Source organism: Peromyscus californicus, unplaced genomic scaffold (genome assembly GCF_007827085.1).
Source record: "Peromyscus californicus insignis strain IS unplaced genomic scaffold, ASM782708v3 Scaffold_16__1_contigs__length_79575227, whole genome shotgun sequence".
Taxonomy (NCBI): Eukaryota; Metazoa; Chordata; class Mammalia; order Rodentia; family Cricetidae; genus Peromyscus; species Peromyscus californicus.
Genome location: NW_026294458.1, coordinates 17,926,544 through 18,070,722, shown reverse-complemented (window position 1 = coordinate 18,070,722; position 144,179 = coordinate 17,926,544).

The window sequence follows — 144,179 nt, the reverse complement described above, 5'->3', positions numbered from 1 at the left end:
TGGGCTGAGTTAAGTGGTAAGAGCTACCTAGCAAGAATTCATAGCTAGAAGCCATATAGTTTGTAAGTAATATAAGCCTCTGTGTGTTTACATGGGTCTGAGCAGCTGTGGGACCAGGCGGGACACAGGAAAACTTCAGACTACAACGTTTCTCCTCTGGTTTCTTGAAAGCATATACTATATTTATATCTCTTTTAATGTTTGTTAGGACTACATCATTTCTGGGTCAGTTTTCATCCATTCTCTTTTTTCATCACAGGCCATGTTTTTCAGCATCTTTCATGCTTGGTAATATCATATAAATGACAGACATTTTGAATTTTCTCTTGTTAACTGGGTGAGTTTTGTACTCCTATAATATTTTTTCATGTCTGGTCACAATAACAAGGGCCCAATTTACTCTAATTAATAAGAGACGTTTCCTCTAACTTTTGGAAGCAGGTGCTACTCCTGGTATGATCTCTAGGTTCATTTTCCACTAATTCTTTTGAGTGACTCTTCCCCAACTTTAGTATATGTGTGACATGCACACAGTTGTCAATATCCAGCTAAAGCCTCATGGAGGCCCTGAGAATCCACAGAGCTGAACTCTCACTTCTCAGATGTTCTGCCTCGGGGCCTCCAAGAGACCACTGACTCCACCTTGGTTTTCATCTTCTGTGCCACAGCTTAGAAACTTACCCTGGCACAAGCCAAAACAGCTGTAGGACTGATGTCATTTTTAACTGACTCCCTTCTGTCCCTCACTGCCTACCACCTAATGTCTTCAATGCTGCTCTTTGATAGATTTAGCTGTTTCAGCAAAAGTGGTACATCTGGTCACCGTTACACATCTTGGCCTGAAGTGAAAGTTCTGAGTGAAATTGGGTCTCACATATTTTGATACAATGTATTTTAGCTATTACTTCCACCGAAATGCTTTCATTTCTTCTAATTTGTTTTCTGCTATGTTTTTAGACAGGGTCTCACTATGCAGCCTTGAGTAGCCTGGAACTTGCTATGTAGACCAAGCCGGTCTTGAACTCATATGGGGTCCACCTGTCTCTGCCTTCCTAGTGTTGGGATTGAAGTCCTTTACCACAACCCCTGGGGAATTCATATTTCTTAAATTAATTAGAAATAATTTGCTTAATTCTCAATTGGGTGTGGTGGTACATGCCTTCAATCCTTAGCACTCAGGAGTCAGAGGCAGGAGGACCACTGTGAGTTCAAAGACAACCTGGCCTACTTAGTGAGTTATAATCATGATACTGTTTATAAAAAAAAGAAGAGGAGGAGGAAGGAAGAAAAAAATTAATTCTCGAACATTTGTAAATTTCCAGTTAACTTTTTGGCTTTGGTTTCTAGTTTATTTTTTATTTATTTATTTTTTATTTAAAATTTTTACTACTACTACCACTACTACTACTACTACTACTACTACTACTACTACTACTACTATTGAGACAGGGTTTCTTTGTGTAGCCCTGGTTTGTTCTAGAATTCACTCTGTAGACCAGGCTGGCCTCAAACTCAGAGATCCATGCCTGCCTCTGCCTCCCAAGTGCTGGGATTAAAGGCATGTGCCATCACCACCCAGATAGTTTATTTTTACTGTGGTAAGAAAATACATTCTATATAATTTGGTAATAATGGGATATCTTGTAAGTGTTATATGTATACGAAATAATGTAGAGTCCTGTTACTGTGTATTATATTCTATAAATGTCAACTTGGTGATAACAATCTATTTTCTGATATCGTTATTGACTTTTCTCTCTTCTTAGTCTGCCAATTACTGAGGAATAGGTGTTGAATTTAATCTTTTTTTCTTGAATATGTCAATTTTGTCTAGTGTATTTTAAGGTTCTATTATTATGTGTATGTAAATTTAAGATGCCTATATCTTTATTGCCATTGTCCTAATATCTACAATTGTCTAAATTCCATATCAAACTATATGAGAACACCATAACAAAACCACTATAGCTTTATTGTGATCAGTGCTTCTCATAGTATATCCTTTTCTTTTGTTTTATCTTTGACCTTCTTGTATTTTTATATTGATTGTGATATATATAATAGATAACATATTGATGTTATGTAGATAACATATTGATGAATGTTGCTTTTGTTTTGTTCAGTCTAACAATCACTGCTGTGGGATGGTCTGTATGTCAAATTGCTCTGATTGGTCAATAAATAAAACACTGATTGGCCAGTGGCCAGGCAGTAAGTATAGGTGGGACTAACAGAGAGGAGAATTGAGAGAACGGGAAGGGGGGGGACGGACACTGCCAGCCACCGCCATGACAAGCAGCATGTGAAGATGCCGGTAAGCCACGAGCCACGTGGCAAGGTATAGATTTATAGAACTGGATTAATTTAAGCTATAAGAACAGTTAGCAAGAAGCCTGCCATGGCCATACAGTTTGTAAGCAATGTAAGTCTCTGTGTTTACTTGGTTGGGTCTGAGGGCTGTGGGACTGGCGGGTGACAGAGATTTGTCCTGACTGTGGGCCAGGCAGAAAAACTCTAGCTACAAATCACTGTCTCTAAACTGGTATGTTTAGATCATTTATATTTAATATAATTATTGGCATGATTAAAGTCTACCATCTTTAAAAAAATATTTATATTCTGTTTTTAATTATGTGAGGTTTGTGTGTGTGCAAGTGAGTTCAAGTACCAGAGGAGGCAGGAGGAGGGCACTGGATTCCCCTAGAGCTGCGGTTACAGGTGGCTGTGAGCTGCCTGGCATGGATGCATGAGCAGGCAGGCTCTTACTGCTGAGCCATCTCTCCAGCCCCAATCTACCTTCTTACTATTTGTTTTTTATTTGCCCTGACTTTTACTCATTCTGTTTCCCCTTATTTTGTCTTCCTTTGAATATTTTCAGTGTCAATCATGTCTTGAAAAAATATAATTATGAATGGCATAATCTTGAATCCTGAAATAATGAAGCATCAAAATTTCTAAAGGCTAAAAATCCAGAATGTCACACTCCTAAGAGATTAAAAACCCAGGCATTAAAATACCCAAACCCAATTATACTCCCCCGCCACCACCTCTCTCCCTTTCTTTCCTTCCTTCCCTTTAAAAATAAAGATTATATGAGAGAGAGAAATCCAGAGTCTGAGGAAGGGATTGCTGTGTTTTTAATTGCATATAGAATAGTTGTCAAATTATTCAGTCATGTTGCACTGCTTTTACCTCTTCATAGTGTCATTCATGACTTCAAAACAAGCCTTCCATCACAGAATATAAAGCAATCAACACGCTTAGCGATGCTCTGAGCCAGGACCTTGCCGTTATAAAAGGTTCTCTGGTGCTAAAACACATGAATGGTGAATCTTATTTGGTTAAGCATTTAATGTTGAGGAAGACAGACTTGAATATTAAGCAGTAAATCTAACAGAAAGAACTAATTTCTGCTTCATTTTGGCCAATGGATGGTGCTTCAGAACAGCAGTAGTAGTTATGTGAGATTGGGTCTGTCTTGTTTTGAGCATAGTTTCAGAGCCGGCCCAGCCCTGAAACTGGCTTCTTCATCCTAAACCAACAGCTTTCCAGGGATCCAGCTGGAAATCCCTCAGGTGTCTCCACTCGGCTGAGTTCTGTGTAAACACAGCTTTCAGCCTCACAGCAGGTGACCTTTGCCAGGTCTGGGGGAGTCTTGTCCTGTGTGTGCGTTCTCAGCCACAAACAGTGCCCCCCTACCCACACACCAGCACCAAGCACACTGCAGGACCCTGTCATATTTCTAAGATATTCTGCCTCATAAAGTCTAGCCTGTTCTCTATAGCCAAACTACCAGTCTGTGCTAAGCTCAGAGAGAGCACTGCTCTGCTGAGGCTCCATGTTGCGGTTGCGAGTCCCCTGGACAGCGGGGATGACCATAGAACTCACCACACACAGCTTTTCCTGGGAAATCAGGTCTCCCTTTGCCTGTCATTAGGTGTCTGAAAACATCTGCCTCCTCTGTTTCATCCATTTTGTAGCTGTTTGAAGTGGAGGTAAGTTACACGCCAGTTGCTACATCCTGACCTGCCATCGAAATGCCAATGTGTGCTTAATTCTCTGCAACATCAGCCCTATCGATGTAGGAGAGGGGAAGAGAACCAAAGGACTGTGCTTTAGTAATTCTCCCTTCCTCAAAACAAGGAGGGAGGTTCACCGGTGGTGGTGGTGGCACATGCCTTTAATCCCAGCACTCGGGAGCCAGAGGCAGGCGGATCTCTGTGAGTTCAAGGCCAGCCTGGTCTACAGAGTGAGATCCAGAACAAGCTCCAAAGTTACACAGAGAAACCCTGTCTCGAAAAACCAAAACCAAAACAAACCAAAAAAAGAACAAACAAACAAACAAGGAAGTTCTATATCTCTCCCCTGGACGAATGAGCCATCTCTCTGAGGTGGTTCAGGAGAAGTAACTAGAAACAGACTGGGATGGATGAGAAATGGCTACTTTGTTACTTAACACAGTCCCATCCCCCAGACAACTCCCCAAAGTGAGATGTTTTCCACTGGTTAAATGTATTTTTTAAATTTTCTCTCCTGGGAAGTAAATGTGATGTAAAGAGTGTAGGAAGCCCGTGCTCCTTGTTACACAACTTTTGTTTGCCAGACGCCTCTCTTTAGGCGAGCAGAACATTGAGCGGCATGTGAAACCAACCGCCCCAGCTGTCTCCAACAGAAAGGGCTGTAGCAGTCACCTCCTCAGCGCCCAGTCTGTGGGTGCCCTGTGCTGTTCTCGCCTCCACCTCCTTGGTCCTTCACCTTTCACCACCCCAAATGACATGTCACTTCATATATATCTGTACTGCTACGAATTCTTGAAAAAGCTACTTGGCTAGGGCCTTGCGGGCCCCAGCTCAGACCCGAGCTATACGTTGCCGGTTGTGGTGATGCACACCGGTAGGATTTACTGAAGGAGGCAGAGGCAGGAGGATCCCAGTTTGAGGCTGGCCTAGAAGGCTTGGGAGAAGCTTCGGCCCAGACGGAACAACAAACAGTGGCTGTGGAACCATGGAAGCAGTGGCTACTGCTCCACGTTGCTGGCTCCTTCTCATCATGTTGGTGACTGCCGTGATGCTGATACCTGGGGCGAAGGGTTTACTGCTGCTTGTTCAGAGAAGAATTGCCAGGACCATCGTGTTACAAGAAAGCATCGGCAAAGGTCAGTTTGGAAAAGTTTGGCAAGACAAATGGTGGGGAAAAACTGCTGTGAAGATTTTCTCTTCTAGGGAAGAATGTTCATGGTTCCAAGAGACAGACATTTATCAGACTGTGATTACTCCAAACCACAGAGGAGGCACAAAAAAAAAAAAAAAATCTGCAGTGAACCATAATAACAGTGACTTTGAAATCTTCAAAAAGATGACAGGGTCCTACAATGATGATTCCACATGGACTATGGTAAAGCCATTAAGCCGATTAACACCATGGAAAGATCGACTTTGGACTACAAACTGGTCAGGACAATTTCGAGATGACTAGCTGAGATGATCCAGCCTGACAGACTACTCGAACAAGGACTTGTGACAAGCCCTGAACTTTCCTATTATATAGAGACTGGACAAATGATACAGGACTTGACAATTAACCCAACATTTTTCTTTTTAAGATTCCCTAAAGATATCTTCACCCCTAGAAAGCAAAAAGAAAAAGAGAATATAGATATGAGATAGATCATCGAATCTACTCTGAGAAAAAAGATAAAGAAATAATAGGATAAATAGGTAGATCACTGAATCTACACTGAAAAGAAAAAGGGGAAGATATAAAAATGACAAAAGGTAGACTACTGAATCTATTATGAAAAGAAAAAAGAGAGAATATGGTTATGATAATATAAAAAGGGAGATTAAGGAATCTACTTTTTAAAAGGAACTACTTGTTTTAAATAAGATAAGTAATGAAAAATTTTTTGATCTGAGTTTATCAGATGTTACTGGACTGGACATTATTAATATATATAATGGAATTTTTTATCTGAATCTGTCAAATGTTAATGGACTAGACATCATTAATGTAATTTTTGACTGTATATATGGTATATACTTATTAGATAGTTTTTCTTGTATTAGTTACAAGCTTTTTTTAATTTTAGACAAAAAGAGAGGAAATGTGGTGGTATTGTGTTCCCCAAAATATTGTGTATCCTAATAAACTTATCTGGGGTCAGAGAACAGAACAGCCACAATATTAAACATAGAGGATAGGCAGTGGTAGCACACGCCTTTAATCCTAGCATTCCAGAGGCAGAAATCCATGTGTTCAAGGATACAGCCAAGTATGGTGACTCACAACTTTAATCCCAGAAAGAGAGCCTTTAATCCCAGGGAGTGGTGGTAGAAAGCAGAAAGGTATATAAGGCGTGAGGACCAGAAACTAGAAGCATTTTGGCTGGTTAAGCTTCAGGCTTTCGAGCAGCAGTTCAGCTGAGAGCCATTCGGATATGAGGACACAGAGGCTTCAGTCTGAGGAAACAAGACCAGCTGAGAAGTTGGCCAGGTGAGGTTAGCTGTGGCTTGTTCTGTCTCTCTGATCTTCCAGTGTTCACCCCAATAACTGGCCCCGGGTTTGATCTTATTAATAAGAACTGTTAAGATTCATGCTACATCTGTTTGTCTACACAGTAGATTATAATTGTGAGGGCACAAAACCTTGCCTGTGGTCCCATTTAACACAGTGACTTGTACACAGCAGACTGCCTGTGTACTGTGTACTGTACTGGGCTCACTTTACATGGCTTCAGTTACCCATGGTCAACCACAGTTGAAAAATATTAAATAGAAAATCCAGTAACTTCGCAATTCATATGTTGTAAACATGTACTCCTCTGAGTAGTATGATGAAACCGTACTCCACAGGCCTGGCATGTGAACTGCCCTTGGTTCAGCTTACTCAAAGATTTTAACAGTTTCCTCCCATTGTTCCTCAGCTTGCTAGTCACAGCATAGCTATCTCCAACATCAGGGCTTGTGTGCAAGCAACCCTTGTTTTACTTGATTCCGGCCAGCAAGAATGGTGATGCTGGCCAATTTTGTTAAAGAATATTGTTTGGCCATTCCACTTTATTACTAGTCACTGTTGATAAAAGCTAGCCTTCACCACAGGTGTGAGAGTAGAGATTCAAGCCTGGTGTGTGTAGAGCTTGGTGCTAGCTGGGGTTTCAGCAATCTGCTGGACAGATGGAGCAGATCCCCGGATGAGACATGGACCCTGGATAAAGGATCGGTGGAGAATTTGTTGGATGAATGAATGAATAAATGAATGAATGAATGAATGAATGAATGAATGAATCCACGTGCTAATTCCTTTTGGGATGGGACTAAAGGTGAAAGGATTCATCCGGAACACCTGCATGGTCATTCTGCAGGAAGGAAGGCATCCTTAACCAGAGTTGATTCTTCTCCTGGAGATGTTCTTCTGGAGGAGCAATTAAAAGATGCTGCGCCAAGAACTTGGCAGGAGAGGGTCTGCAGGGAAGTTGAAGGCCAAACCAGACACCCTGGGTTTGGTGACTGAGCCCTGGGGTTCTTAAACTATGGATCATGGCTCTACATGCAGCGGTCATATAACTGAATGTGGGGGCCAGGAAAGTTTTGCAACAGTAAGAAGTTTCTGCATATACAATGACTAAAGGTTCAAAATCAAATGCACGAGTGTGTGTCTGGCAGCACTCGCCGATGTTACATTGTGTGACTTCATTGCAGCATTGGTTCTGGGCACACACCACACGTAATTGTACTTTTGATCCTGCATGAGTGGGTTTATCAAGCATGAAAAGTGAAAGAACAAATAGTGAGTAGCAGATAGATGACATCATCAAATCAGAAACCTAAACGTCTAGCACAAGTCAACTGGGGAAGCGTTGAGAAGCCAGCCAAAGGTCCGACTAAGAGTCCCACATGGAACAGAGTGTCCCCCAAGAACAGACGGCAGCAGAGAGCTAGCAGAGCGTTGTCAAAGCAGGCACTTGTAACATCCAGCAGCGATGACTTATGTAGCCTGATAGAGAAAGCAAGCAAAAGCACTATCATCAAACAAGGTGCTTACAACATCTAGAGTAGATGGGGCATCTTGCTGAATCTGTCATGTTGGAGTTCCTAACTGAGAAGTTTTCAGGCAGAGCAGCAATCTTTCCAAAAATGAGCTTCCAGCTTCTCGTTCCCACAGCACGGAATAGACGATAACTTCCATAGGGAATGGCTTCCTTCGGATGTTCCAAAGGGAACTTCTGTCTGTCTGCCATTTCTTTCCTCTTTGCACAGTGTCAGAGGCCCAGGCTGTCGACAGGACAGGTGTCTCAGAGGGCACATGAGATGAACATGCTTGAATCTGAGCTGTGGGAGTGTGGGGGGGGAACCATGTTCTCAGGATCCACTCTGAACACACACAGACAACACATGATGGTTTACCAGGCTATTTATATTACAACATTGAAGAAGCTCTGTGTCAACCAGGCGGTGGTGGCGCACACCTTTAATCTCAGCACTCGGGAGGCAGAGGCAGGCAGATCTCTGTGAGTTCGAGGCCAGCTTGGTCTATAGAGTGAGTTCCAGGACTACACAAAGAAACCGTGTCTTGAAAAACAAAAACAAATATAAAAAAGTAAATGTTAAGCTCAGAATTAAGCTTTTATGGAAAGATAAACAAGCAAATTATTCATATGCAAATTTGTTTTGTCTTTAACAAATGGTAAAATTATTCATATGCCAAATAATTGTTTTGAAATGAATCCCTTTATGACTTACTATCATTAGTGTTTGATTTGGATACCTGCTTTATGTACCCAAATACCGAGGGTTGGGGGAACATAACTTGGGTGGAAAGAGAAACAGTTTAAGCGGCTCTGTCTGGAGTGATCTGCCTAGAGCTGCACTGTCTGCCACGTGTGTCAGGGAAGGGCTTCATGCTTCCTGGGCCGGGGCTTAGCACACATGAGTATTCACCCCAGGACACTGGCATGACATGTGTCCCTAGAGAACACTGCATATGGCCCAGGGAACATTGTGCATTTTCTTGGATACAGTGACAAAAGAAAACACACACACACACACACACACACACACACACACACACACACACACACACACGCACGCGTGCGCACACACATACAAAGGGATTTCTCCAATTAAAAAAATCCCTAGGCATAGAATACTAAGGACCATGTGATCAATACTTCTCATCACTGGATCAGGACTAGCTGAGGGACTAGGATGGGATAGAACAAGCCGAAGACACATTTTAGGTAAAGACGGGTCTCCAGCACAGCACCCCTCTAATTCTGGCTGTTGGAGTTCACTTGCCACCTCAGTCCACACGGCACTTGGCAGTGTGACTATTGGGTCACCAATAGTACCAAGGAAGGGCCTGGTGTTTTCTAATCCAGTGGGAACAGAGGGTCAGAAAAGAGAAATTTTTTTCAGAAAGATTCTTCCAGAAAGGTCTGGAATATTCTGGAAAATGAGACCTTGATCAAAGTCAACAGCACTTTAGAATCAGAGTAGACTAGATATTATAACTGTCACTCTTGCTTGATGACTGTTTTGTTACATGTAATTTTACTATGTTAAAGTTAAACCCTTCCTTTTTGATTAGACAGAAAAGGGGAGGTGCTGTGGGATGTTCTGTATGCTGTGAATGTGTTGCTCTGATTGGCTGATAAATAAAATGCTGACTGGCCAGTAGCCAGGCAGGAAGATAGGAGGGAGAAGCAGACAAGGAGAATTCTGGGAAGAGGAAGGCTGAGTCAGCAGACACCAGCCCACCGTTCAGGGAGCAGCATATAATGACACACAGGTAAAGCCAAGGAACATGTAACGACATATGGATTAACAGAAATGAGCTGAGTTTAAGTGTAAGAGCTAGTCAGTAGAAAGCCTGAGCTAATGGCCAAGCAGTTTTAATTAATATAAGCCTCTGTGTGTTTACTTGGGTCTGAGCAACTTTGGACCAGGTGGGACACAGAAAAACTTCTGGCTACAAATGGAAGGATGGAGAGACAATCAGGAACTCAGAGGCCTGAGCCTGTCACTCTAGGCCCACTGCGTGAGCCAGGGCAGTCTTTCACGTCTTCTGCCTCTTAGGATCATCAAAGGAGTAACTGGCATAGAGAAAACACAAACTGCCAGCATCCTGCTCAAGTGCATGCCATTTGGAGCAGCAGTGTTCTGGGTACCATTGGACAAATTAGTGAAGTCTGTTCCTAAGGAATATACATCCAAACAAAAGCTAACCCACCTGGAGATGGGGCATCCTGGAGACAGCTACAGGCTGATGAAGCAACAAAGGCCATTCCCATAGAGAGGATGACGTGAGCCTTATTAGAAGTAAGTCTAGCATCTTAAAAGAGCAAGATCATCTTCCCAGTTAAAATATCCACTACTGTGGGATATCTTTTTGTATGCAGTGAATATGTGTGGCTCTCATTGATTGATGAATAAAGCTGATTTGGCCTATAGCCAAGCAGAACATGGCTAAGTGGGAAAGCCAAACTGAATAGAGGGAGAAAGAAAGGTGGAGTCGAAGCAGATGCCATCCAGCTGCCCAAGGAGCAAGATGCCAGCTGACCGGTAATACCACAGCCATGTGCAATACATAGATTAATAGAAATGGGTTAATGTCGTGGTATTTGCTCTGCCCATGACCTTGGGCTATACGGCCCAAAGGAGGTGGTGCTTCTTGCTATTGTATGTAATCTCTTTAAAGGAAAGGGAGAGAGATCATGAGGCTCCTTCTACCTGTTTCTTGCTTCCTGGTGGGATTGAACTGCCAGGTGGATTCGCTCCCAGTCAGATCAGAGGACAACTTCAGCTGTCTACTTGGTTCTGTATTTGTGAGTGTATTTCCTCAATTTATCCTAATAAATTTCCCTAATACTCCTTAAGTAGACTCCAATTTGATTTCTCACAGTATCTGGCGCCCAGCATGGGGCACAAATTTCCACCTAAAACCCGAGGAAGCTTTAAAAAAGGGTTCTAAAACAGAGCCAAGAACAGCTCCCCAGTTGTGTCTCTCATGCGAGTTGTGATAGAGAGATGCTTCCTCGGTGTTCGGGCTTGAGCTACAGCATGGTGGGTTCTGGGCATGTGGGCTTGACCTACAGCATGGCAGATTCCTGCCAAGGTACACAGAGGTGTCTCTAGGCCACACAGCATGCTGCATGGCAGATTTAGCTTTTGCTAGTACAGACAAAAGAAAAAAAGGTTTCTGGGCTATATGCTGCTTGATGGAGGCATAGAGGCACTGCTTCCCAGAGCTGGTGGTAGATGTACCTCCACCATGCTGGGAGGCCAAATAGGGCAGGGCCAGCAGCCAAAGCTGCAGATTGGGTCCTAGCCATGTAGCTTAACAGTTCCTGCTTCACAGAACAAACTGACAGACTGCAGGACACAGACAGTTCTTTCTGCTGCTGTGACAAACTACTACATTATTGGCTTAAGGCAGCACTGAGTCTGCATCTTACAATTCTGTAGATCAGAAGTCTTATGGAATTAAAAATCAATGTGTCGACAAAGTTTTCTTTGGAGGATTTGCAGAGAATCCATTCTTTACTTCTTCCAGCTTTAAGAGGCTACCCGAGTTCCTTGTCATGTAGCCACATCACTCTAACCTCTGACTCCATCATCACATCCCCTTCTCTGAATTTTACTCATCTTCCATCCCTTTCTAACAAGATCACTTGAAGTCACACCATAACCATCAAGAATAGTTCCCTCATTGCCAGGTCTTTAACTCAATCACGTGTCAAGCCCGTTTCCATATAATGTTCACAGGTTCTGAAGATCAGCAAATGCACATATTGCAGGTGGCATTATGGAGTCTATCCTATAGTCTAGACTTCCACTGGAGTTTGAATGCCCCCTTGAAAGCATGTTTTGGAGTCTTAGTCCCCAGTACACATGTTGAGAGCTGAGGCCCCTATGCATTAATGGGGCCCTGAGGGCTGAGTCTCAGGAGTAGATCACTGTTGATGCCCCTGGTATGAGTTGTCAATGGCAGAGCAGCTGGTGGACAACACAGAGAGCTTGCCCTCCCTCCTCCATGCCATGACGCAGCAGACAACACACCGTAGCTTCCTGAAGCATCAGTCTATTTAGTCTTTCAATAAAAACCAGGAGTCAAATATCAGGGTAATAACCTGAAAGATCAGAGAAGCAAAGGAGCATCCACTAGGGACTTCTTACCTCTCCGGATCCTCAGAGCTAACGGGGGCGAGATTCTGTCTCCATCCACCTTATGTTACTATTTCCTCCTCCCTAGTACTGGGATTAAAGGTGTGAGCCTCCCTAGTGCTGGGATCAAAGACATGATCCTTCCAAGTGCTGAGATTAAAGGTGTGTGCCACCACTGCCTGGCCTCTATGGTTTACTCATGGCTAGCTCTACCCTCTTATCTCCAGGCAAGCTTTATTTGTCAGAACACAAACAAAATACCACACAACAGCTTCCTGTTCCACTAACACCCACTGTGTCCCGCAGGACTCATGGCCCTCTCTTCTCCCCACTCTGTCCTTCACTTGTTCTGCCCCACCCACACTGGTTCCCAGTCATGCCCCTGCCTGAGGTCTTCTACATGTCTCTGCAGCTGCTGCCATCTGTTTGCCTGTCTGCTTTCTGTCCTTGCCTTGTGTGACTTTGCTTTGTTCTCCTCTTGACTGTAATTCCTTGAGGGTGTGCGGCTTTGTTACCGTCTGTAACCAAGAGCAGGGCCCAGCTTACGGAGGTGGTAATGAGTGCTCCTGAGTCAATGGAAGAAAGGTCTTTCCTTGTAGGTGTGCAGGGCGACAGAAACACATGACAAGGACCGTATCGGTCCTTTCACTCATTCTCCCAGGAAACCTTTACTAAAGCTCAAGGTTGATGGTACATATGCACGCACAATCGAATTTCAATACACAGCAGGTTCCCACAGGTCACCTGAAGAGTTCAAAATGCAATGGACCAAGAGGAGGGAGAGTGTACTCTATGCTGGTGGCTGTGGGTGGCTGGAGCTGGCTTCCTAGAGGAGTACATCTTTGACCAGACCTAGATGGATTCTTGGTTATACCAAGCTGTGTTGCCATTGTCCCCGCCCAAACTCAAGCTGACATATAATCCCCACTGTGAGGTATTGAGATATGGGTCCTGGTGGGTCTTCCAGAGGCTCACATGAACAGACTTGTTCATTCATGGGTTGAAGGTTATCTGAAGGGTCTGTTGTCCAAGCCATTAAGTCTCTTGAATGTGTCACTATATGTAGTCACTACTAGCAAGAGGACTGTCCCCAGATATAGCCCTAAACCTTGGACTTCCAAGCTTCCAGAAGTCTAAGTAATAAATTTCTTCTCTGAATAAATTGCATAGTCTCAAACTTTCAGTTAGAGTAGCAAGATCTACTGTGAGCCTCAAGGGTCATGGGTCAAGGCAGTTCCAATACCCAACAAGGCATAGAACAGAGCCTAGGGGACTGTGGTAGTTTGAAAGAAAATGGCCCCCATGGGGAGTGGCACTATTAAGAGGTGTGGCTTTGTTAGAGTAGGTGTGGCCTGGTTGGAGGGAGTGTGTCACTGTGGGGGATGGGCTTCTAGGTCTCCCTTGTGCAAGCTATGCTCAATATGACACAGCTTCTACTGCCTGTGGATCAAGATGTAGAACTCTCAGCTCCTTCTCCAGCACCATGTCTGCCTGCATGCTCCCTTGCTTCCCACCATGACGATAATGGGCTGAACCTTTGAACTGTAAGCCAGCCCCAATTAAATGTTTTCCTTTATAAGAGTTGCCGTGGTCATCGTGTCTCTTCGCAGCAATAGAAAACCTGACTAAGACAGGGACACACACCCTACCCCTCTGTCCTGAAGGCCTAAGAAAAGATGACCAAAGTACCACATCTGCTGAGCAGAAGGCAGCACCCCATAGGGTCAAAGCGGACCCAATGCCTACATCATGTTAACCCTGGAGTCTGCAGAGAGCTGGGCAGGAGATCAGAGCCTTCTCAGGGAGGGGCCAGTGGGAGCCAAGCCAGCAGGACTGCCTGGAATCTGGGCGCTGGGCTCTCTTGAGAGAGCTGAAGAGGTGGTCATTCAAGAGCGAGGATAAAATAACAGGCTTATGCAGCCCTCAAAAGCAACCCTATCTCTCTCTCTCCTGGTGGCCAAATCCCATGTGTTCACAATAGGATGGAGACACTGTAAAAAGACATCTGACTGGTGGCCCCAGCTATCTCCGATCTGACCTTCTGTTCCCGTTTCAGACTTCAGAGTGGAGTCTCCTTGTCCCGGCTGCTGGTTCATATTTTCTTCTGCATTCGCTCCAAGCATCTTCAGAGACCCAGGCAGAAACCAGCCAAGTGGAGACCTGGTTTTAGAACCGCGTGGCTCTGCCTCTGTCTCCTCCCTCTCGCTGATCTCCTGGCATCGCTAGCTTCATCATGGGTTTGAGCATGTGATGAAACTGGAGTATGAGGGAGAACTTCTGTATAGATGTGCTCCCAGATGACGCCACCAGCCATGACCCAGGAGCAGTATCTGGGTGTCTGGCATGGATCTGAGCTCTATGAGGCTGCAAACAAAGCAAATTTGGTGGTAGTCCGGGTGATGGATGTGACAGCCTGCAGCATGGGCCTAGTTTCTAGGCTGCTGGCTAAGTCCAGACCTCTGCTTGGGGTGGCCTAGGTATCCACAGCAAGTGGGGCTTGGCTCTAACATGGAAGGCCCTTGCTTGCTTTGTGGCTTTCTCTGGGCCAGAGTGAGTATGCTGGCCATCTTGTTGAAGTCAAGGATGGTGTCAGAGCTCAGGTCACATCCTGCCTCATTCCCACATCAGGCCTAAGCCCTACCTGCTGCCAAGAAGGTATTGGTAACTCATCTGTAACCTCCAGGTGGGCCCACTTCCAGTTGGCTATGAGGATCAAGAAAGAACATCTGATTTATACCATTGCTGTGTCTGCGGATCAGAAAAGTGTCCTGACTGTCACCCTCTTACCCACCTTAGCTGACAGCGAGTATGATGCTCTTCTCCTCCTTTGCTCATGGCAGGGTGAACTTAAGTGAAAATTGTGACATTCCCCCCTGCCCGCAAAGTTCCTTGTTATGCATGAACTCATGCTCCAGCTGTTGTGAGCTGGTGACAAGTGCAGTCTCTGAAATGGCAGTGAATGACAGAAATGGGATGCAGCTGAGGAGGAGGCAGAGAAGCAAGGAGGCTAGCCAGACCTCAGCAGAGGCTGACATATCTCAGCCTTGGACGCCATGGCAATCTGGGTACAGGATCAGTGGCCTTTGGTTCAGGCCTGGCACCAGCTGCTATGTAATCTCGATGTCAGTAACTGATTTTGAAGTTGTCTTATTAAATTTTGAAATATAAATTAGCTAAATTGTCCAAAGGCCAAAGCAAAGATAGCAAAAGATCTTTTCCATGGTGGACATCGTCAATAGCCTCCCTCCATTCTTTTACACACACACACACACACACATACACACACACTTGGAGCCAGACTTCCGGGTTTGAATCTCAGTTCTGCTCCTTTCTGGATCAATATGGACATGTGACAGTCTCTCTGGGACACATCATCTCTGTAAAGGTGATAACAGCAGAGGCTACATTTTGAGAAGCAAGTGAATGCAGGTTTGTGAGGTTCTTAGAAGGGCCTACCAGAGGACAGTGAAATAAACTCATCAGAATCTTTGAACCAGCCAGCCTCCTATCCCTGTGCCCCTACCCCAGGCCTTTCTCCTCCAGCCAGGGTAAGTCGGTGGTGGGTGGGTGAGTGAGGGTCAGTTGGTCAAGGGGAGCTGACCTGAACATTCCAGCTGTGTGCTTGGGTCAACAAACCCCATGCCTCTTGCTCCAGGGAGGACCCTCTGTTCTTAGTTCGCAGGCCATGTGTGTCCAGGCTGGGCTTCCAATAATAGTGGCTCTGGGCAGGGAACCCACAGTTCTGTGTCTACTATTCCTGATGTTCAAGGCTTCCCTAGGCAGGGACCCTTGGGTCCTCACAGTACTTGGCACATGGGAAGAACTCATTAAATGTTTACTCTCCCATTTGCTTCATGGCCAGAGCACAGGAGAAATAGATGGCAGCTTTATCTCTGGAGGCCCAGAGAGGGTGTGTAAGTGTCGGAGCATCCATGAACAGCTGGCCAAGGTACAGTGGCTCTGAATCCAGGGCCTTCTTTGTAGGCTTCCTGGTCTCCAGCTCTCAGTATTGTTCTGTTACAGGGAGCCCACCAGCAATGACCAATTAAAAGTCTCTATTTCAGCTGGCTGGGACTACACTCAGATATTCAGGGACCCAGGTGTAGCCCCAGGTATCCAGAGCACAGGGTTTTTCAAGGCAAAAACCGCATCCAGGGATCTTGCTCAGAAGCGGCAGGAGGGCTTTGCAGAAGCAAGCAGTTTAACAGAAGCCAAGATAAGTGGTTAGCCAGAGGAGCTTCTGAACAAGCAAACAGATTAAGAGAACCTAGTAAACTAACCAAATAATCCTGACCTCAGGTTCCTAGAATAGAGTTTGGTAATTTTCCATGGGATTCTCCATCAAGGAGATCCAATTCCAGTTAAACTTGAAATGGCCTCAGCAAAAATACAAGATGGAGGAACCTCTACACCATCTTGCCCTGTCACGGTTCATTCTAGGAGGCCCCCCATTCCTTTTCTGGCCTTCTTTAGCCCCGTTAGTGTACTCTGTGAGTAGGAGACTGCAGCACCATATCTGAACACACAGTGGGTCAGGACTTAGATAAATAAACACAGCCAGCAATTAGAACAAGGCTGCGACAGAGGTGTGGTCATTCAGACCTAGCTGCCGTGGCGTCACGGTGTCTGTCACAAATCCCCAGGAAGCAGACAGTGTGTGCAGCAGACACCCTGGCTCAAAGTCATTCTTGAGTCTCAGCCCACCCTGCTCCCCAGCCCTGGCACGGCAGGCATTCCTGTGGTAGATGTTTCTTGGTAATAAGGAAGAAAAACATGCAGGAAGAATTGTGCTCCTCTGACAGCTCCCCACCCCACCCCCCCGCCCCCCATTTTGGCCGCATCAAAATGTTTCTGGCTTCCACACTGTGATGTGGAGACACCCGGTCGTTGCCTAGGATACAGCCAGTCTCTGTTTCTGGCACTTGAGGGGCAGCAGAGCTGAGTCAGCACCATCCGTTGTCTGGGGGAAAGGCTGCCATGGAACATGTGACCGGGGCCTCAGGATGGAACTGCATTAACGGTGACTTGAAATTGCCCATCACTTATCGCTTTACAGGCCACTTTCTCATCCATTATTCATTTGACCCTCACAGCTCCCTGGCTAGGACAACATATTACCCAGGATGAAAATAGATTTTAAAAATCCTCAGTAAGTTTAGCTGGGCTGTGACCCTAAGGACATGCCCCAGTGTACAAGTCAGACCAGGGATCAAGGACAGTCCTAGATGGAGATGGTAGAGTTGACCTAAAAACCAGAAAGCACCTGGTGCAGGGCCAGCACCTCGGCTTCTTTTCAGCCTTGCCTTCTGAACACACTTGGGCAAAGTACAACTCTCTGGAGACCTGTTTCCTTAGCTGCAAAAGGAGATTATTGGCTCCAATGTCTTACCTCAGTGTGGGAGCCCATTTTCAGGTTCCTCGTGGCTTTACCCAGCAGGTCCGCATAGAGAGGATGATTAGGACCACGGGCCTGAGTGCAGGTGTCTGAGATGGTCTGCACTTGGCTGTGCTGGGGGGAGGTCTTTTGCTCCACCCCTTGGCGTTTCTATAAATACCCTAGGGCAGAGACAGTCGGGGCCCGTTGGAATAGGTTCCAGGCCCTCTCGAGACTATCTTATATTTTCTATCTGTTTATCTCCACTCTCTAAATCCTTCTGTCTAATGTTTCCTGCTACTCTCACTCAAGAAAACTCTGGGGAACTGTGGGGTTGGCGGACAGACGCCCCACACCTCAGTATTTGGAAGAGACTAAGTCTAAATGTAATCCTACATGCTTATTGTATAGCCAGTATTGAATCTCTTCAGGATACAGCTCCATCTGCTCTCCCTTCCACATCCACACACTAGGAAGTATGACAAGTGTTACCATTGAAATCAACAAACTCAAGAACTTTTTCCCATCACTAAAAATCAGCAGAGGATGCCTACCTGAAAGTAAACAAAGCATGTGGGCATACTATCAGGAAGAAAGGTTGGTTTTGGCTTATGGTTTTGGAGGTTTTCAAGCTTGGGTGGGCACATCTGCCAACGGTGCCATGCTGTAGAAGAACACTGTAGATGGCATTACCCGTTGGGAGCACGTGAGAGTGGAGTGTAGGGTGGAGCCTGTGGGGCAGCCTCTATTTATAACAATTTGTTCTCAGAGTAACCAACCGAGAAGTGCCCAAGGGGCATTAATTCCTGCTAAGGGTATTGCTGCCCTGGCCCAATTACCTCCCACAAGATCCTGCCTCTTAAACACCCCCCTCTCTCGACTCTGATGCCCTGTGATTCCAGTTCACCACATGAGCTATGGAAGGACAGAGCATGTCCAGGCCACCTTTAAAATTTGGTTGTACAGGGCTAAAAAATGGCTCAGTGGTTAAGAGCGCTTACTGAGCTGTGGCTCACACCTTTAATCCCTGCACTAGGAGGCAGAGGCAGGTGGATCTCTGAGTTTGAGGCCAGTCTGGTCTACAGAGAGAATTCCAGGACAGCCAGGGCTGTTACACAGAGAAATCAAATCTCGAAAAATAAAAACAAAACAGAACGAAACAACAACAACAAAAAAGAGTCTTACTGCTCTAGCAGTAAGGCTCCAGGTTTGGTTCCTAGCACTCACGGTGGCTCACAGCCACTAGTACCTCTAGGTCCAGGAGATCTTAACATCCTGTTCTGGTGCAGATAAATTCACTCAGGCATACCAGATACCCATAAACAATCCTGTTTTGAAAACTGGAAAACAACGTTAGATATTAAAAATTGATTGTGCTTATTATAAGATTCTAGCACCTCAAAGGGGTTTCCAAGGAGATTAAGTGGTGCCCAGAGGACTCTGTGGGACTTGTACATTGTCACCTGTTGAGGGGTTCTCAGAAGGTGACAGTCTCTGTTTTCTTATCGGCATCAAAAGGAGGTCTGTAAGAGGCCCTCTGCTGACCAGGGAAGCATCAGGTAGGCAGCTGCCCTACTGGCATGGTCAAACTCTGCGAAGGGCAGCAACCAGAGCTAGTGACCATATACATCCGTTCTTAATGGTGTTAGAAACTGCATCTTGATCCACAAATGCCATTTTAAGCAAAATGACAGTTGTTCCAGCCCCACCAACAAAACACAAGCTGGAAAACCTGGACTTTCAGCATGTTTATCATCATTGGGGTGAACTGATGGACACCTCCGTTTTTACTGGGCTTAAAAATAGAAAAAAACGGACTCGACTTTACTTTTTAGATGACTTCATAGAGGTAGACTTCATGATGATTTTATCATGTCTTATCAGCCATTTAAAACAAATACAGACTTGACAGTGTTACATTGTGAGAACATTGGTCAGAGAATCCCTTCAAATAAGACGACAATTCATGGAGGAAGAAACATTACATTCATTGCTTTTGAGTTTGATGGTATTGTTCTTTACATGTCACTGAATATTTTCCGTCCTCATTCATGACTTATTTTTTGTCTTTGATGAAATTATACCTAATGGGTTTTGGTTATATATTAGTAAAATCTGTATAATAGTAAAGTTCATTATTTTATACCTTAAACAGATGTAAAACAATCATTTTAATTGTGCTAACAGAATTTTTAAATTTCTGTAAGAGATATTTGTTTTGAAGTATAGATTGTAGAGGGAAAAAATAGTTGTGGGGTTTTTTTTTGGTTGTTGTTTGTTTTTTGGGTTTTTTTCTTTTTTGTTTGTTTGGTTTTTGGGGTTTTTTAAGACAGAGTTTCTCTGTGTAGCCCTGGCTGTCCTGGAACTTACTCTGTAGACCAGGCTGGCCTTGAACTCACAGAGATCCCCCTGCCTCTGCCGCCTGAATACTGGAATTAAAGGTGTGTGTTACAATGCCCAGCAAAGAAAAAAATAGTTTTAATGACCTAATTTGTATGACTAATTTATATAATTTCTAGGTTGCTGGGCAGTGGTGATACACTTCTTTAATCTCAACACTCGGGAGGCAGAGGTGAGTGAATCTGTGAGTTCGAGACCAGCCTGGTCTACAGAGTAAGTTCCAGGACAGTCAGGGCTACATAGAGAAATCCTGTCATGAAAAGCTGAGAGAGAGAGAGAGAGAAGAATCAGGAAGGCTGTTGTGACTCCTGGAAACTAGAACTCAAGTTCTCACAGGAATTCTAACAAATTCCTGAGAGGAGTATGTATTTTGAAGGAATGAACAGAAAGGAAAGAAAACAGAGACAAAAGCTGAGCCTGGGATTCGGAGCATGACTCATAATCATGCTTGCTTAGCAAAGCCCTGGATTCCACCCCAGCTTTAACTAGGCCGACACCTGTAATCCCAGTCAATACTTGGAGGTAGGATGAGAAAGTCAAGATCACCCTCAGGTATATAGAAAGTTCCAGGTCAAGCCGGTGGTGGTGGTGGTGGTGGTGGTGGTGGTGGTGGTGGTGGTGGTGGTGGTGGTGGTGGTGGTGGTGGTGTATTCCTTTAATCCCAGCACTCGGGAGGGAAAGGATCTCTGAGTTCAAAGCCAGCCTGGTCTACAGAGTGAGTTCCAGGACAGGCAGGGCTATTATATAGAGAAATTTTGTCTAGAAAAACCAAAAGAAAAAAAAAGTTCCAGGTCAGCCTTGGCTACACAAGAACATGTCTCAGAAAACAAAGAAAGAAAGAAACCCAATCTTAAATAATAATAATAATAATAATAATAATAATAATAATACAAGATATGCTGGTACTCACCAGTAGTCCCAGCATTCAATAGGCAGAGGCAGGAGGATCTCTGTGAGTTTCAGACCAGCCAGGTCTATATAGTGAGTTTCAGACCTGCCAGGGATACATAGTGAGACCCTGTCTCTTAAAAAAAAAAAAAGAAAAGAAAAAGAAAGAAAGAAACAAACAAACAAACAAAGAAACAAATAACTACTATTTGTAAGCCTGGTATGGTGTTAAACACTTGCAATCCCAGCACCCTAAAGGTGGAGAAAGGAGGCTCAGGAATTAAGCTAGCCAGGGCTACTGGAGACCCTATCTCAAACAGTAACAATAATTTCAACAATAAAAAATGCAAATGAGAAAGATTATAGAGAGTAGCAAGATGGCTCCACAGGCAGCTGGACAAGCCCAGCGTCTTCAGTTTGATTCCTGGAATCCATGTGAAAGGTGGACGGAGAGAGCCAACTCCACACACATGTACCACGGTCAGTGCGCCCCTCTGTTATACATATACAATAATAACAATAATAATGTACAGTAATAACAGTGCTTTTTAAATGAGTCCTTGAGGGCTCTGAGGATCCTTACGGGTCTGAACTCAGAGGAAATATGGGGGTGCAGGGTTTCGCTTTTCCTTGCACCCACTTAAGGCAAAACCGGGGCTCTAAAGCAGCCATCCAGGGCTCCGCTCTCCAAACAGCAGCACAAACTATAGGAGCCCTCAGCTCCGACCCATTCTCCCTTGACATGGTGAAATAAGGTTATTTAAAGCCCAGGAATGCAAACACTCAGGTCATGGTGAGCCGCAGCCCACACATCCTCCACCCGACAGTCTATTACAGTTAATTTCTTTCAGGTGTTGGGTATAAAGGGCGCTGTATATAAACTCTGCACTTGCCTTGGAATCTTTCATCTACCAATCCATAAGCACTTCAAATGTTACGGAAGGACCTGTAGAGGCAAGCAAGGTTAATGGCTCACCGAAGGTCATGGAGGAAAGGAAACAGGAACATGGCAACCATGCTGTCAGCCCTGACAACCTTCCAACCCCAGGTCTGGCCTCCTTTTCCTCAAGGACTCACAAAAGCCATAGATGAGATAACATTTTTCTTTTCTTAGTCTTTCTGACAGTTGGAAGGAGAAGAACTTCTGAGCAGGACCATTTTCTAAAACAGTAATGTAAGAAAACAGTAGCGCGAGCAATCTTCTCTGTGGGGGCAGAATTTTCAGTGTGTTCCCACCACAGGCGTTTAAACCACAAAGCCCCTTAAAGTTTCTCATGTCTGAGGTTACCAAGGCCCTTCCTAACCCAGAACCTAGAGTCTGAAGGCACCAGGGAAGAGGGCAGATGTATTCTTAGTTCACCAGGCCCTCTCTGTGTCCCTTAATACTTAGTTTGAGAGCCTGGTGGCCGCTCCTGTTTGCTTTACGGCCTCTTACTAACAAATCCCTCCACGTTGTGTACTCAAAATAAGGTCCTCAGAAACTCTTTCAGCTTGAGAGCTTCCCGAGACAGCGAGAATATTAATTTGGTTGACAAATTTCTTTGTCCCAAAGGCCCAGATCTTAATGCTTTGTGCAAACCTGGGCTACCGGGTTCTCCAGCTCGCCTTGGTGCCCCTAATCAGTCTTGTCATGAGCGGTTCTGGTATTGTTTTAACACAGCCTCATAGCCTGGGAGACAGAGGACCCTTTTGGAGTGAGCCATGCTGTATTTGTGTATATTTTTTTAAAAAATGGTCATCGTCCTTCTCGCTGCGGTCGCCATCATTTTTCAATGGAGGTGTTGCCATAGAGATGTTGTCCGATCCATCTCTATTGATCGCTCCCTTGAAAGGGGCCTTGAATAGCCTCTGAGGTAGGTAAATGTATGCAGTGACATTGAGCGGATGATTCTATTCTGAAAAATTCCGGTACCATTTGTTTTGTGCTTGTCTGAGGGCTGGGGCACGGTGTTGGGTTTTGTTGCACGTGCTCCCCTCGCGGGCCCGGAGTTAATGCAAGCCTTGTTTGGAGCCATTGAAGCAGAAATTTCTCTGCTGTCAAGGACAAAAGCTTCACAGGCCACCTCAGAGGCTGCTTAGGGGAAGGCCGCGTCTCCGGGGCTCCCAAAGGAAATGGGAGATAACTGGGAAGCGCGCCCTCGATGGCACCTAGCCTTCGCTGGCTGCCCGGGTGCTTCTGGCCTGTGGGATGATGCCCTTTGGTGAGGCGCTGGCTTCACCCATCAAAGGTCTTGCTCTGTTTGCCTTTCTTCAGCCAGCTGAGAGAAATCCCCTGAAGATGTGGTGCTCGTCTGTGTGGAGAGAAGGGAATTCACACAGTTCCCTGCCCTATCTTTGTTGAGGTGTGGAGGGAGACAAGGTATCTCCATAAAACAATCCTGGTTTCTTTGCTTCTGCCCTTATATGGAGACCGAGTGGCACTCAGTCCAGGCAGCAGGGGGGTGGGAAAGGATTTAAGGGCCCTGGAACCGTGTCCCGGGCTTGGGAAGCTGTAACACATGAATTTTATTGAGCCCACAAATGAATGAATGTTTAAAGCCAAGCATTGTGCTGGAACTTTCCAGAAACATATTTTCCATTTATTCTCCAATAAATGACATGGGAGTTATTAGCCTTTTCTTATTTTAAAACAAAAGGATGAAGTGATTTGTCCCAGGGTGCACAGCCGTTCTGTGGCAGCTGCTGGATTTGAATCTGACGCCAGTGCTCTTGACCCAAACTGCTTCTGTACCGCCCGTGGCTTTGCACTTAGCCTCTGCTCATGGCAGGGTCGGCTGGGCTACCTGCGGGCCTTGGAGCTGGGGTGGGGGAACCCATTTTTCTCTAGCACTCTTTGCCCTCATCAGCCAGCCCCTGCCAGGTTTCAGGAGCATCTATGAAGGACATGAGGACACACCTCATGCTTTCCTGGGTTTCAGGATTAAGTCCAGGGCAGTTTCTGCAGGAGAGGTTCTGGGCCCCAGATTCTTGCTTCTCCAGAAGGCTGCTGCACATGTGCATCCTGTCCCTGAAGGCTGTGAGGTATTGAGGACTGGCTTTGTCTCAGCCGTGCAGAGCTGTAGGGTGTGAGTCTGGGACACAGAACTCAACAGTACCCACTCATTTCCACCTTTGCTCACTCAGCCTCACTCATCTGTCCATTTGTGTGAAACTCAGTACTTGTGTCGCTGAGTGGGGCGTGAGGCAGACACAGACATCTGATGTGAAGGCCACAGATGTGACTGAGGCACAGTCCCTTTCTCACAAACTCAGATATAACTGTTGACTTCTGCCCTTCGTAGCTCACAGAAAGCTTTCCCATCTCGATCCAGTCTTCATAACATACCACAGGGGAGGAAGTATTGCTGAATCCATCTCACAGAAAAGTGACACTCTGAGTCGTCCTGAGTGAGCAGTGTGACAGAAGTTCATCCTGGTCCTTTGATCCCAAGCTTTGCTAGGAGAAATGTCCCCAGAATCCTTACCTTGTCTTCTTGTTGGCATCCTTGGCTAACGAAACCAACCGAGTGCCCTCACTCAGACCTCTGCAAGTGGTTGGGATATGGCAGCATTTCCCATCTCTCTGGGAAGGGCTGTCTGTGTTCAGGAGAGATGACATGCATATGGTGAGAGTCCCACCATTTCAGACTAAGTTGGTGATTTCCAATTTTGACTGTATATCAGGAGTTGGTGGGCTCAGGCTTAGCAAGAGGTATGGATGAAGAACTACTCGGTTAACTACTATCCTGGAGACCTCAGGAATCTGTTCCTGGAGGAAGTGGAGAAGGCAAGTTGCTGGGAGAAAAAAATAGATTATTACCACTGTTCCTACAAATGGGGCTAGCCATGGGAAGAGAAAAGACTGCCAGAAAGAATGGAAGGGAGAAGTGTCCTGGTTGTATTGAGGAAGTTCTTCAAACTTGATATTTAGTTTCCACAACCAGGTTCCTTGACACGGCAGCAGCACTCTTTCCTCAGGAACATGCTGGTGTCTGTAAAACCGCTGGAATAGATTTACACCTTGGTGTCTTAGCAAAGGCTATGGCTTTGGCTTAAAAGGCATGAACACCTTTTCTATGTCTAGAGAGCCTGATGTATGTTTTAGGCCAATGAAACACATGTTTAAGCTATACTTAGAAACAACCAGAGGAAATGTAAAATCTTGAGCTTGTGACTGAGTTGTAAACAGTCAATGCTCCATCAGTTTATCAGAACTCCATTTATCAATGTTAAAATTCTGAACCTCCAAAATCCAGTGCAATAATAGCATAGAAAGGGGACAGAAGTCACACTCTTTACATACCTTAAATTGTTTATTTATACCTCTACAATTTGCACTTATATATCTTAAATCATTTTCTGTGTTTCTTTAGTGGAAACTTACATCTGAATCCTGCTTATCCTTTACTATTAAGCCTGTGAACAAGACAAATTTGTCTGTATTTTTTTTTAGCAAGAAACTTAACTAATGAACTAACTAATGAATTACCAGGGTGATTGTAGCCTGTGGGGGAGGGCGTTGCTGTTAAACTGACGAAGCTATCAGTAGCCTCATCATCAAACACCATCAGATCTGAGAAGGATAAATTTCACTTGAGTAAGCAGATGAAGCAGCTACCCCAGGTTCTTCCCTGGTCGTTGGGGACAGAGGTCCTAGGACAACATTAGTCTTCAACTGCCAGGCCCAGAAGATCTGACAGACTTTCCTGTGGAGTAGGAACTTGGGGGGACTGGTCTACCTTGTCTTGGTGAAGTGGGGCAATCAATTCCCCAGTGTCCTGCATGTCCACAATCTGGACAGGGTCTTGGCAGCAGGTGAGGTGAGAGACAGTTTTTTTCTGCTCCATGACAATTTGCTACATTTAAAACAAGCTCCAGGTAGAAGTTCTTCTGCACCCGTCCATCTTCTTTGGAGGAGATAGGGATAGTGGCATGTCTCTATCAGGAAAAACTTTTTTTTTTTTTTTTTTTTTTTTTTTTTTGGTTTTTCGAGACAGGGTTTCTCTGTGTAGCTTTGCGCCTTTCCAGGAACTCACTTGGTAGTCCAGGCTGGCCTCGAACTCACAGAGATCCGCCTGGCTCTGCCTCCCGAGTGCTGCGATTAAAGGCGTGCGCCACCACCGCCCGGCAGAAAAAACTTTTTTATTAAACATTTTAAATGTCATATTCTCAGATCTCTGAAGCATTTGAGGACCGTTATCTGTTAGGTATATCTAAACTAGATGAATGTTGCTTGTTTCTATTTACTTGTTTTAGGCTTAACTTTGAGAACATACATACAAGCTAGATCTGAATATATCAAAGAAACTGATCCTTTATGAGGTGGCTGATGGTTAACCTGTATGTCTTTTAAGACTAGGATTTTATAGCCTTATCCCTGTTAAGTTTAGCCTTAAGAAAACAATTTCTGAACTGAAGCTATTTTAATATCAAGATAAGACTTTTAATTCATAAACAATCCACAAAGAGACTGAGATCTTTCCTGATTATTTTATAGGACCATAGTTTTCTGTATGACTAAGTTTACCAAACTAGCTACAGCTTAACAATGTTAGTAAAAGCAAGGAGGTTGGACATACATTCCTAAATTGGTCTTTGTTAGCCTGACTAGACCTTGGGTGAAGAGACCCTTTGCCAGACTCCTCAGGTCACCATCTGGCTGCATCATGAGACAGGAATACCTCAGTCTCTGGTGTTCAGCAGTGGTCCTAAGTTTTTATTTCAAGAATGAAGACATAGAGCACAACCATAATTTGTAGATGGCAAAACCAAGTTTCAACAGTGTAAACAATTAGGTGTCTCTAAAATCAATATCAAGGGGGTTAGATTACTCTGACATTACAAAATCTGGCTGCCAGCAAGATACATCCCTGTACATGAGTGCATGGAGGTGCAGCTTTACCTCATTCAACCAGCCTTGTTTTAAATCCTATCATTCATAAACCTTGTTTTCAGGACGGGACACGAATTATCATACAGAAATCCACCCTAATCCTAAATATCTTGGAGAGCTGTTGTCTCCTTGTTAGGCCCACTCCATGCGGTCACCATTAATCAAGATGGCCGGGAAGTCATATGACATCCCTCTTCTCCATCCTTGGTCGAAATGGTGACTGCCCATGTGCATGGCTGTACTTAAGATGGTGGCAGACCACATGTTATTTCCCAGAACAGTTCCAATATGGAGTTATACGTTTTAAATTAACTTTTTGTTACAGATTTTTAACCATACCCAATTCCTTAGCTGTTTTTTTTTCCTAAATAAGGTAGAAGAGCATAAAATAACTTTAATGTTATGTATACCCAAATGACATATGAATTTCTGTCATTGCATCAGATTCAGTGGCCAGAAATCCTAGAGGCAAATTCTGAGCCCAGGCAGCTAGTTTCAACAATAACAGCTGAGCTATCACCAAGTCGCCGGGCGGTGGTGGCGCACGCCTTTAATCCCAGCACTCGGGAGGCAGAGCCAGGTGGATCTCTGTGAGTTCTGGTCTACTGAGCGAGATCCAGGAAAGGCACAAAGCTACGCAGAGAAACCCTGTCTCAGAAAAACTAAAAAAACAAACAAACAAACAAAAAAACCCCAAAAAACAACAACAACAACAACAACAACAAAAACAGCTGAGCTATCACCAAGTCTTGTATAATATTAGCGGGACCAGCCTTAATATTATACATCCCAGGGGCTCAGGAGAGAGAACTACTAACAGCGAGGACTATTTTTGGGAAATAGAATCTCAGCACACCGAGCTCTGTAGTCCACTTGCTTTAATTCCTCTGGCATAACATCCTATATACACAGTTTCAGTTCTGTTTTCGTGCCTACCTTCTTCCTTGCCTGATTTCTCTCTATACTTATCTATTGCTCCCTCTAAATTCTATCTTAATTCTCTCGTCTTAATTCTGCCTCATCTAGGTCCTTTTTCAGCATGTTCTTACCCACCTAGTACTTCCCCATCTGGCTCTTCCTCATCTTCCATCTCGTTCCTCTAGTACTCTCTTTTAGCCTTCAATCTAGTTCTTCCCCATCTCAGTTTGTTCCTCTCAAGTTTTTACCCATCTAGTTCTTCCATTCTCTTTTCTCTTCTCTGTCCTCCAGTGCCCTGGAAGTCCTGGTATACATACACTTACAAGCAGTATTCCCTTGGCAGTGCAAAGCCAGGCTTCCAGGGTCAAACAGAGGGGTGATAAGAATCACAGAGAGGCAGTAACCGTTAATTATCATTTGCAACCCCAAAGGGAAGTGACCAATGGGGAATGAATTAACTAAAGGCTAAATTTGGATAATATCTAAGAAGAGGAATCTTATATGCTCAACTATAACCTCAAATGTGATTGGTAGAAAATGTTAAGAATCTATAAGTTGCTAGGTCAGTGGGAGAAAATAAAACTGCCTTCTATTTTTTCTGTGGCTCATAGCTGTCCAAGCTATCTGTCATTTTTCTGCATGGTGGGAGAAAGTGTGCTCAGTCACTAGGCAACCTGTGTACAGTTAGATGCCTCTGGTGATAGTTAAAGGGAGATCTGGAACTAGAGGTAAGGTTTGGGAAAGGAGGAAGTAAAGCTTAATTGGCACATCCATCAGGCCTTCTCAAACAGGTAGCCTGGATGCTTAAGTCTGTTCTTAGAGAGTACAGAGGTATCTCTGATAAGGTACTTTTCTCCATCTGGGGATGGACCTGGCCGGATGCTGCTAATGATGATAATTACAGGGAGGCTTGAACTGGGCTTCTGGCTGAGCATAGCTGTCAGTGCAGAAAGTTATCTAAGTATTCCTGGAAGTGGTTAGGTAAGGAGTTAAAGGTCTATAAAGTTAGTAAGGCTGTAAGAAAGGAGGGTCTGAGCTGAATTGTGTAAAGCTATTACTTAATGTCCACCTGACCTAGGTGGTGTCTCCTTGTGGAATTTACCTTAAATCAGGAGACTTTCATGTGGACTGTTACTACTGCTAGTTCTTGAAAGTGGCTAAGGGAGATACCTGATTCCAGAGAAAGCCTTTCCTGAGGCTGTTCTCCAAATACCTGGAATGTGTATGTCCAAAGAGTGACCAGTCCACACTGTTAGCCCTTCTTAGGGAAAAGTCAATTGGGAAAACTATGAAGGCACACATGATTTTCATAACAGAAGACAGCTGATATATAACAAGCCAAATAATACCAAATGCTTCTTGGAATTTGGCTTCCTCTTGAGGAATTCCCTGATCCCTCCAGGTAGTGACTTCACCATAACCAGCTGAGTTCTTATGATATATTCTTGCGGCCAGCAGCAACCAAGACACAGGGAATTGGAAACTCACACATCTAAGACCAGTCAGAAGCAAACGTGCAGTGACCACATACATTTATACATTTAACTGAGCCTGATGTAATTTTGTGCAGCTCCCATGTCCACAAGAAAACATACAGGCACAGATCCATCCACACGTACAAAAAATAGACAAAACTTTTCTAACAGCAAGACAAACAAAACTTCCTGTGGAAAACACTTTGTTACAAATTGTATAGATTTTAAATCATGCTACATGAGCAACTTACAAATCCTGAAATAAGAGTTTACAGTATAATCTTAAGATATAGAGCAGCACTGGGCGGTGGTGGCAGAGGCAGATGGATCTCGGTGAGTTCGAGGCCAGCCTGGCCTACAAAGTGAGTTCCAGGACAGCCAGGGCTGTTAAACAGAGAAAAAGAGAGAGAGAGAGAGAGAGAGAGAGAGAGAGAGAGAGAGAGAGAGAGAGACAGAGACAGAGACAGAGAGACAGAGAGAGACAGAGACAGAGACAGAGACAGAGAGACAGAGTAGTATATAAAGAAATCAAAGGAATAAAAGATTTTTAGGAGTGAGGGAACAGAGCCTTAGAGGTAAGGGACTTCAGAAGTGTAGCAGAGCAAGTTCTAGTATAAAATATTTGGGGATCACTTGTTTACAGCCATAGCAGTTAACAATTTGTGAAAATTTGGAAATCAAGTTTGCTAATTTTGACCATTGATTTGTACTGAGGCCAAGCTGATAAAATAAAACCTGAGTCCGTGGAGGAAGAGTAGGGGGGCAGTCAGGCTGACTGCAAGGCAGGAGAAAACCAGGAGGGAAGAGAGAAAGGAGGTGTCCATGTGGGTCAGCAGGCCAAAAGAGCCAGGGTCATATGAATACAGAGGCCTAGAACTTAAGCTGTGGCTCTCCCAGGCTGCTGGGAGACGGGACAGAGCAGGAGAGGAGATGTCCACATTTGTGCAAGAGGCTGCAGGAACCAGACAAGCACACACACACACACACACACACACACACACACACACACACACACACACACGTGTCCACATGGATGGTGACTCGGGGCAGAGGGAAGCAGTGGCTGAAGTATCAGACTCTAGAATTTGGAATCAAATTTACAGACAAATGATCCGTACATACCTTATTGAGGCTTAGATCAGTAGACACTATAAGGAAGAACAGGCTTGTTCTGGGCATGAAGCAGCTGGCCTATCCGACTTTGACTCCCGTGTTGTAACAAGCATAAGGATGGGACATTTGTGCAGTTGAGGGTAGGAGAGCAGACAGAAACAAAGAGAGCAGATCTGTTTCGGGTGGAGCAGGCAAGTAGAAGCCCAGCATGGTAGGGTGGGAGAGCAGACAGAAACACACAGAGAGAGTGGATCTGTTTGGGGGCGTGTAGAATCCCAGCACAGCCAGACCAAATTCCAGGACAGCCTAGTGAGTAAAAAAGGCAAAGTGGGCCAGGCGATGGTGGCACACGCCTTTAATCCTAGCACTTGGGAGGCAGAGCCAGGAAGATCTCTGCGAGTTTGAGGCCAGCCTGGTCTGCAGAGCGAGATCCAGGACAGGAACCAAAACAATACAGAGAAACCCTGTCTCGGTAGAAAAAAAAAAGGCAAAGTGGGTACCTTTAGGCGGGCTCTGCCAAGGTATACCACTAAGAGAACACACCAGGAACAGCAGAGTTAGTGGAAGAGGTTTATTGGAGAATGGGGAGAGAGAAAGAGTGATAAGCCATCTTGGAGTGGAGACATGAGAGAGGCAGGTAGACAGACAGACAGAGAGAACAGGGAAGAGGGAGGGGCGGGAGGGCAGAGCTCAAAAGCCCTGGATAAGGAAGCTCAAATCATTCACCGTATAGTGTGAGACAGCCCTAATTTGGATAAATTTTGTAGTAGACACCCCAGGGGTGACTGAGGAGCAGGTTTAGATCAGAGGTTGCCCATTTCCAAGCCTGCACTGGAGACCAAAGGCTTGGGTGAGGCATCTTCTGTGGTAGCCTTGGGTCAAGCAGTAGGGGTGGGGGGACAAGAGACAGCGAGTAGCCTTTGCGTAGGATGTCTCTTCCGAAAAGGTCCCCCAGAACAAAGATGGTCTTTGCTCTGGAAACAGGTTGGGCTTGCCCTGGTGCTGCCACAGCTTGGCAGGATATCCCGAAGGTCTTGACCTGGAAGAGATCTTGACCCGGAGGAGATACCCAATATCTCTGTAAGCAGTGGCTTGCAAGTGGGTGACTTACCCCCAGTCAAAAGTTGACCCCATCTGGCAGAGAGGAAGATAAAGAGAGAGGAGTAGCCCCCCCCCCATGTGGCCGGGGGACCTAGTCCCCTGGCAGGAAGGCTCAACTTCTCCCGGGTTTCAGCACCAAGATAATAGGTTTCCTGTACCCCTATAATAGATTCCTCCACCAATGCAGTAAGCCAGATCAATTGAAAAAGTAAGAAAAAACAGGTTTATTTTGAGTAAAGCAACTTCCATTGAGTCCTCTAGCCCCCAGAGATCAAGGAGGGAGAAGAGGCAGGAGAAGTCACATGGCCAAACTAAAGCAGGGTGCTCAAGTACCCTGTAGGTGAGGGGTGATGATGTGTCTGCCACAAGCTGGCCAGTTACAGTGCTTTGGGTGGGGACTTGGGTCACTGGCAACTTCAGGGGAGAGTCTGCCACAGCCCCCAATAATGCAGAACTGGGCTTTTTGACGGTTTTTCTTTGTTGGAGATTCTCTGAGAGGGTGGGGTTCGGAGAGAGAGGAATGGGGCAAGCGGGAAGCTCCAGCTGAGCAGTAGCTGTTGCAGAACTAGGGTAGACGACGTAGGCTGGAGCTGGGAGAGAAAGGGCCAAGCCTGAGACAGAGGAAATGGGTTCCTTTATCATGCACAAGAGGCCAGCACAGCCTGGCACCTGCTAGCTGAAAACTGACTTGTTAAAGAGACAGGATTCCCCTCACAGCTCCCGTTCCCTGGCTTCGCTCAGAGAGCTCAAAGACCCTCTTTCCCAGGATTCCCGGGCATTGCACTGCAGGTAACAGCCCCAATCTGCATTTGAACACTCTGGCCAGACCTTAAATTTGTGGGACCTTAAAGTTAGATTTTTTTGTGTGTGTGGTTGACCTGGGCCCCCTGGGCCTGAGAGCTATTAGGGAAACAAAGGAAAGTCATTAAAAGAAGGTTCTCCAAGTCCCAGTGGGGTAGGGAAAAAAGGTTCAAAAGCTCCATTGTTTTGATGATTAGATACAACTGGGGGAAGGTTTTAAACATCTGGGTATGTTTATACCTCTGAATCCACGACCTACCAAAACACACAGGGTTCAACACACAGGGAAACCTTCCTGCAGATTTATTTACTTTCATTCATTCGCAGATGCCTAGAGGCATCCCAGAAGGCTGGGAAGCCTTAGGTCTGTTCTCTGGTTTCCGGGGCATTCACTTGCCTCTTCAAAGCCCAGAAGAGGTTCAAGGATCTTAGAACATTATTACGTTGGCGGTTCTTTTTACTTGTTTCCTTGCTTATTGGTTTGTTTTTAAATTTTAAATTACATTTATTTATTAATTTATCAAGCTAGGGACGGTGAATGCCCTAGCCTATGCCTGGAGCTCAGAGAACACGCTGCAGGAGTCAGTTCTCTTTCTGTTCACGTAGGTCTCAGGGATCAAACTCAGGTCAGGTCTGGTGGCTAGGATCTTTACCTGCTGAGCCCTCTGGCTGGCTCCATGGGTTTTTGTTTGTTTGTTTTTGTTTTGTTTTGAGACAGAGTTTCTCTGTGTAGCTCTGTAGATCAGGCTGCCCTCGAACTCAGAGATCCACCTGCCTCTGCCTCTGGTGTTGGTTTTCTTTTTCTTTTTTTTTTTTTCTTTTTTTGTTTTTCGAGACAGGGTTTCTCTGTGTAGCTTTGCGCCTTTCCTGGATCTCGCTCTGTAGACCAGGCTGGCCTTGAACTCACAGAGACCCGCCTGCCTCTGCCTCCCGAGTGCTGGGATTAAAGGCGTGCGGTGGTTCGAGAAAGGTCACAAGGAAACGACAAAACCCAGTATCAGAGCTTTATTAGGAGGAGGGAGGGGACAGAAGAGAGCGTGGCCAGGCCTGTTGGAAAGACACGTGAGGAGGAGGGAGAGTGGGGAGGAGAAGAGGGGGGAGGGGTTTGTGATCCTCTTCTTATGGATTCCCCTGCACATGCGCATATGGGCTTATGGAGCTATGCCACGCATGCTCAGATTGTGTAATCATGTGCGTGCAAATTATGTGATCACGCAGTGCATGGATTGGCTAGGATGTAAGGTCCCTTGCTTCACATATTGAACTGCGTATGTGCGGTCATATAGCTGAAGGAGTGGCCAGAATTCCAACATCCGGAGTGCTGGGACTAAAGGTGTGCACCATCATACCCAGCTGGACCTAGATTCTTTTTTTTTAAAATTTATTTATTAAGTTTTATTTATTTTTATTTTATGCACATTGTTCTGCCTGCATGTATGTCTATGTGAGGGTGCCAGACCCCGTGGAACTGGACGCAATTATGAGCTGCCATGTGGGTGATGGGACATGAACCCAGGTCCTCTGGAAAAGCAGCCAGTACTCTTGCTGCTGAGCCGTCTCTCCAGCCCTGTTAGGGTTCTGTACATGCGCAGCTTGGGGTCTTGTCTGGCGCCTTATTATGCCATCAACGGGCAACTGCGTCCCAGCCTTAAAACTGGACGTGCACCCCAAAACCCTCTCTCTGCGCCTCTCTTCCTGTGTTTCCTCTCCGCCAGGCCTGGCTTCTCCGTCCTATCCCCTCTTCTTTCTAATAAAGCCCATTCTAACTCTGGTAGCCATGGCTCATGACTCCTCCGCCGAACAACCAGTGCCGTTTATCCTTTCAAGCCCCCGCCCCACAATTCTTAACCAACATTTCACTTTATACTCAGCACTTATGGAGGGCACCAAAGCTGGCATAGAACCTGGCATGTTTAAGACTTCTAACTAAGAATTACAAAACCCTTACCCAGCTTTCCATACTGTATAACTATGCTCCCTTAAAAGGGAGGAAAAGGAGCGGGGTGGCGGCGGCGGCGGCGGCGGCGGCGGCAGCGGCGCACACCTTTAATTCCAGCACTTGGGAGGCAGAGGCATGCAGACCTCTGTGAGTTCCAGGCCAGCCTGGTCTACAAAGCAAGTTGCAGGACAGCCAGGATTGTTACATAGAGAAACCCTGTCTCGGGGGAAGAAAAAAGGGGTGGGGTGGGAAGGGAAAGGAAGCAGTGGATAGTTCCGGCTTGTCCTCAGCCATCTCTGGTGGGCTCAACTAAAAGACTGAGTCTCCTCATTCCACACAGCTCAGCGTCGAAAGATCTGACAAAATCCAGGTGTCCCTGGAACTCCAGAGTGAATGAATGTTTTTGTTTTTTTTTTTTTTCCACAAGTGGTGTCCTGTGTTTTGCGCTCAGGCTGTTTTGGGGGGCGGGGGGACGACAAATATGTCAAGGGAACAAGGTTTCCTTTTGATCAAATGCCCAGGGCTGATCTTCTAGAACATTTACATCCAGGCAAGAGAGATGGAGGACAGGAGCCCCTTTCCTGGCTAATGCCACCCCCCACACCCCCACCCCCAAGAAAGACTGCTTTGCAAAAAGCATTTGGAACAAATTGTACCATTTGAGGGAGACAGAGATAGAACAGAAGCCGTCAAGCTGTAATTGCCCTGCTAATTAATGGTTGATCATCTCTCCTTTTATGATTCTTGACCCCAGAAGGAAAATTTATTAGTACTTTTAGGTTTTGCACAGTCGTGCTAAATGAGGCGTGTAATGCCCTAATTTAGTGCCTTGTTAGCACAAGCAGGGCCTCCCCAGCCTGCTCCGTCCCCACCGGAAAGCTTTCTCCAGAGCTGTGGGGAACTTACCTAGGCCAGGCACACAGTATTGGTCTCTGGTGCCAGAGAAGCCACAGCCAAGATAGGAGCTAGCCCCATTCAGCCGGGGACGGGGAGTAGGGGATAGAGTTCGGACCTGCCATTTGTTCTCATGAGAGCGTTTAAAGTTCCGAGCCTGCAAACCTCTTTGCTCCAGTCTCCCCAAACTCCCAGTTTTCAGGAGACTCAGCGTGTACTGCTTGTTCTCAGTTGTCCGGGTTCCACCCCCTTAAAACCGGGATTTGTCTGAGAGGACATTTCTGTTTGTGAAGAGAATGGACAGTCTATGCCCGATTGAGTCTGGTTGTGCTGAACACAGGCATCTAGCCCAGCCTTTCATCTGGTGCAGATGCCAGCTCAGGAAATGCCCGTGTTGGCTGTGTGGAAGGGTGACAGCCTGCCTGCCAAGCCTGCCTCCAGGCGATGTCATTCAGGGTCCTGGGTTGAAGGGAGGCAATGGACTGTGGAGAAGCTTGCAGGGCAGGTAGCTGTCCTTTGTGGACTTTGGTCTTCCCGTCTGCTAAAGGGTCCGTAAATCTTCTTGTGTAGGTTTTGACATCCCATCATTCAACTGGAGTGTCAGGAATGAGGGGAAAGCTGGACAAACGACTTGGTCACAGCAAGGGCCAACACCGGCAATCTGTAGAGGGGGCACATCTTTTGGCAATTCTAACTGTAGAAACACCACCCAGAGACACTTTGAAGAAATGCATGAAAACGGGGGGGTACTTCTGAAATCTCAAGGGGTTGGTAAAATGAAATATAGTATATTTATGTATTAGGGTTATAGGAATATCTTAACAATAGCAGAGTAGAATATTGTCGGCCTGGAGAAGGGTTCACAGTACTGGCTGTGGGAAAGTCCAGGATCTCTAAGCAAGAACTCTCACATGATAGTGTAGCAGGAATCTTAAAAAGTTCTTATTAATAAAATCAAACCTGAGGCCAGTTATTGGGGTGAAATGCTGGAAGGTCAGAAAATCAGAACAAGCCACAGCTAACCTCACCTGGCCAACTTCTCAGCTGGTCTTGTTTCCTCAGACTGGAAGCCTCTGTGTCCTCATATTCGAATGGCTCTCAGCTGAACTGTGCTGCTAGAAGCCTGAAAGCTTAACCAGCCAAAATGCTTCTAGTTTCTGGTCCTCACGCCTTATATACCTTTCTGCTTTCTACCATCACTCCCTGGGATTAAAGGCTCACTTTCTGGGATTAAAGGCATGTGTCACCATGCCTGGCTGTTTCCAATGTGGCCTTTAACTCACAGAGATCCAGAGGGATTTCTACCTCTGGAGTACTAGGATTAAAGGTGTGAGTGCCACCATTTTCTAGCCTTTGTATCTAGTGGCTGTTCTGTTCTCTGACCCCAGATAAATTTATTAGGGTGCACAATATTTTGGGGGAACACAATACCACCACATGATAGTTTTGTAAAAGTAAGCCAAAGTAAATGTGTTTAAGTAAAGATATTAGGGGCCTACAGATATGATGGGATTAATTCATGGAGTCTATTTAATGAGCAGAGGAATTTATTTGGGGGTTAACTCACAACCACGGGAGATTTATCCTAGCATCTGGGAAAGTTGAGCTATGTCCCACACTGATCTGCCTGGTCCAAGATCTCAGCATCCAAAACCACGAGGTAGCAAAGAGAGAGCCGAGTATGTGCATCCCAGGTCTGAAGGGTCCCCCAGCATCCACACCCCAGGGGCGTATACCTCAAGGTCATAGGCAGGTGTAACAGTTACCTGCTACCTCACTAGGGGCGTGCTTCAGAGCATGGTGAGAACAGCCACCCACTACACATATTTTTGGATAGTGGGAATCTAGAAGATTTTTTTTCTTTATTAAAGTTTTTCTTTCTTTCTTTTGTTTTTGTTCTTTGTTTTTCAAGATAGGGTTTCTCTGTGTAGCTTTGGAGCCTGTCCTGGAATTTGCTTCGTAGACCAGGTTGGCCTCAAACTCATAGAGATCCACCTGTCTCTCTGCATCCTGAGTGCTAGGATTAAAGGCATGTGCCACCACCACCTGGCTCTTTTTCTTTTTCCTTTTTTTTTTAAGTTTATTTATTTTTATTTTATGTACGTTAGTGTTTTGCCTGCACATATGTCTGTGTGATGGTGTTGGGTCCCATGGAACTGGAGTTACAGACAGTTGTGGGTGCTGGGAATTGAACCCGGGTCCTTTAGAAGAGCAGTCTGTCCTCTTAATGGCTGAGCCATCTCTCCAGCCTCCCCCGCCCCCCCTTTCTTTCAATATTTACTTACAATGACTGTCTATCTCTCACAGAATCAGAAAAAAATACACAAAAAATTCAAAGAAATAAAATATTGGTCCAAATAAATGTATTTTTCTTCATATCTCATTTCTCACACATGTGAAGTAACAACTATCAATAACCGCAAAAGGTCAACTGGCTGATTAATATAATCACTTATTGGTTATTGGTTCTTATTAAAAAAAATCTACTGGATGACAAGAACAGTCTGGCATCCACACCACTGTGAAGGACTTCACATTTTTATGAATGAAGACGGAAATGTGGGAAGGTCTTCACAGGAAACACTCTGCTTACTGGCTGTGGTCCTTCTGAGCCCAGACCCTCAGTCTCACACAGGCCTTAAAGATGACATGATGCACGAGAAAGGAGCTTGCTGTGGTCTGAGCACTGATGTCACAGCCGGACCAGAACTCTATCCTGCTGACACCCATGTGACTCTTGTCTCCGAGCAATGGTGGACCAGCAGGTTGTTCTTTGTTTCCTGGGGCTCTCCAGGGTGACCTTCTCAGGGTCCTTCCCTCTCGGCGTCAGTGCTTGGCTCTGGAATGAGTCCTTCCTGGAAACTGACAAATGCCAGGTCTGCATCCCCACCAAGGGCATGATCAGGAGCCGGAGTGGCCATGGCTCTGCTGCCTCTGCAACACCAGGGTTTTGTGCCTAAACCCAGTGACAGTGAAAAGCTTGTCTCTCTATAGTACGCTGCTCTTCTTGGTTAACTGGCCTTTGGGAAGGGCAGTCAAGACTGCAAAAGCCAAAATATTGGATTATACAGCAGAACTTATGAGTCACTTGGAAATTCACTCACTGATGTTCCCTGAGGAATTGCTCTCCACTGGAAACCACGCTGAGTCTCTGGGTATGGGGCTGGGAAGTGAAGAAGGGCAGGATGTCGTGGGTGCTGTACTTGCTGTCTAGAGCTCAGAACCCCCAGAGAGGGGGGAATCATCAATGGACACAAGAGGATGCAATTGGCAGCAGTCTGCAAAGCTCAGAAAGGACAAAAGTCGAATAAACCCTGGGAGACCCAAAGGAGAGTCTGTTGAGTTTAGAACGAGACTATTATTTCTAGAGACTTCCAGGAAAAGTTGGCATTTGAGATAGGCTTCTGCACAAAAAGAAACTATTTCAGCACTTGAAGGTAGAGGAACCAACATTTGAGGTTAGGAAGCCGTAAGTGACAGTATGACTGGCATCCATTCAGGCCCGGGAGAGATGTGGTTAGGGACAAGGACAGGGCATAGATTAGAGCATGTGAGAAAACAGGAGGGAGAGCATGTCGGAGTGAACAGTCCTATGGTAAGGATCCCCAGAAAGTGGTTCTGATGTGTCCTACAGGCAACAAGGAGACATTACCTGTGGGCTTCTGAGATGAGTTGTGCTTAAGGAAGACGTGCTTTCACATGGAAGAGGAGACTAGAACAAACTGATTCTTCAGAGAGAAGAAATGGACAAAAGCAGTCGGGAGATCCGGGTCCCTGTCATGCTTCCCAGGTGGAAGGCTGAGGAGAGGGAGCCGCACCCTTCAGTCCCCCCTCCACTTTGTGCCGTTCTCCCAGCCTGCAGAGAAGCATGGGAGCTGGGTGTTCTGGTGTTCTGGCGTTGTGAGCGGGAAGCTGGGAAAAGTTCATGGTGTCCGTGGTCCCTCAGAAACAGATGGAGGGCTAGTGTCCTCCCCACCACCTTCTAGGAGAGATTCTGCTCCCACGATAGAGCCCTGACCCCAGGGTGGTTCTGAATCTGAGCTGTGAAGGCACGTCTTCTGAGTCAGGGATGCCTCAGGAAACAATAAATCTCTCAGGATTTATGGGTCAGGAAATGCTTTCAGGAGAGAAAAGAGAAGAGGCGAGGCGAAGATGAGGCAGGGCAGGGCAGGGCAGCAGCCCCAGGAGCCTCTTGGTGCAGATGTTGGGTTTCACTGGTGGAGGGGAGTGGGCGCCAGAACTCAGGGTGGAGACTCTGCAACAATCTAGAAACATCGCTCTCTCTTTTCTTCTTTTCACAATTTTCTTTATTAAACTCTTGATTCCTTCTCTACAGAACAGAAAAGATGAATTCGGTAGCTCACAGGGTCTTTATCCCCAGGCGCCCCAAACTCTGCATTGAACCGCTTGTTTTCATGACAGATTTTGAGTATGTATGCTACGTGCCTCAGTTTCCCCAAGTGAAAATTCTGTCTTCTGAGATCCACATATCACTCACGTCTGGGCTGGGTATTGATTATGAGTGGACATCTGGAAGCTTCCTTAGGAGGGATACAGCTGAGCCAGCTTTTCTTATTTACTGTCTTCGTTCTGGAACAGAAATCTACCGTCCCAGCATATGTCCCCAACACCCACAGCCCAGGATGAAGTCGGTCATCATGTATAAATCAAAGACACACATGCAGGGCGGCGGAGGCGCACGCCTTTTAATCCCAGCACTCGGGAGGCAGAGGCAGGCGAATCTCTGTGAGTTCGAGGCCAGCTTGGTCTACAGAGCGAGATCCAGGACAGGCACCAAAACTACACAGAGAAACCCTGTCTCGAAAGACAAAATAAAAAACCAAACAAACAAACAAACAAAAAAAAAAGCACAGGCCGGGCGGTGGTGGCGCACGCCTTTAATCCCAGCACTCGGGAGGCAGAGCCAGGCGGATCTCTGTGAGTTCGAGGCCAGCCTGGGCTACCAAGTGAGTTCCAGGAAAAGGCGCAAAGCTACACAGAGAAACCCTGTCTCGAAAAACCAAAAAAAAAAAAAAAAAAAGCACAGACACACAAACCCGGGCACACTCATTCCCTCCCTCTCCCTCCCCCACTTCATTCTCGGTTGCATCCCCTCTAGTATGAGAGACCCGAGGCCCCACTTAGCCCTATTCTCGGTGAACTCCTGGCCATCTTTGGCCTCCCTTCCTGCCGGTCTCTGCCAGCAGGTGGCGCTCCCAGCTCTCAGACGACACAATGGCCGCCTCGGTTCTGAACTTCTGGCCTCCCCTCCACTCCCACCTTTGGAATGGCAGTATTTGGGAGTCTTCTATGGGACGACTGCCAGGGCCTTAAATTTTCTACGTGGGGCTTGGATAATTTCCCCCAGACGGCCTGGAGCACTGGAGGGGAGGGAAAAGGGCGGGGGCGGGGGTGAGGGTGAGCGGAGCCTCAGGGTGGGTCCGGTCAGGGCCAGGACAGCCCTGGCAGCCGGAACCCTTCTGCAAGGCCCACCCCGAGGGGTGTCTGAAGCGAGGGTGGGTCACACCCTGTGAGGGGAAATGCTTTCACAGGAATGCAGACCCAAAAGGATCCACAGACCCAAACCGAGCCAAGAGCTTCCAAACCCCTGCCCATCCCTCCACTCCCCATCTGACACGAAGTTTAACTCGCGACAACCCCAAGGGCTGGGCGACACCATCCTGGATTTTATGTTTATGGATTAATCACCAGGTTCCTTTCTTCTTCTTCTTCTTCTTCTTCTTCTTCTTCTTCTTCTTCTTCTTCTTCTTCTTCTTCTTCTTCTTCTTCTTCTTCTTCTTCTTCTTCTTCTTCTTCTTCTTCTTCCTTTTGATTCTGAAAATTTCCAAGCAGATACAAAAGTACAAAGAACGATATAACAACCCACTTAAACGTCCATCACCAGCTTCAGTAATTATGGTAATCAGTCTACTCCTCAGTTTTTTTTTTTCTGCAGTGTTTTATGGCAATTTCCCGACATTGTGTCATCCCACACCAAACCACCTAAGACTCCCCCCCCACCCCCACCCCCCCACACACACCCTGGGTGTTGTATTAAAGCGACCTTGACACCAGGCAGCACGCACCTCCACCTAACAAAGGCTGCTTTCTCTTTACCATAACCACCTACCTTGTAAAAGCCACAGGCATTCCTTAGTGTCATCCAGGCCCTCCCTTGCACACCCAGCCCTTCTGACATCCATCACCGTCCCAGTTCAAAAATGTGTGTCACCCCCACTTGACTGTGGCTGCCCTCTGAGCAAACGCTGAACACCATTTAACCTGGAGTCCCTCCCCCCCCCCCCCCCCGTCCACCCCCCGGGCCCAGAACGCCACCTGAGGAGTCACATAAAGGACATCCGTGATCAGAAGACATCTTTCTGATCATCACCAGTTGGAACTGTGAATTAAAAGACTGTCGTTTCTCTGAGGTAGATAAGAGTCTGACAGAGACAGACTGCGTGCCTCCCGGCTCAGGAGCAGCGCGGGCGGGCAGGGAATGCAAGCAATGTGGCCGTGCCAGACCCGGAGAGGTCTGGAGATGCCTGTCTCATTGAACGTTTAGGGGAGCTGCAGGCTGCCGGGAGGAGGCACAGGGACAGAGAGCAGTGAGAGCCGGAAGGGCCATGAGGAAGGATGGCTGGTACCCACCTGGGTGCTTTGATCCTCCATGAACTTTTGAGACCCCAAAAGCAGCACCTGTAGTGAGTGGTATGAGGAGAGAGAGGGTGGGGATCTGTCTCTAAAGAGGTCAGTAGTCCCTGGAAAGTCTTAGTTGGTTGTTTTCTTGCACGGGGCCGCCTTGAACCAATATACTAGCTGTGACAGGAAATGTGTGTAGGAATAAGCTTGGGAATTTTTGCAGAGAGCTTGCTGAGCGCTAAACACCCTGCCCCGCCCCCTCCCCTCCCCCCCATCATGGGTGGTAAAAGGGGTCTTTAACACGTTAGGATACACACACACACACACACACACACACACACACACACACACACACATTCCACTTGGCTCTCTTACCCTGCCTCCTGTTGTCCATCAGAGAGCATTAGCTGGCCTCCGGCTCCTCCAGACAGCCCATCGTGACAGGTTCCGGGGTGCCCTCTGGCTGGCCCCAGACTGGAATCCATCGGCATGTTTCTGCTGCTTTGCTTGAGCATTGCGCGCCAGCAAGCTCCTGTGTGCTTCAGCTTTTCCACGAAGAAGCAGCGTGTGGTCGTGACCTCCAGACCCTCGCTGGCCTTGGTTCCTGGGAGGGCTGTGGGTAGCAGGGGATGCCCGGGGCTGAGATCTAAGCGTCAGTCCACCAGCTATGTTGCTGAAGCCGGCTTTAAGATCACCCACTTTGTGCCACAGCTCGCATACTGGAAGGCCCTGGAATCACTGACCTAGATATTATGTTATTCCAATTTAATTAATATTTGTACTTATTCTGTTGAAGGTAAATAGAAGGTATACAGTAGGAACATGACTTCCAACCCCTACTTTGTCCTAATAATTTACTACTTACGGTGTACTATGCTAGTGTGCTTTTCAGGGCACTCAAGAATATGTACCTGTGTCCCCAGTCCCTTTCTTTCTTCTCTTTGCAAACGTTAAAATACTATATCTTCTCTTCACACCCACCCTTTTCTTTTCTCACTACACACACACACATACACACACACACACACACACACACACACACACACACACACACACACCCCTTCAAGTTCGTGCAGGTTCAAATTTACCCCTTTCTGCACCATAATGCCAATAGAGCAATCTATTCTGAACCTTAGCCCCATCCTGTACATCCAGGATATATAGAAACTTTTGGGCAATTCTTGTTAATATTCAGCAAGCCATCGCATAGCTGTTAAGCGATGGCTGCAGACTCATTCTTGATCGCGTTTTTCGTGTCCATATTCCAGGAAGATGGGAGACTGTCCACTGTTTGGGGTGCCATACAACCCTCCCTTTATAAAGAAAATAGTGATCCAGAGGTAGGAATGATTCATGCAAATTAAACTTGTTACCCATTTCAACTACTCTGATTTTGTGCCTTGAATGTTGTGCCTTTCTCTGGAGAAAGCAGGAACCTGGCTGAGTTTTCTCAGGAGTGATTTTCATATCCATAACCATGCTGGGCAGGAGTCGCCCTGGGAAAATGACATAGTCCTGGGACTCTAGTGCCTCCCTCCTCCATGAAATGAACATGGAACACAAACCGGATCTTTTTTTTTTTTTCCTTTTAACTTTTCTTTCAACTCTGCTGGCTGCAAAGCCGTGATAAGGCAACCTGATCTTGGGTTCTTAAGTGCTCCAAGGTATTAAATACCTAGCATTAAACAGCAGAGAAATGTATAGAAAAATTATCAACCTGCAAAGTGCTAAAAGTGATACTCTGTTTTGCCTAAGTATATTATGAGAAGTGAAATAAAGGGGCCTCTGGGGGGCTGTCTATGGAGCCCAGGAGTCCAGAACCTTCCATGATATATGTATAATCACCAAATTATACTGAAGAAAAGACCTCAGATGTACATAGCTTCAGAGCTATGTGATAAATGGTTTTTAACGAATTGGAGCTGATTATTTCTGTTTCTCGTCTTCTGGAAGAAGAGGTCTCTACATTGAAACGTGTTTCATTCCTGGAAACTCCATCCTAGGAGATGTACTGTACTGCCTGATTATTCTATCTCCTACAAGGGCAGCCGCGATGGAAGTCACAGGAAGATAGAAGAGGTATTTGGGGGTGACGTCCAACGAGAGTGGCCACAACTGGAACATGATCGCCTGGGTCCTTCTTTCCCCCGGCATACCTGGTTGTAGAGTAAGGGATAACTAGTACAGACAAACTTTCTGTTCCTCAGTTTCCCACTCAGAAAAGCAGTCACACTGCAGGTGTGCTAAGGAGCGGGGTGCTAAAGCAACGGCAAACCCACTAGCACCAACTGCCTCAGAACCAGGGGACCAAGTTAGGGGTGAGCCTCCTCTCCGAATCTGAAGGGCCAGGAACGCCTGAGGCCAGACGACCAGAGGCCAGCCACCGGGGACAAACTGAGGCACGTACAGTTTTAAATCCCACGTTTAGACATTTGAAGGCTTGCTGTTTGAGCCAGGCTGGCCCAGGTTCCCAGCAGAACAAATAAAGAGAAAGCCATGAACCGTACCTGGAGCGGGGAAGGAGGCTGTACCCAAATTTAGAGTGAGGGTCTTTCCTCATGTTCTCTAGAGCCTGGGACTAGAACAAAGCCACCAGAGTCTTTGAAAAGCAGATGTTCTTTGGTCCCAGACCAGGTGGTGAGCACTAGACAGATGTGTTGAGAGCTGAGTTTAGGGCCTCGTGGATGAGCAGGCATGTTTTTTTTTGTTGTTGTTGTTGTTTTGTTTTTTTTGTTTGTTTTCTTTTTGTTGTTGTTTTTTTGGGGGGGAAAGGCCCAGAGGCCTGGCATGGAGTCATCTGCCTGGCTTTACCTTTGAGAGAGATGATCCTGCAGATACCATCTCTCCCCTACCAACTTGGCAGTCCAGTGCTGTGTGAGAAGCTGGAGTTCTTTTGGATCGAATGAGCAGCATACAGCTGCTCTCTGTCTTCCTGCAGAGGGAAGCCAGAGGGACATGGACGGTGGCGTACCCACCGCTCCCCAGACACACGGCGGCAGCAGCAGGCTCGGCAGTCTGTTCACTGCCGCCCCTATGCCCGCTCCGGTTTCTTAGGAAAGGAACTTGTTTCATTAAGAGAGGTGACGGAACTACATTCCCAGCCATCCTTGGAGCTGGAGTGGCCAATAGATCTGAACTAAAGCCACCAGGTGGTCTCAAAAGGGGTTGACTCATTGGATGGGGAAGGGGGGGGCTTACCTTTTGGTACTTCCTTTCTGGAAGGCTCTGAGACGGCAGGGTCATCTTGGCCCATAAAACCATAGAGCCAAGAGGAAGGCATGCTCTAGGATGCTTGATGAACCTGCCGACTGTAGCCTGTCCACAGATGCCTTCTTGGATAAGTGAGTACGCCCCAATTTGGCAAAAGTCACTGTGACTAGGATTTTGGTTAGTTCAGGCCGAGCAGACTTCCTTGCACATACAAGCTGACTCGAAAGTAGGGAGCTTCTGGTCCCTGGCAATGCGCATGTGTTAGCTGTCAGAGGTCAGAGGTCAAGCTGGGGCTGGGCCCAGCGAGCGCACGATGATAAACAGCAAGTGTCTGTATTTGATAAACCATGTCACTCTACACATACCATCAGCCCCCTGGGAAGCGCTCAATCTACAGCCTGTTGGGGAAATTGACCAAATTAATTTAGTCTGCTTTAAAACAACAGACTTAAGAAAGAGAAATTCACCTTAAATCAGGGATCAGTTTGAGCCTCCCCGGCTCTGAGGTAGGAGCCGGAGATGCCTGGAGGCTGGAGGAGGAAGGGATTTCTTGGGCAGCCTCTTCAGTGTCTCCATCCTTTGGGCCCATAGGGGGCACTAAGCAACTGTGGATCTTGTCTCCTTCCTGGCAGAGATCTGGGGTAGGATCTCAAGACCTTCCAGTCAGTCCTCCAGGAGCAGCAGAAGAGGGGCTAGGGCTGACTTGAGTCAAGACTAGGTTCTGGTAGGTGGAACGAAGGCCCCTCTCACCTCCCGTTATGCTTAAAGATCTAAAATGTAAAGTTCTGATCCAAAAGTCCAAAGACAATATTCTTGACTCCTGACTCTGTCCTCCCCCCACAGGGACGGCTGGACACTTCTGTCCCTTCATCTTAGACTAGGAAGAGACCCGGGAGACCACTCAATTGGCAGATGAGGAAACAGAAGGCCCTTAAGGAGAAGCAGAGGGTGCAAAGTGAAGCCAGTCACCACCCGCAGCTCTGGGACAGGAATCTTCGCGTTCCAACTTCCAGTCTAGCGGTCTACCCCACCCACTGCCTGGGCCACATTTGTTTTCTTTTCCGGGCCCTGGGGGACTCCGGCAGGGCTGGGGGGTCTGATGTGAACTGGAATCTGTTCAATTTCACCTCTCATTGAGCCTGCCAGCTTGCCAGCTCCGCTGACGGAGGCAATTAGAACCAGACATCCCACAAGGGCATTCCAGGAAGCTCTCTTAAAATTCCACAGCGGCTGGGGACTTGCCTTTTCCTGCAGGGATCATCTGGTGTGTAAATAACTAGTTGTGTAAGACACAGGATGGGAGGGGGAATAATGTGCGTACACACACACACACACACACACACACACACACACACACACACACATACACACACCCTTTTCCCAATACACATTCACCATAAACAGAAAAAAACAGAAATATCCCCAGCCACCTCCTTCCTCCCACCTCCTGAAGAGAGAAGTTAGGAATTTACAGGCGCCCCCTGGGAGCATCTAATTGCTTGCTTCCTGGGATGTCGGCTGTGTTTGCCTTGGACAGTGGGTGGCAGGGGTCTGGGGAACTAGGACAGGACATTCCAGGTTTTCTTCTACTCCCTGCAGATGAACTGATGTCCCTCACTCTCCCCTGGCTTCTCAGGGAAGGTCAGAAGGGGTTGGAAGTCAGCTTAGCGACTTTCTATACAATCATAGGTAGTCTCCATGTCCCCCCACGGGCATGCTGAAGCTACGAAGAGGGACCGGCAGAGTGAGGAACCCCACCTCAGGACTCAATGATTTCCACTAACCCACTTTACACCCCAGCCCTGGAAACAAGGGCAGCCCTGGGGCTGCGAGCAAAGGGGAGCCCTGTTTTCCCAGCTCCTATGTCTCTGTCGTCACTTGAAACCTTGCTTCGGCCAACAATGTGCTACTGTGTAAGCAGACCAATAGGACCTTTAGCGGAAGGCACTGGGTAAGGGGTTAAAGGTATAGGAAAGACAGATGGGAAAGAATGTCTACTTTCTCGAACCGGAGGGGGCAGCTTCTCATGGGGACTTAGAGATGGCTAGAAGGGATGTCCTTCTGTCAATGGCTACATATTCCAAGCTGTGGGGCCCATATCTTTGTTCCTCAGCCTGGGGCGCTTTCAACACCATCACATTGCCCCTCCCAGGCCCTCCGTTGACACTGGATATTGGCCTGAATATCATATATGAGTAGGAGCAAAACAATTCCAAAGAATTAAGTTAGTGTATGATTGCCATGATTTTTATTAGACATACCAAATAACTCTGACAGCCTTAAAAAAAAAAAAAAACTAGCCGGGCGGTGGTGGCGCACGCCTTTAATCCCAGCACTCGGGAGGCAGAGCCAGGCGGATCTCTGTGAGTTCGAGGCCAGCCTGGGCTACCAAGTGAGTTCCAGGAAAGGCGCAAAGCTACACAGAGAAACCCTGTCTTGAAAAACCAAAAAAAAAAAAAAAAAAAAAAAAAAAAAAAAAAAAAAAAAAAACTATGTCCTGAGCTTTGTAGTTAATTGGTGACTAATCACTAACTCATGGGTTTAGAGGTATTTTGTTTTGTTTCTTTTTGAAATAGGGTGTTCACTATGTACCCTGGTCTGGATCTTCCCATCTCACACACCCAATACTGGGATGTGCCACCAATCCTGGCTCCCTGTCCTGCAGTCTGTGACATCATGTGACTGATTTGAGTTTTCCTCCATGCATTCCATTTTCCAGTGATCTCTACGTGCTGACATCTCTTAGGCCTCTGTCTGTAATCCAGATGCTGCCATAGTCACCAGACCAGCACTCCAGGGGGAGAAGGAAGGAATTGACCGTGCCAATTGACTGCTGGCTTCTGTGTTTGGGAGGGAAAATTTGATTAATTGGTTCATTCAACTCCAAACACTTATTGGTGCTGAGGACTGTGTAGGGCAGTGAGGAGAGGCTGAGGGAGGGTGAGGGAGGGGAGGAACACAGGACGTCATCTTGAGGAATTCGAACTAAAGGGATAATGTGTGTTTCCAATCAGCTCTCATACAGAGACTAGGCCCCGCAAGGGAAGAAAAAGACAAAGCGAGGGCAGGGCAGGGCAGAGGCAATCAGTCCTGCCGACAGTGGGTGGGGAAGGCAGGGTTGCTGGAGGCAATAGCCTTGAAAGTGTGCCTGGAAGGATGCATAGGCCTCTGACATGCAGAGGTGGGTGAGAGGACAGAAAACCCAGTGCAGGGTGGCAGCAGGAAAGACTGTGACCGTTTGTTAGGTCACCACGGGAGGGTCCCATTGGTTGGTTAGACTGGTCGGAGTCAGAAAAAGGAGTTTGAGCCTCAGGCTGGGGGACTCTGTCTCCTCGGCTTTCTGAGTGGACAAGTCACAGGGGCCCAGCTGCCCTTGGGAAAGGGTAGTGGCATGGGCATGGGCAGGGTGGGTCTACGTGCTACCCTAAAGCATGTGACAGGTTCGTGCACCTCTTCTTTCTGCTGTATCACACAGAGTGCTGCTGTATGGATGTCTTTCTTACTCCTTCATGATCAGCCAAGGCACTCTCAGAGAGAACTGCCGTGGCCTGTGTTTGAATGGATCTCAACCAACAGGGGCCCCCTTGGCGGAACTGAAACCACACCCCCTTCTGAAGTCAGCCTTTTTTTTTCTTTAACATTTGTTTTTATTTTTTATTTTTATTTATGTGTGCCTGTATGTGTGTGGACACACACACAGATGCAGGTGTGTCTATGGAGGCCAAAAGAGGGTATCAAGTCCTCTGAAGCTGCAGTTACCAGAGTTTGGGAGCCACCTGATGTGGGGGCTCAAAAACCAAACTTGAAATCTCTGGAAGGATGGCCGGGGTGTGTAAACGCTGAGCCAACTCTCCGGTTCAGCTTTATTCTTTTACTTATGTGTTTAGGAACACATACATGCACATGTAACAACAATTAATGAAGAAAGAGGCCATAAGTTTGAAAGGGAGCGAGGAGGGACGTACGGGAGGATTTGAAGGGAGGGAAGGGAAGGGGGAGATGGTGTGATTGAAACCTCAAGAAAATAAAAAAAAATAACTTAAAAAATATTTAGAAGGTAAATTTGAAAAAAAAAAGTTGTTGCAAACAAACCAAACCAAACAAAGAAGGTCACAGGAACTGCCACCAATCCAGCATCTAGGTGGTGTTTCTATTGTCTCCACCGCTCCTCTCTCAGGTGCTTGTTTATCAAATGTCTCCTGTGATGGAGCACTCCCTTCCTCGTGGCATGGTGCATGAAGAAGGGGATAGATCCTCTCCTGCTAATACAGCCTGTGCCCGCCTCCTCCTGGCCACTCATGCTCACCAACGCTGCAAAGGACACATTGCATTAGTGTCCCTCTTCCTAGAGCATACCAGTTTCCCAGATTCCTGGAGTTAAGATCTAGCGTAAGGGGCTGTTAAGAATGCTTGCTACTCATGCAGAAGACCAAGACTCCATTCGCAGCACTCACAACTGCCTATAACTTCAGTTCTAGGGTATCTACACCCTCTTCTGGCCTCTGCAGGCTCCTGCACACACACACACACACACACACACACACACACACATACACACACATAATCAATAAACAAGTCTTTTTGACTAATGTGGTACAGTGACTGCTTTGAACAGCACCTTTTAGCTTATAAGGCAATTTCACAGGCTTTATTCTTCTCATGTGCTGTGGAAAAATCTTTTTGTACATTGTGAATATGTATTACTCTCATTGGTTAATAAAGAGCTGACTGGAAAATAGCTGATCGGGTAGACGTTAGGTGGGACTTACAGACAAAAATGAGCACAGGGAAGAAGGGCAAAGTCGCCAGGAGACGAGGAGAGAAGCAAGATGAATATGCCATGCTGACAAAAGGTACCACCATGTGGTAGAACATACATAAGAAATATGTGGTAATTTAAGTTATAAGAGCTAGTTAGTAACAAGCCAAGCTATTCACTGAGCATTTATAATTAACATTAAGTCTCTGTGTGTTTATTGGAGAGCCAGCAGTCCTAACAAAAACTTCCACGTACACTCGTGTTCACAAACCTGGTGTGAATAATTTTGTATTTTGTGTATTAGGAAGCACAGTTCATGCAAAGGTTTGCCCCAGGTTAAGCACCCAATTAAGGTCAAAGTCAAGTTCCTTGTCCTATTTCTTCTGATGTCAAATCCTGGACTTCTAAGCAGTCCAGGTAAAGAGGGTGTCCTAGTTAGGGTTTCTATTGCTGTGATAAAACGTCATGACCAAATCCAACTTGGGGAGGAAAGGCTTTAATTCAGCTTACACTTCCTCATCATGGTCTGTCATCAAAGGATCAGGGCAGAAACTCACACAGGAATCTGGAAGCAGGAGCTGATGCAGAGGCCATGGAGAATTGCTGCTTACTGGCTTACTTCCTCCTGGCCAACTTAGCCTGCTTTCTTATAGTATCCAGGACCACCAGCCGAGGGGCCGCACTGTCTACAACAGGCTGGGTCCTCACACATCAGTCACTAAAGAAAACGCCCTACAGATTTGCCTATAGGCAAATCTTATGGAGGCATTTTTCTTGAGAGTCCTCTTCCCAAATGACTCTAGTGGGTATCAAGTTGATGTAAAACTAGCCAAGGTGGAGGGAGAGGGTCGGTCTGTCCCTAGGTATCAGCCTTGGGGTATTGCTTACCTTTGTTGTAAAAAGTGCATTATGGGTAAACAATTAGTTTAATCAAAAGGCTGTGTGTGTGTATGTGTGTGTGTGAGTGAGTGTGTGTGTGTGTGAGTGTGTGTGTGTGTGTGTGTGAACATGAGCCTAGGGGAATATTTCAGAGTAACACATGGCCAGCAGTTTTTTTCTTCCTGTTTCTCTTTTGAGGTGTAACCATGGCCCCAACCTCAGAGAAGTTGCTGCAAAATGGGAGAACTGGAGCGCTCTCAGGACCTGGTTTGTCAAGAAATGTTGTGTGCCAGCAGGGCCGAGAAAGCTGCAGGCCTTGCCCTTGATAAGAAGAATTACTACTTTGCTGGCCTAGCCTATGAGAAAGGGAGTAACAAACACTTCCACACACCCCCTGGTCCCTGAGAGAAGCACTCGCCATTCACAGTCCTTTGAGTTCATGCTGTCCTTTTACCCATCATTTTAGGGGTCTGAGGGTCTTCTTTTGTAAGCTGGGCACAGTGATCCTAGGGCAGCTGTGGAGGCATCAAATCGGGTGTTTCCGGTTTCACGAAGGGAAGCAATGTGATGTCATGCTGTCCCTTGTTGTTCCCAGACTGGCGGGAGCAACTGGGGTGTACCAGTGAAGGGTGGATCCACCTGTGTGCATCCAGCAAGGATGGAGAGCCCCATGGTCCAGACGAGGGCAGCGGGCTCTGTTACACTGACACTGTGTGCCTCTCTTGAAATCCGTGATCTCAAGAGAATGCGTATTTAAGCTCTACAGAGGCATTAGGCTATAAATGGTCTCCTTGGGACACGCAGTTCAGAAAGACTGAGAAGTTGAGGTTCCAGAGCTGATTTGGCAAAGAGGATGAATGCTCTGGTCCCCAGGGATGGCGCAGCCAAGGGACAGCACGACCTTGAAAGTGGGAGGAGCTAGAAGAAAAGGTATTCATGAGAGTGATAAATGCCCAAGCTGTCATGGCCTCACCCAAAGTCTGGGAAGTGATGTGTTAAATTCTCTAACTAACTAACCAGTGGGAACCTGTCTTAGGGCTGTGACCCTCACTTAGGAATGGGCTCTGGATGATAAAGGATGCGTTTAAATTAGCACTGAGGCAGTGAGGCTAGGACCAGAAGGAACGGAAGACAGCCCCCAGGAGGAGTTTCTCACTGTAAGGAAGATGGATGTACACGAAGAAGAGGGAACAGGCGTGGTAGCTCAGAGCCCAGCTTGTCCGCTCAGCCAGGGCATGGACCCAGAGATTCAGTGCTCCCTCCCCACCCCTGTGCTCTGTGGTCCCAACCAGACTGCTGTGGAGGACACACTGCAGAGTGTGAGGGCAACTTCACTCGGATCAGGAGTGCTGGGAAAGCAGGTGTTGCGGTCACATAGGAAGCTTCAGACATAACACTGTGCAGGTGGCGGCAGCGGCGGCAGCGGCGGCAGCGGCGGCGGGAGAGGTCGGAAAAGAATGTTGAAAGGGCTGGGCGGTGGTGGCGCACGCCTTTAATCCCAGCACTCGGGAGGCAGAGCCAGGCGGATCTCTGTGAGTTCGAGGCCAGCCTGGGCTACCAAGTGAGTCCCAGGAAAGGCGCAAAGCTACACAGAGAAACCCTGTCTCGGAAAACCAAAAAAAAAAAAAAAAAAAAAAAAAGAATGTTGAAAGGAAAAAAGACAACTAGGGTGAGACTCTGAAGTGGGTGGGGCTGGTGAGGAGAGGGGAAAGAGAATGTGAGCTGCTCCAGAACGCTGCAGGGATAGCAGGACTCTGCAACACTTTCCAAGACGGCCCAGGGATGTGTAGACACAGACCAAGGTTGAAGTCTGAGCCACCACTTACTAGATAGATGACCCTGAACAAGTGCAGTGCCTTGGGGAGACTCATTTCCCCAGTGGTGAAGTGAGAAGACTTTATACCTTGTCGCATGGTCGAGTTAAATGACTTGGAAAATGTGAAGATATTTAACATCCTTACACGTATTGGCTGGTTTACTTATACATGTAGCATTTGTGCATGTGTTATGTAAGTACTGTGTACATGGAAAAAGAAGGAAACCTATTGGTGTATTTAAAAAAAAAAAAAGACTTTGCAGGGCAAAGAGTCAGAGGCAAGTAGCTCTCTGTGAATTGGAGGCTAGCCTGGTCTACCCAATGACGTCTAGATCAGCCAAGGCCGCTACATAGTGAGACTTGATCTATAAAAGGGAGAGAGGGTTAGAAAGTGAACTCACAGTCTGAAGTCTGAAATAATCTGTAAGTATTGGTGATGTTGGTAAATGACGTTATCAACGAGATAAATGTGGGATGTGTTAGTCATCGTTTGGGCCAGTGGTTGATGGAAAGCTCGGAGAGCACACACTGTGAGCAAGATTAAGTGGAGGGAGATTGTGAACAGACACTATCCAGAGATGCTTAGTGACTCTTCTTCAACAGAGAGGGGCGGCCTGAGGCCTGAGACGTTACTGCCTGAGCTGGGGGCTGTTTAAGAGCTCTGCACACATCCTTGCCTTGCACAGGGCTTTGGGGTCCTGTTGCCTCAGCCGGAATACTAGACACAGAAGGCGTCTCCAGTGACGTGTTAGCCAATTTCCTCCTCTACTAGGTTTTGGGGATCACCATCTCGGCCCCATTCCAAGCCCTGTCCTCATCATGCCAAGCGGTAGCTCCTCCCCTGGAGCTGCCCTCTCCAGACCCCGCCCAAAGAAAGTCCACCAAGCTCCTCCCCCAGAGCTCCTCGAGATCGCTACAGGGTATTTAGGACCCGACCCATAGACTTGCCTAGTGGTTCCTCCTCTTCCCCTGGAACCACCCTGGAATGCTTTGCTCAGATTAAACCTGGATTTATTAATTTAGCCTCATCTGACTTATTGCGTTGACAGAGTGACTCACCACTGGGGGTTTTTAATTTATCATTGGGGACCCTCAAGATTTTTAGGGATTGGTGAATATTGAAGGAAGGAGTGTGAATCATTTAGAAAAACCCCAAACATCTCGTCAGGACCGATGTGTCCTACAATGAGTCTTTGTCTGGAATTGCATCAAGCAGAGGCCCCGCTGTGTGCTTTGATGAGTGAGGGAAAGAAGCAGAGAGGGTGCAGCCCAAGTTCAATGTGTCTGGAAGCCAACTTCCTCCAGACAGAGAGCATGGGGCACAACGAGGCGGCCCGACGACGGGTCAAGGTGCCTGGCACCGAATCTGAAGATCTGAATGTCATCCCCAGAACCCACATGGTGAAAGGAGAGACCGACCTCCAGAGACCTAGGCTGTGCATCCACCCCATATAAATAAGTGTCATAAAATATTTTTAAGAGACGACAAAACCAAACCCAACCCTAGGACTGGAGAGATGACTCAGCAGTTAAGAGCACTTGGTAATTTTCCAGAGGACCCGAGCTCAGTTCCTAGTACCCATATCAGGTGGCTCACAACATCTACAACTCTAGTTCCCAGGGGTCTGAAGACCCCTGGCCTCCTGGGGCACCTGCATTCATGTGCACCCACGTATTCAGGTACATATGCCTATACCTAACTAAAATAATAAAAATAAATCCCGAAATAAAAGAAAAACCCACAGAGCACATATAGAACAATTACAGGCATAATAAAGATGTAAGTGCAAGTGTTGGCAAATCTCTACTTGCATCTCACACATTTTCCAGTTGAAGAACCTGCTAAGGGATTAAAGAAACCTGGCTAAGGTCACAGAACCAGGATGGCCAGGCCAGACCCAGAGCTTGGGGCACCAGGCTTGTGGGCAGTTTGCTGGGCTCACTGTCCCCAACAGTCTTGAAGTCTGCCACATTGGCCTGAGGAACAGGAAACCTACGTCATGGTGACAGAGCTCTTCTACTCAGCCTTTTCCTTGGGTTCTTTCTTCCTCCTTTGTTCTTAGGCACCCAAATCATGTCCAAGCCCTGTTTGGGGGAATTTCCCAAGGCAGGAGAAGACTGACGGTTGGAACGCTCTGGAAGTTTCCGGGTGCCTGGGATGAACGTCCTCCCTTTATCTTCAAATCAAACATTCAGGAAGGGAGATGGCAGTGCTTCCCAGAATTGAGGCTGAGGCCAAACAGATGACCTGTCATCCTGGCATCCCAGCCTGACACCGGGAGGCACAGTCAGTCGCCAGCGGAGTCTGAGGAAGTCGCTTGTCAGTGACACTGAGAATCAGCAGCAACCTGCAAACTCACTAGGCAGAAATCAGTGTCTTCCAACACGGGCGTTCAGCATGGAGGCTCAAAGCCGCGAGTTCCAGAAGAAACACTTGGTTAGAGCGGTCCCAACGCTATCAGTAAACACCAGGCACGCATGTTAGCTTTTTGTTATGAACTCTCAGGAGGGTGAGCAAGGTGAGTTTGGGTTCACAGTGGTTCCAGGGCTTCACGTTTTCATTTGCAAAAGCTAGAGGCACATAAAGGTAATAAATAGCTCATGATTCCGTTGGGAATGCACTGCTTGGGGACTTTCTCTGCTTGGGGACTTTCATAACTTAAGAATATACAGCGTGGGCCACACAGGCCCGTCTCAGGTCTCTAGTTTCCTCAGATCTGAGAGTCCACACTAGTTCTGCTTTCTTCCAACCAAGGCAGTGCTCTCTGGTTCCAGCTGTGTACAATGAATAATTACATGCCCTTTGGCTTGCTTTTGTTGTTTGTTTGTTTTGAGACAAAAATCCCACTAAATTGTCCAGGCCAGCTTAGAATTCACCAAGTATCTTAGGCTGGACTCAAACTCAGGAAACTCATAGTCTCCCTTGCCTCAACATAACAAGAGCTGAGATCCTAGGGCCGCATTGCCAAGCCTGGCTCAACACACAACTATTGATCAGAAACACATGGAAATACTCAACACAGTCACACACTTGGAGGCTGCAAACTCGTTTGAAAGCCTCCAGGTCTGTTTGAACCCGACATCATTTCTGAAGACAGGAATAACCGATAAGGATCCCAGGGTAGAGAGACGTCCCTTCACTTCACAAACGCTTGCTCATCTCTGACTGTAAGCCAGGGGAGGCGTGGCACATAGATGGCTGACCGCACGGTCCTTCCTTATGCTAAGTGGGAAGTGGTCGAAAGACCACTTTTCAGTGGCTAAGAGGAGAGCTGCAGAGGGAGAGGTATTTCCTGCCACGGCCCAAAGTGCTGAAAGTCACCCAGCAAACTCCCAATAACAGAAAATGCCCCACAAAAGTGTAGTCCAGTCATCTTCTTGGAAGTGGGAAGCATTGGTCTTTTCCCATAGACACATACGCCAGCAGCCCTGAGGTCAGGCACGGTGCTTCGCCTATAAACTACCTCATTGCAAACCCGTGTGGATTGTGATGCTACTATTGCCTCTTGCTTCTTCCAATCGACGGCTTCTATCTAAGGCAGGGTCACCATCTCCTGTGAGTAGAGGTCCCCGGTCCCCCATGTCTCCTCATCTCTTCCACGTGATAGCCACATGGATGCTTCAGTAAAAAAAAAAAAAAAACTGACTGTGCCTCCTTTCCCTGCTTTGACCCGATGGGGGCTGTCGCTTCCTTGCCCTGTTGGGCCTTGAGTGGCCTGGCATCTCCCTTCCTCCTGACTCTTCCTGGTCCAGCCATGCTGCTCTCCTTTCAGCCTCACACTACCACAGGGCCCTTCAAACTTACTCTCCCACCAACCAATATCTTTCTTTCACCTCTGTACCCGTTTAATACTGCCTTGTCCCTTACACCCATGTCTCCCCCTGGGAAAGACATCCTCCACACCCAGTCTACATTAAACTCTCATTAATCATGCATTCAGTTCTCCACTTCTGTCTCCTTTACAGCCCTGGAACAGGCCCGCTTTAATTTTGTGTGCCGTTGTTTGGTTAGCTTGTAACTCTTCTATAAGCCCACGAATCATGAGGACAAATAACTGTGTCGTGTAAAAGTGACTTTTAAATACCTTTCATGGAATAGAGGGAGAGTTTGCTGCCTGGCCCCTGGTGGGTGTCTATTAGAGGCGCTGGATGAGGTGGAAAGAAGTACCCGGCACAGGTCAGCAGAGCTGGTGCTGGTTCCTGATTGCCCTCTGGCTCCGTAACTCCTCCTCAGCAAGGCTTTGTCCTTGTAGACATGAGTTCTCCTGCCCAAGGAGGATGGCGCCAGCCTACTATGCTGCTTGTAGATGCTGACTTTGCCTCTTCGTGGCGGTCTGAATGTGAGTGAGCCTGCTCTTTACTACTCTGAAATATTCTGTCTCTCTAAGTCTTCAAAGTTTAGACGTGCGTGAGGGCTCTGGCCCAGCCAGTGGCAGCGACCATGGAGAAGAGGCAGAGAAAAAGACATTCAGGCAAAATAGTAACCGCCTTTCTCTGACTGTGACCCTTGCACCACCAATGCCGTAACCTGGGAATCTGCTGGACATGTACATCTCCAGTCCAGCCCACAGTGTCCAGATAGAGCAGCCAGGACACCCCAGGACACTGTTTAAAAATCCCTCCAGGAGACTCTGATATAAGCTCCAGTTTGATTAGAGGCCAAGAGTGAGAGAGAGGGCGTGCTGAGGTAGAGAAGGTGCTAGAAGGAACACTGAATACCTAGGACAGTTAGAGAATTTAACCTCCCCATCTCTGGTAGCATCAGGCCCTGGCTCACAGCAGCTGTCTGTAGGGCATGGGAGGGGCTCCATGTAGACATCTGGAGGGGGAAAACCCACTTTTATAGGGGACATTTAGAAGTTATAATCACAGACACTCCATCCTGATTTCACGAGATGTCCCAACACAGCTTGAAACAGGACGAGGGGCAGGAAATGGGACCACCCTGTGCACCTGTGTCCTGAAACATCTGGCTATCCTGACTGCGGAGTATGTGAGGGGGTAGCAAACAGCACTGAGGAGACCTCCCGGTTTCCTCTCTCCGGAAACATCCAGGGCCTGGGAGATCCATTTGCACCTGTGAGATCCTTTTCCTAGAAAGGACTCCTCACAGACACCATGAGGCTCCCAGGAATATTTTCTATGCTTGCCAAATAATCCAAACGTTTAGTGTGTAGGGCCTGGAGGAGCCAAGCAACTCAACCCCGTTGACATCACCTCAAAGGTCTGCACAATTAATCCAACATCTGCTTCCTTGACGGTGTATCTGTACCGATGGGATGCTCATGAGAGGGGGAAGCGCTGTTCATCCACACTGCCAGAGTCCAGTTAACCCTGCATCACACTCACTGGTGTCTTTTGTACAGGCTTTGGCCATATTTGTTTCCTGTTTTGGCTTGCTTTGCACACTCTGTTATACACATATCTTTTGACAACTATAATCTCTGTGTTTTAATATTTTTTTTTGTACGTGCCAAATGCGAAGTCAAAGTTTCCCAAGTATGTATCATCATAGTCACCATTATTATCATTATACTTATTTAAAAGTATAATGTTCAGAAATGGAGGGAATCTCTGAAGGACGAAGCTAGAGAAGCATATCCATTCAGTTGCATACTGTATTTACGGAATTCCTGTTATATGTCAGACACTATCCTAGACACTGGGATGCAGAGGCGAGCAAATCGAAGTGTCAGTTTTCATGGAGCTAATGTGATTATCTATAAGTAAATCAATAAACAAAAACATTCAACATGAGCTTGTGATGTGTGCTAGAAAATGAAGGAAGAAAACAGGGTCGGGAGAGGGGGCTGGAGAGATGGCTAAACTCTTAAGGGAACTTGTTGCTTTTCCAGAAGATCCAAGTTTCCCAGTACTCACACATCAGAAGGCTTAGTAACTCCAGCTCCAGGTTTTCTTCTGGCCAACTCAAATACCCCATATATGTCACACACATGCACACACACACACACACACACACACACACACACACACACACTCACGCACACACTCACGCATATAAAATCCTAAAAGGAGAAGGAGGGTGTCTTAGTTAGGGTTTCTATTGCTGTGAATAGACACCATGACCACGGCAACTCTTTTTTTTTTGTTGTTGTTGCTTTTGTTTTGTTTCATAATAGTTTAATACAATGTTTGTCAAAGAAAATAATTGTATCATATTCAAAGGTTATATGCAGAGATAGAGTAATAGAACATGTGAATATTCAATCATAAATGATAGATAAACCATAGCATCACCATGAAAAACTGAGTAGTGTAAGCAGTCTACATAATTTTCTCATTAATCTCCTATCCAGAATATTTTTTTCATTTTTCTTTATTAAGAAATTTTCGGGCTGGAGAGATGGCTCAGAGGTTAAGAGCACTGACTGCTCTTCAAGAGGTCCTGAGTTCAATTCCCAGCAACCACATGGTGGCTCACAACCATCTGTAACGAAATCTAGTGCCCTCTTCTGTCCTGCAGTCACACATGCTGTATACATAATAAATGAATCTTTAAAAAAAAAAAATAAAGAAATTTTCTACTCACTCCACATGCTATCCACAGATCCCCCTCCTCCTTCCTCCCATCCCTCCCCCCCCCCCGCCCTCTTTCCCAAGCCACCCCACATCCCCCAAATCGAGGTCTCCCATGGGGAGTCAGCAGAGCCCAGCACACTGAGCCTAGGCAGGTCCAAGCCCCTTCCCACTGCACCAAGGCTGTGCAAGGTGTCACACCACAGGCACCGGATTCCCAGAAGCCTGCCCATGCACCAGGGACACACGGCAACTCTTTAAAAGGAAAACATTTAACCGGGGCTGGCTTACAGTTCAGAGGTTTAGTACATTATCATCACAGCGGGAAGCATGGCAGTGTGTTGGCAGACATGGCGCTGGAGAGGCAGCTGAGAGTTCTCCATCTGGATCTGCAGGCAGCAGGAGAGAGACACTGAGCCTGGCTTGAGCTTCTGAAACCTCAAAGGCCACCCCCTGTGACACACTTCCTCCAGCAAGGCCACACCTCCAGTAACGCCTCTCTCTGTGAGTCTATGGGGGCCATTTTCATTCAAACCACCACACATGGCCAGAGCAGAAGGTGTCATTTGACACTAGGGAGAAAGGGAAGAAGAAGTGAGGTGTGAGTACTGGCTGCATTTACATTGTTCTGATCACAACACTCAAAAAAAAAACCCAAGGGAGAAAAGATTCATTTGTGCTCCTGGTTTCAGAGGTTTCAGGGGTAGGATCTACTTCTTCCACCTAGGCTCCACTTCCCGACACCTTTCAGAGCCTCCCAAAACAGTGCCACCAACTGGAGACCGAGCATTCAAAATATGAGCCCATGGGGGACATTTCAGATATAAACAATATCAGGGTGGACCCTGCAGACGTGCAGGAGAACAGCTTTCAGGGAAAGACTCTGAGGCAGGGGGTTGTCTACAGCATGGCAGAGCCCTGGGAGGCTGAGATAGAGAAAGAAACCTGTAAACTGGGTCGCCAGCAACAGAGAGGCTAGCAGAGTGACGCTCCTCAGCCATGCCCGGAGCTGCGCTTTTATGCTGCGCAGAGTGTCGAGTACGGACAGGGATGTCAGAGTCGGACTCCAGCATTAACAAGAGCTACTGAGAAAGAACAGGAGCGTGCAGTGGAGGCAGCAGTGACAGCCGTTAGGAGGCTCTTGCTGGCATTCAAGTGGGAGCTGGAAAGCCGGGTTCAGGATGAAAGCGGAAGGGGTGGGCAGTGAGGGTGAACGGGTGGTGGTAGCGCGGGGCGTTACCGCAACACTCGCTGGCTAGTCCTCTTCGGAAAGAAAAGGCACCAGGACTTCCTGGCTTGGTTGGTTCTAGGACAGACTTCAAGTTTTTGCCCTCTCTACCGGGATAGATCAAACCTTCTGTAGCCAAGGAGGGACGACTGGAGGAGGGGTTAGGGCGGGAGGGAGCTCTGCAGCTCGGCGTGCAGAGTTAACATTGGGAAGTCCGTGGTGTGCCAAAGCCAGAATTTGCAGTCATATCCATTCATCTAGTTTAACTTAATGGCAAGGCAGGAGCTTGGATGATGCCCTGGAAAACAGACTGACGGAGAGGAGATCATGGCTTGGGTGTGCAAGGGGGCTGTGGCTCATGTGGCTGAGGAGACCCCTAACAATGACGGGGCAGGTGAGAAGAAACATTCAGGAGAGATAGAGACTACCAGGCAATAGGGTATGATGAGGTGTCAAGGTCAGCTCAAGCCACGTTCCCAGCAAGGTCATAAAGAAGCAACGCATCCCGGCAGACTGGGACACAAGCTCCCATGTTCCAGCCCATGGTCCACATCTCAAATCATGACAAAGACAGCCAGACTGAAGGGCCACAGAAGAAAGAGCTGGTGATTTCAAATTCTGACACAGGGGAAAAGCAGAGACACACTGTGGGTTTGAATTAGTTAATTAGTAACATAAGCTTTTGTGCACATACTCGGGGTCCTGTGTAGGTGAGACCTAAGCAGAGCGTTGCTATCCCCATGTTCAGCCATTGTCTGCATCTGGCAGGGACTTGCTTTGCTCTTAAAAGCTCCAGGCATCCCTTCTGCACCATATCTGTTACACAGAGCAATACATAATGGACTAGACAGGATTATTGGCCCAAATGGCAATACCAGATGTGAGATGAAGAGAGGATCCTAGAACCACATACAATATCTCTAGCCTCAGACAGCTGTTCACTGTGAATAGGAAGATTTACACAGGGCCTTCCACCCACGGAGATGTGGGGGTACAGACTGGAACACGCACATTCCACTGAGGGCAGCATGCTGGAAGAGAGGAGTTCGTGGGTTTCAGCTTCTGGCTCTGGCCTCTTTAGGTATGGCTTCAGGGCTGTGACTTCCAAACTGTGGGGGCACTTTCTAGAAAGCAGCAAAATGGAGAAAGACTCCTGTTGCCTGGGTCTGTCTGATGGGCACAGGGGTCTGTCTGTCTGCCTGGGCACATGGGTCTGTCTGATGGGCACATGGGTCTGTCTGCCTGGGCACATGGGTCTGTCTGATGGGCATATGGGTCTGTCTGTCTGATGGGCACATGGGTCTGTCTGATGGGCACAGGGGTCTGTCTGTCTGATGGGTCTGTCTGTCTATACTGCCAGGTGCCTGAGTCTACTCTCTGGGTCTTCAGTATTGTGCTGCCATCTCAAAATCTTGGGGATTGGCTCACATTGTGAGCCAAGAGTTTACTCTTCTGAACTTCAATGTCCTCATCAACACAGTAGGGACAGTATAGGCCTGTTCTTAAGGTGTCTAGGTCAGATATTCTCCTAGGGTTTATGTTGGTCTTCGAGAATGAATTGAGAAATGTTCCATTTTCTAAAAGAGTTTGTGTGAAATGTGTGCTATAGATTCCATAACTATTTGACCAAACTCACCAGTGAAACCATCTGAGCTTGGAGTTATCTTTGTAGAAGTGCTGTGAATGACTGTGAATTGATTTTTCAAACATGGAGAGTCTACCATTTAGATATCCCATTCCATCTCTAGTCAGCTGTGTTAAGTTACTGGGCAGCTGCTTGGTCCAAGAAGCAGAAAGCCAAGAGAAGCAGAACCACAGATACAATCCTGCTCTGAGGCTAAAAGCTTGGGCATTCTCTGGAAAGTTGCTGGTGTAGTCCACGTTGAAAGGCTGAAAGAGCTGGCATCTGATTCACACAAGCAATAGTAACAGTGGTAGGCTGTGCACTCAGCGGGGTATACCCATGTACCCAGGAGAGTAGACCCATGCACCCAGGAGGTAGACCCATGCACCTAGGAGGGTAGACCCATGCACCCAGGAGGGTAGACCCAATTACCCAGGAGAGTAGACCCATGCACCCAGAAGGGTAGACCCATGTACCCAGGAGAGCAGACCCATGTACCCAGGAAAGCAGACCCATGTACCCAGGAGGGTAGACCCATGCACCCAGGAAGGTAGATCAATGCACCCAAGAGGGTAGACCCATGCACCCAGGAAGGTAGACCCATGCACCCAGGAGGGTAGACCCATGCACCCAGGAGGGTAGACCCATGTACCTAGGAGAGCAGACCCATGTACCCAGGAGGGTAGACCCATGCACCCAGGAAGGTAGATCAATGCACCCAAGAGGGTAGACCCATGCACCCAGGAAGGTAGACCCATGCACCCAGGAGGGTAAACCCATGCATCCAAGAGGGTAGACCCATGCACCTAGGAGAGTAGACCCATGCACCCAGGAGAGTAGACCCATGTACCCAGGAGGGTAGACCCAAGCACCTAGTAGAGTAGACCCATGTACCCAGGAGGGTAGACCCATGCACCTAGGAGGGTAGACCCATGCACCTAGGAGGGTAGACCCATGCACCTAGGAGGGTAGACCCATGCACCTAGGAGGGTAGACCCATGTACTCAGGAAGGTAGACCCATGCACCTAGGAGGGTAGACCCATGCACCTAGGAGGGTAGACCCATGCACCCAGGAGGGTAGACTCATGTACCTAGGAGAACAGACCCATGTACTGGGGGTGGGGGGATACCTATGCACTCAGGAAGATAGACCTATGTACCCAGGAGGAACAGAGCTTGTAGGTACTAGGTGATTTTTCTCTCCTACTGCTATTCCATCAAGGCTGGGTCCTTGACTTTATTTATTGTATACCACTTGTTAATCCCTGCCTAAAAGCCATGCTCAGTTGAGCTTTGTAATTCTAGAAATCTCTCAGTCTGGGTTAATTGACAATCAAGATTAGCCATCACAAATATCAATAAAGGTTGGTAAATTTTATTAATATTTTTCTAGAACCAATTTAGGGCTTTGCCCTTTTTTCATCTTCTTCTTAATTTTAAACTTTTCTAGTTTATTTTTTTAAATTTTATGCATATGAGTGTTTTGCCTGCATGTACATATGTGCACTGCATGCGACTTGGTGCCTGCAGAGGCCAGAAGAGAATGTCAGTTCCCTCCAGCTGTAATTATAGGTGGTTGCGGACCACCAAGTGGGTGCTGAGAACCAAACCCCGGTCCTCTGCAAAGCAGCAAGTGCTCTTAACTGCTGAGCCGCCTCTCTAACTCTGTTTTCGTTTTTGTTTTCAATTTGAGGCATGCTTTTTTCCTTTCATGTTTATCATTTCAACTTTGATATGTTCCTTTTCTAGCCTTCTAAATTATAATTATTAACTCGCATCGATAGTATAAACCAACAGGCTTCACTGTGACATGTCCACACATGCATAATCTCGCTTTGCTTTCCTAGCCTTTTAAGATGGAAACTTTCACCACAAATTTCCCCCCAAAGCATTGCTTTAGTTGCATAATATATATTTCTATGTATTGGTTATTTGCTATTAGTTAGCTAAAAATCTTTTCTCACTTCCTTTGTCATTTCGTTTTTGTCCTGTGTCAAAATGTGACACATCACATGGGTGTCCTGCTGCTGTGACAAAATGCCCGAGAGAAACCACTTAAGAAGAAGAAAGGTTTACCCACGATTCCCGGCTTTTGAGGTTCCAGGCCCTAGTGGGCTGGCTCTACGGCCTTTAGGTCTGCAGCAAGGCAGAAACATCATGGTGGAAGAGCTGGCCTAGCAACACTACTCATCCTCTTGAGGATGTGTCAGGGCCAGGGTATGCCCTTCAAAGTCACATCTCCAGGAACCTGCTTCCACCCACCAGGTTCCCACCTCCCAATAGTCCCTTCAGCTGTGAACTGATGAAGTCACAATTCTCCAGATCCAAGCATCCCAACACTGCTGTGTCGAGGAGCACATCTTCAGTACACAAATCTTCCAAAGAACACGTCTCCAAATGTGCTATTTAACTTCTAAATTCCTGAGGCTTTCTTTGCTTGTTGTGTCTAGTTTCATTGGTATATAGAACTCACTCTAAGATTTCTATTGTTAGAATGTATTGTGATATATTTTATGGCTCAACAAATATGGGACTTTGGTAAATGCCTATTTCTAGCTGACAGGGATGCATACTATGGGATACAGGGTGGTCTATACTGTTAAATGCCCATTAAGTTAGGAGTTTGGATTTATTTCTTTACTGTTTGCTAGTTTGCATACTGCTTACATGAATTGCTGCTAAGAGCAGGGTCCAAAAAATCACTTTTGTAAGCACGCCAGAAAATAGCCTTCCCAGACAGCCGTCCTCAAGTGTGCTTACTAAAATTTTTATAAGATTCTTCATGATTTTGTCTATGCCCACCCCTAAGATCAAATCTGTGGGTCCCAGGCTCTTACCGCTAATTACACAACATCCATCATGCCCTTTTCTAAGGATTCCTACCTCAATGCACTTTTGCATTTGAGAGTCCCCTTGCCTATGGCTTCTAGCTCCACTCTGACAATCACGTGACTGCCTCCTTCACAGCCCACATGCTCTCCTTTGACCAAATGCCACTGTTCCCGTGAGGTCTTCCAAAATCTATCTGGGAGGCTTTTTTGTTTGTTTGTTTGGTTTTTCAATTACAGATCCCTATCCACCTAGAACTGCTCCCTTTGTAGAACGCTCCATTATTAGAATTAACTACATTCGTGAGTTTCTTAGTTGTGGTTCGTGTGCTGGCCCTGTTCAGTGTAAAAAATACGTCCTCTTGGTGAACAGGTGGTTGATGGAAAGACAGGTGGGGGACTATCATTGTCACTAACATTACCTGTCCCGTTTCACAGATATTTTGGAGCGTGAGATCTTTACAACAAGAAGTCTTTCAACTCTATTGCTGTGTTTCTGGCACAGCACAGCGACCGCTCAGGAAATAACTGCTGCACACACCACAGGTGACCCTTCAAGCTCTCAAAATGTCCTTTCATGTTCCATCAGGAGTCGCTTCTCTCCATCTCTTGGTCAGTTAGCATCTGGCACAGGACCTTGTACTCAGGGTAAGCTCAGTGTGTATTCACAAGAAGAGAGAGGAACACAAGACAGGAAAGACCTTTGTCACACCCTGAAGAAAACACTGCCTGCAAATACAATTCACCCCAGAGGCAAAACGTGAAAAAGTACCCTTTGCCACCTGGAGAGGTCAGAAGGACTTCATTTCAGCTCCCGCCCTCCCACGGGAAGCAGGGGACATGGGTTGAACACTTCATGGCTGGAGAGAGGGCTCATCAGCACTTGCTGCTTTTCCAGAGGACCCAAGTTAGGAACCAGCAGGTACATTGGGCAGCTCCTAATTGCCTGTAACTCCAGCTTCAGGGGATAGGTTGCCCTCCTCTGGCTTCTGTAAGTAGCGCCCCACCCTTCCCCCCAAACGCCACCCTTCAGTCAGTCATAGATAAGAAATAAATCTTAAAAATAAAGGGAAGCCATGGTGTCTTTCTCCATGGCCCTGCATTGTAGAAGAAATGTCACAGCAGTTGCCCAGAACACTAGTGATCAGCCGTGTTCATATGTACATCTGACCAGCCAGGCAACTGAGCTGATTTCTCAATGTTTCTTAGAAATGGGGACGTAGTAAAGAAGAATAGTGCACGCACGGACCATGAAATCTTTTCTACTCTCACTATGTGGAACATCCAGTGTTGTTTCCTTGGAATGGTACAACTAAGCTGGCCTTGTAAACACTGGTTAACTGTCAAGTGCACCAATGTGTTCATTGGAACCCTCATTGGAACCCCCAGAACCTCTTCCGCACTGGCCCGAATGCTCTTTAATGGCCAGCTCCTTCATGCCTCTTCCCAAGCCTAACCATGCGCTTGGCCCAGGCTGCATTCAGCAAGAGGCCTGGGTAGGAAAGATGCAGACTTAGGAGCAGCACAGTCCTTACCTGGGGTGGATAAACATGGAGGCAGCCATTTGTCCTCACCCAGGCCACCTGTGTCCATTCCAGCTGAGCAGGTACGTGGCATCAGTTGCCTAGGATGCTCCTGAATTTTATTTGGTTTATCTGGGGAGAGGAGGCAGCAGAGCATAGGCCGCCTTTGACATATGGTGTTTCTTATTCCATAGAGTAAGTAACCAACCAAACCATTACAGAACATCTACTGCAATTTGGCTCCCTTGGACTGACAGCTGTAATTCTGGAGAGGCATGAACATTAGGACTGACTTAATTTGGACTATAAACCTCTGCTATGTTAGTAATAAAACCTGGTATGGTATATCCTATATATAAAAATAAAGGCTGGCCAATGCCTAGCAGCCGGAGTAGACATGGACTACAATTGCAAATTAAAATCAGGACTCAGGTGTCTATCATCTACCCATCAGATCCTAACAACATGCTACTGCAGGATTTATTACATAAAAATCTGCTATTATGTTGTACAAAATGAGGCCGAGATGAACAAGTTTGAAGATTAAGAATGGCCCGTATTTTCTGCTCTCTATGACTTCCTAAAAAGAATGTTTTAGTATCTAATGTTTATATTCATGATGTATATAACATTCCAATTTAGCAGCTTTTTTTAAGATTAAAGCAAAGCAAAATCTATCAGCAAAGTCAGAGCTGGAAGGACCATCACAGTCATGTGGTTCCACACTGTAGAGTAAGCAGGTTGGCCTGCAGAGGGACTTCCGGTGCCAGCTCTTGGATCAGAGCCAGGTCCTAGAGGGCACTACATCACCTTGCAAGCTTATTAATCGAGTAACTTGCCAGGCCCTGGAGCTTCTGAGTCAGCCACCTAGGTCTGGGAACCATTGGATTTGAGGTACTCTCCCAGGTATGGTATTCAAGGAAGTTGTGATTCCAGACTTATCCTCACCTTTCATCATTGAAGATGGTCAGAGTGTGACTGGAAATGGCACTAATTTCCACCTGCACTGTGACTGGGCTGCTGTGACATAAAGCATTTTGGTCCCTGTGGTAAGATAATCTTCTTGTACACCCTGATGATGTGTCTCTGCCTAAGGTGTCTTCTGACTGGTTTAATAAAGAGTTGAATGGCCAATAGCTAGACAGGAGAGAATAAGCAGGACTTCCGAGTGGAGACAGGAACTCAGAGAATAATCTGAGGCACACAGATTTCAGTAGCCAGACATGGAGGAAGTGGGACATACAGTCCTGAACAGAGGTAATGAGCCATGTGGCAGACTGTGGAGTAATATAAATGGGTTAATTTAAGTTATAAGCCTAGTTAGGAACAAGCTAAGCTAAGAGCAAGTTTTCACAGTTAATAAGAAGTCTCCATGTCATTATTTGGGAACTGGTGGTCCAAAGAAAGTTCAACTACAGGTCCCCAGCAGTGATTCAAACATTTCTGTTTGTAGGTGAGGTGCCATCTTTCTGGTGCCAGCAACAAGTTGCAGCTCCAGACATAATGACTCCATCCATCCATCCATCCATCCATCCACCCATCCATCCATCCACGCATCCCTCCCTCCCTTCCATAAACAATCAATGAGTGGCAGTAGTCAGTTCTACTGAGGAGACCAGTGAAGATGGTGGAGTACAGAGAGAGTGCAGAGAGAGAGTAGTGTATTAGGGGCCACCTAGAAGGAGCATCTCATCTAGATTTGGGGGCGTCAACTGATGCAGATGGATGAGTAGAAGCTCGTCACCATGACAGGGAAAGACGACCTTCATCCATCCTCACAACTAAAAGAAAGGGAAGCACATCTGGGGAGGCAAGTTGGCAACCCAGAAGCCTGTCACAGAAGCCAGGAGAAATCATCTAGTGCATAATGGTAATGTCTTCGTGTCAGTGATTGACTTGTAGGAGGCGAACACTGGGGAAGCTGAGAGAGAGGGTTACAGGAGCTCTGTGCATTTCTTTGATCGCCTTCTGCAAATTTAAAATTATTTAAAATAATCATTGGGAATAGCAAATAGCCAAGGTAGTTACAGAGAATTTATCTTTCTGAATCGAAAGAAAAAAAGAAACAATACATACATACATATATATATATGTGTGTGTGTGTGTGTGTGTGTGTGTGTGTGTGTGTGTGTGTGTGTGTGTGTGTGTATATATATATATATATATATATATATATATATATATATATATATAATCTGAGTGAGTAGTCAGAATATCAGTTTGTATCTAGATACAGAAACTTCCAAGCCCTTCTGCTAGCTCTATAAGAAGCATCCTTGAGACACAGGTGTCCCAGGTCAGCCGGTACCAGCTCAGACTAGCTCACAGGCCTACAATAGGAGTCTCCAGAGCTACTGTGGCCAGTTGCTACAAGTTGAGCAAAGACATATTACTTCTCAATTCTGATCACAGTATGAACACGGTTGGTTCCCCATTGGGACTCAGAGGGATCCACTCTTTGCTTGCCCACTGGCTTCTAGAGACTGTTGACCATTCTCTGTGTTCTTGGCTTTTAGATGCAGTGCTCCAATCTCTGTTTCCATCTTCCCATGGTGTCCTACCCACTGAGTTGCTGTGGGATGTTCTGTATGGCAAATGTGTTGCTCTGATTGGTTGGTAAATAAAACACTGATTGGCCAGTAGCTAGGCAGGATGTATAGGCGGGACAAGGAGGAGAATAAATCTGGGAAGTGGAAGGCTGAGTCAGAGACACTGCCAGCCGCCACGATGACAAACAGTATGTGAAGATGCCAGTAAGCCACGAGCCACGTGGCAAGGTATAGATTTATAGAAATGGATTAATTTAAGATATAAGAACAGTTAGCAAGAAGCCTGCCACGGCCATACAGTTTGTAAGCAATATAAGTCTCTGTGTTTACTTGGTTGGGTCTGAGTGGCTGTGGGACTGGCGGGTGAGAGAGATTTGTCCTGACTGTGGACCAGGCAGGAAAATTCTAGCTACACTGAGTCCATAGCCAAACACTCCTCTGATAAGGACATCAGTCACTGAATTCATGCTTTTCACACAGCTGATGTGACCTCCCTATCACTTAATTACACCTGCAAAGACCTTAATCTCTAAATAAAGTAATATGCAGGGGCTAGAGAGATGGTTCAGCAGATAAGAGCACTGGCTGCTCCTCTAGAAGACCCAAGTTCAATTCCCAGTACCCACATGGCCAATCACACCTATCTGTAACACCAGTTCCAGGGGATCTGACACTCTCATATAGACATACATGCAGGAAAACACCAAAGAACATTAAATTTAAAAAAAAAAAGAAAGAAAGAAAGACAGTAACATGCACAGTTACTAGAAGCTGTGACTTAAACTTCTCTTTGGGAGAGACACAGTTCAACTTATAAAGCTCCTAGCATAGCCTGCTGTCCATCTACCCATACATACTATTCCCTGGCTCTGCGAGAGAGCTAGTACAGGTTTCCAGACTCCCTGTGTTCTTACACCTCTGTGCCTGCACTGGGCCTTCACACAAGGATGTTCCTCCTTGCCTCTTTTACCTTGGAAAATCTTCATGATCTTTCAAAACTCAGGGGACATTTCTTCTTTGTGGGCTCTTTCTCCTTCCTACCCTGGATTAGTTTTGTAGAGCTGTGACAGGATATCTGACCTTAGGTAGTATAGCAGTTTGAAGAGGAATGGCCCCCATAGACTCATGTGCTTGAATGCTTGGCCCATATGGAGTGGCACTATTAGGAGGTGTGGCCTTGTTGGAGGAAGTGTGGCCTTGTTGGAGGAAGTGTGTCATTGTGGAGGCAGGCTCTGAGGTTTTATATGCTCAAGTTAGGCCTAGTGGGTAGTTTCCTTCTGCTGCCTGTGGATCAAGATGTAGAATTATCAGCTCCTTCTCCAGCACCAGGTCTGCCTGCATGCCGCCATGTTTTCCCACCATGACCATAATAAACTTAACTTCTGAACTGTAAGCCAACCCCAATTAAATGTTTTCCTTTATAAGAGTTGCCATGGTCATAGTGTCTCTTCACAGACACCCTAACAGAGACAGAGAGAAACTCTTATTTTGCTCATTCTTTTAGAGGTCCATCAGGGTATGGAAGGCATGGAAAAGCAGAACAGCTCACATCGTGGCATCCAGGAAGCAATAGGAAGTAGGAAGATGTCAAGTAAAATGTAGCTCCAAGGCCATCCCCCCAGGGACTTACTTCCTCCAACCACATCTACCTTTTACCACTTCCCAACAGTGTCATCTTGTTATGAATGGGTCAAGAGATGAATCCACTCACTAGAATCCCCAAACCTCCAGTCTGTGATTATGAAACACCATCATAGAGGCATTCAGAAGTGCCTGACCATCTCACCTCAGAGGTGTCGCTGGATCCGGTTATCACAGTTAATCATATACCATCTCTCAGAATCAATTTCTGGGCTTTCTGTGCTCCCCAAGCCTGTGTGTCTACATCAAGAACGCCTTTTGGCAAAATAGATCATGGCCACAGCTGTTGTTTCTGCTCTTCTCACTGGACTGCAAGCTCTCTGAGGACAGGGACCAGGCATTCTTTATGTCCCCCCCCCCCCCCCCCCCGGGGAGGGCAGCTGCAGCATGGGCTAGGAGGCAACCTCACAACACTGTGTTTGAGAGGCACAGCCTGACCACACTAAATCGTGACATTCCCTTTAGCTCAAGTCAGCACTTTCCATGGGGTCAAATGCAGGCTGCCAGTGACTTTCCAACCTGATTTCCTCTGCTCTGGTCTCCCCGGGAGGTCCCTGGGCTAGCCACAGTCTGGCTAGGCCCTGGTGAAAGCTGACAGTTCTGACTGACTTCTCACTCCCTCAGACTGCTCTGATGGACTCTGCAAATAGCAACTTCTGCCTGGAGGGTTCCAGCACCATAATGCGGCATTCACTGGCTGCTGCCTGTGTGTGTGTGTGTGTGTGTGTGTGTGTGTGTGTGTGTGTGTGTGTGTGTGTGTTGGCAACTCACGGCACAGGGCCAGCAAGGCTCTATAAAAAGCCTTATACAAGCTTCTTTCTCTCCTCACTAGCGATGTTCTTCCTGGTCATCTTAGACTAAATCTTTCCTCCCCTCCATCTGGGGATCTTACGCCTCTCATGCTCCGACTGGCACACACAGCCAAGCCAAAGAGAGAAGGAAAGAGAAAGATGGGAACAGAACATGGGGAACAGTGGACTTCTTCAGAAAGACAGAATCTGGCCCAACCCTTCTTCCCACAGGTGGGGAAACTGAGGCCTGGATGAGGGATACCTGAGACCACTCAGGAAACTGGCAGGACACACAGGGGGAACTTAGATCCTTAACTCCATAGCGTACTCTTTCCCTCCACTACACCATCTCATCTCAGCCTGGCCCTTGCAGAAACAAAGAAAGTTCCAGCTAAATTAACATTTGGTCCAGAAACAGGCTCCAAAGAAGGTTTGTCTGAAGCCCTGCCCTGGCCCTGTCCACTTAGAAGAGCGTTGACTCATCAAAGAGGCACTGTCCTGCAAGAGTGCTGTCTGCACAGGACAGAGAAGGACACTGTTCGCTGTCCAGAGATCACATTGCACGGACTATTAGAGGCAAAAATAGATCTGGATATTGACCACAAATTCAAAATGAACCAACTCAATTTGATTTCGTCTTTCACTGCAAAAAAAAGAAAAAAAAAAAGCTGGTTTATGCTTTGCCTTTTATAAGGCCCAAGAGCTCATTTTTACTATGAAGAAGTGTTGAGAGATGACTCACAGATTAAAAGTACATACCCCCCTGCAGGACTTGAGTTTGGTTACCAATAGTCATGTTGGGTGATCCACAGAAGCCTGGAACTCCAGCTTCTAGCGGTCTGATCCCCTCTTCTGGCCTCCATTTACACCCGCAGACATGCGGCATATACTCACACAGGCGTGAATACATCTTCGTGTTCTATTGCTGTGAAGAGACACCATGACCACAGACAGTAACTCTTATAAAGGAAAACCGTTAACTGGGGCTGGCTTACAGTTTCAGAGGTTTTAGTCCATTGTCATCATGGTGGGGAGCAAGGCGGCACGCAGGCGGACATGATGCTGGAGAAGGAGCTGAGAGTCCTACCTCTAGATCCATAGGCAGCAGGAAGAGAGAGACACTGGGCCTGGCATGGGCTTCTGAAACCTCAAAGCTCATGCCTTAGATACACTTCCTCCAACAAGGCCACACCTCCTAATCCTTTCAAATAGTGCCACTCCTTAAGCATTCAAATATATGAGCCTATGGGGGCCTTTCTTATTCAAATCACCACATACACATGCATACAAACACGTGGGAAAATTAAAATAAAGCCCTAAAAAAAAAAAAAGAGAGAGAGAGAGAGAGAGAGATGAAAGTTTCCATGGAATCCCATTAAAACTCAGTCGTTTGTAATCTTAGCACTTAGGAGGCTAAGGCAGGAGAATTACTACAAGTTCAAGGCCAGCCTGGACTACAGAACAAAATACTGACTCAAAAGAAACAAAACCAGCAACATCAAAACCAAAACAAAGCTGGAAACCTGAGTGTGATGGGGGGACACAGGACTGCATAGAGATCAGGATGCCGTCCCGTGGGTTTAGAAGCATTGAGCTGGACTATGGCATTTCTTCAATTTCTTTCTGGTCACGCCTCTAAACAACCTGTTTCTCTCTGTTAGCTTTTAGTTTCCTCTTTCAACTCTAGGACCTGGGAGGCCATCCCTAGGTTTCAAACACTCCATCCAAAGGTAGCCTGAGAAAATACTGGCTTACAGAATCGTCATCATGGCTGACAAGGCTCAAAGGGTCACTAAATGAAGGGATGGAGAAGTAACTATCAGATGTCTCTTAGTTAAGAGGGCTGGGCCTGGGGAGAATTATGGACAGAAACCTGGCCTTCTCCTGGAAGAAAGGTGCCTCTAAATTTCTTTCTTGTACAAACAGAAGATGAAGGGCCCTCTCTGGTGGGGATGTTTGTTTCCACGGACAGGGGAAGCCTCTCCACATTTCCCGTAAAGTAGCAATGTGCACATGCCAGAAGGTGAAGAGAGTCTGTATCTGTTTATGTTGGTGAAAGGGCTGGAGCATGATAAACAGGTGGAATCTCGATGGACAGACCAAAAGACACCTTGGATCTGGCCATATCTGTGTTACTGTAATGGAAAGACTGTGGGACTGAATGTCTGGCATGATTTGGTTTAAATCTGTGCTCCACTGCCTTCTTGTCAGAGGACCCTAGAGAATTTCTGGACTACTTAACCTTGGTTGTGGAATATTATTTTAACTATGTAAAGATGTGTGACACTTGTTTTTACTGTGGACTATTACCTTAACTGTGTAAAGGTGTGTTACTTTTGTTTATGCTGCATTTGTTTAATTATGTAAAGATGTGTTGCATTTGTTTTGAATCCCAGGATTCAAAGAAGGCGCAGGCAAACAGGATGAAGCCTTGTCTACCAAGTTGATCTGCAGTGGAGTGGGTTCCACACCAGAGCACTGCGGTCCCTCCACAGCCCTGCCATACACCAAGCCTCACACACTGTGGCTTGCATTTTTCGAATCCAGTTGCCTGTGCAGATGCTTATAAAAGGGTTATCCAAGCTTATCCAAGCTTGCCTGCCTAAGGCACCTAACTGGTCTAATAAAGAGCTGAACAGCCAATAGTTAGGCAAAGAGAGGGATAGGCAGGGCTGGTGGGCAGAGAGAAGAATAAATAGGAGGAGAAATCTAGAAAGAGAGAAGAAGAAGAGAAGAGAGAGGAGGAGGAGGAGGAGGAGGAGGAGGAGGAGGAGGAGGAGGAGGAGGAGGAGGGGAGGGGTGCGTGGAGCCAGAAGCCAGGCAGCCGTCAGCCAGACAGACATAGAGACAGCAAGAAAATAAGAAAAGGTAAAAAGCCCTGAGGCAAAAGATAGACAAAGAAAAACAGGTTAATTTAAGTTAAAAGAGCTAGCCAGACACATGCCTAAGCTAGGCTGAGCATTCAAAACTAATAAGTCTCCATGTCATGATTTGGGAGCTGGTTGGTGGCCCCAAAGAAAAAGCCTGGTATAAACCTCTCCCTTTTTTCCTTGTCTTCGGAGTGTGAAGAGGAGCAGCAACCCCAGGCGGTGACTGTGAGGATGCAAAGGTGACTACATGACCTGGAATATAGGATGGGGCGGGGCTTAGCGGCCTCTGTCTTTAGAAACGTAACTCTTCAACCACCTCCTACAAGTCAAAGCAACCAAGGAATTGAATCAGGGAGAGCTGGGTTGGGGCCTTCTGGCTAGGTCGGCCATCCAGTCCTCAGTACAGTCAAGGAAGTAGGCCTCTTCCTGGAAGCCTTGGATAAGCCTTTTATAAGCATCTGCACAGGCAGCTGGGTCAGAAAAACGCAAGCCACCGTTTGTGAGGCTTGGTGTATGACAGGGCTGTGGAGGGACCGCAGTGCTCTGGTGTGGAGCCCACTCCACTGCAGATCAACTTGGTAGACGAGGCTTTCATTCTGTTTGCCTGCTCCTTCTTTGAATCCTGGGAGCGAGGTATTAATGAGCTTGAGTTTGAATGCCATCCAAGGTTTCAATCTTCTGACTTGAAACATGGCCAGAAGAAATCTACGTTGAATTCAAGAAGGAAGGCCTGCTCTCCCTCTGCTGCCCTGCCTCCTGCCGTGCATGCATGTGGTGGGGAGGTGGGGGCATCAGTCAGGATGTGTGTTTGGGACAGAGGTGTGAAGGCAAGGGGAGCTTGGTCTTACATCTGGCCTATTCATCGACATCACCTACTTTGTTCTTCCTCGGGTGCTAGACAGAGGCAAAGCAGGGGGAGAGGCAAAGGGAGGCTGAGTGGGGGGTTGCTTCAAGAAATGGCGTCTATGCAGGAAGAGAGGGTTGGGCAGGGCCACGCCATCCCGTGAAAAGCAAACAAGCTGAGAGGAAGGTTCTCACCTGGTCTCACATCTCAAGGACTAGGCTTCTAAAGACATTCCTGCCTCTTCCCTGCAAGATTTCATAGGCAACAACACACACGGCCTGCAAGAGAAAACAAAGCCAGTGGCCACTTGAGATCTGCCTCTCGGTACACCGGGACACTTTGTGTCTCTGCTCATTCAGTAAACCACGGGGCTTTTTGTCTGAGGCTTGTGTGACTTGTCCTTGGCTCTCATGGTTCTCTGGCATGCAGGAGGACTCTGGCTGGAGGCTGAAGAATGAAGGGAAAAGCCTGGGAGGTGAAAGCAGCGTGTGCTGCCGCAGACGGCCTCTAGGGGGCAAAGCTCGCGAGTTCTCAGTCATGCAGTTAGGCACCTGTTGGAGCAGCTTCTGATGCTTCAGAGGTGTGCAAAACACTCCCACTCTGGGAAACAGTCCAGTCTCTGCATGGGTGGCAATCAAGCTTCCCTTCTAGAGAGCACACCTAGCTGTCGTCAAAACGATCAATATCATGAAGAGATTTGCTGGCGGGTGGCCTCAGAGAGTGCAGCTGAGAAAGTCAGGGTGGAGGCAAAAATGGCCCTGGACCTGCTTGTCATGGAGGTCAAGAAAGCCCACCACTGGCTTCTTCTGAAATCTCCCAGTTCAGGACTCGGAACCTACTGTACTCACACCTGTTCACTTGCACACAGCCCCCAGGACTCAGAACCTACTGCACTCACACCTGATGACTTGCACACAGCTCACACCCGCTCACTTGCACACAGTCCACAGAACCCGGAACCTATTACACTCACACCCGCTCACTCACTTGCACACATCCCACAGGACTCAGGACCTACTGCACTCACACCCACTCACTCACTTGCACACAGCTCACAGGACTCGGAACCTGGTGCACCACGCCCCGCTCACTTGCACACAGCCCACTTGACCCCTACCACAGTCTTTTCAAACAGTCTTGTTTCACCACCTCCTGCCCTTGGCTCCTGGATGAGCGTCCCTTGTCTGTGTGTGTTCAGCCATCAGTCAGTCATAAACGTTTTCACCCAATGAAGCTTCTCCTAATCCCTTTACTTGAGATTACTCTCCACAGTGCTCACGGAGAATGGCAGGTGTAGCTCTTCAAACTGGAGGCCCTGACTGGCCAGTAAGGCCATCATCCTCCACTGAGAATTGGTGTCAGCTTGATCAGAACCCCCTGTGAGTCAGTGTGCTGTGGTATCATGGGGGACAGTTGACTTGCTATGGGGAAGGGGACCTGGGGACTTTACTTCAATGTCTTGATGCTGAGATGAAAAATAGGAGCCTGCTCCCTGTGAAGGGACACTACAGGCCAGGCCAGGCAAGCTCTTGAAGACTGAGAACATCCATGATGGTCCTTCCCTGGTCCTGGCCCCGGCCCCACACTTGCTCCTTGATCTGATGGAGCTCCAGTTGATTCCCTGCCAGCCCAGGCTGTGCAGGATTTGCACAGCACAAAGACCCCCAAGATAGGACCCCAAGGAGGTGTGAAACTCAGAGTGCCCTCTGCCTTCTGAGTGGCATCCTTCGATTTGGTACACTCATCTAGCAGACATGGCCACAGTGCCTGGAACACAAGTTTCAATCACTCAATCTATTATTTCAAAGCTATGAATTAAGCTTGAAACGATTACTAAAATGTGTTTCATCTCCCATCTCCACAAAGGCATAGTGTAGTGATTTGAAAACCCAAGTTCTAATGTAAAATTCTCAAATTCCTGGAATATTGCCCCCCCCTGCACCCCGAATTTGGTAGCACAAGAGAAGCATGTCTCTGGCCTGTGCCCATCCGCATTTTATTTCCTCCCCCTTCAATATCCATGTTTGCCAGGAGCCCCGTGTCCCCGTACAAGGACACATCTGGACGTGTTGTCCGAAGTCCATTTATTTTCCAAATCCCGTGAGCGCACCTCTCCATTTGCTCACCCCCTATCCTAGCAGTGTGTACCCCTGTAGCACAATCCACATTTGTGAAAACAGACCTGACGAAAGGCTCAGGCGTGCCCTGGAGGTCATACATCTGTGTTTCACCAAGGAATTTGGGAGCCCTCTGTACACAGAAGAAGGTCCAGACTATGAACCACAGGACTTATGGACTCCCTATGACTCATGGAGACAGACACGCCTCTGTAAAGGGTGGGACTAATCTTACCCAGGCGTAAGGGTGGGACTACTAGCAGCCTTAGGGGTTAAAATTCACTGAGTGTGGTTGGGGATCAGCAAATGTGGGCCTTTTGAAGCCGGCCTGTCCTTATCTACCCAAGGCCAGATGATGACATTCAGAAGGTTCATGGCCCTTCCTCTGCCCAGCTCTTGATTGGTTGGTGCCTTGTCTTGTCACTGTTGATAGCAAGTGTCACTATTGATACCGTCCTTCAAGGCCCACATATTCACAAGGGACCTTTATCATTTGTTTGCTGTGATATGGTCAGCGTAAGTGACCCTGGACTTGGGCTTGGTCACAACTCCCAGGGCCTCACATTTCTCATCTATAAATCAAGAGCATGTATAGAGATTGGAGGAAGGCCTGAGCGAGTGAAGTCTTGAGTGAACATGTGTTGTTGACACAGGCACAGTCATGTTGAGGACCCCACAGCCTCAGGCTCAGAGGGAGGGCAAAGGCTTCCTCAGGGAACCAAGTGTGAGAGTTGACAGTGTGTGCAGAAAATGTCCATCCTAGTCCCCCTTCCAGATACTCATGACTTGAAGACTGCTCCCCTGCAGTGGTTGTCCTACGAAGACTAGCTAAACCCACCTCTTTGATCCAGCTGTGCACCAGAAACCCTGCCTTCTTTTGAAGCTATGTGCAATAACCATGCTTCTCTGTTCAACTCTATACAACAAACACACTGGACTTCTGAGGGCCTGTGGTTTCTCCCGCAGAGAGCCCAGACCACCGGATCCCAGCTTTCTGTCCTTGTGCCCATCTGTCTGTCTTTCCTTCATTCCCTCGCCACCCTGGTCAGGTCTGATCCTGAAGCTGTGCTGGATGTGGCAAGCATGAGCTGAACTGTTTCCAAAGTCATGGAAGTCAGTGATGTATGGCTCCCAAGAGCCTTGTTTTTCCTTATCAGTTACAGGTTTTTAACCATGAACATTACAATCACCTAAGAATTTTTAAAAAGTACCGGCACGCTGGCTCTCCTTGAAGAGATCTCCCCCCACTCAGTTGTTCTGGGGTGCTGCAGGATGACCTGGGTGATTGTCATGCACAGCCAGGGCTGGAAACCACTGTTGAAAATGAGTGGAAAGCCCCCTCCTCCTACCCTCACAGTGGAGCAGGACAGATGCCCAGCCCAGACACACGACAGCTGTAGGCCAGGCTAGACACCCAGATCCATGGCGGGCGTCCTCTGCTTACACTCCAGGAAGACAGGAATAAACAGAGTCAATTTCCTGGCCTCCCAGCTCCTTGCCTCCCCATCCAATTTCCCATGCTCCAAGGGGGAGGAGGCAGAGAAGGCAGCTGTGTAATCTAGGTGGATTTTCTCAGGGGTGGGGGAGGCTGATTTTGGCTCCGGGCTTCCTCTTTCCTCACAGCTGGAGCTGGAACAGCATGAGCCAGTGGGGCTGGGAGCCCAGCTGTTGGCAATTGTTCCCATGTTATCTCTCTCGTGACAGCTGCAGATCTGTTTCGGGGTGTGTGTGTCCATCCAAGTGTGAGAGTGTATTACAGCCAAAAAAAAAAAAAAAAAAACAAAAAAAAATTGAAGAGGTAGAAGACAGAGAGCATGAGGTTCCCTGCTCCACCAGAATCAGCACCTCTTAAACCCTTTCCGAACCTCCACTTCCTCTAGCCCATGTGATGCCTCCTCCTCCTTGGAGAGAGCATCCTCTAGCACCTGGCTTACTTCCCCATCACTGAGATTCCAGGCCGGAAGCAGCTTCAACACTTACAAAGCTCCCCTTGGCTAAGTGTATACTATGGAGTCTGGTGGTCTCCTAAAGGTGGGAGGCTGGTGGTTCTATTTAACTCTCAGAACAGCTCTGGGTCGGCGGCACTACCAGCATTCCTGTGTGGCACGTGAGGAAACCAGGAACAGAGTCAATATTTGATAACGTAAGATCCCACAGCTGCGAAGATTCTGATGCAGTCGGTCTTCAGCTCTGGCCCTTTTCGCTGCCTCCTGGCCGTGATTAATAAGGGAAGAAGTGCTTCGGGTGAGTGAGGTCTCTTTTGGCTCCAATACTCCAACAGCGGGGCTGCTTGAGTTTGTTGTCTATGTGGGAACTCTTCTCGGACAGCACTGGCTGAACCAAGCCGCTGAGTGAGAAGCACCTGTCTTTGTCCCCCGGGGCTCTGCTTCTGAAGCGCCGTAGGAATGTTACCTGACAGGAGAATTATCCAGTACAGCACTGTGGTGGGACCGAGCTCTAGAGATGACAGCACAGTGCAGAAGGACAAAACAGAGCCTCTGCTGGTTTGGCAAAATTTGTGGACCTGTCCCTGCCACTTGCCCGAGTCTCCTCATCCAAAGCTTGTGTGCCTGGGGAGTTTGCACAGGAGTTTGCTAGATTGTGTTGGATGTCCACATGCTCAAGGATGACTCACAACACATTTCCAAGATGGCAGCTTGTCACCCAGGCCTTTGAAGCTTTTTGGTGTTGGGTGTTTTCAACTGTGCTTATGGCCTAGGACATGTAGGGGGTGCTGGGTTGGGTCATCTACTGAGAGGGGGGTGACGATGAGCAGCCAAGAGCTTCACCTCAGCTGCCCATGTCCTAAGGAAGGAGGCATCAGTCAAGTGAAAACCCAGGCCATCCGCTGGGCAGCTCGGCTGATGTCTCCTCAGCCTCATTTTACACCAAAACAGCCCTTTAAATTTTCTTTTCTCTCTTTAATCAGGCTTGAGTCCCATTTGCTTAATTCCCAGTGGTGTGGACAAATCCTTCTAGTCTTCCCTTACCAGGCTTTACATGTCCACTCATCAGCACACTGGTAAAGGATTTCTTTTTAGAGGTAAAATTAAATCCTGCTTTGCAAAAGTGGGCTTTTTCTGATGTATCAAACTTCAGTGCTCATGAAATGTCCATTGAAATAGAGATTCCCGCTCACCTGTCTGTCGTAGGCCCCAGGATTCTCCACTTTTAACATCCTGTGATGCCAATGCTGCTGGTCCCCAGGTCACACTTGGAGGTGCTCAAGTGTCAGGTGCTTATGAGACACACCCAGTTGACCTGGAGCCTGTAAACACAGAGCCATTCCAGTGTGTGCACTCTGAGCATGTCAAGTGGCCCTGAAAGGAAATGTCAGCAGTCATAGCTGGTTCCTCGTCCTTGGAAGCTTAGCCCCAATCCCAGTGCACCCCTCTTGCATATTAATAAAAGGCCAGCCCTAATAACATACTTCCCAGGGGCCCAGAAAAGAAACTACAAATGGTGAGAATTAGTTTTGGGAAATGAATCTAAGTACACCATGTTCTTTGTCCATCTACTTTATTCCTCTGGGATAAAATCCTAGCTACACAGCTTCAGTTCTGTTCTCGTGCCTAGCTCCTTTCTTGCCTGATTTCTCTCTACATTTATCTGCTGTCCCCTCTAAGTTCTATCTTAATTCTCTCATCTTAGTTCCACCCCATCTAGGTTCTCATCCATCTAGTTCCTTTCCATCTCAGCTCCTCTCCCATCTCCTTCTTCCTCATCTTGTTCTTCCCCATCTGGCTCTTCCTCATCTTCCATCTCGTTCCTCTAGTACTCTCTTCTAGCCCTTCAATCTAGTTCTTCCCCATCTCAGTTTGTTCCTCTCCAGTTCTTCCCCATCTAGTTCTTCCATTCTCTTTTCTCTTCTCCATCTCGCCCTTCTCTGAAAATAAAACTGCCTTTTTATCCCTTTGACTCTTATCTCTACAAGCTATTTCTGCTCCCACTGTTTCTGGCAAGTGTCGACAGAAGGCAACTTGGCTAGGCAACTTCCATCACAGCTAGATGTACCTGTAAGTTGGAACCCTTTAGTTCTGAATTAATTGTTAAGGGTGGATCTAAAACTAGAGACAAGACTTTGGAACAGAGAAAGTTAGGCTTAGTTAGCACATCTGCCAGGCCTTCTCAAACAGGTAGTCTGGATGCTTAAGTCTGTTCTTAAAGAGTACAGAGGTATCTCTGATAAGATACTTTCGTCCATCTGGGGATGGACCTGGCCAGATGCTGCCAATGACAATAATTACAGGGAGGCTTGAACTGGGGTTCTGGCTGTGCATACCTGTCAGCACAGAAGGTTATATAAATATTCCATTAGTAGAGGGGAAATGGTGCCCAATAAATGATGGAAAAGCTACAATAGCACATGAGAAATTCATAGTAGGAAATGGCTAATAATCAAAAACCAATATCACCAAGACTCCTTGAACCTCAACTCTGACCTTGACCTCTGGAAGGCCCTTGGCTTCTTCCAGGTGCAGCTTGTCATAATCAGCTGAAATCCTACTTCATGTGTTTCTGTGGCTTGCAGCACACCCCATGCCACAGCACTGCTCCCAGGTCTGCTTAAGTGCATCTTGCCCTAAGTCCCTGAGCTGTGTCTGCTGGGAAGTCGGGGCTGGTTGAAGAAGCCTCCTCCCATTTCTGATACATGACAGCTTAGCCCCTCCCTCACCACAGCTGCCATCAGCTCTGTTTGGGGGACCCCGTCATGTGTTGCCCTTCTGCTGTGGGATGCCTTTCTGTACACTGTGAATATATGTGTTGCTCCCATTGGCTAATAAATAAAGCAGCTTTGGCCTATGGCAAGGCAGCTTGGAGGCAGGTGGGGAATTCAAGCAGAGATAGGAAGAGAAGAAGGATGGAGTCAGGGAGACGCCAACCTGCCATCCAAGGAGCAACATGTAATGGGACACAGGTAACGCCATGGCCACATGGCAATACATAGATTAATAGAAATGGGTTAATTTAAGATGAAAGAGCTAGTTAGCAAGAATTCTTAGCCATAGGCCATACAGTTTGGAAATAATATAAGCCTCTGTGTGTTTAGTTGGGACCAAGTGGCTGCAGGACTCTGATGGGAAAGGTTCGTCCTGACCACAGGGCTGGGCAGGACCAGAGAAACAATGGAAGAGGGGCCAGGCAGTCCCAGAGAAACTTCCGGCTATACCCTTCAGACACACACACACACACACACACCCCACTGAGGAGTTTCCCCATGCCACATGGTTTAAGTCTTTCCCAGGTGACCAGAGAGTTAGGTTCCCTGTTTGGGCCTGGGGGCTGGGTTTGACCTCCAAGAGAGGATGTGGACTTCAGAGAAAGGAATGTGCATTAGGGTGAGGTCTTGCTTAGGGAGAATTGAGGTCTTTTATGAACGTATCACAATGAGTCTGATTTCCTTATCAATCATGGTGGACCACACAGAACTTACCCCTTTTGAATGCTAAACCCACTGGCATCATCACAAGGTTTGACCTAGCGTTGCAGTCCACACAGAGGCCAACATCAGTGTACCCCAGGACACCTCCAGATGTGTGGTGGTTTGAATGAGAATGTCTCCCGTGGGCTCATATATTTGAACCGTTGATCACAAGGGCCTGCAGATCAAGATGTAGCTCTCAGCTACTGCTCCAGTGCTATGGGTGCTGCCGTGCTTCCTGCCGCCATGTCCCCACCGTGATGATAATGTGATAAACTTCTGAAACTCTAAGCAAGCTCTCAGTTACATGCTTCCTTTTATAAGAGTTGCTTTGGTTATGGTGTCTCTTCACAATAATAGAACAGTGACTAAGACAGAAGTTGGTACTAGGAGTGGGACCTTGCCCTGAGGTCACCACTCCCTTTATTTCAATAAACTTTGTTTTATCTCCATGGGCACTAGACTTAGCTCCATTACAGTTCCTGGTGTTCCTTTTCTCCTCTCTGTATGTTTTGTTTTCCTCTTTGTCCATCTTGCTCTTTTTCATTATAGATCTGTGTGATTACTAATAACCGTATGCCACAGTCATGACTAGGCTGTCTTGAAATCTCCTCTGCCAACACCATCAATCCAAAACTCTTCACTTTAGCCCCAGACAGACTTTTAGGACAAGGGTACCGCATTCGATACGTCACAAGAATGGTCTCTAGGCCACATACTCATATTCCTCTCCTCTGAAGCATATTGAGCCAGGCCATCATAATTTATGTTGCTCTCAGCACTACTGTCTTCCATGCTCTTACTAGTATGGCTCACTAAGCCCCATTTAAAGCATTCAACTGCTTTCCTAATCCAAAGTCCCAAAGTCTACATCCCACCAACCAGCAGCATGATCAGGCCTCTCTCAGCAATACCCTACTCCCTGGCACCAATTCCAAAGCTAAGGAAAGCCACTGAGATTAGGCATATGTCAAAGGTGCCCCTGCATAGAGGCCCAGAGAATCTATTGCATGTGTTATGCCCAGATCACTGAGTTCCCCAAAGACTACCAAGGAATCCTAATCAGTATGCAAAAGCAAAGAGCCTTTATTCAAGCAAGCTCGAGCGTGGACCCTCTCTGTGTCCAAGGCAGCAGTACAACCAGAGAGTGCCGAGCCTGGGCAGGGTGTTTTTTTTTTTTTATCATTTGAGGTTGGGGGTGAGGGTATTTTCAGGGTTCAGGACCCCGATTGGCTGACATTTGTCTAGGGACATCTTGGTAAAAGGGAAATGGGTGTGTGCTAGGCTAAAGAACACCTGGTGATATCTTATAATGGTTGGAACAATAATTCATTTTCCCCTGGGATTCTGATTGACCCATTCCTAGGTGGTGCCAGTTTATGGCTTTTCCTGGGGACCAGTGGTACCTGCCAGTAAGCCTGTCATGGCAGTTGTGTCTGGGCTCCTAAGCCTGTCATGGCAGCTGTGTGGTCAAGCTGTTTTGCCCTGCCCCCCAGCATGAAGATATGAAAGTAAAACCTGGATTTTGTTGTAGACCTCAAGATGTTGGAGATGCCAGAGCAGTGGGAATATCTGCCAAGGAAAGCTGTAGACCAGGTGTAGCACCAGCCCAAGAGAAAGAAGTGTGTTGTAGTCTACAAAGCTGAAAGGAGATGGAGATCTGGAGTACTTTGACATTAGACATGGAGATACAGAGTTTGGAGTTTGCCCAGCTGGTTCTTGGTCTTGCTTTGGTCCAGTATTTCCCCACTATGCTCCTGTTCCTCTCTTTTGGAATGGTAATGTATATTCTGGTGCCATTGCTTGTTATAAGTATGTGATCTGCTTTTGGATTTTGATTTTACAGGGGATTACAATTAAGAGATTGCCATGTGTCTCAGAAGAAACTTTGGACTTTTACACAGTGTTGACACTGTGATAGACTATGGGGACTTCTGAAGTTGAGCCAATGCATTTTTGTGTTATGATAAGACCACAAGTCTGTGGGGGCCAGGAAGTAGAATGTGGTGGTTTGAAATAGAATGGCCCCCATAGGCTCATATATTTGAATGCTTGGTCACCAGGGAGTGGAATTGTTTGAAAAGTTTAGAGGGATTAGGAGGTGTGGCCTTGTTGGAATATATGTGTCTTTGTTGGAGGAAGTGTGTCACTGGGATTGGACTTTGAGGTTACAAAAGCCTATGCTAGGCCCATATTCTCTCTCTCTCTCTCTCTCTCTCTCTCTCTCTCTCTCTCTCTCTCTCTCTCTCTATATATATATATATATATATATATATATATATACACACACACACATATATACATATATATATATACATATATATGTATATATATTTATGTATGTATATATGTATGTCTATCTGTCTATCTATCTATCTATCTATCTATCTATCTATCTATCTCTGCAGAATAAGATGTAGCTCTCAGCTCCTCACCCATGCATGTATGAGCAGCAGCATTAACTGGACTTAGTTATCAAATAAGTAAATAAAAGTAGACATGAAGTTAGGAGGGTGCCAAGTTGGAGGGGATATGATAGGAGTCAGAGAGGGAAGTGGGAAGCAGATATGATGTGTTAATGTATGAAATTCTCCAAAATGAAGGGAAAAAAGTTAAAGCATGCTAAAAGAAACCAGTCAAAGAAGACGTCGTGATCCTGTTCCCATGAACTTTGTGAAGAGATGCGAAGCTTTAAGGACAAATCTCTTAGGGCTGGTGCGGGGGCTGGGATTGGACAGGAAGGTGCAGCTTACATGTGTACAGTGATGCAATGAGATAAAATGTCAGTGTGGCCCCAACAGTGGAAACTCCCTGAATCTCACAGAGCCTTACACACAAAATCAACGAGTTAACACATCATTTATATCACATTTATAGCATTTTTTTTAAAAAACTCTTTAGCATAGACCAGGCATGGTGGCTCACATCTTTGATCCCAGGAGGCAGAGCAGGAGGTTCTTTGTGACTTTGAGGCCAGCCTGGTCTACAGAGTGAGTTTCAGGGCAGCTAGGGCTACAGAGTGAGGCCCTATCTCAAAACCAAAAAGAAACTAAAGGAAAGAAATCTTTCATATATAAAATTTACTAAGGGGGAGGAAAAGTGAGAAAAGAAGAAAGAAAAGAGAGGAAGAGAAAGGGAGAGGGGAGGGAGGGAGGGAGGGAGGGAGGGAGGGAGGGGGAAGTGCAGGGAGGGAAGGAAGCTCACTTGTAACTCTTTCAGGCATGTGTGTTCTCCTTACACCTTCCCCCTAGGTTCTCATGTTCTCCGTGGACCACCCTCCCCTGCCAACCCAACAGCAAGGCCCAGGCTGGCCCTGGCCAGAGCCCTTTTCTGGCCACTCTTTCACACCCACTCTTGCCTTATTGGCCATTTGTAGGCAAGTGACTCTTCCAGGTGCCATCCCTCGCCTTTCCTGTCTCCTGCGCTTTCTACCCCCACCCCAAGACCACCCTGGTACCCATGACAACAGTTAGCACATCCCCATGTACACATTTTACTTATCATCTACTCTCCCCAGATTTCTCTCATAGTCTTTGTCATTTGAATGGTTTGTTAGCCCCTGGCACCCCAGACTCAGAGAACAGACTAAGGCCCCAAATCTCTGGTTAGTGTTATTACTAGAAACTTCAGGGCTGGGGGCAGGGCTCAGCAGTTAAAGGTGCTTATTGTTTTTTTTTAGAGGACCCGGTTTCCATTCCCAGGACCCATATCAGGTGGCTCACGATGCCTATAACTCCAGTTCCAGGGGTCCAATGCCCTCTGGCTTCTTTGGGTCCCTGAATGCATGCGGTACACATAAACCCACGTAGGGACACACACATGCTCATAAAAGTAATACAAAAATCTTTTTTTAGTTTTAAAAGTGGTGTGCTGGCTGGTTTTATGTCAACTTGACATAAGCTAGAGTCATCAGAGAAGAAGGAACCTCAATTGAGAAAATGCCTCTATAAGATTGGACTACAGGCAAGCCTGTAGGGCATTTTCTTAATTAGTGATTAACGTGGAAGGGCCCAGCCCATTACGGGCACTGCCATCCCTGGGCTGGTGGTCCTGGGTTCTATAAGAAAGTGGACTGAACAAGCAGTGGTGGTTGGAATAGGAATGGCCCCATAGGCTCATGTATTTGAATGCTTGATCATTAGGGAGTGGTGCTACTTGAGAGAGATTAGGAGGTGTGGCCTTGTTGGAGTGGGTATGGTCTTGTCTTTGGGGGTGGGCTTTGGGGTTTCAAATGCTCAAGCCAAGCGCTCTCTCTCTCTCTCTCTCTCTCTCTCTCTCTCTCTCTCTCTCCCTCCCTCCATCCCTCCCTCTCCCTTTCTCTCTCTCTCTTTCTGTCTGAAGATCCAGATGTAGAACTCTCAGCTCCTCCAGCACCATGCTTCCTGCCATGATGATAATGGACTAAACCTCTGAAACAAGAGGTTTAGTAAACAAGCCCCAATTAAATGCTTTCTTTTAAAAGAATTGCTGTGGTCATGATGTCTCTTCACAGCAATACAACACTGATTTTTTTCAATCAGAAGCCATGGGGAGCAAACCAGTAAGCAGCACCCCTCCATGACCTCGGCACCAGCTTCTAGCTCCAGGTTCTTCCTCTGCTTGAGTTCCTGTCCTGATTTCCTCTAGTGGTGAACTATGATGTGGAACTGTAAGTCGAATAAACCCTTTCCTTCCCAAGTTGCTTTGGTCATGGTGTGTCATCACAGCAACAGAAACCCTAACTGAGATGAGTGAAATTTTACTTTGACTGTGATGTCTAAAGTGGGGCCTCTGGGAAATGATTAGATTCTTAGGTAAGGCGTCCATGGCTGAATTCTAGTGGCTTCATATGAAGAGAGATCCCACATGACAGAGATACACACAGATACAGATGTGTGCTTCAGACTCCCGCTGTGTGACACACTGTGTACCTTGGGCTCTGCCAGCATGAATGCCAAGGACCACAGGCAAAAGCAGTAGGACCCCCTGGATCTTAATGTGGCCAAGGGGCTCCTTCCCTGTCCTGTGCCATGTTGTTTTTATGTCCAGCCTCCAAATACATATGCTAAAGAGACCTTTTCTCATAAAGTGACCTGCCACAGATGCTTTGTTACAGTAATGAAAATCTGACTGATTAGTGTAGACATGATCCATGTAAATGTCCAAGTCAGAATAGGAGAGTCATATATAAATCAACTACCAGACATCATCTTTTTACATAAAGTTTACATGCAAAAATGTTGAGATTTTGTTGCACAGGTTGACAAATTTCAAGAATTTTATAGATTTGTATATCATCACCAAAAATGAAGTATGGGCCTATCTATCTTTAGAGAATCTTCTCCCAGCTTCTTAGCCGTCAACACACTCTTGGATCCTTCTCAAACACTCATGTATACCCACTGTCTCATATTTAATATTATGTATTAGTTTTTTTCTGTGTATGGATTTTGTTAATGGAACCCTACAGTTTTTACGATTTTGAGTCTATTACCACATGCATAGAGTGTTCCCTTTTACTTTTTAGTAGTGTTCTATCATGTGGCTATTTTTCTAGACCTTTGCCTATGGAGATTCACATGGTTTCCAGTTAGCTCTTTGAATAGGGCTGCTATAAACATTTTTTACACTTTTATTGGGAACATATTTTTCTTGTATAAATCTTTAGTATCCTATTTTCTTGTGTAAATACATAAAGGTGGGACCACTTAATCCTAGGATAGGCATAGTTAACTCCACCAGAAACTGTCCAAGAGTTCTCCAAAATGCTTCTAGCACCGTGGTTTTCTTTTTCTTTCTTTCTTTCTTTTTTTTTTTTTTTGATTTTTTGAGACAGGGTTTCTCTGTGTAGCTTTTGTGCCTTTCCTGGAACTCGCTTTGTAGACCAGGCTGGCCTCGAACTCAAAGAAATCTGCCTGCCTCCCGAGTGCTGGGATTAAAGGTATGGGCCACCACCGCCAGGCATACCGCAGTTTTCAAAAAGAGTGATCCAACATTACATACATACAGATACATACAGATACAGATGTGTGCTTCAGGCTCCTGCTGTGTGACACACTGTGTACCTTGGGGCTCTGCCAGCATGAATGCCAAGGACCACAGGCAAAAGCAGTAGGACCCCCTGGATCTTAATGTGGCCAAGGGGCTCCTTCCCTACACCTTCCTAATGCTGCAGCCCTTTAACACAGTTCCTCATATTGTGGTGACCCCCCAACCATACGTTATTTTCATTGCTACTTCATAACTGTCATTTTGCTACTCTTATGAATCATAATATAAATATCTGTGTTTTCTGATGGTCTTAGGTGACCCCTTGAAAGGGGAAAGGGTCATTGACCCTCTGATGGGGTCGTGACCCACAGGTTGAGAACTATCGTTTTCCAAACACCCCCCTGGCTGACGGTGATGGGATTCTCCAGTCCCCACCGCCACTTTGGCATGGTCGGCCATCTTGCTGTCCACCATTCTTGCAGTGTGTGAAGTGCTGGTGCTGCGGTTTTTCTTTGCATTTCCCTGGGGAGGAATGCTGTTCTTTTGTTTCCTTCTGTGTGTGTCTGTAAAGTGTCTAGTCCAGTCTTCGGCTCACGTGCTCCTGCATCAGTGATCTTTGAAGTTTTCATCTGTTGGACAGAGTTGTCACTTCTAAAACCTGAATTGTTCTCCTTAGTCCGCTGATGTGTGCCCTACGACACCTGTGCTAGCTCAGGACCCTCCCGGGTCTCAACAAAGCTACGGCAGGGGGAGAATTCTGAGTGCCTTCTTTGACCCTAGCCCCTGGGTGTACTGCCTCTTCGAGACAGGCAGAACTGTCTCTCTAGGTCAATCCATGTCACTCCTCTGTTCCCCATGCCCTGGAGGGACCCATCAGCATCCGAGATGACATCAGGCCCTGGCGTCCAGAGGGACGCTTCAGCCCCTTTCTCTTCCCTCCAGGTATCCTCATCTGCTACTTCAGTTGAACCCTTACCACCAACACTGCCTTGTCCCTTCTCACTGCCAGGTCTTGGCTGAAGTCCCCCTCCACCTGCAATGACAGCCCCGTTCTCTCTTTCTCTGGCCTGTCTTTCTCTTCTTTTAAAGGTCAGGCAGTAGTGCACATCTGTAATCCCAGCACTGGAGAGGCTGAGGCAAGAGGGTTGCAAGTTCAAGCACAACCTGGGATACATAGCCAAGGCCTGGTTTAAAACAAACAACGAAACAGTGTGATCAAATAGTATTCTTCTGATAGGACTTCTGGGGAGTCGTCTGTATCACCCCCTAACTGAGCCAGCCCTACCTCCTGCAACCCCATAGCATTGGGGCATCCATCTACCCACAAGTCCCTGCGGACATCTTCGGCTGCTGCCTTTCTCTAGGCTCCCCAATGCTAAGTGCTTCATCTCAGCACTGAAATTCCTACCCGTGGCAGGAGCTAGACAAGAGCCTGCCAACTGAATGATCCACTTAGTTCTGAAACGGCTATTTCCAACTCTACCATTAAAGAGAGTATGTGGTAGAGGGGGCACGCTAGAGGGGATGAGATGAATGGGCAGCATCCTGATCCCGATCCCAGGAACGACTCTGCCGGAATGGCATCAACCAGTGTGCCGAGGCAATCCTAAAGAGCTGTGTGCTTCAAGTCTTCCTTGGAGGCCCCAGCAATGCCCAAGAGGATGGTGGGAGGGGCCAAGGGAGTGGAGGGCTCTGCTCTACCTCTGCCTTGCTCCTTACCTCAGACAAGGGGATGTGGGACCCTTCCCTTCCTGCTCAGGAGGGGTTGGTGCTCCTGGGGTCAGAGGAGGCACCTTCCACCTCAGTCAACTTTCAGGCTTGCAAAAGGATCTGTTTCGTAACTTTCCTCTCATTCCAGAGCCCGCAGGAGGAGTCTGGTATTAATCTACCCACTGTGGTGCGGGCTCTCCTCATTCACAGCTAGGCCTGTTTGAATAGGATGCCAGGTGTGGGTGTTCGCAGCTCGTTAAATTACGGCAGCAGGAGGAGAGAATCCAGGACTGGGGCGGAGTGCAGCCTGAGGCTTGACCCCCAGCTCCCACGCTGGCTCCTCTCCACAGCCAATTTGTCTGGTGCCTTCCTGTACCCATCCTGGTCTCCTCCAGTGACAACAACTCACTGCCTCATCATGCTCGTCCTCACCCACCTTTAGGACATCTCTGACAAGGGGAGAACACTCAACTTTTTTTTTTTTTAAGTTCAGGTTTTATTTGTAATTTTTAAACACAAAATTTTTATTGGTGTCTACCAATTATACAAAATAGCGGGAGAACTGTGAACTTCGAACGGCCACCTGCCTCAGGACTCCTCTCCATCCCACGGGCCGTGTCCTAGCCTCTGAGTCACAGGGAGCAAACACAGGTCCTCGCCATGACAGTCCCTCAGGTATGTGCCATCAGCTCTCCTGCTTCCCAGAGCCTTTTCTTCCCCAGGTCAAAGGTCCTCAGCTCCTACTCATCTTGCCCATGTCATGGTTGCGGGTTCCCTCAGCAACCGCCCGGTGGTTGCCATGTCTGTCCTCTGTAAACTGTTGCCAGCCCCAGCGATTCAGACCTTAGATGTTTGCTTCGGTCTCCAGAGATGAAGCCTCGCACGGAATCCACTTTGTAGGGTTTTATTTTCACGTACCCGGCCATGCTCTTGACAAATAGACCCTGGCTCCCAGCTTGCTCAGCTGTAGTCTCAGCAGGAAGGACTAGTTTTTTTCCAAGCGTACTCTGAAGTCCTTCGGGATGATGGATGCTAAGGCCATGTGAGAGAAGGGGAAACGGAATGGAGTGGGTGGATTGCGTCCTCAGAGAACATCTTTTAAGGCCTCAGCTATCACTGCCCCCCCCAGGGGGTGGAGTGGGGGGCATTCTGCAGGTGGTAGAAGCACTGTGGGAGGGGCCTGCCCACTAAAGCATCTACGGCATCTGCATTGAGCTATCTCCCGCCCTAGATAGGAGCCTCCACTGTCCCTCCAGCACAGGAGTTAGCCTGTCCTCATCCCTGTGTTCACACACGTCTCAGATAAAGGGTTTAAATCGGTTTGGAGACCCCATGCTTAGATTTAGGATTCTCATGTGTCTTAATGACCATGCTCAAGGCAAAAAGTTGGCATCTGCCTTCCTGAATATGGAGTCTTTCCCCGGAGATCTGTGGCCCACGTGATGCAGCTGCCCGTGCCTCTGCTCCAGACTCACCTCAGTTCTCTTTACGATGAACTACCAACTCAAGCAGGAGCCATCTGAACAGGCCTTACAATCCTTGGGGACAAGAGTGTGTGACACACAGGCTGTCCCTGTCCACAAGCCAAGCTTCCCAGACTGTCATCTGTCCTGCTGAGATAAAACACCATGACCCAAAGTAACTTGTGGGAGTAGGGGAGGGTTTGTTTCAGCCTTTTAGCTTTAGTCCCTCATGAAGGGAAGTCAGGGCAGGAACTCAAGGCAGGAACCTGGAGGCAGGAGCTGATGCAGAGGCCATGGAGGAGTGCTGCTCACTGGCTTGCTCTCCATGGCTTGCTCAGCCTGCTTTCTTATAGAACCCTGGACCATATGCTCCGAGATGGCACTGCCCACCATAGGCTAGGCCCTCCCACTTCAATCATTAATTGAGAAAATGCCCTGCAAACTGTCCTCCTACAAGCCAGTATGATGGAGGCATTTTCCCAATTGTGATTCCTTTTCCCAGATAAACTCTAGCTTGTGTCAAGTAGACAAAACAAACAACAACAACAACAAAATAAACAACCAAGACTGTCACTTACCTTGGGGACCTTCGGCCTGTCTCTCTGGAACCCAGGTCCTAGGTTTGCCATCATACTTTATGTTTTTGAAGTGATGCCCAGAAAATTGCCTGGGTCTTTGTGTTCCCAGAAGCACGGCAGCTCTGTAGAAGGAAGGAGACTCATTGCCAAGGTTTCAGAATCCAAACTGCTCTTTGGTGCACTTACTTTTTGACCTTAACCTTTGTGGCGGAGTGATGATTGATTCACTGCAGCCCGAGGAACAAAACGTCCCGTGCTGGAGCGCTTGTCTCTGCAAACCTGCCTTTCTCCCTCCCTCCCTCCCTCCCTCCCTCCCTCCCTCCCTCCTTCCTTTCTCTCATCTGTCTGTCTCCCTGTCTCTTCATCCCTTCATTTTGTCCATGTCACTGAGGACACTGAGGAAAGTCGTTTGAGCCTCATTCAAATATGAGACAAAAGGCCGTGTTAGTCCACACAGCCTTCGATGCTAAGATGAAACTAGAGTCTAGTCTCTCAGCAGAAAGTGGGTCGCCTTACTTCTCAGATCAGTTCAGGCACAGGGTTGGAGAAGCCTGGGCCCACCATTCATCAGAGAAGAATGCCCTTTGTGACATTCAGGTTGCATTTGTCTGGAGTTCCCACACATACCCATGGAATCCAGGAGATTAACTGTGAAAAATGACCTATTTTAACAGGTGCACACTTGTGTGTAAGTGGGATTTAGCCGAGCGTGGAATTATTTTACCATGGAAATAAGTGTGGGCACTGAGAAACATCACTCTTCTGACCACACAGGAATCAAACAAAGGGTCAACACAGGGGAGTTCCCCGTGACTTGAAGCGGATGTGTTGGTTGGATTTTTCCAGAGGAAGCTGCGGTACCATGAGGAAATAAACAATAATACCTACAAAACATGACTGTTTGTGTTCCAATTCCCTCTTCAAAGTAGGCCCCCCCTCTCCAAGGAGCAGGGACTGAAACTTCACTAACTCTCTTCAGAAAAGGTATTTTTCCAGCAGGGAAGCAAACGCACATCTCATATCAGCCTCTCAAAAAGGTGCCGTGATCCAGGGAAACCGGCCCTGGCTACGTCACATTGACACCCTCAGGATGCCTGGAGCAAAACAAGAAACCAAAGGACCACCGACCTGCCTGTCCCCTGCCTCACAGGACCATTCATTTGAACAACTTGCGTGGTCCCTGGATCTGACACTGAAGTCCAAGTGGCCTGCTAACATCTCCCAGGAGCTCGGTAGGGCAGCAAGGAAGAATTCCAGAAGTGCCCTAGGGCAAAATAAAGTTTTGAGGGTGGCAGCTGGTCTTTCCTGTGACTTCACTTTCACAGGAATCTGCTCAGTGGGGATTTGGATTTGGCAATCAGCAGAGGGCTCCCAGAGAAATGCATTTCCTTAATGGGAGAATTCAACCCTTCCTCCTCAAGACAGCTCCCTGACACCCTGTAAGAGGACATTCCCGAATAGCCCTGAAGGTATGAGTTCCCAGTCTGTTCATCAGGGTTGTCTCTTTGAGGAGAAATGCCTTAAAGAGATGTTGGCCCCAAAGTGCATTTGCTATGTGATCCTATGCAGGTAGGTCACCAGGCTTGTCTAAGGCTTTTAAAAGGAAGAAAATGTAACCTGTCCCTTGTGTTCCTCGGGGCCAGCTCTTTCTGTTTGGGTGTTTGCATAGATCTCATGCACTAGTATGTATAACGTCCAACAGGAAGCATGTGCTTGCTATACCAAACAAACATTGTTTCTCCATACATGCACACACTGGTCCCCACCCGCCTCCTGGCTATGGGTAAGGTGAAAGCTGACTGAGTATGCACGTGGAACTCTGTCTTCTGAGAGTTAAGAGGGTACTGATGAGCAGTGTTTCATAAAGGATGATAATTGTGACAATTTATTGCCTGCTATACCACAGGTGTATGATACCTGCGTATATTAATTGAACCTTAATAACCCCCTGAAAAGTAGAGCTAGTTCATTGTGTAGACGAAGAAGCTGAGCTTCAGAGATACCCTCTAATTTGCCCAAGGACACTCAGCGAGTCTGCAGTGGTGACAGACAGCTTTGCCTTCTGCTCCGTGTCCTGTGACATCTACCCTCTCCCAGCCCCTGGGGCACAGTGATCATGGACATAGAACACGGAGTACAAAGTGTGCGGGTCAGGACACCCAGCTTTCTTTCTGAGAGAGAGAGAGAGAGAGAGAGAGAGAGAGAGAGAGAGAGAGAGAGAGAGAGACAGAGAGAGAGACAGAGAGAGAGACAGAGAGAGAGAGAGAGAGAGAGAGAGAGAGAGAGAGAGAGAGAAGCTGTCTGAAGTCGATCGATAGTGTTTGTTTTCTAAATCATCTATTCTCTAACTTGCAGACCCACGGCTCTATCGGTCCTCTTCTCACGTGCCACACTGCAGAAGTTCCTAGCTCCTGGCTCACTCCTGCCCCTCTTCCAGGCTATCCCAGCCCCCAGGGTGTTTGCTGGACCTAAACCAACAGGAGAAGTGAGTCTTCCATAGGGGAAAAGCTCTCGGACTTCCCTAGTGAGGAAATCGATACTGAGTCCTGGCTCCTCTGGCCACCCAGAGGGAGGGCCTGTCTGGGCAGAGCAGTGGGCTTCTGTGGTCCCCCCAGAACCTTATTTACTATCGCCCAGATTCCCAGCCTGGCCTGTCAGCCCGGGCCTGCCTGCAGCCTTGGGAGGCACTGGGGAGGGCGAGTTTCAGGTCTGATGAAAGTCACCGAAACCAGCTCAGAGCTCTCATGAAAGGAACCAAGAAGAGGCGCAGGGTGGCAGGCATGACTGGACTTGTCTTCCTCTTGGGGTGATGGAGACAAAGACGGCCTCATCCCCAGGGGAGCGCTGTGCCCCCACACAGCCTCCTTGCCTGGAAGACGTGACTAACCTCTGAGTCCCCACTAAAGCACCCTGGAAGCACAGGCCACTTCTAACACCACGCAGGCGGTCCCGAGTGTGGACAAAGAGTGAAAGGGGCAAACGGAAAGGTGGCAGCATCACTTCCTGTCTAGACTGGAGTTTTGGAAAGCAGCCGTCCGGATGAAAGGGCACATTACTGGAGACAGGCTATAAATCCACTGGGTCAGCAGGACCACATGCACCTAGGATTATTTACAGTTCTTTCTGCTCTTTGGCCGTTGGATGTCCTACTGTCCTCGGCTTTCAAGTTTCCACAGAGTCACTGATTGCATTGTAACCTGGAAGTAGCCAGTCACATCCGATTTCATCTTGAGGGGCCTTCACTCTCGGAGAGTGTGCTCCCTCCTAAGCCCCTGCAAAAGCTTCGGTTCTTTACTCCGGACTCTAGAGATACCAAGAGTGTTAAGAAAGGAATGGTGTAGCCACCCCATGCGTTGACACCTGGAAGGGCAGGGTCACCAAGAGAGTACTTCTCCACAGCACCCTTGGGCCCTGCCCATCACCTTTGTGCAGTCTGTCAAGGATGTGGAAAGCTGCTGGGGCCAGATGACGTGGCTCCTTTCTGAACTGCCAGCCTGGGATCCTCAGTAACTGGAGCCCTCTGCCCAGCCACCGAGGAATAGATGTCTCAGAACTCTGCCAGAGCAAAGGGTTCTAGGCATCACCACAGGTTCGGCCAATACTGCTGTGGGATGGTCTGTATGTCAAATGTGTTGCTGATTGGTCAATGAATAAATCACTGATTGGCAGTGGCCAGGCAGGAAATATAGGCGGGACTAACAGAGAGGAAAGTTGAGAGAACAGGAAGCTGGGGAGGGAGACACTGCCAGCCGCCATCAGGATAAGGAAGATGTAAAGTACCGGTAAGCCACAAGCCACGTGGCAAGGTATAGATTAATAGAAATGGATTAATTTAAGCTGTAAGAACAGTTAGCAAGAAGCCTGCCACGGCCATACAGTTTGTAAGCAATATAAGTCTCTGTGTTTACTTGATCGGGTTTGAGCGGCTTGGGACTGGCAGTTGAGAGAGATTTGTCCTGACTGTGGGCCAGGCAGGAAAACTTTAGCAACAAATGGCGCCCAACGTGGGGCAAGAGTTTCCACCTAAAACCTGAGAAAAAAGATTCTAAAACGGAGCTAAAAACAGCTTCCTAATTGTCTCTCTCAAATGAGCGGCAGCTGCTGGTTTGAGCTACTGGCGGGTTGCTGGAGTGCGCGCTCGACCTGCAGTATGGCGGGAATGAGGCCTCTGCAAGTGGCACATTAAGCTACATTGTGGATTTAGCCTTTGCTAGTACAAAACAAAAAAAGAGGTTTCTGGGCTACACGCTGCTTGGATAAAAGCATAGACCCACGATAGCTCCCAGAGCTGGTGGTAAAGTACCACGCCATGTTGGGAAGCTGCGGTGGGCGGAGCCAGCAGCCACAGCTGCTGCAGCTTAAAGCAATAGATTCACAATAAGACAGATTTAGATGTAATAGTTTAAAATGTGTGTAAAATATACGTAGGCTTGAAAGAGAAAAAAAAGGTGATAAATACAGTATAGAAACAAATACATGGTTTTAAAAAATAAAGTCTTTAAAGAGACAGTAAAATTAATATAAAAAATAAGCCACGTAGAGATGACTATTACACAGAGAGTCTGGATTGTGTTGTCTTTGGGATTCTTAACTACAAAAAGATATTTGATTGTAAAGGAAGCTGAGTTAAACCAGTACGTATATTTTAAAGATACTTTGACTTCAAAATTTGGATGTAAGGATATGTTGCTTTAAAAAAGAGTCTCTTTTGTTTCCACAGAAAGCAAGAGGCTATGGATTTGTTCCAGAGTAAGATACATCAGGTTTGACCAGCCAAGACCCCCTGAAAGGTCTCCGATGACACCATGGCCCAGATGATCCAACATCCAGAATGGTTTCAAGGCAACTGGCTCAGATGATACAGCCTCACGGACTACTCCATGATCCTAAAATTTTCTTTGTGTCCCCAGAAGATACAGCGCCCCCCTCCAGCAGGAAGTAGTAAGAGAAGCTACGCCCAAATTCCCAAATATACCAAGCTGACTTTGGAGATGTGTAAAGGTTAAAACCTTCCTTTTTAAGAAAAGAAAAGGGGAGGTGCTGTGGGATGGTTTGTATGTCAAATGTGTTGCTGATTGGTCAATGAATAAATCACTGATTGGTCAGTGGCCAGCCAGGAAGTATAGGCGGGACTAACAGAGAGGAAAATTGAGAGAACAGGAAGCTGGGGAGGGAGACACTGCCAGCCGCCATCAGGACAAGGAAGATGTAAAGTACCGGTAAGCCACAAGCCACGTGGCAAGGTATAAATTTATAGAAATGGATTAATTTAAGCTGTAAGAACAGTTAGCAAGAAGCCTGCCACGGCCATACAGTTTGTAATCAATATAAGTCTCTGTGTTTACTTGATCGGGTTTGAGCGACTTGGGACTGGCGGGTGAGAGAGATTTGTCCTGACTGTGGGCCAGGCAGGAAAACTTTAACAACACAATACCAAGGAGCTAGGTTGGGTTCTCCTCAGTCTGGAGTCCTGTGGTCTTAGCTGCATGAGACTTCTGGACCTGGATGATCTCTGCACATTTGCAACTGAAGAGTGCAAACCCCAGTCAACATGCTTTGTCTTGGGAGTCCTCTGTGTCTGCAATGAGACAGCTGGGCTAGAGAGAAGGTCAGCCCTGCTTCTGTGGAGGGACCTGAACACAAACATGTAGTCTTAAACCTCTGTATTGGCTTTCTTTCCGTTCCTTCATAGATACCTTTGATTTGCTTTTATTTTTGCTTTTACTAATATCAGTTTATACAATTATTCTAAGGCACAAATGATTTTCCTGTCTGATATTATGATTTTTTTTTACCCACCTATGATACATCAAATAAAGTGTCTGCTGGCATGGGTGGTATTATTTCAGATCAATAGTGATGCTGGTACAGTGGTTCCTTGCTATCCCTGGAAGGTTGCTCCCAGGATTCCCTGAGGATACCAAAAGCCTCAGATACTCAAGTCCCTTATGTAAGTGGTTTTGTGTCTGTGCACATCTTCCTATGTTTTAAGTCCTTCCTATGTCTTCCTATGTCTTAAGTCCTCTTCTGATTACAGACAGTACCTAATACAGTGTACATGCTGCCGATCGCGGCCACACCATTACTTAAGGAAAACCAATGGGAAAACACAGGCTGTGCATGTTCACTACAGACACATTCATTGTCGATATTGCCTTTAATATCTTACTACATAGCGCAGGCTAGCCTTGAACCCCTGCTCTTCCTGCCTCTGCCTCCCAAGTGCTTGGATTACAGGCATGCACCACCATGCCTGGCTCAGACACTTTGTGTGTGTGTGTGTGTGTGTGTGTGTGTGTGTGTGTTGTGTGTTATGTACACCATTGAGACCAGAGACCAACAATCAGGTATCTTTCTCAATCACTCTTCACCTTATTTTTTGAGGTGTGGTCTCTCACTGAACCTAGAGCTCACGGATTTGGCTCGACTAACTAGCAATCAAGCTCGAGGATCATCTGGTCTCTGCCTTTCCGGCTCTGGGATTACAGGCACACACCCAGTTTTTAACATGGGTTCTGGACATTCAAACTCACACCCTCCCACACGTGTGGCAAGCACCTTATTGACGGAGCCCCAGGCCCCCGACACAGTTTGGTTTTTTTGATCATATATTTTCAGTTGGTGATAGAGTGACTGTGGATAGAAAAGCCAATAGGATACGCAGGGCATGGTTACTAACCATAATAACATGGTTAATATGTATTGTCGACTTCCCAGGAGCCCCATTCTGCTCTAGATGCTTACCACATATTAACCCGTCCCATTTGCCAGAGCACCTCTGCAAAATTGCCCAAAGCTGAGGTTGGCTTTACATCTTCCCAAGGCCACACAGCCAGTGAGTACTAACCCAGATATTTTTAGAAGTAGATCTGGTCTGAACAATCACACCGTGTTTGTTCCCCAAGAGGAACCTTATACAGGTCAGCCCTTTCCTTTTCTCTCTTCCTTCAGCTTTGCACACTCTTGAGTTGGTATAAAAAAGTAGCATCCATTTATTCTTTAAAAAAACTTTATTTTTATGTGTATGAGGGTCTTGCCTGCATGGAATTATGTGTATCACAGGCATGCCGGGTGCCTGTGGAAGTCAGAAGAGGACTTTGGACCCCCTGGAACTGTAGTTACAGCCAGTTGTGAGCTGCCATTTGGTTCCAGGAACCAAACCCAGGCACTCTGGAAGAGCAACAAGTGATCTTAACTGCTGAGCCATCTCTCCAGCCCCCATCCATTTAGTATTTTACTTTTTGTTTGTTTGTTTGAGACAGAATTTGTCTGTGTAGCTCCGGCTGTCCTGGGACTCTCTCTATAGACCAGGCTGGCCCCAGACTCACAGAGATCTGCCTGCCTCTGCCTCGAGAGTGCTGGGACTAAAAGCATGTGCCACCACACCCCGATCCACCCACTTATTCTTAATGTCCTCACACCTGTCCTTCCTTCCCAGGCACCTGGGACTCATGCCAACCCTCGCGTCCTGCTTTCCTTACACATTTAGCTAAGGTCAGTCGGAGAGCAGAGCTTGTGCAGATGTCCTCTTGCAGGAGGGAGCAGTAAGGGCAGGGACAAGGGGGGACCCAGAGGCTGCCTTTGGTAAGACTCAGCTGCTGAGCAGAGCAGAACCAGACATGCTAGGCTTTGGGAATCACAGGAAGGAACAGGAGGATTCTGGGAAGACTTCTGTTTGTGGGTGATTTTTTTTTAATTTTTGTTTTTGTTTTGTTTTGTTTTGAGATAGGTTTTCTCTGTGTAGCTTTGGAGCCTGTCCTAGAACTCATTCTATAGACCAGGCTAGCCTTGAACTCACAGAGATCTGCCTGCCTGAGTGCTGGGATCAAAGGCGTGTGCCACCACTGCCCTGGCTTGTTTTTTGTTTGTTTGTTTTGTTTTGTTTGTTTGTTGTTGTTGTTGTTTTTGTTTTTGAGACAGAATCTGTCTGGATATAATAGCCCTGGCTGGCCTAACACTTCCTATATGGACCAGGATGACCTAACATTTGTGGTGACCCTCCTGCCTATGCCTGCTGAGTACTAGGATTACAAATGTATGCCACCACATCTACTACCGCTGAAAGATTCTGTGCCAAAATCTCTGAATGTGACCTAGGCTCTCTGTTTTAAACATACCACCCATCCTGTTAAAAATCTGGAGAGGGCAGTGCCTGACACCCCCCCCCCCATATCTGTGAATCAACTTGCCGCTGCTCCCCAGCACTCCCCCATCCAAGGCTTCCATCACCTCTGGGGCATGTGTCTGGTTTTAGGGATATGATGGGCAGCACTCTGGGTGGTGGGAGGACTGTGTAGTCTCTAAGAGGCCCAGTCTGAGCACGTGGCTCCTTTCTCTCCAAGTGCCCATCCTTTACCCGTCCCCACTCTCAGATTGAACCGTCAGTGCCTCCCACACATCTCTACACTTTCTTTCTTTCCAGTCAGCCTCATGAAATACTTCTGACCCTTGCTGATTAACTCTGGTCTCTGTGCCATCCGAGACCTCAGCGTTCCACTGTTGCTTACAAATGTGTCTCCTAAGGTGCCTACTGAGTCCCTGCAGCTCCTTTTAGGGGCTCACAGCCCAGGGCTGGGCAGAGATTAACCATGGAGGCTGGTATCTATTGCCCAGAGAGGAAGAAGACACACTGGGTGGTGGGAGCCTAGAGAAGGGAACTTCCTTTCTATCTTGGGATGGGGCAGGACCAGACATCTACACTAGGGACGAAGGATACTTAATGCAGATGGTGAAGCAGGAACAGGGGTACCAGTGGCCCAGGAAACACAGCTTCCTGCAGAGTAAGGATGTCAGAGATGCTAGAAGGCAAACCTGAGGGGAAGACACCATCCTTCAGAGCTTTCCCATTGCGTTTAGATAAGAGGAGATGGGCTGAGACAGGTTCTCAGTCACTCTGGAGCTCAGGCTGGCCTGGAGCTCACTATCCACTTTGCATTCAAGTTTTTGAGATCCTGCGAGGCAGGGTTTATCCAGTCCTCATATGATAAGCAACAGGGAGCTGGGGTCAGAGATCTGAACATCAAGGGAACTCTGAGATCCGGCTGTGTCTCCCAGAGGGAACAGGAAGGATGTGAGCCAGTGAGAGCTGGTGAGTTCTGGTTCATCTGTCTTTCTCTGTCTTCATTCAGGCTACTCCATCTGTTCATGGTTCTGCTCACTCATTGCAGTCACAGTCCCATCCTCAAGTCCTAATTCCAGGAACCCAGCAGAAAGCAAGGCCTTCTCTGTGGGCCTGAAAGCTGTCTTAGGCCTGTCCCTTACCTCTCTCCTACATTTAAGACACCACATCTCGCCAGGCGGTGGTGGCGCACGCCTTTAATCCCAGCACTCGGGAGGCAGAGCCAGGCGGATCTCTGTGAGTTCGAGGCCAGCCTGGTCTCCAAAGCGAGTTCCAGGAAAGGCGCAAAGCTACACAGAGAAACCCTGTCTTGAAAAAAACAAAAAACAAAAAAAACAAAAAAAAAAAAAGACACCACATCTCATACATAATGTCTACCCATGGGCCCAAACATCCTTTCAGAGTGTACAGTGTGTTGTAGTGTATTAGTTTAAGATGTGTTACATTCGTTTCTGCTGTTGAATATTTGTTTAATGATGCAAAGATGTGTTGCGTTCTTTTATGTTGCATTTGTTTAACTCTGTAAATCCATGTTACTCTGCCTGTCTAAAACACCTGATTGGTCTAATAAAGAGCTGAACAGCCAATGACTCGGCAAGAGAGAGAAATAGACGGGGCTGGCAAGCAGAGAATGAATAGGAGGAGAAATCTAGATCAAGAGCGAGGAGAGAGGAGAGAGAAAAGGAGAAGGAGAGGAGGAGGCCAGGAGTCAGCCACCCAGCCATGAAGTAAGAAATCTACAGAATAAAGAAAGGTAAAAAGGCCCAGAGGCAAAATATAGTTAACAAGAAATGAGTTAATTTAAGTTAGAAAAGCTGGCTAGAAACAAGCCAAGCTAAGGCTGGGCATACATAAGTAAGAATAAGTCTCCGTGTATTTATTTGGGAGCTGGGTGGCGGGCCCCCAAAGGGTTAAAAAAAAAAAACTACAACAGTGCTTAAGGCCTCCCTCAGCATCTTCCTGACATCTTCAAAGACCGATAACACCTTCCTACAGGACCGGGATAGGAGACAGGACTGCCTGAGATGGAGTCTGTACAAAGACACTCAACTCGAGAGCCCGGGGCTGTACAGGAGGAAGATTGAGATGGGGCCTGGGACCTGGGCCAGAGGTAGAAGAGGTCCCAGGTGGGGACAGCCTCTGGCCTTACCTGGAGCTGCTCTTATCTGGTTCTGCTACCTACAGCCACCTCTGCCCTCCAGGAAAGCCTGGGACATGATGGCTGGGCCCTGATAAGATGGGATGAGGTGTGCTTTGTTCACCGGACTCCCAGCACAGAGGAGCCTGCAGACATTCACTGAGTCATCCAGAAAGGCACCATTTCTGACCAGGAGTTTGTTTTTATTTTATTATTTTTAATTTCTCTTTCACGTTCATTAAAAGTAGTGGTCACCAAAAAGGATAGCCATCAGGGAGCTGGAAGAACCAAGTGGGGGTCCTGGAAAAGGGAATCCTTGTACCCTGGGCCTTGGGGGCATGCACATGTTTTCCCAATGAGATGAATCCCCTTGTTCTGAACATGAGTCATATGTAGCCACGTTTCCTGCTACTTTATAAAGACTGTAATTCCTTCCTTGCTTCTTGAATTAGGGCAAGTTTTAAATGACTGTATGAGCCTTTATTGCCCCTCTCTTTATGTGACCAGGGACATTACTGAGTGATTTATGGTTTACAAAAGAACACTAGTTCCTTAATCAGCCATTACAGCCTTTTCTCAAGGTTGCATCTGAAGAGTCTGGGTGCCCTGGATAGGGCTGGCAGCAGCCACATAGGGCTGGCATTCCCTATCTTTTTTTTTTTTTTTTTTTTTTTTTTTTTTTTTTTTTTTTTTTTTTTGCTTTTTCATTTATTATAATGTCTTTTAAGCTTATCTGTATTTTTTTTTTTAATTTATTTTGCAATACAATTCAGTTCTACATATCGGTCACGGATTCCCTTGTTCTCCCCCCTCCCGTCCCCCTCACCTCCCCCCCAACGCCCCCCCCCCCATTCCCATCTCCTCCAGGGCAAAGCCTTCCCCACAGACTGAGGTCAACCTGGTAGACTCAGTCCAGGTAGGTCTAGTCCCCTCCTCCCAGGCCGAGCCAAACAATCCTGCATAGGCCCCAGGTTTCAAACAGCCAACTCATGCAATGAGCACAAGATCTGGTCCCACTGCCTGGATGCCTCCCAAACAGATCAAGCCAATCAACTGTCTCTCCCATTCGGAGGGCCTGATCCAGTGTGGACCCCTCAGCCATTGGTTCATAGTTCATGTGTTTCCATTCATTTGGCTATTTGTCCCTGTGCTTTATCCAACCTTGGTCTCAACAATTCTCGCTCATATAAACCCTCCTCATTCTCGTTAATTGGACTCCCAGAGATCCACCCAGGGCCTAGTCATGGATCTCTGCATCCAGATCCCTCAGTAGTTGGATGAGGTTTCTAGCACAACAATTAGGGTGTTTGGCCATCCCATCACCAGAGTAGGTCAGTTCGGGCTGTCTCTCGACCATTGCCAGCAGTCTGTTGTGTGGGTATCTTTGTGGATTTCTGTGGGCCTCTCTAGCACTTTGCTTCTTCCTGTTCTCATGTGGTCTTCATTTACCATGGTCTCCTATTCCTTGTTCTCCCTCTCTGTTGTTGATCCAGCTGGGATCTCCCGCTCCCCCAAGCTCTCTTTCCCTCGACCCTCGCCTTTCATTACCCCCACTCATGTCCAGGCTGTTCATGTAGATCTCATTCCATTTCTCTGTCATTGGGCGATCCCTGTCTTTTTTATTACAGCTTTCTTGGTGGGTCCTGAGTATTTTTTATTTGTACTTCACTAATGGAAACTTATCCATCTTTTCATTACTTTTATTTTTTGATTATTGTTATAGTTTTGGAGGAAATAATATGTAATACTTTGCCTACTTTGAATTGTATTGTCTTTTTTTTTTTTAAGACAGGATTTCTCTGTTGTAGACCTGGCAGTCCTGGAACTTGCTTTGCAGTTTGTAGACCAGGCTGTCCTCGAACTCACAGAGATCTGCCTGCCTCTGCCTCTCAAGTGCTGAGATTGAAGGCATGTGCCACCATAGCCAGGCTGTGTTGTCTCTTTATTATTGAGATTTGTTTTTTGTTTTGTTTGGGCTTCGTTTAAAGAGAGGGTCTCACTATGTAGCTTTGGTTGGCCTCAGACTCTCAAAATCTACCTGCCTTTGCCTCCTGAGTACTGGGATTAAAGGTGTGCGCCATCATGCCAGGTCTTTATTGAGTTTTAGGTGATATAGATAGACCATAGATAGATAGATAGATAGATAGATAGATAGATAGATAGATAGATAGACAGATAGATAGATAGATAGATAGATAGATGTTTTGACTGCCAGAAGAGGGGGTCAAATCCCTTGGAACTGGAGTTATAGATGGTTTGGGCTACCAGGTGGGTACTGGAAATTGAACCCACATCCTCTGTAAGAGCAACCAGTGCTCCTAACCACTGAACCATCTCTCCAGCTCCTCCTTTACATATTTTAGATATAAATCCCTCATCCCATATTGGCTTTGCAACTAGTTCCCATTCTGATACTAGTCTTTGTGCCTTTTTGCTGGTGTCCTTTGCAACACAAATACCTTTACTATCATTGAAATCCAACTCACCCAGTTTTTCTTCTGCTGTTCACACCTTTGGTGTGTATCTGAGAAACCATTGCCCAATCCACAGTCATGACAACTTACTCCTGTGTGGGCCTCTACAGTTTGGTCATCTTAGTTTTACGTTTGCTCAAGTTTTGGGCCCATTTTGTTGGTCTTATGTTTGCTGTGAAGGATGGGAAATTCACCCCTTGCCCCTCTCCTGGCTTCTGGGCTTGTGAATCTCTTGCTTTCACAGAATGTAGTTCTGTGTTTTCTTTTTCCTTTAGCAGGGAAGGGTTTCAGGACACGGTTTCTCTGTGGAGCCCTGGCTGTCCTGGAACTCTCTCTGTAGACCAGGCTGATTTTGAACTCACAGAGATCCACCTGCCTCTGCTACTCTAGTGCTGGGATTAAAGGCGTGCGCCACCACCACCACCTGGCTCTCATCTAAAGGTTCTTGATGTGATTAATCTGCAAAAATTTTTAAATTTTATTTTAAGTCATCTCAGTAGGTAGTGAGTTGGTACTTGGACATACAGGGAACCAGGGTCAACTTCCTGCCTTACAAGGTGACTCACTCCTCTGATCACATGTTTGTCAGTTGCCTCAAAGAGGAGGAGCCCGGGAGATGGTAATAATGAATACAAGGTTCCTGTCCTTGAGAGCACCCCTGCCTACTTGGGACAGGTGTAACAGAAATACAAGAAGAGGCCGGCAAGAGCCTGGGGACCAGAATGGAAAGACCAAATGGAAGCCCAAGTCTTCGACAAGGAAGCCAGGGAAGGCTCTGGAAGACAGTCGGGAACACAGGAACACAACTACTGTTGAGATTGTCGGGAGGAGGGGGTGGGCTGTGGGAGAGCAGAGGGAGGGAGGGCGTCAGAACTCAGAACTCAGCCCTGCCTATTGTAGTTCTCTTCAGAGCCTGTGAAGATGGGCGATGAGTCTCCATGCAGGACGCCATGGCCATGTTTTCAGCAGGCCCCCCTACTGGCCTGCTGGTCATGTTGAGCCGACGCTGCAGATAGAAAATGTGGGCTCGCTATTAGCTCCTTACACCTTCCCTGGATCCTCTGCAGAGAGTTCCCCAGAACCTGTCTACACCCGTGCTGAAGGCGGTCAACATCTCACTTCCTCACTTGGCAAGAAAATCTCTCCGAGGCAAAGCAGTTCCCGAGCTTCCTTTCTCTCACACCGCTTCTTGCTACAAACCCTTGCCACCACAAACAGGACAGCGAATGCCATCATCCGTGTGCGGTGTCACCTCTAGAGGTGACTGTGGCACAGCTGTGGTCAAGAAGTGCTTTTGCTCCAGATCCTGTGGCCAAGGAGAGGGCCACACAGGCAGAGGGAGGGTGGTGTATGGAAAGGTGGGTCACCCTGGCCTGGTCCTAGGGGCCCTTGAAAATCTCAGTTCAAGAGGTGTTGCCTCACCCAGTTGGACCTTAGCCTTAGCCTTAGCCTCTCCCTTCTAGAAGGCAGAGGCTGAGGACAAAGAGGAAAATGGATTCACATCATAAAAGCTCCCCAGGTCTTCAGCCAAGGAACAGAACGTCCCATATAAATTTACATAAGGTGGCTTGAAGGGAAACATATCACAGAAGCAAGGCAATAAGCAGCCATGTTGGATCAGCCATACCACCTCAGCCACAGAAGAACATGCTGGAAGAACCCACAGGGTGACATGTTTCGACACAGGAAAAGCATGTGCTGAGGGCGCTCCCTCACCCCCCAGAGACAGCTGTGTGACACAAAGGTCAGTAAGTGTGGCCATGGACGTGTGACATCGAATGTGGAATAGGTAGGAAGTTCCCTCCTCTTCGGCACAAGTTTTTCCTCAGGTTCTGAAGGAGGCGTGTGATACTCTCTACCGGCTCCCCCTTTTCTTGTCGTATTCTTTAGCTCATGGTCTTCATCCTCAATGCTTCAGAAAGTCCCTCTGAAACAGTCTGAGAGTGCTCAGTCCCACTCTAAGTCACACAGGGAGAGCGACTCCCAGGGTCAGCCCCATAAGACAAAACCAGCTGGTGTTCCACTTCTGGAATAATTGGAAGGCAGGCCACTTGGTCTCCAGTTTCGGCCGCACCATGATCATACTCTGGAGGCTTGGAGCATGCCATGTAAGTGGGTCTCCATTTTCTCTCCGTAAGGTAATCCAGGATCATTTGATTTTTGCGAGTTTAGTCTAGGAGATGGCAAACTGCAGTGTTTTGGCAACCTGTCCTCTCCCTGTTTTGTAAATAAAGCTTTAATGGAACATACCGTCGTCTATTCGTTACACACCACCTCTGGCTGCTTTGACACGTCAGTGGCCGAGTTGGGTGGCTGAGACAGACACCAGCCATGTGGCCTGCAGCTGCAAATATTTAATATCTGATCCTTTAAGGCAAAAAGTTGGGCAACCACAACAGGGAAACTGAGCCAAAGGGGGATGAGAGTATTTGCCAAAACCCTTAAAGTGAGTCAGGGCAGAGGATGGAATGGTTTCTTTCTGATTTGTATCAACCAGAAGTTCTCACCTGGCCCAAAGCTCACTACCTGATCTAAGCTGTGCTGGAGAGAGAGCTGGGAGATGAGGAGCCTGCTCCCTGGAAGGGGAGAAGCCTGTGGGGTGGGGTGGGATAGAGCCTGAGGCCTCAGTGGCAGGGACAGTCTGCCTGTCTGTCTGTCTGTATGGCTCCATGTCAGGCTGCTGTGCTCCTGTGAGGAGCCAGGTGACGCTCTTGAGAGGCACAGGTTCAGCCTGGGATCTGATGGGAGCTGCCCCCGCCCCCGGACCTTTTAACCGCAGGTCACCCAGATCTAGGTAAACTCTCCTTGGCTTTTGAACCACCAGGAGACATTTCTTCTTGCCTCTTTACTTGCTGTTTCCTCCTTCTGCCATTTATTAATCTGGCTGGTTAACCATTGAACCCAAGGCAGCCTCCTCTTGTTCTCAATCCTGTTCTCCCTGTTGGCTTCAGAAAAGGGGCGCTCCCTAAACAAACCTACTGTTCTTTTGTTTCCTTTCACAGCTGAAATCAACTGATAAAAGAGGTGGGGCTGGGGTGCTGTTTGCCAGAAAGACACTCCCCAAAACCTGTGCCCTGGTGAGGGGGTGAGAAGTCCTTCCCAGGGCAGGCCAGCCATGCTTAGAAAGAAATCCATCAGCCGTAACATGCACGCACACAGCACACACACACACACACACACACACACACACCCTAATCAGAGTGATGGTATAACTTAGAGAAGGAGTTTATCATTTCTTCATTGAAAACGTCAGATTCCTTGTCTCTAAACACAAGCTTCATTTGGGTTTAGCTCCCTTAAGTAAAGAGGCATGGTTTAGAGAGAAAGGGCCAGTTGGGGGTGGGGTGGGGGGAAGAGAGCTGGAGGGATGGGAGAGGGGAAAGTGGTGTAAAGGGAGAGCCTTCTGTGTGGAGGGCTACGATTGACATCAACCCCGCTTTCCCTTAAACTTAGAATTCTCTAGAGCATCAGCTCTGTGAGGGCCAGCATTGTATTTATTCACGACCATATGCCCAGCACCAAGCCCAGTCTGGCAAGGGGTTAAATGAGTCTCTGTTAAATGAGAGACTGTATGAACCTAGTACCGTGGTCACTAGTCCCAGTCTTCTGGGGGTGATGGAGGCGTCACATTATTCACTGGTTACTTTTTCTGAAGCATTCAGAAGCCTTTGCTCAGTTAGGGAGAAAGTCGTGAAGGACAAGGAGGACCTTCTTGAACCATGAACACAGCTCCAGAGAAAGCTAACAGCTTGTCTGTCAAACACTCAGGGACAGTGCCCAGCACAGCCCTTTACTGTGCCTTTCCACCTGTCATTGAACGGGACAGATTTCATCTGTGGGCGTTTCTACTCTAATTAGACTCCCTCTGGTTGTGAGCACTAGTGTGTGTTGGGCATTTCATCTGCATTTCCCTAGTGCTCACGAAAGCTTTGTGATGTGGTGTGCTCCCTTTACAGCTTACAGTGAGAGGCAAACGGATGTGTCGAGGTTGGAGAGCTGGGATTAAAGGTACCATGAAGAGATTAGTATATGAGGGCTTTGCTATCAGCAATGGGATTTGTACTCTTAGAAGACTCTGGAGAGAACATGATTGCCCCTCCTGCCAGTGAGGGTACAGGAAGAAGGTAGCACCTAGGAGAACAGATGCCAGGTCTGATGGCACCTTGATCTCAGAGTTCCTCACCTCAGGAACCATGAACCAAACATTCTGCTGCTTATAAGTTCCTCAGTTGAAGTGTTTTGTTCTAGCAACTTGAATGGACCGATACTGACTACAGACACACTGGACAAAACTGCTCTGTTGCTATGCAGTTTTAACACAAATGATGCACTTTGGGGTATTCTTCACATGGCTTTTGGTATATACACACATGTGTTCAGGTTGAGCGGACACATGCAGGCACAACTGCTAGAATATGCTTGTGTTCAGCATTAGTTGATGATGAGGTCACACATGGATTAGTACTAATTCGCATGTATACTGTGGCCAGGGAACCTCGATGATGACTGTGTATGTATACACACTCCTCAGATAATCCCAATGAGTTGCAGAGGTGAAGGACCATACCCAAAGCTCACTGAGGATCATGGGTGAGATATGAAATATCTCCATGTCCTGTCTAGCTTCACATCAGTTTGACACGGCTGGGGCCATTTGGGGAGAGATGCTTCCATAAAATGTGCCCGTACATAGGTCTGCAGTGCATGTTCTTAATTAATGACAGGTGTGTGACCCAGCCTACTGTGGTCCTGGGTTCTACAGAAAAACAGGATGAGCAAGCCAGTAAGCAGCACTCTTCCACGGCTACTGCATCAGTTCCTACCTCTAGTTCCTGCCCTGACTTTCCCGGATAATGGACAAGTGAGGATGAAATACATCCTCTCTTCCCTGAGTTGCTTTTGGTCATGGTCTTTACCCACAGCAACAGAAACCCTAACTGAGACTGCTGGGAACAGGCAAACAGCACCTTGTCCTAAGTGCTGCCATTTTGACTTCAGACTGTATTTTGCCTGTGGGGTGAAACACAGCTCAGGTTCCCAAGCTCTAGGGGAGCTGGGAACCTTCCCATACCTGACCCGCCTTTTCCTTAAACCACAGAAACAGTCACTATGCATCTTTAACTCTCTCGAAACATCATGGCTGGTTCTAACATCAGAAGGAACAAATGAATCTGATTGGTTGGACTGAAAAGCTTGCATTGTGTGTCGATTGACAATGACAGAACATTCAAGGAAGCCCCTACTCTCTAAAGCCTGGTGGGTGAAAATTGCAACTGTAACTTGGCAACAAATGTTTGTGATTTTTGTGCTTAAATATTTGCTTCAATTGACATTGGGGGTCACAGTTCAGGTCTGGAGTTTGTTCTAAAGCCCTGATCGATCAGCCTCTCCCCTACACCCCTTCTTTTGTTCTGCCCTGCATTAAATCTTGCCTTTCGGTAACCTCTTGTATCTGCTTGGGTTGATTCAGAGCCTCAGACCACAACAAGACCATCCTCAAAGGGCTCATGTGTGGAAGGCTTGGTCTTCAGTCTATAGTCCTGTTGAGCAAGCAAGATCAATTGAGTGGCTAGATCATGACAGTGCTAATCTCCTCAACTAATTAATCCATTGAGCTCACAGCCGAATGAGATAGCATTTGGGGCCGGACTGGAGGAGGTAAATGGCTGGAGGCATGCCTTTGAAGGGTATATTTTGTGCCAGGTCCCTTCCTCTCCTGACTCGGCCTCATTCCTGGCCATGAGGTAAGGATCTTTCCTCCATCATGGTCTTCTGCCATGATGCTTCTGCCTTGTCACTGGTCTAAACACTAAGGATCTAGCCAACTATGACTGCAGCTCTGACCTTGTGAGCCAAGACAAATCTTCTCCTTCAGGATGCTCTCTCAGGCCTATGTCAAGTGATAAGAAAACTAACCAACACTTCAAGAGATAGCACATCAGCCCCACTGCCCATCCTTCCTTGGAAACTCCTTATCAAAAGTTGATAAGACTCACTTTGAAACTCTTGTCAGACACCAGGGAAGGAAGAGGAAAGGGCGGTGTAGACCATATCTCAGCTGAGAGCCTCATCTTCTGCTGGTAGAGAAGTAATGTGGCCATTTCTGCCCCTTTGCACAAGATCTCCCTCGGTTGGAATGTCCCCTTCCTTTGCCCACAGGCGAGTGGCAGACATCTTTCAAGATGTAATTCAGTATTGTCCTGCATTTCTGCAAATTGTGCTCTGTTCTGTAGGCAGAATTGCCCCGGCCAGTGGGGTCTTCAACGGGGACCTAAAGGGAGAGCCAGCGAATGAGAGGGACAAGAGACACAAAGAATGAGAGCAAGACAGGACGTCTGATCAAGCTCCAAAATTTTATTTTTCTCTCAAGGCATATATAGGTAGGCAAAGGGGGTTGAGAGTAGGAAGGGACTTAATTATGGGGGTTGCAAGCAGGAAGGGACTTAATTATGGGCTGTTCGGCCAGCAGGAAATGTTGCTCTGAAGGTTATCTATCTACCCTTGTCTAACTGCCTAATTGCTTAACTGCAGCTCATTCACCTGATATCTGAGAAGAGGTTCTGGTATCTGTGAGAAGAGGTTCTGGTGCTATGGAGAGTTGAGCAAGGCCTAGATCTAAGAAAAGAGGAGAGAAACCTAAATATGGCAGCATGTGTGTCAAGGGTCGCTTAGGCTGATGGCTCCCGTCACAGAATCACCTCACCCTCCCCTGGGAGTGGGAAGCCAGTGCCCTGTAAGGATGCTGTTCCTTGAGGACCACAGGGCCGTTCCTCTACGTACATCTTTACTTGGACCAGGTGACAGTGAATAGGATGTATACTGCTTGTCCTTTAGTTTTCCAACAGAGCAGTCTTTACATATAAGGTGCTCAGCCAATGCCTATTGTGCTAGTCTGTAATGTGACTAAATCAACCTGTAATGTGACAGAATTAATAAAGGCATAAAACTATGGGAAGAAGCACATGTTGTTCTGATTGTTCATCACATGGCGGCCCATCCCAAACACAGTTGCTTTACACAGTGATGTGTGGGTATCTCTTACAGTAGGCATTGACTACTACAGTAGGCTGCCATCCAATTCCGGCTTGGTTACAGTTAGGTGGAGGTCTATAGACAGACGTTTCCTATCCTGACCACCCACTCCCTGTCCTGGTAGCTGCTTCCAAATTACCACATGGAGATTTAATATTATTTGTAAATGCTCGGCCGATACCTCAGGCTGATAACTAACTAGCCCTTACATTTTAAGTTAACCCATATTTCTATTTATGCTTTGCTACATGGTAGTACCTTTATTAGCGTGGTATGTTCATCTCCTGCTCCCTCTGTGTCTGGCTGGTGACTCCTCACTCTGCCCTTCTCCTTCCCATCATCCTTAGCCTGGTCGCCCCGCCTGTACTTCCTGCCTGGCTACTGGCCAATCAGCATTTTATTAAACCAATTCGAGTGACAAATCTTTACAGTGTACAAGAGGATTATTCCACAACAGAGGTCAGGACAGGAATTATCTGAGGATTCCATTAGACTGAGCATCCACGAGGGCCCCTTTGCCACATGTTTGGTTCTACACTGTAACAGCTAAAGAACAAGCACCTAGGTGGGCAGTCCTCTCCACAGGGCCAACTTAGAAGCTGTCACACGCCAAACTTGTTATATGTCAATGACTTTCCTTCCATAACTTTTTTTTTTTAAAGAGAGATTTGGACCATAGCTGCAAGGCTTCCTGTGACGTCCTCAGAGTACACACAGCATTACTAGTGCTATTCATGAATGGTCAAATGTAAGTCCCAGAGCAGGGTGGGTTAGGAGGTGGGGACTTTCCAAAGACGAGATACAAGTTGTTATGGTTAATCTCTTATCAAACTGGACTGGGCGTGGAAACACCTAGGAGATTGATACAGCACACCTCAGGCATGCTCTGTGGTATATTCTCACAGGTGACTAGATCCTGAGGGCTCCAACTTAATCAGAGTTCCCTTGATGGAGTCATAATATGATGGCACCTGGGGGAGATGCAAAGCAGTAGGCAGAGCTTACTTAGTTGGAGGAAGTATATCCTTGGGGACATGTCTCTGAAGGCTCTATCTTTTGCTGGTCCATTTCCAGAGTCCTTTCCTCTGCTTCTTGTCCACTGTGAGGCCAGCAGCCTCTGCCACATGTTCTTGCTTCCTGTGGGCCCAGACATAACGGAGCCAGCACACACCTGTATCTCAGTACTTAGGGAGCAGAGGCAGGCCAGCCTGTGCTGCTTAGCAAAGCCCTTTCTCAAACAAATCACCGTGAACCATAAAACGTATAACAAAACTCTGAGAATAATTAATACAGGGCAAAAAAACACCTGCTGTAAAATACGTGTCTTTAAATAAAATACTTGATTTAAAATAATGTTCCACTAGGATTTGAAGTATAATAGTCCACAACCATATACCTTATCATGGTAAACCTTCAAAACTTTGGTAGTGACTTGGGGGATGGGGTTCTGACACACACGGCTTTAATTCCAGCACTCAGGAGGCAGAGGTAGGCAGACCTCTGTGAATTCAAGGTCAGCCTGGTCTACAGAGCAAGTTCCAGGACAGTCAAAGCCACACAGAGAAACCCTGCCTTAAAAAAACCAAAAAACAAATAAACAAACCAAAAAACCTTGGGAACAAATCAATATTCATGAGTCTCTACAAAATCAAGAGACAGAGATTCGGAAAGTGACCAGATTCCATGACACACCCATTAGGAGCACTGACTTGGCTAGGGGCAGCTCTTCAAGCAGTTAGTAAAGTCTGCAGCCAGTTTGGTTCAGGTGCCCATTTTTTCTGTCCAGCTCCCTGAACTTAACGAAGGTGCTGGGGTTGGATGAGGGACCAGCCGAGCAATGTCTTCCATGTAGTGTTCAATGCTGTCATTTATAATAGTGAACAATTAGGAAAGAATCTTGATTGTTAGTCAGCTTTGTACTGTTGTAACAAAATAAATACTGAGATAATCAATGTAAAAAGAGGAAGACGTGGTTTGGCTCACAGTTTGGAATTTTCTTTTCTGTTCTTTTTTTTTTTTTTTGAGACAGGATCTCACTTTGTAGCTCTAGGAATCCTGGAAATCACTACATAGACCAGGCTGGCCTTGAACTCGCAGAGAGCCACCTGCCTTCTGCCTCTGCCTCCTGAGCGCTGGGATTAAAGGTGCGCACCACCACCACCCGGTCATGGCTTGGAACTTTCAATCTACAGTGGTTGGCAGCTTCTTCTGGGTCTGTGCTGAGGCGGCACACCATGGTACGATTGCATAGTGGAGCATTCATCTCACAGCAGATAGAGGCAAGAGACAGACGGGAAAGGGCCAGGGTCTCATCTCCCCTTCAAGGGTATGCTTTCAAGGGGCTCTTGTAGAGGACCTGGGTTCAATTCCCAACACCCACAAGGGCAGCTCACAACCATCTGTAACTCCAGTTCTAGGGAATCCGATATCCTCTAGCCCACTTGGGGCATGTAAAATCACACAACACACATACACACACATAATTATTTTTAGTCTTTTTTTTTTTTTTTTTTTTTTGGTTTTTCAAGACAGGGTTTCTCTGTGTAGCTTTGCGCCTTTCCTGGATCTCGCTCTGTAGACCAGGCTGGCCTCGAACTCACAGAGATCTGCCTGCCTCTGCCTCCCGAGTGCTGGGATTAAAGGCGTGCGCCACCACCGCCCGGCTATTTTTAGTCTTAAAAAGGGTGGGGGGAGATACATTTTCGATGACCTAATTCCTTTCCACTAGGATCAGACTCCTAAAGTTTCTACTCCTCACTTTTTTGTTGTTGTTTTCTGTTTTGTTTTGTTTTCAAGACAGGGTTTCTATGTGTAGCTCTGGCTGTCCTGGAACTCACTCTGTAGACCAGGCTGGCCTCGAACTCACAGAGATCCGCCTGCCTCTGCCTCCCGAGTGCTAGAACTAAAGGTGTGCGCCACTGCCCGTTTCCATTCCTCAACATAAGCACAAGCCGTGGACTGAGCCATTAGCCCACGAGTCTTTAGGGAGAGCACTGCAGATCAAAACTATAGCAATGTTCGTCATCAGAGACCTGTTATATAACTACTTGGTGGACAATTATGCAATTGTAAATACTACTTCACAAATCTAAGGGCTAGTATGAGCCACCAGCTTCAGTGAGGAAAGAGTCACTATTGCAAATATGTTCAAATGCACACACACATAAAGAAAGGCTAGGTGGTCGTATGGCATAATTGTTAGGATCCTGCCCTCACTCTTCCGGGTCTGGCATCTTATGTCATCAAGGGGCACTGGTGACTACGTACCCACCGCATGGTCATGCAATCCCTGCTTTAAAAAGCCAGACCTGCACCCCCCCAACACTCTCTGTTTCCTCTCTGTTCCCTCCCCCGCCAGGCCTGGCTTCTCTCCTATCCCACCCCTCTCCCCCCACCCATTTTCCCTCCTAATAAAGCTCTAAAAAAATACCACTGGGTTCTGGCTGTGGCCCGTGACTTTGCCACCGGTAACCAGCCCCACCAATAATTTCAGCAGTGGATCTAGCCATGTGGTGGAACCATGAGAACTTTTACATTTCCTTCTTCTTGCCTTTCGTATTTGCCAAATTTGACATGGTGATTGTATATAGTTTTTATCATCCCAAAATAAAAGTAGATGTGAGATGAAACTCCCCTGGCAAGTTGGGGTTATATCCTGGGCACCAAACTTTTACCCCTGAAGCTTTTTACCCTGGTGCTGCCTAGGATTAACCTAAGCATTCCTGGTACATATGAAGTCACATCGCCAACAGCCTTAGAGCACAACTGTGTGGTCTCAGGCTGTTTCTTAACTTCTTCTCCAGACTTGGTTATCTGCCCTGCTAATGAGAGGGTTGGACAGTAGAATCCAGCCTGTGGAACTCCGGAACCTCAAGCACCTTCTGTATGCCGTTTGATCCTCTCAGTAGCCCCAAAGCTAATAGGTACGAACCAGATCTTATCACTCTTTGACCTAAGAGAGAGGAGAGGTTCTCTGGCCTGGGGTAACACAGATGTTGAGAAGAGCAGGAATTCCAAAGCAGGTCTCCAGGCTTTCCACCCTGGGCTATCTGCCTCATCAGGATTCCTTTTGTATAGTAACAGTGAAGGCCTGTCCCTTCATGAAACCTCAGCCAGTGTCTTGCTTGACTAGGAGACCCCAGATACCAGGGCTAGTATCTCTTCCTCATTTCTGTTTTCTAAAAGGCTTCCAGGCCGCTCCCACACCCCCCACTAAGCATTCTCTCTTTCATTGGCTCTGCTCTTCTGCCCTTGTCTGTGGGCCACACTCCGGTGGGTCAGCCTCTGAAAACCAGAACTGAAAAAAGGCCCCAAAGGTCACTGTCCTGAGAAGCCCCTGCCGGCCTTTCACAGACTCTCTCAACTGAAAAGTCCCTCCACAGTGCTCCTCAGGGGGCCCGGAGCCAGGGTGAGAAGGCTTCCTTTCCCCCCAGGAGCCACGGTGCTTCTGCTAGGTGACCTGCATTCACCGAGGTAGACCGCAGAGGCTGCCTGGTGTGAGGCAGCATGACTCAGGCTGTGTTGCACCATGGAAAGATCTGAGCGTTCCAAAGGGAAAGAAAACCAGAAATGCCAAGGCAAGTGACAGCAGAAAACGCCAGGGCACAACAAATCTCAGGGGCCAGGAAAAAGTCAGGGGTGGGGATTTCTCCCGAGAGGAGAGGGGCAGCTGTGAGTCAAAGAGCCTGGCCAGCTCTCCTGAGGCGCTCTCCCACCTGCTGGGAGTCCTTCCTTTTCTGTGTCTGGGTTCAGGTAACAACCTGTCCCCCCAACAACAACCAGGAGCCCCCTCTGTACTGGCTAGCCAGAATGACTGTGCCTGGTCGCTGTACCGCACCTTGCTGGCTCATCAGCACAAAGTGACTTGTGGGTTTTTTTTTTTTTTTCCAAAAATCAAAGTTCTGATCATTTTCTCTTAGGATTCTTCCCACCTGCACTAAGAAAGAGAAATTGGATCTTCTTTTGCCCACAAAGTCAATTGCTTTTTTCTTATGTAGGACTTAAAGAAATGAGTGACCCATTCCCAACAGCAACTCATTGAGTAAGACACACACACACACACACACACACACACACACACACACACACACACACACACATTTTTTTTTTTGGTTTTTCGAGACAAGGTTTCTCTGTGTAGCTTTGTGCCTTTCGTGGAACTCACTCTATAGCCCAGGTTGGCCTCGAACTCATAAAGATCTGCCTGCCTCTGCCTCCCGAGTGCTGGGATTAAAGGTGTGTGCCGCCACTGCCCAGTGAGTAATGTATTTTTAAACAGGGAACAAGCGAAAACATTAAAGATTCTCTCTGTAAACCTTAATGGAAGCTTTGTTAATAGAGCAGGACTGTATTCAGTTTGATGAAATACTTTGTGTTGGGACCCAAAATGACTTATATGTGGAAACTATTAAAGCATTTTTAAGTCCTATACTTGTCTTGCCCTCCAAATAAAATTCCTTTGTGTTAATAAATATTCCATCATGTGTGTCCAATGTGATGGGGGTCTCACAATAAGAAGTTGCATTCCTTTGTTTCTGGGAGGCTATGAAATAAATAATCTCATGTAAATGAAAAAAAGAGTTCTTCTTAGATTCATGCATCAAAGAACTGTAAGCCTCAGACCTCAAAAATGATTCCCCCAACATGGTCACCAGACCCAGTCTGCTGTCACAGCCCCTCTAAAGCTGGTTCGAATCAGCTGCACAGCAGGTTAGCACTTGCTGCAAACTTGGATAATGTGCTCCCTTTAACCATCACAGCATCCCGAGGAGATGTGTAACCTCCATTTTCAAACCAAGAGACCAAGTAAGAGTCAAAGAAAGACTCCAAGATGACAGAGCTAGCAAAGAGGACTAACAGACTGCTAAACCTGGGACTTTCTTCACACTAGAACTTACCCTTTAAATGGTTGTCTTGTCTCGTCTCAAGCCTCTCCCACACCGGTATCACCTCCCTAGGCAGCCCCTTCCACTCTGAGGTCGTTTCTGTTGTTGTATAGACCTCTTGTTTGTATTGTGTTAGACTTCCTTGTAAGGTCCAACCTCCGATCTCCCCCTAAGCATGATTCCACAAGTGTGGACCAAAAACCACAAGGGCCCTAGGATATGTTCTGGGTCAGCAGACACTGACTCTGGCATGCAAGGAGTTACCATTTGGAACCATCTTGCTAAGTGCTCAGCTCCTACGCTGCCAAGGCTGAAAGAACACTGGGCTTCAGGAGGTGCTAGGGAATGGCTAGTACAGGAAGAAGAGGTAGAGGGTGAGCCACAGCTCCCACAGCACAGGCTCAGCTCAGGAAGGAGACACAAGTTCTGATAAGAAGCCGTCTCCAGGTCCTACCCAGTGACAGTCTGAAAGCTGTTTCCTGGTTCTTGGATGGCAGTGACCTGGAAATGCAAACCACAGAAATGCTGCCAAGGAGACATCGCCAGGTTCCTCAGACAGCTACGCCCTATGCCTCTGCAGCCCTTTGTGTATACCTCTTGGCCATGGTACTCCATCACGAGCTGTTTACACTAGCAGTCTCCCCTCTGGACTATGATTCTGCCATGCAGGAATTGGCAAACTGTGGCTCATGACCTGTTTGTGTGAATAAAGTTTTATTGGCACACAGCCATGACTATTTTTTAAGTAAAGTTTTACTGAAACATAGGCATGTACACTCATTTTTGCATTGCCTATGGCTGTTAAGTGGTCTTAATAGAGTCTGTACAAGCGACACAGGTTAAACTGTTGGTTTTGTATCTCTCTACCAAATTTTTTACAATTTCCTGATGTTGAGAGTGAAGATGAAGTCATCTTGTCTCTCTTTGGAGTTTTGTATCCCACTGGCTTTGCCGGAATTCCTTTATCTGTAAAATAGCAATGATAGTGTTGTTATAGACACGGGACGTACTGGGATACAGCATAGCATAGTATCTGGTATAAACAGATACTCAAGAAGGTCAATCCATACAAAAGGGACGAATGCAAATGGAAACACTTCGTGAACTAGACAATACTTTATGATGAAATGGTGGGTCGTGATCACGGTCAAATACCAGAATGTTCTGGAATAAAGCCTGCCCTGCCCTCTGAATTTCCTGATCCTGATTTTATGAGGGAAATCTTCCACATTGTATTAACGTCATCTAATTTATATTTCAACTTTTACATGGCTCCTCTTTAGCTCTCTCTCCACATCAACCTTGAGGCCCCACTCCTTGTGTTCAATCTCAAGTTCCCCAAATAAGAGCTCCCAGACCCTAACTTCTCTGGGTGGGGTCAGCCTAGATAAGCTCAAACATTTCCCGGATCCTCTCCTTTGCACAGCCCCTGCTATGGCTGGCTAGAGGAAAAGCTGCTAAGGGATTTGGGAAGTAGGGCAATCACCCTATTTGAAGGTTATTGCCAAGCCCCAAGTGTCACCACAGCTCATGTGCATGCACCATCACTGACCTCTTTGCTCCTGGGAGGTACCCCTCAGCCATTGTCTTAGTCTGATTTCTAATGGTGTGATAAAAACACCTTGACCAACAGCAACTTGAGGAGGAAAGGGTTTGTCTGGCATACATGTCCAGGGTCACAGTCCATTGAAGGGGCCATAGTAGGAAGTGAAGAGAAGCCCTGGGGGAATGCTGCATACAGGCTTGCTCCTCATGGCCTGCTCAGCCTGCTTTCTTAAACAACCCAGGACTGCCTGCCCAGGTGTTATACCATCAATAGTGGACTGTGCCTTTCTACATCAATCATTTAAAAAGAAAATGCCCCTTAGATTTGTCGACAGGCCAATCTTATGAGGGAATTCTTTAAATTAAGATTCCCTTTTCCCAGATATTTCTACATTTGTGTCAAGTTGACAGAAAACAACCAGGATAACTGTCACCACGACCAAGGCAATTTTTAAAAAGGAAAGCATTTCAGTAGAGAGGGGCTTGCTTACAGGTTCAGGGACTTAGTCTATTATCATCATGGCATGCAGGTAAGGTGCTGGAAAAGTAGCTGATCCATAGGTGGAAAGAGAAAGAGAGAAAGAGAGAAAGAAAGAGAGAGAGAGAGAGAGAGAGAGAGAGAGAGAGAGAGAGAGAGAGAGACTGGGCCTGGCATGGGCTTTTTAAACCTCAAAGCCCACCCTCAGTGACAGACTTCCACCGACAGGCCACACCTCCTAATCCTTCTCAAATAGTGCCACTCCCTGATGACTAAGCATTCAAATACATGAACTTATGGGGCCATTATTCAAATTGCTACAACTGTCCACTTGTCACACAAACACATCATTACGAACTTCACCCCTTCCCCTTTCATTTGTTCATAAGACACTATGTTAATGTTAATAATAATAATAATAGTATTTGTCTTAGGGTTTCTATTGCTGAGACAAAACATCATCTGAAGGCAGGAGCTGATGCAGAGGCCATGGAGGGGTGCTGCTTACTGACTTGTTCATCATGGCTTGCTCAGCCTGCTTTCTTATAGAACTCAGGACCACCAGCCTGAGGACGGCACCACCCACAGTGGGCTGAGCCCTCCCCCATCAATCACTAATTAAGAAAATGCCTTACAGGCTTGCCTACAGCCCGATCTTATGGAGGCATTTCTTCATTGATGTTCCCTCCTCTTGGATTATTTTTGTTTGTGTCAAGTCGACATAAAATTATCCAGAACAATATTATAATTTTTCAAAGTCCCATAATCTTAAAATTTTCCAACACTTTAAAATATCCGAAGTCCCTCCCTCTCTCTCTCTCTCTTATTTATATGTGTATGATATATACTATGTATATGTATGTATATGTATATATTCATCCCCTTGTGTTAGAATTCCTAACCACTCCCCCAGCAACATGACCGTGTGTGCGCTGGCAAGATGCTTAGTCACCCTAGGGCCTTAGGTCCTACGTAATCTGTGTGCTGCGTGATCATGTAACTTTTGAGCAGTGTGATCACGTAATCTATGTGCATTCGTGGCACAGCTATGTAAGCCCATGTGCACATGTGCGGGGAAGGGGGGATTCTATAAAAACGGGTTCCACTTACCCCTCCCCTCTCTTCCTACATGATCTTTCCATAGGCCTAAGCACCCACTTCTGTTCCCTTCCCTTAATAAACTCTTACAGTGGGTTTTGTTGTACCTCGTGGCTTTTCTTGCACGGTAAACAGCTCCACTTAATGAATAACACTTTGGTTCTGTTCATCTAGAGAAGCCTGACTAAACACAAGGTCTGGTAAGGAGTCTCAAAAAAACCTCACTAGTTCTCCAACCTGGACAGGGCTAGAATCCTTTCTTTGATCTGCCGTTGGCATCCTAGCTAAGGTAAACAGACATTTGTTCATGTCTCATGCAACCCATGGGAACTGTCGTGACTGTAGTGGGCTCTGAAAATTCACGGGTGAGCTAGAGAGGTGACAGACACCACATGGACACCACACAGTCACTAATGGAAAGCAGAGGCAGGGCTTTCTCCAGAATGGCTTCACCAGGAGGCTCCTCGACTTTGCTGTGCCTCAAGCTGAAAAGGATGGGTGGCAGCCCAAGTCTTGCCTGATTTGCATACGCAGAAAAGCTCTAGATTGCTTCAACAGAGGGGACTTGAACACAGCCTGGAACCACAGCCCCCTGAACTGATTCCTAGTCTTGGGTCCTTTCTCAGCCTCGTGATCATGTGACTACAAGGGCGGGGCAGGGGTGGATCCCTCCAGGAAAGAACCTACTGCTCAGTCAATATGTCTACAATAAATCTCCCCGACCCCCCAGTTTTTTCTCAAAGAAACCTGAGGGTATTAACCAGTATGACTCTATGGGAGAAATAAGGAAATTACAAACCTTTCAGGATTCACTAGGTATTGGCTCTGAACTGCCACCCATTTAAGGAGAGTGTGACTTACTTCCTGGATAGGAGTTCATAGCCATCAGAGGCTCAGTGGAGTTTGTGGGGCGGTTCATCTCACAGTGGGATAGCCCACGGCCAAGCAGCTATTTCCTCAGCCCCAGAACTAATGCTTTTAGAAAGAGACAGAGCAGTTTTCAGGAGAATCCCACGCTGACTTTTTTCTGTGCAGAGTACAAGCCACGATGGGGAGACAAGTCACGTGGGAGCCAGTAGCCCCCCCTCTACCTACAAAGAAATTTTGGAAGACATCACAGAAATTGGAGCCTGCAACATGGACTTTGAAAGATGCAGGGATGGCAAACCTAGTCACATCCCCCATCCAACCGGCTTGCTTGGTCTTTGCCAACGTACATGGACCACAGGGAATAACAGCGGATTATTTTAAACTTAATTGGGTGATAACCCTAATGCAATTTTTCCAGATGTGGTTTTGTTGCCAAGGAAACTAATACAACTTCTGGCAGTCATTGATCTGGCAAACTTGTTTTTTCCCCCGTGTATCCTATAATAAAGTCCATCAGAATCAGTTTGTTTTTAGCTAGCATACCCAGCAACACACCACTGTCACATCTCAGGCCTGCAACTCCTCAGATCATGGTCATAACCTAATCTTAGGGACCTTAGCAGCCTCCATGTTCTATGTGCTGTGGATATAATGAAAACTGGTCTTTGATGAGCACAAATAGCTATTTATTCTAGGTATCTTGTTGAGAACATGCAAGCAGATCAAGGAAAATGAATCCCATAGAAATCCAGGGCCTAGTCATTTTGGTATAACTTCTGTGGGTCTGGGCATGTGAAGATGTTTCACCCAATGTGGAGAAGATGTCGCATCTGGCTTCTCTGACCACTGTGCAGATGTGGAATGCCTCGTAGAGCTCTGGAAGTGGAGAAGCCTTTGGGCATGCTCTCTCAACACATCTATTGAGTGACCAAAGGACTGCTGAGTGCAGGCCGAGAAATGAGAAGACTTTGAAAAAAGATCCAAGCTCCTAGGCAAGTTGTTCTTCCGTCTGCGGTGGATTCACATGCACATTTGTGTTGCGAAGGTAAGGAAGCTGTGCAGAACTGTTTGCAGGTCCTTATAGCTAAGTCACAACCTGTTAGGACTTGGGTACCAAACTATGTCCACTAAGAAAAGTTTCTGCTTGGCTACTGGGCCTAATCGAACCTGAATTCCCCACGTGCAACCCACGTGATTGTCGTGAGCTGAGTTTAGTTTCTGTGAGTTCCACTCTGCTCTGTGCTCGTCTGTGTATGCTGTTCCCACCGCTTTTCCTGCTGAGGCATAGAAGTGTCAAGTTAGCACCAAACACAAAGCCTTACCTGGACGCCTGCACCTGTCTCTACATGGTCCCCAGTAAGTAGGTTACTTTTTTCTGCTCTTTTGACTGTGCCTTTCTGGATCCTCTGTTGCTATAACAAAATAGCAGTGCTGGGAGCTAGATAATTTGTAGAGGATAGAAGTTTATTTGGTTCAAGGTTCCAGAGACTGGAGAGCCTAAGCACGGTGCAAGCATCTGCTCGGTGTGCGGGCAGGCCTTTGCGCTGCCCTGACGTCTGGTGGAGGGCATCACCTGTTGAGCCAGAGCAAGCTTGCTTGTTGTATGATACTTTGTGTCCTGACAAAGAAAACTTGCTTGGAGTCAGAGGGTGGAGCCAGCCACTAGTTAACCATAGAGGTTTGGAGGTCTGAACAGAGAGGAGACAGGAAGTGATCAGACCGGGTGGAGAAAGGATCTAGGCCTTTTTGGCTGAAGGAAGCAGAGAGGTAGGAAGTGACTGTGGCTGCTCCCCTGCTTCTCTGATCTTTCAAGTTCCCCGCTCCGCATATCTGACTCCTGGTTTTTATTGATACAATTAATTAGATTTACGTATATCACATGCTTCCTTGGATTTCTATGTCTCTGTAAAGCCATTAATGTCATCACTGAGACCCATGTTCCTGTTACCATTTAATCCTATTTATCACCTCAAACTCTCACTTTCAAATAGCATTGGCAAAAGTTATTTATGAAGAACTCAGTCAAGCCATAGCACACATCTTCTCTTTCTCAGCCACAACTGTGACGGCCAGTCCTAAAACAAGGCCTCGATTCCGTGTCGGTCAGAATGGCTCGGCCTCCCTCTGCAAACCCAGACTGGAAAAACTGCTCGTTAGATGCGTGACTCTATTTAATTTCCATAACAGCTCTGCCTAACAGAGTAAATTTCCCAGTTTTACAGAGGCAGAACTTGACAATGGAAGTGGTTTGCCCAGCGCCTCATACCCAGTCTGTGGGAAGCAGAACTGGAACCCACTCATGCGCATCTGACTCCAGAGCCCAACCACAGCCTGCGGAGGTCCTGGCCAAGCTGCGCCCAGGGCCTCCCTTAGGAAGAATCACCCCAGTCAGTTTTTCCACTGCTTCTTGACTAACACAGCCAGTGAGGCTTCTGGATCTTCCCATTTCTCAGTGGCCAGTGTGAGTTAATACTGAACTATAAAACCTGCTTAACTCATGAAGTATTTCAAATATGTGGTGATATCTAGAGAATAACATAGCAGACATTCTTATACTCAACATAAAAAATAAATGCCTTATTCTTTTCCTTCGGCTTAATTTTATTTCATATCCCTTGGTTTTGTTTTGTTGAGGTAAGGCGTCATGTGACCCAGGCTGGCCTCAAACTCCTGATCCCCCTACCTCCGCCTCTCTAATGCTTCAATTATAGGCATGTGACACTGTGTTCGCCTTTTATTTCATATCTTAAAATATACCGTGGGTGGGGACCTGGGTTCAATCTCTGTACTGCCAAGAAAAAAATATATATATAAATTGGTTTTGTTTTTTTTTTTTTAGCATTTTTGCAAACATCCATCAATATAAATGGGCCAGTAACCTGTGCTGTTAGAATGCCAACAAATAGCAAAGAGCAACTAAAATTAATAAATTCGTATTATGAGTGCACAAAGACAACACAATAGCATCTGTGTGCATTGAAAAGATCAACAACAGACTTCCATCAACACTCAGAGCTGGGCATCTCATCCCTGACTGGATGTGTCCCTGAGTCTCTCTGTTCCTGCCTTCGCTTTCCCTCTTACAAACAGTCCTGAAGTCCTATCTCATCTCCTTCCAACTGACCTCCTGGCCCCAGCAACGCATCCCTGCCAGCTGGACTCTAAATCCATCTGGTAGTTCCCAACGGTCTTCCGTGTGTCAGGGTGTCATCGAGTGTCTTCTCCTGAAAGGACGTTCATTATGTTCATGCACACGAATAAATTTAGATCTGAAACTGCTTCGGTAGCACCTCAGCCCTTCATTGTGTGTTCGGGATCCCCACAGCCTGCTTGGGTGATAAGCCATGAGAAAGATCACTGAGAATGGGTTTGGGTGAGCACGCATGGAGCTAGGAGTGAATGCATGGAGTTGGAGTGCTTCTTTACAGCGTGGACTATGTAACCATGGAATGCCACTTCAGTGTCTTCTGAAATGAAGATGCTCCTGCTTTTTATGGCCCAGCAACTCACCCTGTGGGAGAATCCTAATGGAAGAGTACACAACATGGATGCAGGGTGCACAGCACGGATAAGAGTTGTTGTCCGAATCTTAGATGGGTCTTTTAATAAAAAAAACCCAAAGCCAGATATCAGGGTGAAAGCTGAAAGATCAGAGAAGCAGAGCAGCCAGCCACTAGTTCTTACCTCTACGAAATCCTCAGTCTAAAGAGAGTGAGTTCCTGTTTCCTCACACCTTGTATACCTTTCTCTGCCCTGCCATATTTCTTCCTGGGATTAAAGGCCTGTGTATTTCCCAAACAAAGGCATGATGTCTCAGGTGCTGGGATTAAAGGTATGTGCCACCACTGTCTGGTTCTGTTTCAATCTCATGTAGCCCAGTGTGGCCTTGAGCTCACAGAGATCCAGATGGATCTCTGCCTCCCGAGTGATAGGATTAAAGGCGTGTGCCACCACTGCCTGACCTCTATGTCTAATCTAGTGGCTGGCTCTGTCCTCTGATCCTCAGGCACATTTATTAGGGTATATAATATGTCACCACAGAGAGTGCCCAACACGGATGACAAGTGCACAACACAGACAAGAACTGTTTCCATCAGCACTGTTCAAACTGGTCTCACACCGGAAACAGTACAAACAGCCAGTGAGAGTCAAGGGACGTAAACTCCAAGGTGTTAACTAGTGCAGCTTCACACCAGTGGGGTTGGTGTTGCTCCCCACGCGGAGAGAGGGAAGGCAGATTAGAGAAGTCCTGCTCAGGATCCCACCCCTACAGAGGTCAGAGACGACCCGAGGGGCCGGGTACTCAGGTGTGGCGGGGTGTGAGCAGGGAGGAGGGGTGTAGAGTCAGGATGAGAATCTCCCCCGGTGGTGGGGGTGTGGCGGGAAGGGTGCTGGCTGCTGCTGTTGCCTGGCCTGCCTGCCCAGAGGTCAAGCCAGTGCTCAGCGGAGGGCTGCTCCGCTGCAGCTCACGGACTCCTCTGTGATGCGTGCTGCGCTGCGTCTGAAAACACGAAACAGCGCGCACATCACGGCGCCTGTCTGTCCGTCCGCAGGGACAGTGCCCGGGGCTGCTTTGCAAAGTCCTTTGGGGAAACTTCTGATTCTCCAGCGACAACTGGCATTGGCTTGCTGACCCTCTGAACTTTCCGTTTTCTGCCCAAGAAACACTGCTTTTTTAGACTTACTGGTTTTCAGAGGAGGTCCTCCCCTAAAGTATTTGTCATTTGACAGGACTGCTCACGTGTGTTATCAGGTAGTTAAACCTGCAGAGTGAGCCTCACCAGCAGCAGAGAAGGGATGCACCAGGTACCCCGGGGATAACTGATAACCACCACAACAACGGCTAGACCGTGAAAACAGGGATGGGCAAGAGTTTTACTGTGTAATTTGTGCATCCACTTCTAGAAAAGCGGACCCTGAGATACAGAGAATCTAAGGAACTTCCCAATAGCTGCTATGGAGGTTTGGGATGGAGGCGCTCTGAACCTGGGGTCCCGGGGGAGCAGCTACCAAACCACCCTACCACTACATGTTACCAAAATTAGGAATCAGCACACATCGGGAATCCTGAAAATGCCCCACGTCCTGCATTGGGACAATCTACCCTGCCCCGCCGAGGTCTCTTCATTCTGTGTCTTCATTCTGTTCTTCCTCTTGGTTCCTCCATCTTGACATTAGCCGTTCACGCGCCCCGCCCCCCCCCCCCCCAACCCATCTGTTTTCATGCAATTTCCCTTCAAACACAACCCGTCTTGTCAGCTATCAAATCCTCTGATGGATTCCATTGCCCACATTCTCAAACTCAGCCCTCCACAGCCTGGCTTCTGCTTTTTAAGCCTCAACTCCTCATTCCTATATTTTTTTTATTATTTATTTCGGGTTGTTTTGTTGTTTTGTTTTGCTCTTTTCCTTTCTTTGTTTGGAGACAGGGACTCACTATGTAGCTCTGGCTAACCTAGAGCTCACTATAGACCAGGCTGGCCTTGAAAGATCTGCCTGCCTCTGCCTCTGCCTGCCCATCACACCTGGCTTCATTCCTTTGTTTATCTGCTGTTTACTAGCAACTGCAGGCTACTAGCTGTACCTACCTGCAGCAGGTACACACTAATCACCGTGATTGCCTTTGTGTTTTTCCTCATCCCGTCCACTCTCTCTACAGTCCCATTCACCCCTCCAGACCCAGGGGGAATGAACACCAGTTCTTCTGGGAAGTACTGCCTGATGTCTCCAGCCAGATCCTCCATCTTTCTGTTGCTTTCTTGTCACTTTGATCTGAGTCCACCCTGGCTAACATTTACCCACCCGTTCCCCCCATAGACCCTAAACTCTGAAGGGAAGGGTTGTGTCTTACTTACTTTTTCATTCCCGGAATCTGACATAAAACAGCGCCAGCTCTTTGGTTTATATCTGATGATCTGTGGCACTCACTCAAGTTCATATCCAGAGGGGACAGCTTATACGACACACCACAGGTTCTCACGCTGAAAGTCCGGCCAGTCCTCCACAGAGCAAAATGGCTGAAGCGGAGCTGGAGGCAAGTGGCGGGAGTCCTTTTCTGACCGATGGGAACAAGTGATACCGGACCCTCAGAGGGTCCAGTCATTTGAAGTGCGAGTCTGGCCAGAAGGCTACCTGGAGCAGACTCTCCCTGCCCTCATCTGGGACTCCACAGACTGCCAAGGTGAATCAGAACAAAGAGAAATGGAAAGGTTCTCCTTCAAATTTTGTTGGGAAACTTGAACCCGAAATCAGTGCTTCAGGCCCAGCTTGTCTCGCTTTTCCAGACAGGACTCCCTGACTCTCCCCCTCTGCCCTGTGGAAAACTGTCATGGGAGCAGCATGATGCCGCCTGGAAGGCTTTCATGTGGCCTCCCTGCTAGGGAAACACAGTCTAGAGACCCTTAGAAGACAGTTTTGAGAACCTGGCTTGTCTCCCAGGCCAAGCATGGGGACTATTTGTCAAGGGAAAAGTACACAAATAATTGTCAGCAAAATACACACATTTCATTTTCTTTTGAGCCCTTGAATAAATCATCCTGTGTGATCCTGGGACCTGAGACTGGAAGTGGTTTTTTGTCCTGGACCCGAGCCACGGCCTCCAGAGAGAAGAAGTCTGTCCCATTTGGACACCCACACGGACCCACACGACACTGCTTTGTTCTCACCCAGCTGGGCAGGCCAGATGGAGTTGCAAAAGTCTGTCATCTGGAGTCCTTTTCCAGGAGCCGGGCAGGTATGGCCACCTACGAGCCTCGAAACCCTCTCAATACATAGAGCAGAGCACTGAGGTCCAGAGAGGAAATTCCTGTCACCAGCTGGGTCCCAAGTCCTGTCAAGATGCCACCTCTAGTCTCCTCTGGAGCACACAGGCAGGTTTCCTGAGAAGCAGGTTTGTTACCATCACCGCTGTTGTTGTTTGGAGACAGGGTCTCACTATGCAGCCCTGGCTGACCTGGAAGTCTCTATGTAATCCAGTCTGGCCTTGAACTCTCACAAAGAGCTGCCCATCTCGGCCTCCTGGGTGCCAGGATTAAAGGTGTGTGTCATTACTCCAAACCTGAGAACTAAGGATTTGATTGGCTCCTCAAGTTTGGGAACCCACATTATGCTTCTGACCTTTCTGAGTCAACACAGGCTGAGCTCATGATCTGAATGTCTCTAGCTGCTCCTCTGTCTGGCTGTGGGTGTCTGTCTCTCCAGTTGCCATGGATCCATCCTGGGATTTCTCAGGTCCAGACCACCTCTCCCTCATCCCCTCTCTGTCTAAGGCTACACTGGACCCTGGCATGGTCTCAGAGAGACTCTGACGATGCTGCTCTTCCCTGTCTCCATCTGCACACACTCCTGCCTCTGTCTCACTGTATACAAAGTGGTGATTTTATTCATGAGATCAGTAGCATCTGCTGTCTCCAGAATCCTGGGCTTTGTGTGGTCTCAGGAGGGCTCTGTAAGATGGATAAGGCACTTTGTATTGGGAGGTTTACTCAAGGTTTAGTACAATAACCATTTTGCTAACTGTCTCTGTAGACTTCTAGTACGTACAGTTTAGAGATTTACCAAATTTGTATAATTGTCCCTCAGTACCTGTGGGAGATTGGCTCTAGGAACCCCACAGGTACCAGAATCTAGGTGTGTTCAAATTTCCCATAGAAAATGCTCCGGTACTTGCATATAATATGTGCACATCTCTCCTACACTTTAAGTCATCACCTAATACACTGTGAATGCAGTAGACATGGCTGTTACGAAGTATTCTTTCAGGAGTAATAAGAAAAAATACGTGCATGTTCTCTATACAAAGGTATGTTCCAGATATTTTCAGTCTGCAGTTTAGAGTCATGAATACCTGCACCCACAGATTTGCAGGGTCAACTATAATCTTTCCCCTCCACCCATCCTCCCCCAAGGTCAACCATCAATGAAAGTGAATGGCATTTTGAGCAAGTCTTTTGTGTGTGAGTGATGTTTCTCTGAAGGCTTGCCTGGCTAGGCTTCAAGGGGCACAAGGAAGAGCCATGGGAGCATGTGGCAGTAGACTGTGATCCAGGTAGGCCAGAGTCCTGCTTCTCCCTTTCAGCTGTTGGGTGTGGAAAAATCTCCTGCTCCCTGTAAATCATGTTCCTTCACTTGAAAAGGGATTGCAATTCCTGCTTCGGAGAGCAGGTGTCGTAGGCCTGGAAGCGGGTCCAGTGGTTGGTACACAGGGAATGTCCCTCTCCTGTTCCCAACCGTCACAAGGCTGCTGTTTCAGATAACACTTCTGGAAGGGTCGCTATGCTGTTGAAAAGAGAATGGTTTCTAAGTCTCTTCCATTTAAATGAAGAGATACTTACACTAAAATCTGTCAGAATGGCCACTTCATTTAATTTTTTAAATTTTTAATGTTTTTATTTTATGTGCACAGATGTTTTGCTGCATGTATGTCTGTGTACCATATGCATACCTGGTGCTCTTGGAAGCCAGAAGGTGTCCAATACACCTGGGACTGAAGTCACAGACAGCTGTAAGCCATCATGTGGGTGCTGAGAATCAAATCTAGGACTCTGGAAGAGCAGCCAGTGCTCTTAATCACTGTGCCATCTACAGTGGCCCACGGTGGCCACTTTAAGAAGAACCCAAAAACGGTACTTTACCTAACGTACAGTAGGTAGTATCTAAGGTTCTTGCAATGCCAATAACTGTAGACTTGTCTTGACAGTCACAACCAATTTGCTCTTATAGACTCATGTGACTTTAAATCTGTAAGCCCCATATTTCATCCAACCCACAAACTTTATTCTAGCCTACCTGGACAAACTTTCCCACAATTAGATTTCTGATTCTTGAATTTTCCAATCCTCCTTCCTCTTCAAAGTCAATTTCCAGCCATCTTGTTGGAAGAGTAGGACCCAAGAAGCCATATTGATCTCATATAATACTTCCTAGTCAGAGACTGACCCAGGAGTGGACATGTGTCTTTGGATTACACTGGACCTAGTCAGTAATCTCCTTCCCAGAGTTCATCTTCCAGCAAGCGGCTCCAATTTGGAGAAGATGTGTAAGGGTTCTTTATAACTGGCCATTTGTTGGGTCACTGCCCTAATGATTTGTTGTTGTTGTTGTTGTTGTTTGTCTTTTGTTCTTCGAGACAGGGTTTCTCTGTGTAGCCCTGGCTGTCCTGGAACTCACTCTGTAGACCTGGCTGGCCTTGAACTCAGAGAGCCTTCTGCCTCTGCCTCCCAAGTGCTGGGGGTAAAGGTGTGGGTCACCACCGCCCGGCTCCTAATGAATCTTAAACATCAGTCAGTATCTACAAGAAGCTCTACAGCAGCGGTTCTCAACCTTCCTAATGCTGCGGACCCTTTAACACAGTCTCTCATGCTGTGGTGACCCCCAAGCATAGAATTAATCTTTCTGCTACTTCATAACTGTAATTTTGCTACTGTTATGAATGGTAATGTTAATATCTAATATGCAGGATATCTGATATGCAACCCCTGTGAAAGGGTCATTTGACCCCTTCCCCCAAGAGTTTGCGACCCACAGATGGAGAACCACTACTCTGAAGAGACTGCTGGTCTGTGGTATCCTTATGGGAAGGAAGAAGGCAGGAGCACCATCTGAAGGCTCTTTCATCAGGGCATCAATCCTGTTCACAAGGGTTCTGCTCTTGTGGCCTAATTGCCTTCCAAAGGCCCCATTGCCTAACACCATTACACTGATGCTTAGGACTTCAATCTGTGAATTCTGGGCCAGGGAGATACAAAGATTCACATTATCACCCCAATACACACCCCAGTGATCTATGGAACCAGCAATCATGCCTAAATTTACACTCCCCCTGGGAGGCTTACTCACAGCAACTGCGAGGTCATGAGTTGCTAGCAGGAACTTCCAGAACCTCCAAGTTTATAAATCCGTGTTTGTTCTGATTGTCCCTGTCAACTCAAAATGAGAAACATGAACATCATCTATCCAGCATATGGTGTCATACCTCCCTTGTGACTGCGCCTACCACCCACTGTTCTCCTCACAGCCCCTCTGTGTTCAGAGGATTCCTAGCCATCTCTCGGGCTCTCTTTTCCAAGCTTCCCCGTGGACTTCTCTCAGCTCATCCAGAGTATACTGCACCGTCACCTGGGTCAGCTTCCATGATGTTTCTGTCATGAAGGCAGCACCTGAAAAGCTCTTCATTGGTCATCCTGACAAGCCTGGATGTTCCTGGTGATAAGAGCCATGCATAATTTAGCTTTGTAATGCTTGATGCTCACCAGAATCTCGGGATGTGTTGAATAATGGAAAACCTGTGTTCTTTATGCTTTTTTTTAGTTGTTTGGTTGGTTGGTTTTGTTTTTGTTTTTTCTAGACAGGGTTTTTCTATGTAACCTTGTCTGTCCTGGAAGTTGTTCTGTAGACATGGCTGACTTCTGACTCATAGACCGACCCTTCTTTCTCTGCCTCCAGAATGCTGGGACTAAAGGTGTGCACCATCCTGCCTGGCTTGATGACCATCTTAAAATAAGGGTAGAAAAGACCTTCACCCAGGCCACTCATACCCAGTGATCACGATTGGGAAGGCTTTGCAAACTGTAAACCGTGGTGGCAGTTAAGCGCAGGAGTGGGGAGGGGTGTTGTTCTCTGGACCCACTACGTGTTCTCAGGGACAGCCTGCTGACCTGGCCCAAGAGAAAGACAGAACATCATTATGCCCACGCTTGGTTTGTTTCCATGTTCTTCTAGAATCTAGATAGTTCCGCATGCTGGCCTTGGCTCTAGATCCTGATACCAACTGTGTTCCCTTTTGTCTTGGTGGGTCCTCGCTCACTGAGAGCAGTCACCTCACAAGAGCACCCGCAGCTGCTCCTGGAGGCCCAGGCATTGCACAATGAAAGAGAGTTACAGCTGCTTCCCTGGGCTTCTAATCGGGGGTTTATCTGATAACACCCAGGGATGGTAGGTAGTCAGTGAAATTTCCTTTCCCAAGTCTTCCGTTCAGTCACTCACTCACTCACTCGCTATTTCAGCCTATCCTTTACGCTTGTATAAACCAGCAGTCACAGCACAGCCCTGCGTGGGTAAAGCTGTCACAAGACTGCAAATATGCTTTCTCAGAGGACTGCACAACAGTAGCATTCAGCCAGACTCTGGGGAGCAGCTCCCCGCTGAAGCCATCATAGGAGCTGACTCTTGAAAGGACAGCCAGGTGCCCTTAAGGAGGATGGGATGGGCTTTCCCTGCTGGGAACAGCTTGTGAAACCCTGGAGATGTGCTGTGGGAGCGCAAGTTGCTCAGAGCGTCTCTGTGGCAAAGAAAACTGCGCACGGGCAGAGATGAAACCAGAGCAGACACAGGAAAGAGGGGGACTCGGGAGCCCAATGTTAGCACTCGCTTGGGAATCCTATCTTCCAGGAAAACGGGCTCTCTTGTCAGGAAAGACGGGCTCCCAGGCGAGCCACTGCTCCTTAGTGCTGAGGAGCCTCTGCTCTGGCTGGCACCCAGGCATCACATGGCAAGTTGCTGAGCCCAAGGAGAACCTCCCCTGCGTGTGGCCTGCAGAGAGGTCCCCTGCGCAGAGCCGATTGGCAGCTGCAGATGGGGCTTTGGAGCTGGGAGCAGAGATCCTCCAGGAGGCTGCGTCGCAAGCCACGCGAGCCCTTCCCTGCCGTGGTTAATTTTCACTTTTCTCAGTGACGAGCCCTTGGAGGAGACCAGCTGCAGGAGCAACGCCTGCTGGGGAAACACATGCCTCCCCAGGGGCGGGCGCTTTGAGCCCTGCCGAAGCCCGGCTGCAAGCACGTTGTCCCCGCCGCCGCTCCAGCTGCCACGGGGCCTCCGGGAGGCTGTGCGCGTGGGCCGGCCTCGCGTGCCGGGAGCCCCCCTGGCCACATGAAAGCGCGCCGCGGCTTCCCGGAGCGGCCCGCGCCAAAGCCGCGCCCCCGCCCGCAGCCACGCGCTCCAGCCGGGCGCACAAAGGAAATGGCAAGGACGTGAGTCACCCGGAGGCTCGGCGGCCCCCGGGCGGCAGGTCCACAAGGAGACCTTTGTGCCGCGCTCCGGAGGACGAACGGCACCCGCTGCAGGGAGGCAGGCATTTCAGGGCGCTGAGTAATGCTGGGGAGACAGGAGAAGGCCCTACAGGAAGAGGGAGCGACTTTTGTGCCCCGCCACTCTGCAAAGCCTGCGCTCCGAGCACTCCGTGGGCAGGCTCAGAGAAGCTAGTGGTTCCTGTTTACCAGCCCCATCTTTTCTTTCTCATACTGCTGACCCCCACCCCCACCCCCGTCTCTCAACCCACGGGGGATCTCTCTTGTTTTGCAGAGATATAGTCTCACCATGGTGTGAGGGACTCGCTCTTCGGGTGCAGTTCCTAGCAGAGGTCAAGAGATGTTAAAAATGTGTATGGTAGTGGATGGAGGGAGGGTTGGATGGAATAATTCATTTGTACAGATTGAACTGTTAGGAGCTAGTCCAATGTCTTCATTTCTCAAATGGAAGAAATGTAAGCCCAGAGGGGCGCACTCTTTCTTCCGGGCCAGGTGTATTTTACTGTGTGGTGGTTCTGCGGTTCAGGGAACGCCCCTGAGCATGACTGACAAGGATGGGTTAGATTGGTGAAAACCTGCAGGCACAGATCAGGTAACACCCCGGGGACTTACTAAGGCCCATAAAAAAAAATCAGAACAGCAGCAGTCAGGGCTCCAGGCGCTAGTGCAATCACAATTACGGGAATGGGGCAAGCATGTTGGGCAGTTGGTCTACACCAGGCATGAATCTCTAATCTACTTGGCCCCGAGGAAGTTATTGTTCCGGACAAAGGTGATTGGGAAGTCTTTGCCCTCCGGGACAAGTCAGTTCCAGTGGTGGTAACCCACTGGCCATGAGCTATGTGACGGAAACTAAGTAACAGCCTGCTGGCCCAGAAGCTCACTTGGCAGCGACCTCGGAGGTCTCAGCATCTCAACACAGCCCACTTTCAGTAACCGAGAAAGCAGGGTGGCAAGTGATCCGACATTTTCTACCTGTGAAAAGACAGTGATTCGCCCACCACATCCGGGAGTACCAGCATCTATTCCTCCTTCCCACGGCGGGGGGCGGGGATAGGATGACCTGTCACCGCCCACCAAGATTCCAACAGATGGGACTCAGAGCATTTGGAGACTAGGCTTTGCGCTGAAGTCTCTTTCCCCAATTCTTGTGCTGATTGTCCACCCAAGGCCCCAAGCCAAACAGCAAGCTTACTGTGTAGACAAGCTGGTACAGCACACTCCGAAGCCCACACCCAGAGCATACTGATGGGAGTCAGGCGGTCCAGATGCCCTCCATCTGCAGCCAGGATCATCCCCTGCCTCTGGTCTTGGCTAATTTCTCAACAGAAGCCAACTTTGAGTTAAGAATAGTTGTCATCCTCAAAAACTTACTGAGTTATCCAGAGTTTAAAGACAAGGAAGGAATCCAGAGGACGCCCTGCACCCAAAGACGGTGACTGAGAAGTGCCGATTCCAACCCACTCTGGTCAGCTGTACCCCTCCCTGGACACCATTACCAATAACGATAAAGGCTAGCCACTGCCGAGGGCTTGCTGGATGCCAAGTGTAGTCCTTGGCCATGTGCGTGCTTCTTCATGTAATCCCTGCAGCAACACTGTGAGATTGTCCGTGCCCACGGTTACATTTCCAGGTGAGGGTTGAAGTGCAATCAATCAGGAAACATGGCCAAGCCAGGGTCACATGGTTCTAGGTACAAGGGCTGCCATTCAGAGCCGTGTGTCTTTCTCTAAGTTCTTAACCATCCCTCCTTAACCATCCTGGGCCGAGCAAAGCAAGAGATGTCTAGTCATTAAACCCTAGTTTCTTCTGGGTCCTGTCCGAGAGAAAAGCAGCTCTCTAAGTAGGGAAAGGACATATCGACCGCACTGTCGGGTTACCAGAGTTCCTCAGTCTTGGCCTCCGCCTTGTCAGTTTAGGGATTAGGTTTGGATCAGCTTCCGGGAGAGGAACAGGTTCAGGCAGTCTGATCGAAGATGACTCAATCCACAAGGGACTGAGCCAAACCCAATTAATTGATTCACCTGGGAGATAATACCGCCCAGAAAGAAGATTGTGGCCAAGAGCACCGGCTTCGGAGTAGGAGGCAGCTGGGTTTGAAGTTTTCTTCATCACTTCTTGGCCCTGTGAGTCCAGACATCCCGTTCACTCTTTGCCTCCTATCATCAGACTCTGAAGATGGGCTGAGAAATGGCGTCTCGTGTGATGACTGTGCCTTAAATAGAATGTGCTGCACAAAATGGCCAGTGGGAGTGCTTGGTGTTTAGTAGATACTCAATACATGGCAGTACTTAGAACCTTCATCATGAACTGTGTTTGGAAACTAGGTTTGGCCATTGGATAAGATCTCTCCTGCCCAGTGGGTAGGTCCTGTCTCCCAAAAAAAAGAACAAAGAAAAAATCCAGCTCGGATGGATGGACACTGGGAGAGTTCAGTTCTTTCAGAGATGTACTAGCAGCACCCACCCCTTGCCCTATCACCCCAAACATTTCTGTCCAGATGTCTAATGCTGCTTCAAGACTCAGAGCTCTATCTTCGGAGCTGCTGACCCCTGACTTACCACCTCCCTGCGCCCAGCTTCCAGTGGTGTACTCTTGTTCTCCCTGTGAAGCCTCGGACACATATAACTTCGTCTGTAAGACTATCCCAGCTGACCAGGAAGTGACCACATGTTGACCAGGCATCGGTACCTCTCAGGTACAGAGTCACGGCCATGAGAAACACTGGTTTCTTTCTGAGCTGACGTCTAGTGGGGCAAGAAGCAGGCAGAGCAGCACACCCCGTCATTACCGCTTCTGCCAGTTGCCGGGGGGTGAGGTGCGGTGGTGGGGAGGGAGGGATGCAGGATGTGATAGAAAATCCAGGAGGGAGAAGTGACCAGAAAAGGCCTCAGTGAGGAGGTAGCATTTAGCCTGAGGCCTGAAGGACAGGGAGGAGCCAGCCCTGCCAAGATCTGGGAACAGAGGGTTCCTGGAAGGAACAGCTTTTCCCTTTGGAGGAGGGACAGGACTTGATGTGTTTCTCATGCTCTGACCAGGATGGAGCAGATGGTGGAAGGGTGGGGGAGGAAGAGCCACAGGGATCGGCAGCAGCTTCCCTGCTCTGTGCGCTGCGCACCCAGCTGGATGTTTGATGTACAGTCAGACTCCCTGACATTTATTCAACACCTACTCCGTGCCGAGCCCTGGGCAGGCACGTTCCTCCTCTCTCACTAAAGCCTCCATCTCCCAGCCCCCTCTCCCTGTACACGAATGCCTGCTCTTGTCCCAGGGTACTGTTATTCATTCTCTGTGGGGTTTTGCCCTCCCTGCCCATCTTCCTCCCCTGTTAGTCCCGTCAGCTCCACTCTCAGACTTCTTGGTATCTCAGCACATTAAACTAAAAACGTGTGGTCGTGTTTGCGAGGTTTCGGACAGTACTTACACCCTTCCCTTTGTTGTGGGCAGCTCCAGTGGTGGGAGATGATAATAACAGAAGCGGATGCTTTCCAGATTGAGTTTGTGGAAGGAAACACAATGGGTGCCTCACTGCCACGGCTGATTTGGTAACAACCCTGATGAGCGTGGTTTAGGCCAACACGTTCTTGGTACTACACACAGTGGTCCATCACACCCTTTATGTGTCAGTTCCTACTATAGAGAGTGAGCATTCCAGACAGGCCTCCGATGGAGCGAGGTGGTCTGGACAAGCCATGGAGACTACTACACTGCCTTCCTCAGGAATGAGTCCATCTGTCCCATACTTCATCGTTAGGAACCCACCATGAACTCTATAGACCCTGTGATAGAAATCCCAGCAGACAGAAAGTTGGATTCAGCATCCTGTGCTGTTCAGCTAAAGAACTTTAAGGGTGACTGTGTACAAGGCTAAGACGGAAGGACCAGAAATAAAGTTACGGGAAGAAGGTGAACTTTGAGCTTTCGTGTGTAAGTGACAGAAGAGGGGGGGAAGACCTCAAACATGGTTTTCATCTTTAATTTCTTTTTCTTTTTTTAGCACATGATTATAAAGAATGCTGTTTTGAAAGGGCCATTTGAGAGATGGCGAAGGGAAAAAGGAAAGCTGATAAAGGGCTTGCAGTGATAGGCAGGGCGTGAGGCCAGCAGAAGGCATTTGGAGACTGTGTGGGAGGTTACTATGTGATGTAAGGGGCTCACAGCAGTTGCTTCACACGATGTGAACAAGCCCTGGGGCTGGGACCAAGTACAGAAACTGAGTGAGGTACGAGTGGGTGAGGGCGCAGAGCGGGACCGTTACTATGGAGACGATAATCAAAGTTTCCCAACCCAAGCCTCCAGCAGCCAGAGACCACTGAGATGTCACACGGCATGGAAAAATACTGGCCTTGGGTTGGAATCGGATTAGTCTAATCTCTGCCATTGATTAGCTGTGTACCTTGGATCGCGTGGCTTCGGTTTTTGAACCTGTTTCCTCAGTTGCACAATGGGGGTTACAACCTCTGAACCTCCGGCTGTAATGTGTAATGAACAAGGCTACCTTCAACTGAGGTTAAGAGCCCAGGCCTTTCTCCAGGTCCTCCTTGGACTCGGCTCTCCTTCCTCCCTGTATGTTGTTATCTTCCGTCAGCATGACCTTTGGAGAAAGAGAAGCTTTCAATTCTGCAGTTCCTAAGGAACTTTGTTGGATCAAGTTTCAGGCTATGGGACACCCAAAGCAGCTATTGCTCTATGGGAAATCAATATCTAATCTCTAAATAATATGGCATGTAGGATCCTTACACATCCCTCCCGTGGACATTGGTGTGCCTTGCTTGCTATTTTAGTTTGATTCTCAAGAGAGAAAAAAAAATGTTTACTTAAAGCAATGAAAAGGTAAACTATGTTATTATGGTCACTGGGAAGAGGGCATATGGATTTCTTCCACCCTTTCCAACTTGGCATTTCCTCCAAAGCCAAACTACAGAGTTTACTTTGAAAGTGTTAGCAGAAAAGGAAAAGTATATTGCCCAGGAGGGTAGAAGAGGCCACCTGACAATTTTTCCAGTCCTGCTTAAATGGCATCAATGCCCCTGTGAGGGAACTTCAAGCTGAGGGTGAGGAACTAAGGTGATGTAAGGAGCTGGACTTGCCAGGTTGGTCCAGGACCTTCTGTGTCTGGGGCCTGCATCTGCAAATGAGTGAGCCATGCATGGTCTCCACTTTCACAGGGAGTCAGGACGGGGATGTGTTAGACTAGATATTTTCGTCCTCCCCAGATCACCAAATTAAAGTACAGGGATCTGAAACAGAGCAAATTTACAAAAGGTGTTTTAGCCTATTCTGGTGGCTAAACAGATAACTAACAAAATACTGCAAACTGGATAGCTGATAAACAAGAGTGTATTTCTCACAGTTCCGAAGGCTGGGATATCTGCCATCAAGTTGCCAACAGATTTGGTGAATGAGGGTTTCTTTGGTTCATAAATGCTGGCTTCTTGCTGTGTTCACAGGGTGGGGGTGGGGGACTGAAGATCTCTGGGGCTCTGTCTTACTAGGACTTTAATCCCATTCACTAGGGCCCCACCTCACCATCTAGTCACCTGTCAATAGACCAGCTCCTCAAATCATCACAATGGAGGTTGAGTTTCCACATATTGGGGAAAGAGGTCATATCTAAAAATTGAAGGCACAGCAAAATGCCATCTGTGTGTTAACAGGGAAGATGAAACATAGACATAAGGACCTAGAAGTGGGGAGTTTCACTTCAAGACAACCAAAAAAACCTCCCTTGGGGCAACTGTTACCTCTTTGAGTGAAGTATGATCTCACCCTCAGGTATACAAGTCACCAGAGCCTCGTGTTAGCTGTGATGGAGGTGTCTATGGGTCTACAAGGTGCCAGAGCTCCATGTTAACTGTGATGGGATGTGTCTATGGGTCTACAAGGAGCCAAAGCCCCAATGTTAGCTGTGATGGGATGTGTCTATGGGTCTACAAGAAGCCAGAGCTCCATGTTAACTGTGATGGGAAGTGTCTATGGATCTACAAGTCACCAGAGCCTCATGTTAGCTGTGATGGGATGTGTCTATGGGTCTACAAGTCACCAGAGCTCCATGTTAACTGTGATGGGATGTGTCCATGGGTCTACAAGGAGCCAGAACCCCATATTAACTGTGACGGGAGATGTCTATGGGTCTACAAGGCACCAGAGCCCCATGTTAACTGTGATGGGAGGTGTCTACAGGTCTACAAGGCACCAGGACTCCAAGTTAACTTCAAGGAGGTGTCTTAGCCTGGACCCAATACAGGTTTGTAGTTTCTGTGAAGATCTCAAGAAATAGGAGTGAGAGAGCAAAATGAATAAAAGAATAAAAAAGAAAACATAAAGAAGAAAAGACAACTTGGGAGGCAACTACTGATCTGATCTCAAGGGGAAGCCGGCTTGAAAACTCTACCCCACCTCTAGCAAGCCATGTAGATGTTCAGGCCAGAGGTCACGGTCGGCGCTATCTGAAAAGCCAGATGGCAGTATGGGTTTTCTCAGGCATGAGGAAGAGAAGACACAGGGAAGCCTGGGGCAGAAAGTGGGGGACTGAAAGCAGGTGCAGCAGACAGCCAGGACATGCAGGGCTGCAGTGAAAGGCTGGCTGAGAGGTGGAGGACGGAGGAGGAGCTGGAGGAGGGAGAGAAGTCGGCTCTCAGCAGCAGTCCGTGCTCTCTTAACTTCCTGTAACACTAACATCTCTTGTTAGGACATAACGTGTTCTTGTAAGGACATAACATGCACAAAGGATTTGGAGCAATCGGGCTTCTGGGGGGGGAAAACAAGGGGTGATGAACAGAAAGAAAGGAAGGCGGGAAGAGACATTTCTAGAACCTCGGGCAGATTCAGATTTTTCTAAGTCCTTTCATTAGCAGTTTTCAAAATTAGTTTCCTTTTTGTAATCGTTGCCATCAGAACCTGTGCCCTGAATAAGATGTGCAAACCCTTAAAACGGCACGTGTGAGTTTCCTATCCCAGGTTCCAGGCACTCTCCCCAGAGTTCACGCTACCAAGAGTCTCTGTGAATTCCTCCAGAAATACTGTATGTACGTGGACACCTATGTACATTTTAAAAATTTACAACTGAACATGGGCTTAGTGCTGAACAGTGAAGTCTCACCACACACGAGGCTGAGGCAGGAGGATCAAAAATCCAAGACCAGTATGACTCCATAGTGAGTTTCTAGCCAACATAGGCTATCCAGGAAGACTCTGTCTAAAAAATATAGAACATACAGAAACGCATTTAGACCTTTTTTTTTTTCTGCTTTGAGGCATGTTTCATACAAACATATGCAAATGTCCTCCATTGAAAAACTGCTTCACAAGGCTCCTCTAAATTGACTCTCACAGTTTAACAGTTTCCCTTTGACGGGCCCTTGTGTTGGCTCACACATCTTTTTTCCTTCATGGATAACAGTGCCCTGCTAAATACACTTATGTGTCCTTCTCTGTACACATATCTCAAGCTGTTTGCAAGAAACATTGCCGAGGCAAATTTACCTAATCTCTGTGCGTTTAAACTTTTGGTAGAGTTTGTCAAGTTGACCTTGAGGGATCCCTGCCGCAAGAGAGCCGACTGATGTCATCTGCTGGTGTCACCTCCTCCACAGGGCTTCGCAAACCTTAGGGGATCGAAAAGATGAAGGGCCAACTTGAAGGCTGTTTTAATTTGCATCTATTTAGTTGTTTGTGCTAGTCAACATTTTATCATCTTTTGATGAGCGGTGTTTACCTCTTTCTGAGACCGCCTGTTTAAGAGCCCGATTAACCGACACACACACAAGCTGTGTGTAGGCTAAACCCTACAGCAGCATTAGTCACAGGCCAGCAGGGGACAAAGAGGACCATGCAGGCCCTGTCACAGGAGGAGGCCTACCCCAGACAATGACACATGCTATACTAACAGTGTCACTGGGTGAGTAAAGAGTGCCACACCACAGGGGCAGGCTGGTCATCTAGACAGGTGTCTAGAAGACACCTGCCTGCAGGAAGTTATCTTTCAACGAAAACCAAGAGGGAGATTTCAGAGTTAAAGGGGCAGAGGACGTGGGACAAATCACTCCCAGAGGGAGGCAGAAGAACGCAAGTGTGAAGATTCCAAGATATATATTTTGTTTTTTCGAGACAGGGTTTCTCTGTGTAGCTTTGTGCCTTTCCTGGAACTTGCTTTGTAGCCCAGGCTGGCCTTGAACTCACAGAGATCCTCCTGGCTCTGCTTCCCGAGTGCTGGGATTAAAGGCGTGCGCCACCACCGCTGGGCTAGGCTCCAAGATGTTAAGTGAGAGAAATTCAGATGAAAATGGTGTAGGATGGTGGGGAGGGGGTGGAGAGGAGGAAGTGATTGCTGACTTCCTCTCAGTTTGTCTGGGAGTACAGGACAGCAGCTGAAGAGTCAGCAAAGTCCCTTCCTAACCTAGCTGGTCACCAGACATGTCCAGTACTACATACACAACAGAGCTGCTGAGGAGTGGGGACTTTCTCAGAGGCTGCACCGTCAAGTTTCCCACATGCTCCAGTTTCACGGTTCAGTGTCATGGAGCCTGTGAGGGATGGGAAGGTGGAAGGGGGCAGTGTGGCAAACGCAGCGATGAGGCATCAGGTGGGTGGCACTTGGCAGCATGATCAGCCAGTGGTGGGGTCCCTATCATGTGCAAACCAGGAGGAATCAAGACGCCTACTCACCAGGGGCGACCTCTTCTCTCTGCTTGGGCACCAGACTCTGTCTTTACCCCAGTGGAGCTGTGGCATGTCCTAGACAGCCTGCCCGTCCCATTCCACACCAGCTCCATCCCTAGGCTAGGCCAGCCCATCCTGGGAGTCCATTCGCCCTCCCTAATGATCGCCTTAGCAGGATCGCTGTCAACACAGAGGTCAGCCTGCCTGCTGTAGGAGCTGTGGCTTTCTGAGGAGCGAGGAGCACCCTGTCAGGGGTGGTGGCCAGTGGAAGAAGCCAAAGAGAGTTCAGAATTCACTCTGTGAAGCCAGTGCCTGAGAACTACCCAGAGGTGGAATTCAAGAAACAGTTTGATACCTAGGTCTACAGTTGAAGAGTGATCTGGGAGAGACATAATTTCGGACAATTCGTCTTTCAAAGCTAAAACTGAAAGCCACTGAAAAAGATCAGAACATCCCAGGGTATAGAGGGAAGTTGGAGTCAGGGTTGTTACAGTAATTCCACTAACTAAAAGCAAAGTTAAAAGAGTTTACAATTAAAGTACATTATGTAGGTATACGAGAATGTCACAGTAAAGCCCATCATTTTATACAATAAACGTACATAATCATAACTGCAAAATAATTCAGGTTAGAGTGACAACTTAAGATATCTGGTGACATGTTCTTCTGTGTACATATGCTTCAGGGGCACTCTGCCTGTCAGTTAAACTGCCTCTGCTGAGTGAGACCTTGGGACACGGCATGCTGTCATCGGCCAAGGTCAATCTAGTAGGAGAGTCCAGGAGTACGGATTCCCACCCCAGTGCAGGCAGAAGCCTCATCCGTTAGAGTGGGAGGCTGTCCATCCTGCTCCTCTTTGAAAGTGCCCATCTGTCTCAGCTCACAGGGAAGGCACGGAGTTTGCTGCTGGAGAGGACCTTTTGCAGGACGCCAAGGCCAGAGAAGTCAACAGGGCTTGGGGAGGGAAGCCACAAGGCGTACATCCTGATGGCTACAGCCCATGTTCTCAGGTGCATCACGCTCTGCTCAGGAACAGCACTACCCTCAAGTCCACCCTTGCTGTGTTTTAAAAGTTCTGCTTCACGTTGGGCACAGGAGTCATAGATAGGAAGTACAGGAAAGAGGCAAGGAGAAGGGATCATACATTCTCAGGTTCCATCCCGAGGGGTCCAAAATCTTGGCAAAGTCTCTGGCTGTGCCAACATATGGGGCAAGGAGCACAAGCACCCCATTGCCCGCCCCTGTTTCCTCTCACTCTACAACACTGGTCAAGGCCTGCGTAGCCATCAGAATTTTCTGTAATGACAGGTATGTTTTGTGTCTGAGCGTTGGCAGGGTCGCCATTAGCTGTCCGTAACTGCTGTGCACCTGAGATAGGCTACTGTGAATGATAAACATTTTTTGTTGTTGTTGTTGTTTTGGTTTTTTGAGACAAGATTTCTCTGTGTAGCCTTGGCTGTCCTGGAACTTGAACCCCTAGAGATTTGCCTACCTCTGTCTCCCAAGTGCTGGGATTAAAGGTGTGCACCACCACTGCCCGGCTAATAAAATGGGTTTTTGATGTCTTTAATTCTAACTAATTTTTATAGTGTACTCATTCATTCCTGTTGGCTGTAAAATAATACCACAGAGGAGATGAGTTATAAAGACAGGAGTTTACTTGACTTTCTGATTTTAGAGGTACAAGGTTGAGGGATCACATCTGGTGATGGCCTTCTTATTGCAGAGTCCCAGAATAACACAGGACTTCTGGCAGGGGCTTGAGAGTGCCCACGTATTTGTGAGTGTGTAGTCTCCCTTTCTTCCTCCTTATGAAGCCACCAGGATTCAATTACAGGGGCTCCATCCCGATGACTTTGTCTAAAACTAATAATTTCCAAGGGCCTCACCTCTAAGCACCGTAGTCCGATTAGGGTTCC